The following is a 141,719-nucleotide window of genomic DNA, read 5'->3' on the forward strand; positions in this document are numbered from 1 at the left end:
AAATGTAATCACGTCACAGATTTGTGACGTCATACATTATATAATTTTGGTTTTGAAACGATTTAAAGTATTCGGATCCTGATTAAACCTATATTAACCAAACATTGTTTTCTTTTTGTAACGTCATAATACCAAGATGATGTCACGTAAACAACTAGTGACGTCACAGGATTAAATTAAGTTTTTATTTGCGCGCGACAACGTACAGATCACAACTACTTTTACAACATTTCGAATGTTATGCCATTAATAAGTTGTTGACGTCATGCCACTGCTCCTGATGACGTCACAACTTGAATAATAGATTCGGGGCTTCCCCGTCCCCCCTCCAACACCGACATTAGTCGAACGATGTAGGCGGAGCTTGTGGGAAGGTCAGTGAACGTCGCGGTTCGCTGCATCTGTCAATCAAAATTTAAAAATATTTTTAAAGTTTTGGGTTAATGTTTGACCACGTGGTGTTCTGGGTGAAGAACTCCAAAAAATAAAATCAATTCAAAAACCTTGTAATCTAGAACTTTCCAGATCATTTTCCCACTCGCTTTATCCTCGATATAAATAAAATACCCTTCTAGGTTATCGACACGGGGGATTTCCCAATTTAGTTGAATCGAAGAATTTCCGTTTCTTGTCGTTTGACTTTGATGGGTGAGTCGTTCGGGTGTTGCCGTGTGAAAGATTACTATGACGTCATAAACAGACTGTTATTGTGACGTTTACAAAGTTTAAAAGACGGCAAAAAAGGTCATTTTTTTATCAAAAATTTACAAAAACTTACGAATCGTCGAGTACGAATCGTTTACATCACAATACCAAAATATGACGTCACAAAAATTAAATTGTAACCTGAATTTCGTAAGCTATAAAGTTAAAAATTTTGATGTCTTACCTTCTTGACAGGACATAAAACTTGTGGATACGAATTCCGGTTTCATCACGCCGCATGGTGGCGTGTCAAACTTGATGTAGGTCACGTGAGACCACTGATGTCTTAAAGATCCGTACATCGCTTGCACGGAAAAGGAATAATGACAAGTAAGACTAAGTTGGGTTAAAGTAAAGTGAGTTTTCTAAAAAAAAATGAACTTGCTTTCAAAATTTTGGGGACTTGCTTTCAAAATTTGTAAATTGAGTGCTTTTAATGACGTCATAATTATATTTATAACGTCACCTCGGTTAATTCGCGCTGAAGTCCACTTCCTTCGTTAGATCCTACGCAACCAAGTGCTTCCCATTCTATCATAAATTTCACCAATTTTTCAGGTGCCTCTAAAAATTTTCAAACGATAATAAAATTAAATAATTTTTTTTAAAGTTGCCAACATGTTGTATTTTTAAATTTAAACATATAAGTATATATCGTTCAATTATTTATATTATATATGGCATTTCAAGTTGTTTTAAATTCGCTGTAAATAAAATAATATATGAGGAATATTCTTGACCAATCACCTTTGAATGAAAAGTCCCACGTGACATTGACGTCGACTTTATTGTCTCGAATGAAGAAAGGGAGGTCAAGGGTCAAATTGGTGACCTTTTGAACTGGGGTTCGATGGGGAAAAACAACTAAAATATTTCAAAATTTTACGTCATTAATTTTGATTAGTTTAGGGCAATACAAATGTTAGTAACTTCTTCTTTTGTCAATGACGTCACCTACCTTTTAGCGATGTTGGAACGCTGTAAATTGAGTTATTTAACCAACCGCTAGATGTCGTAACAGAGACGTTGTATACTTGAAAATATTTTAACTTTCGGATCCAAGCAAGCCAATAGGAATGTCTCGTGATCACGTGCTTTGGTGACACTTTAATCAACTTTCGTTTTACAGTGTGACGTAATGGATGACCTCGTTTTGAACTTTGTTCATACCACGTCACGTGGAAACCTATGACGTAGTAAAACATTTACGTAAACAAACAAAAAACAACCCATTATTTAAGGCGAGAAACATACAGACAAAAATTCCACAATTATGTCGTCATTTTATTACGTCATACCGTTGATAGGAAGATCGGTGTTCATTTGCGCAGGAAATTTCCACCTTAGCTGAAGATTGAACCTAGAACCTCCGAGTATCCTTAAGCTTACTTGTTCCAAATTGATTGGGGAAGGCGGACGACGTGGTTCTAGAAAAAAAGACTGGTATTAAAAAAAAAAAAAAAAAATCTTATGCTTAAAAATCAGATAAATATCCGCTCCGTCTTTTTTATATTAAGGTAATGTATCGTTTTAATGGCAAATTTTAATGACAATTTACTCAACAGACCCAATGACCAAAAGTTATATTACTTTTGTAGTGCCCAATTTCTAGCATTATAAATTCTTGTTTTTATGTAGTTTGTGTTGTTATACAATATCATGTTACTTACTTGCTGATAGTTTAAATGGTTGTCTTGCCATCTGGAACCCTTTGGTACCATTTCTGTTGACACTTGCAACCCGGTACCGGTACCAGTGCCCCCTTTTCAAATGAAACAACGATAACTTCGCTTCCGCGGTCTGTAATTATGACGTCATAATAAGATTAATTTTTAAATTGGTTTATAAATGTTGGTAAGTTTTGTGAGTGGTATGACCTAATCTGTACGAGCTTTAAAATGTATGTTGTATGACGTAACAATAAAGTCACAATTATGACGTACCTGTGCTATTGTCTTCCAGTCTTGGTGGAAAGATGGAATTCCGTCGCTAAGTTGGGATTGTTCTTGAATGATGTACATCAACCATTTCACCTTAAAAATATCAAATATAAATACGTTTCTTTGCTTACGTCATTTTTACTTACGTCATCCGAGGGCTTCCAAATAAGTTGAGCACTTATTTTGTTTTTATCTTCCTTGATATTAATCTTATCACGATTAAGCAAAGAAGGAATCCAAGCTTTTTTGTTTAAAGGAGTTCTACAAACTTTACTACAATCCATCTGGCAACACTGAAAATAAAAAAATGACAACACTGAAGATTATAAAAAATTGGCGACACTAAAAATTTAAAAAAAAATTGGGGTTTTTCATCAAATTGATAAAAAAAATATTTTATTTTACTTTTTCATTCACAGGACAATGAAAGTCCCCGGAACATTGTTCGTAACAATACTGATTGTTATTTGGTTTGTAAAACAATTGCCCAACTTGTGACCTCATTTCTACCACCAGGGGCGCTGGACAGTACCCCATTTTTCTTCCACTAATGTCGTTAAAAAACGCACAACTGAAAAAAAAAGGTGAAATTTTTGACGTGATGGTTTTTTTATGACGTAATAAAAAAACACCTTTATTAGAACATTAAACAATTGTTAAATATAATTATGACGTCACAATGTTACCTGTACATGCAATGCAAATTTGCGTCACAAAACTCGAAGCAAGATTCGAGGGTTTGAAAATATTTTGAGCAAGGTTTTGAACAATCGTGACATTGTGACGTCACTTGAAGTTGACATTGTTTGTAGGGCGTAACGTACGACTGCAAATAACAAACCAAAGTTTATTACTTACAAATTTGGTTAAAGAATTTTATCAAAATAATGTTAATTTATACAATAATAATTTAAGACAACGATAAAAGTGGAAACCTTGGTATAATTGTTGGTTATTTTATCATCACTGTTCTTGACTAACTTTTCCAAACATCTGAAAACATTAAAAACAAAAGTTTTAAAATAAATATAATTAAAAAAATAATATAAAAAAAACTTTATAGAAAATCATTTTTGAAGTAATTTAAATATAAATGTGCCAAATTTATCTTTTTTTTTTACTAATCTATTTTTTATTTTAATAAGTTCAATAATTACCTTGACGTGCATCTGCTGCCTTGCATTACTAAATGCAAATGAGATTTTACTGCGTTAGACTTCATCCATAAACTTCCAATCAAAATCAACATCATATTAACCGTATATGACGTCATATTTGGTTGTATTGTTACACAAAAGCTTGATGCACCAATACCTTAACGGCGAAACTTCTAGACTAAGTTTGTTTAAAACTATTGGCGTTAAATTTAATTAACTTTTGGAATTGATCGCTTTTCGCGATTATCCAAAATCGATTCATCGCTGTAATGAATTGTGACGTCAGTGATTGAATTATCACGCTATAAACGGCAAAGAATGTTGACTTTATAAACTAAAAATCAATATTTAAGACAAAAAAATATTTTTTATTTCAGCATTATAAGCAAAAAGGATTTTATGATACAGTAACGACGTAAAAAAAACGTTAAAATTTTTAAAAAGTTAACTAATTTTGATAACTTTATTCAATTTAACAAAAACTCGATAGTTTATCACTGATTTGCGTAATTTCATATAATGTTTAAATTTTATTATACAATACATATTATATATTTATTAATAAGCTAAGAATGCGTAATATAATAATGGAACTACAATTTAACCACAATAGTTACATTCATATTTAAATTATGATTTGTTTCGTCATTAGAAACAAAAAGGGTAAACGCAGTAGAATTTTATGTCACTAAATTGTGCCACAATACCTAAAGGGTTGTCAACTTTGCTCTAAGCAGTTTTGTGAATCTTATTTCGTCATGCTTTGCTGCATTTGTGTTTTGATTCTGCAGAAGACACTTGAGTTGCCGGTTATTTACTTTTGATGTTTTTTTGTTTACTTTTGGACTAGTTGGGATATATTAAAGAACAATAGAATATATATTAGGATGAAGCATGCTAAAAAGTCATCTAAACAGGTTATAACTGATTTATAATTGTTTTATAAAGTAATATGTAATTAATTAAAAAGTTAGATTTTAGTTTTACTTGTGTATCCTAACCAAAACTTCCTAAATTGAGCATAATAAATGATGTTTGTCACTGTTTGAGTTTAATTCAACCTTGTTTTTAATTAAAGAGCCCCAAGTTGTTTTAAAATGAGTTAGTGAAACAAATTGCTTCTGTTGTGGAATCTAATGATACGTAGATACTCACAAGGGCGAGTTACCTAAATTAACAATTGCGTTTATGTTTCAATAAAGTTTAAGAATTATGACAAGCTTATTAAGTTTTATTTTAATGGTAAATTCAAATAGAAATTGCTATACTAGGGTGGAAAAATAACATTTGTAGCAATATGTGAGTTTGCCAATATTTCAATGCGCTATATCAAATGTTTTTATTTAAGAAAAAAATTAAGTTTTTAAGTCATCAATAAAAAAAAAAAAAATCTAAATTTAATATTTTTTTATCTTCAAGGTTGCTTTTAACTTGTTATTACTAACAACCACTGTAAAAATAACACAATACCTGCAGCGGCCTAATGAACGTATTTTTTAAATATTATTTCAAAATATTATGAGCATATTTTATAAAAATTTCAAATCTTAAAAATCAAAATTAATGCCCTTAATAAAAACGTTTCGGTATAACTTTTCGCAAAAAATCGCAAAAAATGAAAAAACAAAAAAGTTACGGCAAATTTTTATTTGGGTTCTGTCAGTCTTTTAATATATGCCGTTTTGTTACAGATATTATGAAAAACAATTCCAAGAATATATTCAACAACGAAGTATGAAAAAAATACTAATATGTATATGGCATTGTGACTTTAATGTGCTCTGAGTTATATAAAATTTAAACATTTATTTTTTTAAACATTTTTTTCTATTTTGTCATTACATATATGATTGTTTGCAATTATTCTCTAGCTGTAAAGTTGGCCTAGTGGTTAAGGCGCTTTCGTTCAAGTCATTTACTCAAAGTTCGATTTCTAATGTTGTCATTCACATCCTAAATTAGAATTTTCAATATTATTCAAGTGTTAAGATACAACTAATGTACCGACAAAAATGTCTTACGTCTAACGACTTTGGCTACCGAAAGGGTCCATCGTCCTAATAACTTATTTCATAAAAATCGCCAAAGCTTAAAAATCAAAATACATGGTCTGATTAAAAGCTCATTAGTAAAACTTAAATACGTATAAAAGAAATTTGCAAAAATATTCAAAAACAAAAAAGTTTGATCGAATTTTTAGTTTCACTAATTTTGACGTCATGTGACCCTGTGTCGTCATATACATATATAGTTTTAAATAAAAATTAAAAAAAAAATTTTTTTCAAATTTTAATTTAAATTTACCAAAATACCAGCAGCGGCCTAATAAACGTATTTTAAAAATATTATTTTAAAATATTAATTTTTACAAAAGTTATGAACATATTTCATAAAAATCGCCAAATCCTAAAAAATCAAAATTAATGGCTTTGTTAAAAGCGCTATGGTTAAACTTAAATACGTATAAAAGAAATTTGCAAAAATATTCAAAAACAAAAAAGTTAGATCGAATTTTTAGTTTCACTAATTCTGACGTCAGGTGAGTCTGTGTCGTCATATACATGTATAGTTTTGAATAAAAATAAAAAATTTTTTTTTTTTCAAATATTAATTTAACTTTATCAAAATACCTGCAGGGGCCTAATAAAAGTATTTTAAAAATATTATTTCAAAATATTAATATCCATAAAAGTTATGAGCATATTTCATAAAAATCACCAAATCTTAAAATTCAAAATTTATGGTCTGATTACAAGTGCATTGGTTAAACTTAAACACGTATATGAAAAATATGCAAAAATATTTAAAAAACAAAAAAGTTAGATCGAATTTTTAGTTTCACTAATTCTGACCTCATGTGACCCTGTGTCGTCAAATACGTATATAGTTTTAAATAAAAATTAAAAAATTTTTTTTTTTTCAAATTTTAATTTAAATTTACCAAAATACCTGCAGCGACCTAATAAACGTTTTATAAAAATATTATTTCAAAATATTAATATCCATAAAAGTTATGAACATATTTCATAAAAATCGCCAAATCTCAAAATTCAAAATTTATGGTCTGATTAAAAGCTCATTAGTAAAACTTAAATACGTATAAAAGAAATTTGCAAAAATATTCAAAAACACAAAAGTTAGATCGAATTTTTAGTTTCACTAATTCTGACGTCAGGTGAGTCTGTGACGTCATATACATGTATAGTTTTGAATAAAAAAAAAAAAAAATTTTTTTCAAATTTTAATTTAACTTTACCAAAATACCTGCAGGGGCCTAATAAACGTATTTTAAAAATATTATTTCAAAATATTAATATCCATAAAAGTTATGAGCATATTTTATAAAAATCGCCAAATCTCAAAATTCAAAATTTATGGTCTGATTACAAGCGCATTGGTTAAACTTAAATACGTATAAAAAAAATTTGCAAAAATATTTAAAAACAAAAAAGTTGAATCGAATTTTTAGTTTCACTAATTCTGATGTCATGTGACCCTGTGTCGTCATATACATATATAGTTTTAAATAAAAATAAGAATTTTTTTTTTTCAAATTTTAATTTAAATTTACTAAAATACCTGCAGCGGCCTAATAAACGTATTTTAAAAACATTATATCAAAATATTAATATTCATAAAAGTTATGAGCATATTTCATAAAAATCGCCAAATCTTAAAATTCAAAATTTATGGTCTGATTACAAGCGCATTGGTTAAACTTAAATACGTATAAAGAAATTTGCAAAAATATTTAAAAACAAAAAAGTTATATCGAATTTTTAGTTTTACTAATTCTGACGTCATGTGACCCTGTGTCGTCATATACGTATATAGTTTTAAATAAAAATTAAAAAAATTTTTTTTTCAAATTTTAATTTAATTTTACCAAAATACCTGCAGGGGCCTAATAAACGTAATTTAAAAATATTATATCAAAATATTAATATTCATAAAAGTTATGAGCATATTTCATAAAAATCGCCAAATCTTAAAATTCAAAATTTATGGTCTGATTACAAGCGCATTGGTTAAACTTAAATACGTATAAAAAAAATTTGCAAAAATAATTAAAAACAAAAAAGTTAGATCGAATTTTTAGTTACACTAATTCTGACGTCAGGTGAGTCTGTGACGTCATATACATGTATAGTTTTAAATAAAAATTAGGTTTTTTTTTTTCAAATTTTAATTTAAATTTACCAAAATACCTGCAGGGGCCTAATAAACGTATTTTAAAAATATTATATCAAAATATTAATATTCATAAAAGTTATGAGCATATTTCATAAAAATCGCCAAATCTTAAAATTCAAAATTTATGGTCTGATTACAAGCGCATTGGTTAAACTTAAATACGTATAAAAGAAATATGCAAAAATATTTAAAAACAAAAAAGTTAGATCGAATTTTTAGTTTCACTAATTCTGACGTCAGATGAGTCTGTGACGTCATATACATGTATAGTTTTGAATAAAAAAAAATTTTCAAATTTTTCAAATTTTAATTTAACTTTACCAAAATACCTGCAGGGGCCTAATAAACGTATTTTAAAAATATTATTTCAAAATATCAATATCCATAAAAGTTATGAGCATATTTTATAAAAATTGCCAAATCTCAAAATTCAAAATTTATGGTCTGATTACAAGCGCATTGGTTAAACTTAAATACGTATAAAAGAAATTTGTAAAAATATTTAAAAACAAAAAAGTTAGATCGAATTTTTAGTTTTACTAATTCTGACGTCATGTGACATCATGTGTCGTCATATACGTATATAGTTTTAAATAAAATTAAAAAATTTTTTTTTTTTAATTTTAATTTAACTTCACCAAAATACCTGCAGGGGCCTAATAAACGTAATTTAAAAATATTATATCAAAATATTAATATTCATAAAAGTTATGAGCATATTTTATAAAAATCGCCAAATCTTAAAATTCAAAATTTATGGTCTGATTACAAGCGCATTGGTTAAACTTAAATACGTATAAAAGAAATTTGCAAAAATATTCAAAAACAAAAAAGTTAGATCGAATTTTTAGTTTCACTAATTCTGACGTCAGGTGTGTCTGTGACGTCATATACATGTATAGTTTTAAATAAAAATAAAAAATTTTTTTTTTTCAAATTTTAATTTAACTTCACCAAAATACCTGCAAGGGCCTAATAAACGTATTTTAAAAACATTATATCAAAATATTAATATTCACAAAAGTTATGAGCATATTTCATAAAAATCGCCAAATCTTAAAATTCAAAATTTATGGTCTGATTACAAGCGCATTGGTTAAACTTAAATACGTATAAAAGAAATTTGCAAAAATATTTAAAAACAAAAAAGTTAGATCGAATTTTTAGTTTTACTAATACTGACGTCAGGTGAGTCTGTGACGTCATATACATGTATAGTTTTAAATAAAAATTAAGTTTTTTTTTTCAAATTTTAATTTAACTTTACCAAAATACCTGCAGGGGCCTAATAAACGTATTTTAAAAATATTATATCAAAATATTAATATTCATAAAAGTTATGAGCATATTTCATAAAAATCGCCAAATCTTAAAATTCAAAATTTATGGTCTGATTACAAGCGCATTGGTTAAACTTAAATACGTATAAAAGAAATATGCAAAAATATTTAAAAACAAAAAAGTTAGATCGAATTTTTAGTTTCACTAATTCTGACGTCAGATGAGTCTGTGACGTCATATACATGTATAGTTTTGAATAAAAAAAAAAAAAAAATTTTTCAAATTTTAATTTAACTTTACCAAAATACCTGCAGGGGCCTAATAAACGTATTTTAAAAACATTATATCAAAATATTAATATCCATAAAAGTTATGAGCATATTTTATAAAAATTGCCAAATCTCAAAATTCAAAATTTATGGTCTGATTACAAGCGCATTGGTTAAACTTAAATACGTATAAAAGAAATTTGCAAAAATATTTAAAAACAAAAAAGTTAGATCGAATTTTTAGTTTCACTAATTCTGACGTCATGTGACATCATGTGTCGTCATATACGTATATAGTTTTAAATAAAATTAAAAAATTTTTTTTTTCAAATTTTAATTTAACTTTACCAAAATACCTGCAGGGGCCTAATAAACGTAATTTAAAAATATTATATCAAAATATTAATATTCATAAAAGTTATGAGCATATTTTATAAAAATCGCCAAATCTTAAAATTCAAAATTTATGGTCTGATTACAAGCGCATTGGTTAAACTTAAATACGTATAAAAGAAATTTGCAAAAATATTCAAAAACAAAAAAGTTAGATCGAATTCTTAGTTTCACTAATTCTGACGTCAGGTGAGTCTGTGACGTCATATACATGTATAGTTTTGAATAAAAATAAAAAAAATTTTTTTTTCAAATTTTAATTTAACTTTACCAAAATACCTGCAGGGGCCTAATAAACGTATTTTAAAAATATTATTTCAAAATATTAATATCCATAAAAGTTATGAACATATTTCATAAAAATCGCCAAATCTCAAAATTCAAAAGTTATGGTCTGATTACAAGCGCATTGGTTAAACTTAAATACGTATAAAAGAAATTTGCAAAAATATTTAAAAACAAAAAAGTTAGATCGAATTTTTAGTTTCACTAATTCTGACCTCATGTGACCCTGTGTCGTCATATACGTATATAGTTTTAAATAAAAATTAAAAAAAATTATTTTTTTCAAATTTTAATTTAACTTTACCAAAATACCTGCAGGGGCCTAATAAACGTATTTTAAAAACATTATATCAAAATATTAATATCCATAAAAGTTATGAACATATTTCATAAAAATCGCCAAATCTCAAAATTCAAAAGTTATGGTCTGATTACAAGCGCATTGGTTAAACTTAAATACGTATAAAAGAAATTTGCAAAAATATTCAAAAACAAAAAAGTTTGATCGAATTTTTAGTTTCACTAATTCTGACCTCATGTGACCCTGTGTCGTCATATACGTATATAGTTTTAAATAAAAATTAAAAAAAATTATTTTTTTCAAATTTTAATTTAACTTTACCAAAATACCTGCAGGGGCCTAATAAACGTATTTTAAAAACATTATATCAAAATATTAATATTCATAAAAGTTATGAGCATATTTCATAAAAATCGCCAAATCTTAAAATTCAAAATTTATGGTCTGATTACAAGCGCATTGGTTAAACTTAAATACGTATAAAAGAAATTTGGAAAAATATTCAAAAACAAAAAAGTTAGATCGAATTCTTAGTTTCACTAATTCTGACGTCAGGTGAGTCTGTGACGTCATATACATGTATAGTTTTGAATAAAAATAAAAAAAAAATTTTTTTCAAATTTTAATTTAACTTTACCAAAATACCTGCAGGGGCCTAATAAACGTATTTTAAAAATATTATTTCAAAATATTAATATCCATAAAAGTTATGAACATATTTCATAAAAATCGCCAAATCTCAAAATTCAAAAGTTATGGTCTGATTACAAGCGCATTGGTTAAACTTAAATACGTATAAAAGAAATTTGCAAAAATATTTAAAAACAAAAAAGTTAGATCGAATTTTTAGTTTCACTAATTCTGACCTCATGTGACCCTGTGTCGTCATATACGTATATAGTTTTAAATAAAAATTAAAAAAAATTATTTTTTTCAAATTTTAATTTAACTTTACCAAAATACCTGCAGGGGCCTAATAAACGTATTTTAAAAACATTATATCAAAATATTAATATCCATAAAAGTTATGAACATATTTCATAAAAATCGCCAAATCTCAAAATTCAAAAGTTATGGTCTGATTACAAGCGCATTGGTTAAACTTAAATACGTATAAAAGAAATTTGCAAAAATATTCAAAAACAAAAAAGTTTGATCGAATTTTTAGTTTCACTAATTCTGACCTCATGTGACCCTGTGTCGTCATATACGTATATAGTTTTAAATAAAAATTAAAAAAAATTATTTTTTTCAAATTTTAATTTAACTTTACCAAAATACCTGCAGGGGCCTAATAAACGTATTTTAAAAACATTATATCAAAATATTAATATTCATAAAAGTTATGAGCATATTTCATAAAAATCGCCAAATCTTAAAATTCAAAATTTATGGTCTGATTACAAGCGCATTGGTTAAACTTAAATACGTATAAAAGAAATTTGCAAAAATATTTAAAAACAAAAAAGTTATATCGAATTTTTAGTTTTACTAATTCTGACGTCATGTGACCCTGTGTCGTCATATACGTATATAGTTTTAAATAAAAATTAAAAAAATTTTTTTTCAAATTTTAATTTAAATTTACCAAAATACCTGCAAGGGCCTAATAAACGTATTTTAAAAACATTATATCAAAATATTAATATTCATAAAAGTTATGAGCATATTTCATAAAAATCGCCAAATCTTAAAATTCAAAATTTATGGTCTGATTACAAGCGCATTGGTTAAACTTAAATACGTATAAAAGAAATTTGCAAGAATATTTAAAAACAAAAAAGTTATATCGAATTTTTAGTTTTACTAATTCTGACGTCATGTGACCCTGTGTCGTCATATACGTATATAGTTTTAAATAAAAATTAAAAAAATTTTTTTTCAAATTTTAATTTAACTTTACCAAAATACCTGCAAGGGCCTAATAAACGTAATATAAAAAAATTATATCAAAATATTAATATTCATAAAAGTTATGAGCATATTTTATAAAAATCGCCAAATCTTAAAATTCAAAATTTATGGTCTGATTACAAGCGCATTGGTTAAACTTAAATACGTATAAAAGAAATTTGCAAAAATATTCAAAAACAAAAAAGTTAGATCGAATTTTTAGTTTCACTAATTCTGACTTCAGGTGAGTCTGTGACGTCATATACATGTATAGTTTTGAATAAAAATAAAAACAATTTTTTTTTCAAATTTTAATTTAACTTTACCAAAATACCTGCAGGGGCCTAATAAACGTATTTTAAAAACATTATATCAAAATATTAATATTCATAAAAGTTATGAGCATATTTCATAAAAATCGCCAAATCTTAAAATTCAAAATTTATGGTCTGATTACAAGCGCATTGGTTAAACTTAAATACGTATAAAAGAAATTTGCAAAAATATTTAAAAACAAAAAAGTTATATCGAATTTTTAGTTTTACTAATTCTGACGTCATGTGACCCTGTGTCGTCATATACGTATATAGTTTTAAATAAAAATTAAAAAAAAAATTTTTCAAATTTTACTTTAACTTTACCAAAATACCTGCAGGGGCCTAATAAACGTAATATAAAAATATTATATCAAAATATTAATATTCATGAAAGTTATGAGCATATTTTATAAAAATCGCCAAATCTTAAAATTCAAAATTTATGGTCTGATTACAAGCGCATTGGTTAAACTTAAATACGTATAAAAGAAATTTGCAAAAATATTCAAAAACAAAAAAGTTAGATCGAATTTTTAGTTTCACTAATTCTGACGTCAGGTGAGTCTGTGACGTCATATACATGTATAGTTTTGAATAAAAATAAAAACAATTTTTTTTTCAAATTTTAATTTAACTTTACCAAAATACCTGCAGGGGCCTAATAAACGTATTTTAAAAATATTATTTCAAAATATTAATATCCATAAAAGTTATGAACATATTTCATAAAAATCGCCAAATCTCAAAATTCAAAAGTTATGGTCTGATTACAAGCGCATTGGTTAAACTTAAATACGTATAAAAGAAATTTGCAAAAATATTTAAAAACAAAAAAGTTAGATCGAATTTTTAGTTTCACTAATTCTGACCTCATGTGACCCTGTGACGTCAAATACGTATATAGTTTTAAATAAAAATTAAAAAATTTTTTTTTTCAAATTTTAATTTAACTTTACCAAAATACCTGCAGGGGCCTAATAACGTATTTTATAAATATTATTTCAAAATATTAATATCCATAAAAGTTATGAACATATTTCATAAAAATCACCAAATCTTAAAATTCAAAATTTATGGTCTGATTACAAGCGCATTGGTTAAACTTAAATACGTATAAAAGATATTTGCAAAAATATTCAAAAACAAAAAAGTTAGATCGAATTTATAGTTTCACTAATTCTGACGTCAGGTGAGTCTGTGACGTCATATACATGTATAGTTTTGAATAAAAATAAAAAATTTTTTTTTTTCAAATTTTAATTTAACTTTACCAAAATACCTGCAGGGGAAACGTATTTTAAAAATATTATTTCAAAATATTAATATCCATAAAAGTTATGAGCATATTTCATAAAAATCGCCAAATCTCAAAATTCAAAATTTATGGTCTGATTACAAGCGCATTGGTTAAACTTAAATACGTATAAAAGAAATTTGCAAAAATATTTAAAAACAAAAAAGTTAGATCGAAATTTTAGTTTCATTAATTCTGACCTCATGTGACCCTGTGTCGTCATATACGTATATAGTTTTAAATAAAAATTTAAATTTTTTTTTTTTCAAATTTTAATTTAAATTTACCAAAATATTTGCAGGGGCCTAATAAACGTATTTTAAAAATATTATATCAAAATATTAATATTCATAAAAGTTATGAGCATATTTCATAAAATTCGCCAAATCTTAAAATTCAAAATTTATGGTCTGATTACAAGCGCATTGGTTAAACTTAAATACGTAGAAAAGAAATTTGCAAAAATATTCAAAAACAAAAAAGTTAGATCGAATTTTTAGTTTCACTAATTCTGACCTCATGTGACCCTGTGTCGTCATATACGTATATAGTTTTAAATAAAAATTAAAAAAAAAATTTTTTTTCAAATTTTAATTTAAATTTACCAAAATACCTGCAGCGGCCTAATAAACGTATTTTAAAAATATTATTTTAAAATATTAATATTCACAAAAGTTATGAGCATATTTCATAAAAATCGCCAAATCTTAAAATTCAAAATTTATGGTCTGATTACAAGCGCATTGGTTAAACTTAAATACGTATAAAGAAATTTGCAAAAATATTTAAAAACAAAAAAGTTATATCGAATTTTTAGTTTTACTAATTCTGACGTCATGTGACCCTGTGTCGTCATATACGTATATAGTTTTAAATAAAAATTAAAAAAATTTTTTTTTCAAATTTTAATTTAATTTTACCAAAATACCTGCAGGGGCCTAATAAACGTAATTTAAAAATATTATATCAAAATATTAATATTCATAAAAGTTATGAGCATATTTCATAAAAATCGCCAAATCTTAAAATTCAAAATTTATGGTCTGATTACAAGCGCATTGGTTAAACTTAAATACGTATAAAAAAAATTTGCAAAAATAATTAAAAACAAAAAAGTTAGATCGAATTTTTAGTTACACTAATTCTGACGTCAGGTGAGTCTGTGACGTCATATACATGTATAGTTTTAAATAAAAATTAGGTTTTTTTTTTTCAAATTTTAATTTAAATTTACCAAAATACCTGCAGGGGCCTAATAAACGTATTTTAAAAATATTATATCAAAATATTAATATTCATAAAAGTTATGAGCATATTTCATAAAAATCGCCAAATCTTAAAATTCAAAATTTATGGTCTGATTACAAGCGCATTGGTTAAACTTAAATACGTATAAAAGAAATATGCAAAAATATTTAAAAACAAAAAAGTTAGATCGAATTTTTAGTTTCACTAATTCTGACGTCAGATGAGTCTGTGACGTCATATACATGTATAGTTTTGAATAAAAAAAAATTTTCAAATTTTTCAAATTTTAATTTAACTTTACCAAAATACCTGCAGGGGCCTAATAAACGTATTTTAAAAATATTATTTCAAAATATCAATATCCATAAAAGTTATGAGCATATTTTATAAAAATTGCCAAATCTCAAAATTCAAAATTTATGGTCTGATTACAAGCGCATTGGTTAAACTTAAATACGTATAAAAGAAATTTGTAAAAATATTTAAAAACAAAAAAGTTAGATCGAATTTTTAGTTTTACTAATTCTGACGTCATGTGACATCATGTGTCGTCATATACGTATATAGTTTTAAATAAAATTAAAAAATTTTTTTTTTTTAATTTTAATTTAACTTCACCAAAATACCTGCAGGGGCCTAATAAACGTAATTTAAAAATATTATATCAAAATATTAATATTCATAAAAGTTATGAGCATATTTTATAAAAATCGCCAAATCTTAAAATTCAAAATTTATGGTCTGATTACAAGCGCATTGGTTAAACTTAAATACGTATAAAAGAAATTTGCAAAAATATTCAAAAACAAAAAAGTTAGATCGAATTTTTAGTTTCACTAATTCTGACGTCAGGTGTGTCTGTGACGTCATATACATGTATAGTTTTAAATAAAAATAAAAAATTTTTTTTTTTCAAATTTTAATTTAACTTCACCAAAATACCTGCAAGGGCCTAATAAACGTATTTTAAAAACATTATATCAAAATATTAATATTCACAAAAGTTATGAGCATATTTCATAAAAATCGCCAAATCTTAAAATTCAAAATTTATGGTCTGATTACAAGCGCATTGGTTAAACTTAAATACGTATAAAAGAAATTTGCAAAAATATTTAAAAACAAAAAAGTTAGATCGAATTTTTAGTTTTACTAATACTGACGTCAGGTGAGTCTGTGACGTCATATACATGTATAGTTTTAAATAAAAATTAAGTTTTTTTTTTCAAATTTTAATTTAACTTTACCAAAATACCTGCAGGGGCCTAATAAACGTATTTTAAAAATATTATATCAAAATATTAATATTCATAAAAGTTATGAGCATATTTCATAAAAATCGCCAAATCTTAAAATTCAAAATTTATGGTCTGATTACAAGCGCATTGGTTAAACTTAAATACGTATAAAAGAAATATGCAAAAATATTTAAAAACAAAAAAGTTAGATCGAATTTTTAGTTTCACTAATTCTGACGTCAGATGAGTCTGTGACGTCATATACATGTATAGTTTTGAATAAAAAAAAAAAAAAAATTTTTCAAATTTTAATTTAACTTTACCAAAATACCTGCAGGGGCCTAATAAACGTATTTTAAAAACATTATATCAAAATATTAATACCCATAAAAGTTATGAGCATATTTTATAAAAATTGCCAAATCTCAAAATTCAAAATTTATGGTCTGATTACAAGCGCATTGGTTAAACTTAAATACGTATAAAAGAAATTTGCAAAAATATTTAAAAACAAAAAAGTTAGATCGAATTTTTAGTTTCACTAATTCTGACGTCATGTGACATCATGTGTCGTCATATACGTATATAGTTTTAAATAAAATTAAAAAATTTTTTTTTTCAAATTTTAATTTAACTTTACCAAAATACCTGCAGGGGCCTAATAAACGTAATTTAAAAATATTATATCAAAATATTAATATTCATAAAAGTTATGAGCATATTTTATAAAAATCGCCAAATCTTAAAATTCAAAATTTATGGTCTGATTACAAGCGCATTGGTTAAACTTAAATACGTATAAAAGAAATTTGCAAAAATATTCAAAAACAAAAAAGTTAGATCGAATTCTTAGTTTCACTAATTCTGACGTCAGGTGAGTCTGTGACGTCATATACATGTATAGTTTTGAATAAAAATAAAAAAAATTTTTTTTTCAAATTTTAATTTAACTTTACCAAAATACCTGCAGGGGCCTAATAAACGTATTTTAAAAATATTATTTCAAAATATTAATATCCATAAAAGTTATGAACATATTTCATAAAAATCGCCAAATCTCAAAATTCAAAAGTTATGGTCTGATTACAAGCGCATTGGTTAAACTTAAATACGTATAAAAGAAATTTGCAAAAATATTTAAAAACAAAAAAGTTAGATCGAATTTTTAGTTTCACTAATTCTGACCTCATGTGACCCTGTGTCGTCATATACGTATATAGTTTTAAATAAAAATTAAAAAAAATTATTTTTTTCAAATTTTAATTTAACTTTACCAAAATACCTGCAGGGGCCTAATAAACGTATTTTAAAAACATTATATCAAAATATTAATATCCATAAAAGTTATGAACATATTTCATAAAAATCGCCAAATCTCAAAATTCAAAAGTTATGGTCTGATTACAAGCGCATTGGTTAAACTTAAATACGTATAAAAGAAATTTGCAAAAATATTCAAAAACAAAAAAGTTTGATCGAATTTTTAGTTTCACTAATTCTGACCTCATGTGACCCTGTGTCGTCATATACGTATATAGTTTTAAATAAAAATTAAAAAAAATTATTTTTTTCAAATTTTAATTTAACTTTACCAAAATACCTGCAGGGGCCTAATAAACGTATTTTAAAAACATTATATCAAAATATTAATATTCATAAAAGTTATGAGCATATTTCATAAAAATCGCCAAATCTTAAAATTCAAAATTTATGGTCTGATTACAAGCGCATTGGTTAAACTTAAATACGTATAAAAGAAATTTGGAAAAATATTCAAAAACAAAAAAGTTAGATCGAATTCTTAGTTTCACTAATTCTGACGTCAGGTGAGTCTGTGACGTCATATACATGTATAGTTTTGAATAAAAATAAAAAAAAAATTTTTTTCAAATTTTAATTTAACTTTACCAAAATACCTGCAGGGGCCTAATAAACGTATTTTAAAAACATTATATCAAAATATTAATATTCATAAAAGTTATGAGCATATTTCATAAAAATCGCCAAATCTTAAAATTCAAAATTTATGGTCTGATTACAAGCGCATTGGTTAAACTTAAATACGTATAAAAGAAATTTGCAAAAATATTTAAAAACAAAAAAGTTATATCGAATTTTTAGTTTTACTAATTCTGACGTCATGTGACCCTGTGTCGTCATATACGTATATAGTTTTAAATAAAAATTAAAAAAATTTTTTTTCAAATTTTAATTTAAATTTACCAAAATACCTGCAAGGGCCTAATAAACGTATTTTAAAAACATTATATCAAAATATTAATATTCATAAAAGTTATGAGCATATTTCATAAAAATCGCCAAATCTTAAAATTCAAAATTTATGGTCTGATTACAAGCGCATTGGTTAAACTTAAATACGTATAAAAGAAATTTGCAAGAATATTTAAAAACAAAAAAGTTATATCGAATTTTTAGTTTTACTAATTCTGACGTCATGTGACCCTGTGTCGTCATATACGTATATAGTTTTAAATAAAAATTAAAAAAATTTTTTTTCAAATTTTAATTTAACTTTACCAAAATACCTGCAAGGGCCTAATAAACGTAATATAAAAAAATTATATCAAAATATTAATATTCATAAAAGTTATGAGCATATTTTATAAAAATCGCCAAATCTTAAAATTCAAAATTTATGGTCTGATTACAAGCGCATTGGTTAAACTTAAATACGTATAAAAGAAATTTGCAAAAATATTCAAAAACAAAAAAGTTAGATCGAATTTTTAGTTTCACTAATTCTGACTTCAGGTGAGTCTGTGACGTCATATACATGTATAGTTTTGAATAAAAATAAAAACAATTTTTTTTTCAAATTTTAATTTAACTTTACCAAAATACCTGCAGGGGCCTAATAAACGTATTTTAAAAACATTATATCAAAATATTAATATTCATAAAAGTTATGAGCATATTTCATAAAAATCGCCAAATCTTAAAATTCAAAATTTATGGTCTGATTACAAGCGCATTGGTTAAACTTAAATACGTATAAAAGAAATTTGCAAAAATATTTAAAAACAAAAAAGTTATATCGAATTTTTAGTTTTACTAATTCTGACGTCATGTGACCCTGTGTCGTCATATACGTATATAGTTTTAAATAAAAATTAAAAAAAAAATTTTTCAAATTTTACTTTAACTTTACCAAAATACCTGCAGGGGCCTAATAAACGTAATATAAAAATATTATATCAAAATATTAATATTCATGAAAGTTATGAGCATATTTTATAAAAATCGCCAAATCTTAAAATTCAAAATTTATGGTCTGATTACAAGCGCATTGGTTAAACTTAAATACGTATAAAAGAAATTTGCAAAAATATTCAAAAACAAAAAAGTTAGATCGAATTTTTAGTTTCACTAATTCTGACGTCAGGTGAGTCTGTGACGTCATATACATGTATAGTTTTGAATAAAAATAAAAACAATTTTTTTTTCAAATTTTAATTTAACTTTACCAAAATACCTGCAGGGGCCTAATAAACGTATTTTAAAAATATTATTTCAAAATATTAATATCCATAAAAGTTATGAACATATTTCATAAAAATCGCCAAATCTCAAAATTCAAAAGTTATGGTCTGATTACAAGCGCATTGGTTAAACTTAAATACGTATAAAAGAAATTTGCAAAAATATTTAAAAACAAAAAAGTTAGATCGAATTTTTAGTTTCACTAATTCTGACCTCATGTGACCCTGTGACGTCAAATACGTATATAGTTTTAAATAAAAATTAAAAAATTTTTTTTTTCAAATTTTAATTTAACTTTACCAAAATACCTGCAGGGGCCTAATAACGTATTTTATAAATATTATTTCAAAATATTAATATCCATAAAAGTTATGAACATATTTCATAAAAATCACCAAATCTTAAAATTCAAAATTTATGGTCTGATTACAAGCGCATTGGTTAAACTTAAATACGTATAAAAGATATTTGCAAAAATATTCAAAAACAAAAAAGTTAGATCGAATTTATAGTTTCACTAATTCTGACGTCAGGTGAGTCTGTGACGTCATATACATGTATAGTTTTGAATAAAAATAAAAAATTTTTTTTTTTCAAATTTTAATTTAACTTTACCAAAATACCTGCAGGGGAAACGTATTTTAAAAATATTATTTCAAAATATTAATATCCATAAAAGTTATGAGCATATTTCATAAAAATCGCCAAATCTCAAAATTCAAAATTTATGGTCTGATTACAAGCGCATTGGTTAAACTTAAATACGTATAAAAGAAATTTGCAAAAATATTTAAAAACAAAAAAGTTAGATCGAAATTTTAGTTTCATTAATTCTGACCTCATGTGACCCTGTGTCGTCATATACGTATATAGTTTTAAATAAAAATTTAAATTTTTTTTTTTTCAAATTTTAATTTAAATTTACCAAAATATTTGCAGGGGCCTAATAAACGTATTTTAAAAATATTATATCAAAATATTAATATTCATAAAAGTTATGAGCATATTTCATAAAATTCGCCAAATCTTAAAATTCAAAATTTATGGTCTGATTACAAGCGCATTGGTTAAACTTAAATACGTAGAAAAGAAATTTGCAAAAATATTCAAAAACAAAAAAGTTAGATCGAATTTTTAGTTTCACTAATTCTGACCTCATGTGACCCTGTGTCGTCATATACGTATATAGTTTTAAATAAAAATTAAAAAAAAAATTTTTTTTCAAATTTTAATTTAAATTTACCAAAATACCTGCAGCGGCCTAATAAACGTATTTTAAAAATATTATTTTAAAATATTAATATTCACAAAAGTTATGAGCATATTTCATAAAAATCGCCAAATCTTAAAATTCAAAATTTATGGTCTGATTACAAGCGCATTGGTTAAACTTAAATACGTATAAAAGAAATTTGCAAAAATATTTAAAAACAAAAAAGTTAGATCGAATTTTTAGTTTCACTAATTCTGACGTCAGGTTGGTCTGTGACGTCATGTACATAGTTTTGAATGTAAATTAAATTTTCTTATTTTAAATTTTAATTTAACTTTACCAAAATACATATAGCGGCCTAATAAACGTATTTTAAAAATATTGCAAAATTTGTAAAAACTAAAAATATTGCAAAATTTGTAAAAAAATTACATCAAAAATTTTTACAAAAACAAAAAGTTTCATCTTCATTAAAAACACTCGTTTTTGTGGTTTTAGTTGTAACTTATCACTTTAACACTCACAAAAAAATTAATTTAGAATTTCAATGACTACATCAGGAATCAAACCTAGAGTTTAGGTTTAGAACGGAAGCGCCTTAACCACTAGGCCACCTTCACAAATGATAAAAAGTTGCAACTATTTATAAAAAAAAAAAAATATTTATATTTTATAACCAAAGGCCCATCTAAATTTTAATAAAATGTTTATAATAGAGTCATTCTCTTCTATATTTTGTTGTTAAATATATTTTTAAAATTTGTTCTTCATAGCTTCTGTAATAAAACGAAACTATTATTTTATCCACCAAAACAAAATTTGCCATAACTTTTTTATTTTAATTTTTTCACGCATTTCTTTATTAGTTTAGTTATTGAAGTTATACTAATACAAATTTAATAAACCCAATAAATTTTAATTTTTAAGATTTTCGATTTTTATAAAATATGCTCATAATTTTTACGAATATTAACTTTTTTTATTAATATTTTAAAAATATTTTTATTATGCCGCTGCAGTTGTTTTGGTAAAGTGAATTTAAAATTAAAAAAAAAACAATTTTAAGTTTTTTTTACAAAATGATATATGCCTATGACGTCATATGGCCGATGGCTGTCAAAATCCGTTTCAATTTTTTTTCACGAATTTCTTTAATAGGTATTCAAGCTATACTAGTGTCCCCCAAATTTTTTATAAGCTTCTGTATTGATAAGTATGAAAACAATTGTTTAAATTTTATTTTCAATAATACATATATTTATTAAGGCCAATTGTACTACCTAGCTATAAGGTAAAAAACAAAAAATGTTTTTATTTTAGCCGTTCAAGAAAAAAAAGTATTACAAAATTATTTATTTTAGCAATTTTATAATAAATTTACAAAAAATTTTAACGTTGCACTTGTTTTAAAATATTTACTAAAACAAACCTTATAAAAATGGGCTTATAAAAAATTATAATTACATTCTTTTTATTAAACAAATTTTGCAAATTTAGTATTGTAGTGTTCATTAATTAATTGCAATAATTTATATTCATTAGTAGGGTTCTACATACACTAGAACGTTGAATTAAAATTCTTTAATTGCACGTTTCTAATTTTCCAATTAGTGACGTAAAACGCAGGTGCTCCAAGTAAAAAAGGGTTAATTACTAAACCAAACACGTTTCTTTCATTTTTTAGTTGTAGAAAACACGTGCTTTCATTCTCTGTTGTAGAACTACAATTTTGCACATCTTAATAAAGTATTTATAATTTTAAAAAATATTTAAAAAAAGCTAATGAGACTGTTAAAAAAAAAAATTGCTTAAAAAAAGTTAATTTTGTGAAACTACAGTTTAATAACAACTTATTTGCTATTTTTACCTTTTATTAAGTGTTTAGCAGGACATGATTTCATTTTGTTGTTCAATTGAAGTTGTTTTGTAATTAATACAATTTAATGTGTCCCAAACTGCCACAGGCAACTCGAGACTGGGTCGGAGTAAATGATGTTACTTTATGTTCAAGTCGCGCATTCGATTTTCCCACGTCGAGGATAAAGATATATACAAAAAAAAAATGTGTAAACATATTTTATTTAATTTTAGGATTCGGTTGGCGTTTTGTTGCTTATCAGCGTACAATTCTCTTTAGATAACTTTTTTCAAAAGCCGAAAACAAATTTGCACCAATTGGTTTAAATCGAAGGTCTTCAAGTACTTTTCAAATTGTTGTATAATGGTTCATTGGTAATAAGACAATACAAAGTCAAAATTCTTAGGTTGTAGCAGGCTTTGCAGGCACTGTTGCGAAATTTAAATCAAATTGTTTTTGCAAATTTACCAGTCGTAACAAAATCTTTACGGCAACTAGGTCGTGTAAAACGCCAATGTAATAATTAACTTGTGGTTTTTTTGAAAGTAGTAGCCCATTATACAAGCATAGAACAACAACTGCTTTGAATAATCCGTTTTTATTAATACCGATCATTAAATCTATCTTCGATTTTATAATTCAGGTGAATGTTTAGTTTTGCAGCAACCAGAAGTTAAAAGAATGAAAGTTTTTTTTTTAATATTTGCTTGTTTTTTGATTCTGCTTCAATTTGTACCGAATTCAAGTAAAGGTAGGTTATATTTTGCTTTATAGTAACGATAGACAAGAATAATTTACATAAATGTTACCTGTATGAATTATAATTGCAATTTGTAGAGTAAGCTAAAGTATTTTTGATTCTTAAAAATAAAAAAAATTAAACTTGAAAAAATTGTGTCCTGAAGAAATTTATTTTTTTTGTAGATATGTCTGTAACATTGAAGTTGGATATAGACTGTCGCCAATTTTGTTACAACAAAAAAGGGATTTTACGAAAACGAGTTCGTTGTAATAAATATAGGCCCCAATGTAAAAGAGGTAAACTGCTTTTAATTCTGTAATCAAGCAAAAAAAAGATTTAAACCGGCAGCGTGGTGTAGTGGTAAGAACACTTGCTACACCACACATGAGGTTGTGGGTTCAATCTCCACTGATCTCATGCTGTAGCGTCTTCGAGTAAGGCAGCATATTTACTGGGCAATTATAATCTATTATATACCAAACTGCCACAGGCAACTCGAGACTGGGTCGGAGTAACTGATGTTACTCTATGTTTAAGTCGCGCAAACGACTTTCCTACATCAAGGATAACGATATATACAAAAAAACACTAAATTAGTGAAATGTTTTATGATCAACTAAAATAGAGTACATGTTTCCAAAAAAAATTATTTGTTTTTAGAGGGGTGCCGCAGGTGCAAAAATATGTGCCCGCCTAAAACATTAACTGGAAGGCCGCAGTTTCTGGGTTTGTCATAAAATTAAAGAAATAAAACTGTCCTGGACATTGTACCATAAAATGCAAATTAAACAGTTTGAAATCGTAATTCATCTCCATCAGCTCACGCCTGCAAACATTACTTTACTGTTGCAATTATTTATTGTGTCGTAAATGTTGTACAAGTCGTTTTAAATTGTGATTACATACGATTTCGTATACCTAATGACCATAAACCTTTCAAGTTTTCAGATTTTTTCGATAAACAACGTATTGACAGGATAAATTTGGCCATTTTAATAATTCCTTTTCTATGAATTCTCCTTTTTTAAGTATTTGAGCAAACATATTCGTTTAAATTGCTATCCTCAGCAAAATTGCAAATATTTACTCTAAAGCAAAAATGGGGAATTTTCCTCGATAAACTTTTAATTAAAAAAAAGAAACAAATTGAATTTTTGTAATAAATTGTTCACAGACAATTTTCTACTGTTTAAACAACTAACAAAATAAAAGAAAACACGAGATACAAAATTTAAAAATTAGCACTTTGGTGTTTTTGTAGGATTGTTACATTAATTATATTTGATAATTTTGACACGTTTAGTGCGCAAAACAACCTCCAGGTTTGTCAAACAAAACACTTGAAGGGTTATAGAGCCGAAATGCAATCCAAAAACTTTATTCAAAAACCACTGAACGCCAAACAAACTGTGTGTTAGTTACATTAAGTATAAAAGTGACTTAAACAACTTGTTAAGATTGGTATTTTTCATATTTGATAAATTCAGGCAACTTTCACATTGTAACCCTCTTTGGATTTTGTTAACTTTAACTTCTTAGTAAATCTCGGTAAGATAGTTAAAGTAAAAGTCACATGGTAAAAATGTGTCAAAAAACAAAGTAGTAACTTTGTTTTATATATTTGTACAAAGTAAAGTGCATTAATAATAGACCAAATGTTGCAAATTTGTTTTCTTTTGTTTAAATAAACTTGGCTTACAAAAAACAAACAATAAAACAAATTAGTAGAAAACCTTTCGCAACTATTTTCATTTAACAAACAAAAGTTTTATTAATTGTCAATATTTTTTGTGTTGCCAGTAAATCACCTGACAAGTATTTACATATTTGATTTTTATGTTGCAGTATTTGATTTTTATTATTAAAATAAATATATCTTTAATCTAAAAACAACCTTAAAAGCTGATTAAACATTTTTAAAAATATTATTAATACAAACATAGTATGTCTTAGAAATTTTTTCTTACAAAAAATAAAACAAAATACCCAACTACAAAATATTCATTTTTTTATTCTTCTTTAATTGCTTCTAATTTTCCACTGGATGGAGTTGGAGCTGTGGGGTCAGTGTCCGTAATATTAGCTTCCTAAAAAAAACATTTTAAATGACTTTTTACAAATTAGCTTCCTAAAAAAAACATTTTAAATGACTTTTTGTTAACATCGTAAATTTCAAACAAAAGTTAAAAATATAGGCTAATAAATAGTTCAGATAATTTAAGAGCTAAAAAATTCCCTATTTTAAATTCTTTTTGCAAAATATAATTTAGCATTACCAATGTAGTTATCTTTAAAACATATTTAGTCCTTTATAGGCTTTGGCATGTATTAAAGTCCATTAATCAGTTTTGTAAAAAACAACATAATATTTAAATATTGCCAAAATTATAAAAATGTTGTGAACCAATGAATATTATAATGCATAAAAAAACAGATATTGCAAAAAGGTAAAATTTTAGAATTTTTTTAAAATTATTATTAACTTCTTTACATGAGTAAAAAAATTTTACTTACATTTTGTTGAGTTTGGGCGACTTGAGTTGACGTTTTATTTGTTGAGTTTTTAGCTTTTAAATCTGACCCAATTTTCTGAAGTTGTTCTTTTGTTTTTATATCCAACTCTAAATCCCACACAACTTGGTAAGTTCCATCTTTAAAGGTCACGGGGAGGGAAAATACACAATCTTTGATCCCATACCAACCTGAATAAGAAATTATATCTTAATAAAATATTTTACTTTTAATTTAATAAAGCAAAGCTTTTAGAAATAAGACTGACAGCGTGGTGTAGTGGTTAAAGCCCTTAGCTCCAACCCAACTGCTTCATGTTTTAACACATGGTAAATTAACAACACATGGTAAAAAGGCTACTTTTGGGGTAAATATTATCAATAATAGTTTAAAAGGATTAGGGTATCAAATAGCATTCTATGTTTGGCCCTTGAAGTCAACCTTCCTACATCAAGAATAAAAAAAGTCGTTAAAAAATAGTTGACCTTCACATTCGACCCCCAATGAGAACATTTCTGCTGAGTTTGACCCTTGAACCCAGTCACGCAAGAGTGAGGCCAAGGATGATGCTTCACTGAGACTAGGGTCATGCCTCAGCGCTTCACATAACTCCACCTTGTGACGAGATAAAGTTGAGAGAAAATCATCACTGAGCCATTTTCTAAAAAAAGGAATTTTAAAATAACTTTTGGGAAGAATTTTCATAAAATAATCTTAAATTGAAGAAAGTTTTTTTTTTTTAAAAAACAAAAGGTAACTTACGTGTCATAAACCATATCAATTAATTTTCTTGAGAACCATTTAGGACCTGTGATGGCACCATTGTAACCATGTACTACTGCATTATTTAACCCAACATGCACCCCTGTTCCATCACCGTCTGTGGCACAATCACCCCAAACTATCACATCCTTTACTCCTGCAGAATTGACTTCAAGTTTTCGAGCCAAATTTGCTCTAGCCCGACGTTCCTAGTTGAAAGTTTTTTTTTTTTTTTAAAGAACAAAAAAATCAAAAAAAAATTTAAAATAGCATATTTAATTTTTTTTAATAATACAAGTCAATTGCCCAATCTTTAGACTGTATTTTAGTTGTTGTAATATGGTCACAACTTGCAAATGGTACTTGCCTGTAATAATTTACTCACACACCACAAACAGAAGTTTATTTTATTTTTTTGGTTTATAAATATGACATAAATATATATATTCCACCAAACTCCATTATATATAAATACACAATCAACAAAATCATTAAAAATTTTGATAAATCTACCCACTTGTAATCTTGATGAGGCCACAATATTTTGTTTGTTGATCTTAGTTGTATTTTCCACCAAGATGTGAGCATTAAAGTTTACCAAACCACTCCCAGCAACAATAACCTAAGAAACAGAAGATTTTTTTATATTAAAAGGTTTTAAAATTAAAAAACAATTTTTACTAAAGCTTGGTAAGCTAAGATTTTTTGCATATTTTATCCTTAATGTAAGAAGGTCAACTTCTGTTAACTTGGCCAAGTCTTTTGTTAACTTGGTCAAGTAAGTGCCTTTGGCAGTCTTTGAATAATATTGAGCAAATACTTCAGACTATTAATTTGTTGATTGGTTTTGAGCCTGATATAAAGTGTTTTTTTACAGCGTTTTTTTACAGTACTTTACTCAAGGATGCTACAACATGAGAACAGTAAAATCAAATCAATACCCTTATGTTGTGAATACAAGTGTTTTAACAACTACACCACACTGCCTGTCATAATGACCTTAACATTAATTACATGAAAGTATATGTTCTAATATTGGTCAAGATTTAAAAGTTTTTTAAAAGTTAGTTTTTAATTTTCAATAAACAAAATTATTTAAAAAAACTTTATATTAATTAACCTTAACATCAGGTAAAGCTTGTTCATCCAAAACTTGAGCATATTGTTTGTAAAGTTCTTCATTTTGATCCTCATTTTTAGTTGTTTCATTTTCAAGAAATATAACAGCAGTTGCATCCTTAAAACCTGCTTCCAAATCAGTAACAAACTTAACTTTTCTTAATAATGGGAAAGCCAGATCGTTGATTTCCATAACTATGCCTGTAAAAGTTGTTTTAATTTAATTTTTAAATCTTTAAAATAAACTTAAATGTGAATATAATCTTTAGTAAAAAATAATATTTATTAAATCCTTACATCCGCAAATATAAACCTCTAACTATATAGCCTATTCCATTAACAATATTTAAAATTTAACATAACAATGCAATATTTATATAAACATTTTTCTTTTAAATTTACAATGCAAAAACTATATATAAACAAGTTTTACCCTCTAAATTGTCTTTATGTTTAATATCATCAAAAAGTCGAATTGAAATTTCTGTTTTGTCTCCAAAAATTTCACCACTTGCAACTCTTGGTATAAAGTGGTAAGCTGTGGGACATGATGCACTGTTTAAAACAAAAATAAGTTAACTGAAGGTTACTATGTAATGTTACTAAGGTTTATACTGTTCATAACGTTTTAAATATAATCTATATTAAATAAATAATATTGTTATAAATTACAAGATTCGGTCGCTATTTTTAACTTAAAATTTTGTAACATTATATATTTATATAGCCAATATTAGAAAGTACAATAGTGAAAATTTACAGATTTAAATAGGATTTTGGCAAGGGTTAACTAAAAATAAAAAAAAGGGAGTTTGCTAAAAAATAAAAAAGTGACGGATTTAACCAATTAAAAACTACAACATAAAAATATAAAAAACATATATACTTGACAATGCAAATGTGAAGTGGTTTGCTTAAGTTATTAAATTGAATTTGTTCATCGATATCTTGTTTGTTAGTGATCATATTTTCATCTTTTATCTTTACTGCAAGTGGGGTTAACATCTTCGAGGTAATACCATAATAACACTGTGAAAAATGTAAGTTTGCATGAGTAAAAATATTCATAAACCCAAAGAATATAAAAATTAAAAGTTATCTAACAAATATAAGGCAAAAAAAATTTTTTCTCAAAAACATTTTAAAGTATTTATAACACTAAATCTCACATTAGCATATTCCATAAACTCATTATATCCCCCCATCAATAATCCCTTTCCTCCTCGATCCACCAACTCCCGCCACACGATGGGACTCTTGTCATGATTCCAACCATTTTTGTCGCAAGTATCTGAAAGCCACGGTTTCCAATCATTCGATTGTTTTACAATTTTGTGAACCTAAATTTAGAATATTTACATAAAATTTAACAATTTCAATTTTTTTGTATTTTATTTATCCTCAATGTAAGAAGGTTGACTTTAAGGCCTGAACAAAGAGTAATGTTAGTTACCCTGAACCAGTCTCAGGTTGATTTGTCAGTTTGAATATTATTGATTATACTTGCCTAATAACTAATCTGCATATTAGGGTTTGGCTTAGCAGAAGATGTAAGTACTTATTTGGGTTTGGTGAAAAAAAAAACACTTTTAGCATGTTTTAAATCATTAAATTGATTTTGTCATTTTTTCCCGTTGCATTGTTGTAATATTTATTGTATATCGTATTTATTATTTACGTTTATCAATGCGCGAAAAACCAAAAAAAAATCCTTGCCAAAATTGTTTTTTCTTTTTGTTATATTTGGAATTATATATATGAACAAACAGAAATAAATAAAACAATTTTTCCTTACTTCAAATTCAGGTAAATTCTTAGACAACTGATCAGCTAGAAGTTCAAGTTTTGCATAATATGGACAATCAGCTAAACCTAAAACATAAAAAATATTTTTTAATTGTGTTAAACAAAAAACGGATATCAACAAACATTCACTGATTTAAAATAAAAATAAAATTAAAACCTGCTTAAATTTAAAAAAAAAAAAAACCTGAAAAGATGTTTAAAAATAAATTTTAAGGCAGCAAAAAACAAACATATTTACATAACAATTTTATAACTCACCGGCAACTACAAATTTAACCATTTTTACTACAAAATAACAGAAAATGTAAATAAATAATCAGCTGATAAATACCCGCGCTAAGCTGTGCCTATGGCAACAAATTGCACAAAAACAGCATTCTTAGTGGCTAAATATAATAAGAAAAAATTAAAATTATCCGCGTTTGAATATTTAAAAAAACTTTTTTCGTTGCTTAAAAAAATTACAATAATTTGTACGTTAATAAAAATAAGTATATAAAATCAAAACAAAATGTAAAATTTGTCAGGTATGAAAATTAAAAGTTCATTTAAAAAAACAGAACACTTTGTCGTTTATATTTTTAAATGTTAGTTTAATTTATAATAGTCCTGAATAAATTTTAAAAAATACAAAACTATCCAATTATCTAATTTTTTATTTTGCTTAAGATTGCATATAAAGTTTTTGCGAATTTATTTAACCGCTAGCTAGAGCACGAGGGCAAAAATGTTAATGTTAAAAAAACTTAATTTGACCTAAATTTTAACTACTAGACCAGTAATAAATTTTATATTCTAATAAGGTACACAAATAAACTCCTTAAAGAAAAATAAAGGTTTAGGTTTTTTTATGTATAAGGGAAATTTTTTTTCATCAATCTACTTCTAATTTATTTTTTGGCAAGATCTTTGGAATTTTATAATGATTTTATTTCCTTTAAAAGAGACAGATTTCTACCTATTTGTAATTGATCTAAAATGTTGTATCTTTAAGCAGGTTTTTTAATTTTTTTTTCTTGTTTAATGTTAAATAAAGGGAGAAAATATAAAATGTAAGAAAAACTAATTACACATTTTTGCGACCGCATAAAGTTTGAGAAAATCCTACGTGCAACCACCATCGATTATTTTCTCATTTTTAACCAAATCATCAAAGTTTATGTTTTTATCAAATTAACAAAAAATCGAAAATCGCTAATTTTTGAAGGTCACGTGACGCTTAATACCTCATGCATAAAAATAAGCTTATCGGGCTAAAATATTGTGTGTTTATTGGTTAATAAATAACGGTACACGCCCCCAATCCACCTATTGATATTGTTTGGTAAACAACGCTTATTAACACTGTGATTGGTTTGTTTTTTAAATGAAAAAAAAATAACAGTTTTTTAATTTAGCAGCAAATGTTCAAGTGAAATTTAAAAGTGGTCGTAAGGCTTAAATGAAAATTCAAATAAATAAACACAATGTGGATTTATACAAATAAAGATGACGATTTCCTTAAATTAATTTTAGTTCCCGCTCCTAGAAATTAGTTTCGTTTAAATAAAGAGCTTCAAAAACACATTTATAATCATAAAAAAAATTTTATTTTAGTTTTTATTTTTACAAGTCATCGAAATTTGTTTAAAAATGGCTTTAGTAAATTTAAAAAAGGGGGCATTTATTTCCTTGTAGATATGCGGAAGCTAATATTGCATACAACTCACAATAAATAATATTTAGGTTATCAAAAAAACATTCGCGACCAAAACGTGCCGTCTGCCCTCGTCACGTGACCTCTACGTTTCTTTCATTCTCTTTGGGCGCGAACATGATCGGCGTAAACAATTCTCTCTCGCGGGCTGCCGAGCTTGGATTCACCGCGTAGTTGTTGACATTCTCTCGGACGCGAAATTCCCGTAAATCGCGGGCGAAAAACAACCATTCAAAGTCCGTTCATTAAATTTTGATTTCATCTCGTGCTTCACGAATGGTGAGCAACACTAAATCACGCCAACCAATCAGAAGACAGCATTTATCACGTGATCCAATCAAAAATAGTTGTTTACTAATTCGGTTCCTTGTTTTTTCCTTTTTATAAAACGTGATGAAACACAAAAATAATTTATGTAATATTCACCTTAAACTACATTTTATTCTTGTCACAAATATTTATTTTTTATGACTTCATAGTTTACGTAATTTAATCACAAAACTCCACTCGATGCAAATCTTATTGTGACGTCAAAAAAACTAAAAAAAATCTAAAAATTACGTCATTAATTCCAACAAAACAACAAACAACATTAAAAAAACTCAACCACTTAAAATATAAATATAGTTTAAATATTTTATGTAAACCAAAGTCAGACTTCACAATATATATCACAACCGTTATCTAAGAACAACAAATTAACTAAAAATAGGAAATTCCTTTATAAAACACTTGTAAAAAATCAAGGCAAATAACAAAATACATTACTATATATTTATTCAATATAACAGAATGGTATTTAAGTCGTAGTTAAATTCATTTTATAACTTATTAAACAGAGAAAGCGGAAAACAAGATATCGTTAAAACTATAAAAAAACTCCTTAAATTTGGGACTTTTTCCGAGTAACATTAAAAATTAATGTCAAAACTTGATTACGTAAATGCTGTTGCATAGTGACGTAATAGTTTGGAAATAGAAGGTTTTACTATTGCTTGACGTCATCGGACTGTAGTTTTCTATTTTAAGTTGTAGAATTCAAGGGTAATCAACGTCGAGACAGAATTATCGATTTTTTAAAGTACCATAAATGTGAAATATTTAGATCGTTTTTATTTTCGTTTAAAACTAAATTTTAGTAAAGAAAAACAAACTTAAAAACACCCTTGCATTAAATTTACTGTAAGGCTTTACTTGTACGAGTTTTTAAATTACATAACCAAATTTTAAAACTTTTTCCTTGAATCAAATCAACCTTGAATCTTTTAAATTTGTATGGTTTGTATATTCAAGAATTTTAAGAAAAAATCCTGATAAACAAGTATTTCTACATAGATTTTATCAAATGGTATTAATTATAGTTTAAGTTTAACCATTATAAGATTACAATCAAGCAAGAGTTTTAAGGAAAAACTGGTTTGGAAGTAAATTTAACTATTTTGTAGCTTTATTTTTAAATTTACATTTTAAGTTTCTTTTAATTTTAAAGCTTATACATTTGTTTAAATCACTAAAAGTTTTATATAATAGATAATTTGTTTGTGTTCTAAACTGAACTAACTCTGGATAAATTTTAAATAAAAATCAACAAATTATCTTTTTCAGCAACCAGTATATTAATAATAATCGCTCTTTAATTTTTAACAAAAAAATGAAGAAACAGTCTAAAGAAAACAACAACGACAAAAAACAACAATAAAAATAATAAGAAAAAGATAAAATAATTAAAATAACTAACATAAAATAGCAAACAAGCAAAATATATTAACAATAATAATAATAAATATACCTATTTCAGAAACAATAAAATAAACAACATTAAAAATAACAGTAACTTAAATGTGATTGGACAAGGGGGTAATGACGAAATAATGATGTCATTTTGCGCGCGAAAGGTGAACGAACTTTTGTTCACTCGAAGTGAGTTTATATCGAGTTAATAAATAAACAAGAGTTTCAGGAATTCGAAGAATGTTGAGAATGAATAGAGGGCAAATAACGCAGGTGCTGTTGGTAAAACAACGGTAATCAGAAGTAAATAACAATATTCAAACTGTTTTGATTTAAAAATAAATTTAATATTTTTAAGTTTTTAATTTTTTTTCAATTTAGAAAAAATGTTTTTTCGATTTAAAAAAAATTTTGCAACAAAAATTTTAAATTTTAAAAAAGCATTTTGGGTGTTAATTATTGGACAAAATGACCTCGTTAAAACCCATAAAAAAATGATTTGTTATTGACATTGAAAATACGCGCGAGCATGACATTTGACGTCATTACATTTCTAGTAAACAGGTAAACATAGGCGCTCCAATTAAAGAGAAAAAGTTGGGCAATTTCAACGAAACATAAGTTTTTTAATTCATTTATTTAAAATGTTTTACAATAACTAAACGTTGTTATGACTTATGGGCGAGAGGATTTAGTTAATTTCAAATAAAATCGCGAATTTTAAACACGGCATTCTTAGTCACTTTACCGCCCTTTATGACTCAACCAGATTGCACGAAGCTGAGTGAAAATAAACTCGAAATTTCGGTGGGAATTCGACCCGGATTAAAACAGTCATCTATGACGTCACAATCGTCAATTGTTATCGCGACGAGAGAGTGGTTCGTGTCAAAAAGTGATAAGTTTTTTTTAAAATGATGACGTCACGAACTAAAAACGAAATATTTATTTTAACAAACAAATACGCCCGCACGTTCCTTAATATAATTTCCAAAGCAGCGTGTGACGTCACAAAGCCGCGTATGACGTCAACGTCAAAGTCGAAACTAAGCTGCAGAATAAACAATGGTAAAAGCGTGACAAACACGTGATTGAATAAAATTTTGATATTTTTTCCAATTTCTTTGAAAGTGAAATAAATGTGACAAAGTGTAAAAGGTGTGTTAACCAATCAGATTACAGTCTGACCGACCACGTGCAAAAAAACAACCAATCAGCGACGATGTGGTCTTAGTGAGAATTTTTGATAAAAAAAAACGTGAAATGACAAAGAAAAAAACGCGGTGAAAAAAATTAGAAATTTCTCTTTAAACTCAGGAACGCCCAAAAATGAAAGCCGGTTAATATAAAGAATAATTCTCCTATAACAAACACTTAAACATTATAGTGGTTTGTACTTAATTAAACTCATAGACCGGTTATTAAACGAGGTTTACATGACTGGGTTAACTGTCAAATAATGTTGAATCGCTTTATACAGGAAAAAACAAAGGTCTCTCGTATTTTAAAGCAAGCTGGAACGTAAATTCCGCGCTTGGAAATTTAATTCAAAAATATTTTATGAAAAATTGTGAGTAGAAATCATTAAGCGTAAAATAAAAATTTTTTGGGGGGGATTTTTGAAATGTTTGAATTTTTTTACCAAATATTTTTTCAAATTTTAAGTTTCTTTTTTAGTCGAAACGCCCTTCTTTGTACCACGCCTATAATAACCAACCCAGAAAACGACGGAAAGGTTTTAACGAATATAACTTAAGATGAGTCAGAGATTTTAAAACGGAGGCGGTTTTCACGGACGCGTGGTATCCAAACAGGTTGAAAAAAACAACAACATTTTAAACACAGGTGCTAGCTAGTAAATTCATGTTCTACTATACCGTATCGAAAACAACCAATAAAACGCTTAATCAACACACTTTACAAGCGTGAAATCGTGTTCGTTTTTACCATATTTACCCCTATTAATCACCGTATTAAAGTAAGTGAATGCCTAAGTGTTGATTTTGTTATTCACTTCCCCAAAACCGCTTTTTCAAACTCGATTTCTGGCTAACGCTGTGCGCGTAAAAAAAACAATTCTCTATAACGATTTCCCATTCACAAAAAACTCTGCCCCGTCATCCGCTTCCGTTTAAACTAACTGATTAATCAAATCCCATTAATAATATTCGCGTTCGTTCAAAACAAAATTTTGTTTTCAAAATTTAGAATGGGTCAATGTCCAATAATTAAAATGTAAATTCCAAAGTTCAAATTCTGTTTTTGTCGTTTTTTTAATTACAAAATGGCCGATATTTTTAAAATTTGAATATTGTTTAACTTAAATTTTAGAAACATTTTATAATCACAAAAAATTGTTTAATTTATAAACAATTAAAAAAAAAGTTTTAAAACAAATTATTAGTAAGATATTTAAATATAAAAATTGAAAGTTTTTTGCCAAATCTCGCGCAATAATAACTGGGTCCAGCCCGATAGTATTCATCCGCGCGTTTTAACAAGATAATATAATACTGCATTAATGTGCGCGGAGGAATACATATTACTCCGACAAGTAAATAGATCTTAACACAGCTAGGACACGAGAGGAAAAAGAATTGCGATTTTGGTTTTTAAGATAAATAAATAAACATTTTAAGAAAAAAATCCGAAATTTAACTTAAATACAGTGCCAAAATACCATCAAAAAAGTAAACAAAATAGTTCTAAGTATAAGAACAATAAGTTAACGATATACAAACCGCGCTCTGCGGCTTTTCATGAAAAAAATCTCCGCAAAAATTCTCCAAACACAACGGGGCCATCGAATAGCAGCAACTTTTTTTTCCCAAATTGTTTTTAAATGTTTGAAGCTTGCATTTGACCTCGGCTTGCAAACGACATATCTGTATAACCTGTAGCTGGGATGTTTCTTTGTAGACTCGGGCTCGAGGGTAAAGACTCCCGCCTACAATTGTCCAACATCAGGGATTTCGCTTGAACATTTTTGGTTTCCATGTTAACGTAATCTTGGGGCAGTGTCTTAGATTGTGTTGTTGTTATTTCTGGCACCATAGCTGGGGTAGCAACGGGGCAAGAGAAGGGTTTCTCGGGTTCTGTTACCGGGACTTGCTTCTTTTTGTTCCCGCGGAGTGAGTGAGTTCGTCTCGGTCTAGTTGCCTCGGTAATGGTGTGTCGAAACGCTAAAGATTTCGGTCTTTTGTTTTTGTTTAAACGTTTAGAGCGTCCAGTTGGTGTCGCAGCTGTGATGGGTGAGGGTTGACGTTGGTGGGGGTATTGTAGGGGTTTCTGAGGTTCGGTGAGTGTAAGAATATTAGAGAACACTGACTTTCGACCTTGGCCGTTCATCACGCCTCCACTTACACTTAGGGGGCTCATCGGGAGGTAACCCGCAATTTCCGTCTCCCGGAGAAAAGCAGGAGTCTCTGCGGGAGAGGATGACATATTTGTATGATCAGCTTGATGATCCGGAAGATCATGACCCAGAGAATGCATGCTCAAATAATCATCATTCCTTGGGTGACTCATCTGACGGGGTATCACCCCGTTAAAAGCAACAGGGGTCGATGTAGACCCAGAAATACCTGGGTAGATCGAATCGGGGACATCTTTACCCTTGCCAGGTGCTGCATCAAGTTTTAGGTGACAATTATAATGAGGTGACGAAGCGGTCATTATACTATATGGACAGTCCTCACTTAAAGGAACGATCATCGGCTTCTCGGGTGAATAACCATAGTGGGAGTTGCCTCTGACCGGCATATTGTCCGGCACAGAGAAGCGGCGTCTCTCAATGTCTTGAGGCTGAGATTTAATATTAACTGGTCTCATTGGAACGTAACCATATCCATCTGGTTGAGTTGACTCTGGTGATTGGTGGATAGAATGGTTCATTGGTGTATATTCGGATTGTGCGTGCGACAACGCTAGCTTTGCCATGAAGGACGAAACTGGCCGGGTTTTCCCCGAGAGTGACGTCATCGCATGATGCGGGTATTTCCCGGAGTTATCAAAGTTCATTGCCGAATAATCCTCCAAGGATGAAGAGTAGGACTGATTGACCTCCACCGATGATGATATTGTGGTGCAGGAGGAGTAACTTTCGTCGTCTTGTATCGAAACCTGGGACGGGGATTGACTGTGAAGTTTGGATCCCGAATTATTGAACTCAGAGTGGGGAAAATGTTGAAGTGGGGACGCGGATAGACTCGAAGCAGCCGTACTACAACTTAGACTATCGTCCATACTTTGAGTTCGCGAATGAACCGAAAAGTTTGCGTATTCGTGGTCTACAGCTGAAGTGACAATTGGGTTGGGGGGAGGTACGTTAGGGGGTGGTGGGGCTGTTTTAACCCCCTGTAGAACACGTGATTGTTGGTATTGGTAATTGTAAGGCTCGGTACAGTAGCGTAGATGGGCTACACAAGACGGGCAAGGTGTATAAGAGTTCTCCTGAATAGGCGGAGTCGAACCGTTTGATGTTGTTGAAAAATCGGGCGTCGAACTTCGTTGACCGTTAAGTAGTTTGTTAAGTCTTGATGCGCTTCCGTTACGTTGTGCTGTAGTAACTTGAATATAAGTCTGAGTGGGGCTATGGCCGTTTATATTCTCCTCAGAAGAAACCTCGCCATTTGTTGTTATAGGAGTTGATGTAGTGGGTACAGTAGAAGTGTAGTCACCACTTGATGTTATATTAAGATGTTCCGAACTGGACGCAGTGCTTGAACTGTTACAACTGCCGTAGTGGGAGGGGTGGGGGCAATGGTGACATTGTAAATGTGTGTAATAACTCGGATGGCGTTTGCCATGATGAGTTAAAAGTCTGTTTCTCATACCAGGACTGATTGAGCCACTTTGTCGCATGCTATGAAAGCGAGCAGGTTTCTTCATCGTGTTTTCACCTTCGCTGCCCGTTCTTAACCGGTTGTCGTTAAGACCCACAGCATGAGGGGCTGGTAAACTATCACATCGTATGCGTTTGCTGTTGGTGGGAAAACCCGGCATTTTACCCATTCCTATTTGACTAGGTGGTGGGTTGTTTATATGAGATCTAACTGATCGCATTCGACCGGAGTTGGAGCCAGAACTGTATGACCTATTTCGGTATCCATTTGCTTGGTCTTTAAGCCCGCTCATCACCTCATAAATGGTGTTATGCATTTGGAACGCCATTGCTTCATCTCCAACGTCCATCCACAACTTCCCGCTCCCAATTCCTGATGATCGGCCGGGTTCAATAAAGAAGAGGTTCTCTTTGTGACCACATACACGGATCGTCACAATTTGAACCTCAATGGGTCGACCTTTGCTTCTATCCCCACCACCCATGCTGTTAGAGGGGACTAAGACCATTGTATCATGTGTTAAACATACCCGGTGTGGTCCGTGGAGGCTCACAACGACGCTGCTACCAGACGGGTCCAGCTCCTTGTTATCTAAGGTAACATACCACATATGTTTGAACAGGAGGGAGCCAGGTTCTGTAAAAAACAAATGTAGAAAGTTAACAGGATGTCACGTACGCATATGTACAATGTTAAACACACTTAAAGTTAATAATTATTTTACAAGGGCACAGTCATCTGGGTACACTTATAAATTACGGGCTCTTGTTATTAAAACCTTAATCTTATTAGGACCATAAATTTGCATATTAAAATCCGTTCAAATAAAATAAAAAAATATTTTTTTTAACTATTGATTTTTTGTGTCACGTAAATGTTGTTTACTTCCTCTGGCAAGGGTTTGCGAGGTGAAACAAACGCAAATATTTTTGTTATTTTTTTGTATTTATTTTGCGATCGATTTATCGAGTATTTTGCAGATGTGTTTAACTAAGGAATCAACTGTTGTGAGTTCACTCGGTCCAAAAAACAAGCGCTCACTTGTTTATTATGTAACGGGATGCCAGGTTTTGTTTTCACAGGTACACAACGGCCAATCGAAATTTCTAGCGCTTTTGCTATTCAGTTCCTTCCTAGGCTTTGTCTAATTTTTCACTGGTTTTAGTGACCACAATGGTTTACATTCCCCATACCGGATGCTTATTGTACAGTCCCAAGGACGACTTAACACTGAATACTATACAGACAGGTTAATTAAAAACAACGTAAGCCGCGCGCCAAAAAGGAAATCTTGTTGTTTTCAAACTTTAGTTTGTTCTTTATGAGTAATATAATAAAAATGTAAACTGTTAAAACCGAATTTTTAAACGATTTTACGATTAAAATTGTTTTAAAGAAATAATATGTAAATGATAAAAATGTAAAATCTGATTATATTTAACAATATCGTGAAAGTTTTTTGTAAAATTTTACCACAAAATTTGAATTTTGTTTTTAATTTTGTAATTGTTTAAAACTATCCAAAACGAATTAATCTTAAATTTCTAAGGAAATATTAACTTAGTTTCAGTTTACAATACGTGGAAAACGAAATATATAAACGTTTGGTGACCTATTTTGCTTTGCAGAATAACAGAATTAAATTAAAAAAACATACTACTTAATTTAACATGAAAAAAATCACAAAATTTATTTTAAAAATAAAAAAGAAATTTTGAATCTGTTATTATTAGTCTACAAATAACAAATTCACATCCCACAGTGACGTCATAAAGTCGCATTTGTTTTTGCGGAAAGGACGTAATTGTGTTTTATTTCTGGATAGTTTGGTTCGAGCGACAGAAATTTCCAGAACCGTTAAAATTTCCAGTTAAAACCATAAGAACAAAACACAATATACAGGCATCTGATTAATGGAAAACCCACAATTTTTTAACTAAACAGCGAGGATAAAACTTTATAAGTTTGAACCCGGTTAACCTTTTCAAAATTTAAGCGAAAGTGGAAATAATTAATAATTTCCGAAAACCTAAGTGAACTTTTATCGACTAATTGGGGTAAATTTTCCTAACTTTATTAAAAATGTGATTAATTAAACCTCCATGTTGTATATTAGTAATATTTTTAAATAAATGAAAGTTTAATTTCGTTTTAAAATTTAATTCCAATATTAAATTTTTCGAACCAAAAAAAAAATTTATTTTTAAAATTTTCAAACATTAAAAATGGAAAATTTAATTTTAAAATGCGGTCACAAAAAAGAAAGTCCTCTGCTCCATGACTCACAAACCATATTAATATTTAAAGTAAATCCAAATGTCAGCTATCTTAAAAAAACACAAATAAAAACACGTACAACAATTTTCCCTTATTTAAATAGCAACATGGCTTTGAAGGGTCGCACGTTTAAGCGTTTATATTTACGTGTAACAAGGATAAGATAACAATCTATATACCTCAAACATAAACTAAAATATCGCCATGATTTAAACCGGAGTGGTGAGGTCCTTGGTACTACAAAAAAAATAAACTTCACGAGAAAATGAGTCGACTATTTATTAAACGTTGTCAAGGCTGATTCATAACAGTACCTACAATTTTATTTAAACAAGCGATAAGCACTTAAGGGCCCCTTGAAAGATTTTTCCATATGACACAGTGACCCCTGGTGGTCACGTGATCAAAATGGGTCAAACGGAAAATTTTGGTCGCTAGGTTTTTATAAGCGAGGATTACTCAGCGTTTGTATTTCGATTGTGAGGGAAACAATAAGTAAACAACGACCACGTAAACGCCCTCTCTCGAGGTAAATGTCATCGCGTCGATACATCAAAGATCCTCCATGACGTCATAATGACAAGTTTGATAGAAACGCCGTGGGGGATAATCGCTTTGTTACGTCACAAAGGAATACCCCGATCGCTAATAACAATCCACTTAACATCGTGAATTTTTAATCAAAAAAACAAAACCGAAATTTAGTTTCCAAAATTTTAGATTTTGTAAAAAAAGGTTCACGCGACTTTTTAAGGTCTTATAAGAACTGATCACGTGATTAACGACCCCGCGAAAGAGCGATTGTTATTTAGCGCGCGATGCTTTGTCACGTAAGGGTCGACACAATACTACGCTCACACCACACCCTTATGTTTTCGTCTGGACGACTCGAAAACGAGAGAAACAAGAAGAAGACGAAAGAAACAAACAACGCCGAGAAGAGAGGGGCGAAAAGAAGGCAAGTTGTTATTGGGCCGATGTGGTCCAACCTTTGATCAAAATATAATTCTGAGGATCAAATAAGAATTACAACAAATAATCGAAAACAAATTACGTATGATATCACGACCACAAATTTCGGTTCGGATAAGCAAAGAAAATTCGATTTTCGGCCACAAAGAAGATAAAACATAGCCCAAAAATAAAAATAATTACAAAAAACCATTTTTTTGACAACGCAAAGGCGTATCAACCGAAGTAAAATTTTGTATTAAAACAGATAAATACGTTGCAGACTGAACCGAAAACAACAAAACTCTCTCGTTTTGTCGCTTTTTTTTGGTCTAACATTCTCCGAACACGGGCTATTTTTCTCTCTTAAAGACCATTGAAAACAGGATACGAAAAAATTGTATGTGCGAGCGAACGACGCGCGTTGACGAAATTCGTTGTTATGGTTTAAATTGGGAAGTTAACACTATTATTTTGAGGACAACGCGTATGTTTTTAAGTGTCAAAAAAGCTACAATACACTCTATTAACCTCTGTTATTACAAATATAAAACACAACTCATTACCCATAAAAATAACCGAAAAATACCCTATGATTTATAACAACCAATTTTCCCATTTACGTGCGATTTTAGTTTGCCAAGGTGAATTAAATATGAGTCAATAATGTTGCTTATATTAAGATCGACGAGTGACGCAGTGTTTACGTTGATGTCATCGTGCAAATATGTGGATCAAATTAGTGGTGCCAAATAGCGATATCGTACAACAGTAACACCTACAACAATGGCTTTATATTCACAACTCGCCCGGGGTGCTCAAAGACATTCTGTGTTGATGTTTAACAACATTGGACAACTCACGTAACTGTATGATATTAAATCACATCAAAAAATAAAAACATTAAAAAATACATAAATTTGTACATTTAATTGTATAAAAAAATGTGTGGTTTATTATAGTAGAGTCTAAACATTGCTATAGAAGCGTATAATGTAGAATAACAAACGTTTTTGTTAACAAAGGTAAAAGCGTGACGCACATAGCAGCAATACGAGATGTATTTAGGAAAAATAAACAAAGAAACGAGTAGTTACCGTTACACTGTAGCTATTTTGCTCAACTAAAAGCCACGAAATGTCAGAAGGAAATATAAACGGGTTTGTCGAAACGCGCGACCGTGTCCTTGTCTCTAGGACAATGGAAAAAATACTGGAACGTGGTAACAATGGGGTAACAATGGCGTGATAGTGAAACCGTACACGGGATTGATTGACTGCCAACTATTGACCAGACTGATAAACTAGTGGGCTCTTCGTGAAAATTAGATCATTCTAACCGACTTTTAAACCTACCACCACTGGTTAGTTGTTTTTAGTTTAAGATAGGGGGCAGGTTACCCGATATTTTTATCAGCCAGACGTCTGGACACTGCTAACATACACACAAAAGGCTTTGGTTTTTGTTGTTTAGAATTTGCCTTAATTGCCGGGTTGTCAGTCTGTTCAATGCTGTATGGCGAGGTACTTTAGAATTAAGTTGTTGGCAAGCCATTAGTGTAACTCGGTATGGTCGCTCTACAACATAATTACACTTCCAACCTATTTGTACAGATATCAAAAGTCTTGCCGAACTGACTAAACAACACACAAAGCATTGAAACACTAACCGGAAAAATGGTGTATTGGAAACTCGGGTTTTACATTTAACTTTCGATTAAATCCACGCGGAAGTAAAGTGCGCGCAAATAGATTGGATGATGGATTGCGTTGCCAAGATGGAATGCGGTAGTGTTAGTTTGTACGTGTTAGCTTCGTGTTAAATCAAGCACCACGCACTGGCAATAACAAACCTTCTATTAGAACGTGGTCTTCTGTGACTCAACAATATTAAACAATGGAACACCTTTCCCATTGATATTTGCACGACAAAGGATATGATAACCACATTTTTGATTCAGAAGATCGGGAACGACGAAAAACAACTTTCATTTTTTAAACGAAAAACACTGTTACCAACTCCGCTTTTTGACAAAAACCTTTCTGTTTAAAGAAGGGCTCAATATAATCTTGTGTAATAATTTACTTAAATATTCGCGCAAACAAAATGCATAAAAAACAAACTGTCGATTAATAATTAATAGCGTATCGAGCCTTGTAATTTTATTTAGAAATAGGGCAAATAATATTGCGCAGGGATATCGCGTAACCAGGCTGCAAACGGCAAAACAGCGTTGTTGGGTTTTATGCAACGCTGGTTATGGGATATGTGGAAAGTCGTGGGAACTGAGATCAGTAAAAGGCAAAACAACTAAACAACATATTCTTTTAAATCATAAACTTCACCCAATATCTTTAAATATAACTCATAGGTTGTGAATTCAATAAATAAATGTATTTAGAATGTTGTTGTTTTGTTAGAGTTTGATTATTTAGAATTCGATTGTAAACCGATCAATAACATTTTAAACAACAAACTATTCTCGTTTATTTAAATTTTAAAACAGATGTTATATAAATCAACCAATACAAACCACAACAAATGTGGTAATGTGTTTACTAATTTAATTGTAATTGATAATCGTAAACAACCAATACCAATCTATTAAAAAATTCAAATCGTAAATGTAGCACAACTATATTATGTTTGTATTTTTGGGTATTTTCACATGACATACTAGTTTCCCGTAAACAATGCGACCATTATTCGCTACCCAATTTTCCCTCGTGAGTTATGTAGTATGTTTACTTTTTATTTAAAACAACAAACCGTCTAAGTGAGTTGTTTCCATGCGTTAAACCAACATTACACTCCAGTTGTTCCTGTGCTTATGTTTTAAGTATTTTTAAAACATCTAATCGCTAATTAAACATAATGTTACAAGCAAAACAAAAAGCCAGACAGACACTTAATGTACGCTTACGTGTCAACTCCGCGAAAAAATCGTCATTTCTGTCAATATTTAGACAATATTTTAGATCCAAAGGGGCTAAATAAAGGTTACCCGTTTACGATGTCTAATTTTTGGCTTATTCATATTTAGGCAAACAACTGAGTGTAATAGGCGCCGAAAAAAAGGGGCTAGAAACGTTAAAGTATTTGAATTTTCTACGCTTAAATAAATACGAAATCACGAACAACAGTAGACGCCCTTTTTAGCCAAACGCCCACGTACTTTTTTAATTAGAACTAAGTACAATATGAAGCCGCGAATTGTAAATAAAAGCGATCAAAACAAGTCGTTTAAAACGGCCTTTACTGCCGAAATAGTTAACAGGTCACGAATCGTAAACCTTTCTTACTGTTACCGAAAAAAACAAGGTTATTAATATTCGAAAGGTCATAGACATCCACGTAATAAACTTTTAAACGTTAAAAACACCGACGTAACTAACGAGCGTCAGTGACGTCACATTCCCACTTGTGGAGCATTCCAATTCCAATTTAGGGCGTGCGTTGCGTATTAGGTCAATTAATCAGAGCTGTAACATTACAAGCCGGCTGTTAGCTCCAAATTTCCCCTTGCGCCGTGTTTTTTGTCGCATTTAGGTCATTTTTTCGGGATTTATTGATTTAGAAGTCGCCCGTATTCTATTGTGTAAAACGACTCGTGATACCAGATCAGATCAGCTTTAAAAACAAGCTGAAAACATCGTAAAATTGTCGCTTTGTGTCACATTTAATAGCACTGTAACCCTTTATTAGCGAATTAGTTTTACCATTAATATTGTTATTGTGCAAAAACGTTTGTACTTAAACAAAACAAACTTTGTTTTAATAGGAATTTTAAACACAATTAAACGGATTTTAATATGCATATCTGAGGCCAATGACAAAATAAAACTTCCTAGTTTCAATTTATCAAGTTTAATTGCCAAAAATTAGCTCGAACTACCTCAATATAACACCCAATTGAAACAATTTTCTAATATTAATCATTTCAACAAATTTTTGCCAAAAATTCTACAAATTAAATGGATTTACACAATTTTAATTAGAGTATAATGAAATAAACATACCTGGTTGTGCTACTTTTCTTAATGCAGTTAGCCATTTGATTTGTGTTTCGGCATTATCAGCTGCCATTGAAAAATATTCATCTTCAGTGAAAATCACAATTAAAAACTGCCTTTTTGAATCTTTCTTAATGTCAATATTCCAAGGTTTCTCAAGGTCGATCATTTTCTTGGGTTTGTTGTTGGATTTCCATTTCCTTTCGCTGTCATAATATTCCAATCTTGCTGGAGAGCTTTCACGGAGAACAAAAAATCTTTTGTTCCATGCCTTCCTAAGATTTGCCTTCCTAAGATGGCCTTTAATGATGATATCGCTTGACATTGATGAGTAATCAGGCTCTGGGGCCATTTATTTGATGTTTAAATTCTTGAAAATTGTACAAAATTATTGTTTTCAGGTTACTTTAAACCATTAAGACTTTTTATTTGTCTAAAAAACAAAATTTAGATTTCTAATTATTAAGGTTATAAATATTTACAATTTTTTATCTGTTTATAGTAGTCAATAGTAAAAGTTTTTTCTTGCTTTTTTTGTTAAAAAACAAGCTATACATTATTCATTTAATTCTTTTAAATTAAGAAAGCTATATTATTTCTTCCAATTTTCCTTTAGTTAATATATTTATCTGTCAAATATCTTATGTTTGGTTCAATTTGTAGCTAAACTAACAACTTACTTGACAGTCTTATCAGCCCACTGGTTACTACACAAACAGTCGTTCCTCGAGGAAATCTTTCTGAACTATTTAAAGTATTGGCAATATTGTGCAAGTCACACTTGTTGTTTACTTCGTAAAATAAACCAAATATAATATAAACAAAAATTGTTTATTTTACCAAGGTTTAAATATCTGACCCAAATTCCTGTTTCTTGTATTTAGCTGCCTTTATACGCTATAGTTTAATACAAAGCCTAACCGACACTCTGCCATTGCCTATCCCCTTTAAAAACAACTGGCAAACAACATCGAGGACAATAAGAAAACATCCCAAGGTTGTGGCGTTCTCTCTGCCTCGATATTTTTTTACTACGATCTCGTTTGAGAGAACCAAAGAGAAAGGCTCGAATCCCCGCCAGAGCACAACATTCCGTTCTTTCAAGCCCAGTTATTTCTTTCAATTATATCAAAGCGGATGCTTTCATGTTCTCGCGTTTTTTTGACGGAGATTAAGCGACCAATCAGCACCCAGAAGTGTCGCGTTCTATTCTCTTCTATTTAATCGCGCGGAATTTCATAGATGTTGTTTACACATTGTCGTCGGGTTAGCCGTTATCACGTGACTCGCTTATTTTTCACAAACAACAACGCATAGATATCGCAAATATTATGTTACAGAGCATACACGTAAATCATGAAGCTAAATAACAAGCCCGTGAAATTGATAGCTGGGCGTTTTACTATTAAGGAAACACCAATAATAAACGACGAAATTTTAAACAACTTCTAATCATAAACATACTTGATTTTTTTTCAAATTTGAATGGTATTTATGTAAAATGAATTATTTTTTAACATGTATTTTTAGTGTAAATAATCTTTAACAAGTTATAAAGTGTTTAACATTACCAATTTAACAAGAAAAATGCTTGTTTTTAACTAGAAGTTGTTTATCAAATTTGTGGCGTGTAATCACCAACTTATTTAACCTCGAAACCTTAAAATTGTCTTTTAAAACGAGCAATAAGTTTTGTTAATTAATTCCACCATTTTCGCTATATGATTACCATAAAAGTTATTTCTATTTTGCAAAAACTTATGTCATAAGATAATAACAGCGTCGCTAGGGAAAAAAGCAAAACGGAAATGTAAATTATCGAGGTTAAGCATACTTCAAAAGATCATAACCATACTGTGCTCTATTTTAAGAGCATAAAAACAACATACTACAAACTATGTCACGAATTAATGACCTAAATAAGAATAAAAACATTAAATGTAGTTAAATTAAATTTATTCTTTCTAATTTTTATTTTACTTTTTTGCAACTCAGCGTTTAGTTTACATCTATTTAAGGTCAAAACAATTTTTTTTGTGTTTAGGTTTTTTTTAATTTTCAAAAATTGCTGAACAACATGTTCCCTGCAGAAAAACACGATTACAAATTAGATAATTGATATGTCCACTGTTAAGTTCACACGTTCACAAAAAAAACAAAGTTTTCTTTAATAAATAACTTTATAAATAACCCTTAATCTAAGATTCTTTATTTCCCTTAAATATTACTAAAACACGAAGTTTAAATTATTAAAATAATTTTTTACGCCAAAAAATTAACAGCGGTTATATTTTCTCATTATCATCACCTAGCGGCAAACCAAAATACAAAATAAACGCTTAAAATTACTAACATTTACACTCTAAATTTTTTTTACTAAAAAAAAGTAAATTTTTATTAACTATGTTGTAAAAACAACTACATTATTATCCTTTCTTAACTAAGATATAACGTTGGCATTTCATAATTTGATAATTAGTAGGAATTTGTTCCGTATACGCCTTTACTTTGAACATTATACCTCAATTTGATTGGTCAGCTGTTAAAATGCGTTGTACTTATTATTAGATTGCTATGCACGTACTTAATCGACCCTTCCACCACAACATTATTACGTAACCACAACATTATGACGTCATAATTAAACTTGAATAACCTGGAATACGGGATCCCTTGCTAATATGTATAATTAGACGAAATATTTACATTTTATATGTAATTATTTTGTTTAAATTTTTTTACTAAAAAAAGATTAATTTAAATACAAAAACTAAGTATTTATTTACATAAACTTTTATTTAATTTTTTTATAGCAAAAAAATATTTTTTGTATTTTTTATTTTTGTAAAAAATATTTTTTTGTATTTTTTGATAAAGTTTTTTTTAAATGCAATTAAAATATTTGATAAATCTAAACTTGACCCGGTAATTTTATTTTTACAAATTAAGCAGAATTACAAAACAGTTAGTTTTGCTAATAACAACAACATTAAAACAAATTTAAATGTTTTCTTTAATTAAACCCACAAAGTGATGGCTTTAAAAAAACACAACAGAAATTACACACACATATATATCACTTAGAATTTATTATATTATAGTTATATACTAAAAGAAAAATTTCGTAGTTGAATTTTTTAACAAAATTGAAGTTATTAATGTTGGCATAAAAAATAGTTAGAAATTACACTAAAAAGAAAAATTTACAAATACCTAAAGAAAAAAGATATTTTTTATGTTAAATTGCACATACACCTATTTAGTTAATAAACAATGTGACAATACATTTAGAATTTTAATAAAAGTTATAAGTTAAAAATATGTCATCTTTTTACAATATATTTTTAATTCATAACTTTCATTAAAATGCTAAATTTAAATAAAAAGTCTTCTAACCAATCACCAATAAATTTGAAGCATAAAATATAATAAGAAGCACATAACAATGTAAGTTAAGAATAAATAATAATAGAGTTATAAATATGCTTTTAAATTAACTGTCTTTACACCCCTTGAATAGCTGAGACAAGAAATTAGATTTATTTTGTACCTGCCACGAATGTGCACCTTTTCAAATATTTAACAAAGTGTAACCTATGAGATAACTTTTCCAAAAAACTTATTTTAAATTCCAATTGCAAGAAATATATTTATACACCTTTTTAATTTAGTTCTAGTATATTAACTTGTTGTTTTAGTTTGTTCTTTATAATTTTTACAAAAAAAAAGTTTAAAAGCTTTTATAAAAAGTTTTTTTAGAGATATAAGCAACATCTTAAAAATTAAATTTAACTAATTGTTTATTGAGTGAATACAACATTCCTTAATCAACTTTTCTCTTCTTCATTTTCTGATTCTTCCTCTGATCCGGAGGAACTTCCATCACCTGATACTTCTTGAATGTTAAGAGTTTCACTCCTTAGCAGCCCAGCATCCTTAAGAGTAGGGAGATCATCCCCTGCATCCACTTCCTTTGTGGAGCATCCAGGGATGCAGCGTCGAGGGAAGTTGCTAAAGATTTGGAAGAGAGGAGGGGAGTCCTCTTGAGAGTAAACATAATCGTGGAGGACCTTGAATAAAAGAATTATAAATTGTAAAAAATAGTCAATAGCCCATGCTATAGACGGATTCAAATTGTTGTAATACGGTTACAACTTGCAACTAATATTTGTCCGTGATAATTTACCGGCACATCACAAATGTCAGTTTTATTTACTTATATATCGTGCACTAAGTTTCATTATATATGAATTTAATCAAAATAAGTCATTTAGTTATTTCAAATACTTTAGACCCAACAATAAAGAAAGTTCCCTTTTAATAGATCTTGGAGACTGAATAGATTAAATGAAACAAATAAATTCCAAACGGTTAGAGTTGGGATTATACTTTGTTTCATGTGTTTTATTCCATCCTACATTTTTTTTAAGTACCCAGAAAAGTTTTTGGATACATCAGTTTTTTATTTATTAAAAAATAAATCTATACACTTACCTTGACGGAGTCAGTTGTTAAAAATCTTCTGGTTAATCTTGTACCATTTGGTAACTTAATTTTTAATAAAACTACATCGACAGAATCTGAATTTGGTTCTTCATTTAACTCTGTACATTATGATTAAATAAAAAATTAATTTTGTACGAAAATCAATAATAAAAATGATTAATTTTTTATTGAATTTAAAATTACCGCTTTTACAAAGTTCTTTCCTATCTAGCCATCTCTGCTTAGCTAAAAGTTTATCATTTTTCTTCTTTTCTTTCTTCTCTTTTATTTTTAAAACTTCTTCTTTTTCTCTCTCCTTTTTATCCATCTAAAAACACCATTTGTTTATTAAATTGTTTAAAATAAATAAATTACAGTTACAATTATTTACTTTTAAAAAAAATAATATTTTTTAAACTTTTACTTTTTCCTGATCTTGTCTTAGACATCGTTGATAAGCTTCATCCTGTTCTTTGCGAATTAGTTGGTTCATGTTTAGGGCATTTTTCTCGGCCCTTATCGCCACTAGAGTGGGCTCATAAGCCTCAACTATCTCACTCAATCGTGCAATTAATTCCTAAAAATTTAAAAAAATTTGTAAACTTATTTATTTTTTTAATAAAAATGAATCAAACTGATATAATGCATAGAAAATAAGTGTCACAAAATGGCTAATGATTTTTCCAAAATAAAATTTTTAGGCGTCAACTATCTTTGGGGCTAAAGGTTAATTGTGCTAGTGGACAATAAAACCTGCTTTATGGAAGAAAAATATTTTATGTGGAAGGTTTAAATTATTTCTGAAAAAAAGTGATGTTGTTATTTACTTAACTTGCGTTTTTTTTGTATATAGATTTTTTGCACATCAATAAAAATAATGAATGGTATACAATAATGTTGCAAAAATTGCCTAAATTTTATGATATAAATTATTTGATCAATATTATATGTTTACGTACTGGTTTACAGTATATTATTGGTATGTTTACTAAGTATTACCTCAGATGTTGATTTTCCTTCTAATTTTCCAACAACTGTCATCCTGTTATGAACTGAACACACAACTGCCAATACTGGGTATGTGGGACCTCTTAAAACCCGAGATACTAAAAATTAAAAAAGTTAACATTCAAAAAATATTATTCCACAATTTTTTCCTTTGAAAAACGAAAAAGCATATTTACTATTAACTCAGTTATCAGTTTTGTAAATGTTGGAATTACAAACAGCTGTTTATAGACAATTATAAGTATATCATATGCTAATTGATTTGAACTAATAATCAAATGCTGAACTAGTTTAATTTATAAAATGATTTAATAATTAGTCATTTAAAATAGGTTAATCTTGTAATAACATAACAAATAGGAAATTGATGCAGTATCAAAAACAAAATTTAAATTAATATTTTACCAATAAAAGTATATGCAGTTGTGTTAAATACAAATCACCATACTAGTAAGTTAAAATAAAATTTATATACCTCTAAAACCTTCAGGTTTATGAATAGAGCAGGCCCAAAACATCATATTTCTGTTAATATATTCAATGCTTTCAGGATGACATAAAGTAGCTTCACAGAATGGTTCTGTATCTTCACAATCATCATTGTGTAAATATATTAAAAGAAATTGGATTTGTTTTTTTGCTTCTTCTTGTGCATCTTTATATGAACCCTAACATTTATATTATTTTTAAATTATAATGCAAATAATAGTAGTTGTAGTTAAAACATAGGGTGGTATGTAAAACAAGAATATACACTCATTTATGAATAGCTTATACACTGTAGATTGTATTTTAAAAGGTTTAAAAAACTAACTAAATAAGTTTGAAAAGAATTTTATTTACATAAATAATATACATGTTTTAACATTTCCAATTAGAAAAAAAAGTCTTATGACAATTTTAATGTTGTTAAGAATGAGACCAACAGCGTGGTGTAGTGGTAAGAACACTTGCTACACCACACATGAGGTCGTGGGTTCAATCTCCACTGATCTAAAGCTGTAGTGCCCTTGAGAAAGGTGTTATAAACAATATGAACTCCTTCGAGCCAGCACTTAAGTAGCAGTATATTTAACAGGCAATCAAAGTCTATAATATCCGAAACTGCCACAGGCAACTCGGGACTGGGTCAGAGTAACTGATATTACTGTATGTTAAGGTCGCGCATTCGACTTTCCCACATCAAAGATAAAAATATACAAAAAAATGCTTGTTTTTTGCATTAAAAAATGATTATGTTTAACTAAACAATACCTGGAAAAAGTTTGGATGTTGAGAATATTTTGATTTAAATTGATTAATGAATGAAATGACATCACCACGAGGGTCACCTATTCTTAAACGAGGATCAGGAAAAAATAATCTCCACACAAATCTAAAAACAATAAAAATTAAACAAAAAAAATTTGAACACAAATTATTAAAAACAAAGTTTGATAGATATTTAAATGTTGCAAATTGGGGTTAAAAAGGTAAACTTAGTTTTTACAATGTTAGAACAAAAATTTGAAAAAAATTTAACTTTTAAAATTTCCTATTATTTACAAACCTTAAAATATCAAACACTCGATCAAAAGTGAATCGAAACGGGGACACTAGAAAAAAATAACCCCAACCTAGTAACCCATGTGGAGGGTGAGTCGGGGTGTTGTAGTGAAACATTCTGGGGGGTCCAAATCCCAGGTTATTATGGTTTTGTATGATTGGTCGAGGAGGTGGGGTTCTAGGGGAAGCGTGGTTGCTATGGTGATTTGTCTAAAATATACAAAAATCTTTTTTATTATAAAGTAAAATTTTTCATAAAAAATTGTCCATAGATGTGGGTCATCTTACTTGGGGAGAAGGGGGAATGTTTGGGGTTACTCCCGGGTCATTTGGGTCATGTAAAGTTGTCCTCACAGCTCTTTCAACATCCCATTCATGTTGTTCAAGGATGGTTCGACATCGAGCCAAGTCGTCAATTTGGGTTACATCCTACAGAAAAAATGTGATTTTTATATATAACAACAATTTACTAAACTGTTTAACCACATTCAATGCAACAATGATTTTTTGGCAGTTTTTTCTTACTATATTTTGACAAATTTTACTAAAAATAGAATTTAAAAATTAATTACTTAATCGATTTAAAACAGTATATATAAGCTGATAAGTTTTATATCGAAAAAATATACTCAAAAAACAATTAAAAAAAGTTTTTTTTATCTTTTTGTATTTACACACATCGGTCATAACCGCAATTTAAACAAAATTCTTTCGCATTTCTTGTACTTTTTTACTTTTTGTGTCAACAGGTTTATATTTAAACAAGCAGGTAAATTGTGAAATGCACAAAGAGTGCCAAGTAACCTGAAAATGAATTAATTTGCCAGTAAGCTCGTCATTAATTTCTTCATTTTGATTCTCTTCTGCCATGTTTATAATTTGTTTTAAATAATTTTAAAATATTTATTTATCTTGTTGTGAAATTTTTCGAAACCCTACTTTCAAGAAACAAAAGTTGTAACTTTGTTATGAATGGTGATGTCATTAAAATCAAGTTTTTTGTTTTATTAAATTTGTTTATCCTCTATTTTACCAATTTACAAATTAATACTTTGACATTTTCAAAAAAATAAAATTAAGTTATTAATAATAAAAATATTTCATTTAAAGGTACTTAAAATACTTTATATTAAAATTAAAAAAAAAAAAAAAATTGTTAAAAACAAAATGCGTTGTTTTGTTGGTAATAGTTCATGTTTTTATGCTACAGATTTATTAAACGTTATTTGAGAAACAAATTTAACCTAAAAGAAACAACACGATTTGTAAAAATCACAAATTTTGTCATAATTTTAAGGAATATTTTCGATTCGGAAGTAACTGTAATTTGTCATTTTTGCATACACTACACGAATGTATTAGCCCGTGATTTATAATTAATATTGATAAATGACAAACACCAAACTTAGTAATCAATATTGCTTCCAGGAATTTCTTTAAAATAAAAAAAATTGTAATTAATACTTGGTTAGAAATTTTAGCTATAAGCCTATTTATATATATTCAAAATCACTTTTTATTTTAAAATGTACATTGTTTTTTAGTACCACATTTGATGGAATTTATATTTATAAGAAAACGTTAAAAAAAATGTGGTTTTCTTTTATATATCTTTATTCAACCGATATAAAAATTCAATAGTACAAAGCGTTCAAAGCCAACATGAAAGATAAGCCTATGTTATTTCGCTTCAGGCGTCTGTATATTGCAAAAATATTTTATCGCTGTATCTTTGCTGTTTAAGTATAATTTTGTAACAAAAACTATATTGAAAAATAAAAAAAACTGCTGAAATTGTAATTCATGCAGTTTAAAGTTATCAATATCCATTTTAATGAAAACGTAATTTTTCGTGAGTTGTGTAAATTTAAATCATTGTTGGAAAATTGCGAAATTGTTGGAAATTTGAAATTGCGAAATTAACATTTTATGAAAAAAACTTTGAAACCAGTCTGTCTAGTTTCGAAAGCAAGGAAATTTCCCGCGACCTTTTAACGCAATAATTTTAACTTAAAATATTTTTTTTATAGTTTATAAGTTGTTTTGGAACGTTTAAAATCTTTAAATCAAAACGATTTTAATTTTTTAAGTTTTTCAAAAAGCTATAATTTTACGTTTTTCGTAACAAAGAATAAACTTATTTTAATTATTTGACATACGTTTAAACCAAATTAAATATTAAATTATTTCATTTTCAGTTTGTTAATTATACAGGTACCTCTGAACAAACTAGTATCTATAACAAGAAATAACCCAGATGGAATTTTGTTTTTTCAAAAATGTCAAATTTTTATACACCGCAAGCACTTTTTGTTCCGCAACAAGTCCAAAAATTTATTTTTTTACCAGGAAATTAAATGACGTCACAGCGAAGAAAAATGATTTTTTAAGTAGCCAACACGTATAAGTCTGTCTACATGCCTGCAGGAAGCCAATAGGCTGCAAGCATAAATTGCGGAAGAGTAAAAAGAAGGCTAAGTGGCGTACTGAAAAAGGATAAGTTAGCAATAGTTAATGGACAATCCTAAAGTACGGGATGAGGGATAGTGCGGAGCCATATGTAAACGTTAACAACTCCCAGAATACAGGACGGAACGGCATTTTTGTATTATACCGCGAAATGAATGCAGTATTTACCCTAAGAGCTGAGTAATAATGCGAAATCGACTAGAAAGCGCAAGGATAGATTAAGGAAGGGTATAAGTTAACGTTCACATACGTTTTTTAGTACTACCCAAAATAAAAAAAAAAATTCGAAATAAATTTTTGTAGTTTATCATATATTAACAGATTTTCTACTATTGCTTATTTTTAAAAGAAAAAATGTCTGTTGTCGTTTCATCATACAACAATATGCAGTCAGCATCTCCCGCTGTGAGAACAAACAAAAATGTTCTACGTGGTCTAGGGGTAAGTTAAAATATTTCAATGTTATGTTTTAAAAATCTATTAGGCTGAATTTTTGGTAAATGTTAAATTTTGATAATAAAAAAAAAAATTTAGATAGCAGAAACAATTATAGGAATGATTTTCCTTTGTTTGCAAATTACTTCAGTGTCAATTGTATCAGCTGATTATGGTTCATCTTCCAATGCAATCGTGGTTGGCTTCATTGCAGTTGGTTCTGTAAGTATCCTTTTTAAAAGTCATGACTTGAGAAGCGATGAAGCAATTAGTAAAAAAACGTTATATGACAGCATTTTTTTATAATTGCCAACGCAAAATATTTAATACAAACATTTTGACAAACACAATTCGTGTTATATAATGTTATATTTAAAACAGGGATTAAACAGCCTCATATGATATGTAAAGCATTATTAAAACTCTAATTTCCCAAAGCCAAAAATGGCTATCACTTATAAAATTTATAATGACCAACTCAGGGCTGTAAACCGGCAGCGTGGTGTAGTGGTAAGAACATTTGCTACACCACCACGAGGTCGTGGATTTAATCCCCACTGCTCTCATGCTGTAGCGCCCTTGAGTAAGGCGCTATAAACGGTATGAACTCCTGCTAAGCCAGTACTTAATCAGCAGCATAATTACTGGGCAATTATGATCTATAATATCCCAAACCGCTAAAGGCAACTCGAGACTGGGTCGGAGTAACAGTTGTTACTCTATGTTTAAGTCGCGAATTCGACTTTTCCACATCAAGAATAAACCCATATATAAAAAAAACACTTTGTGCATTACAGATGGTTGTTGCCGGTGCGCTTGGGATTGCATCAGGAAGCACACAAGCCACCCCAACCGTTGTAAGTATTTAAATACTTGTGTTTATTAAGCAACATAAACCGTATGAATGTGCATTCATGCTACTTTAGGAATACCGTTATACATTACGTTATATTCATTATATATTTTGTAAATTTAGATCAACTGGCATATGGGATTTGACATTGTAGCAGCTATCGTTTCATTTGCTTATGTCATAACTGGGTCGTATGCTATGAGCGTACTCAAACCTGTTGAGAATGTTTATCAAGAATTCGTAAATATTTTTATGTTGTTAAAAAAACAATTTATACTGTTTATCTTGTTAAAAAATAAATAACATTTTCTAGATAACACTTTAACTAACGTTTATGTATTAGTTTTCGAGAAAACAGTTAAAGTTATTTTAAAGAACCACAATCTGTTTTAAATTTAAGGGGGTTTATGTTGAAGACTACAATATTATCTTGGCAATTACCATTCCTATTGTCGTTCTGGCATTAGTTAGTGGGATTATGTTTATTATAAGTGCCACATTTTGCTGCAAAACCACAAGTTCGTTGGGTTATGATGGTTGTTGTGGCGGCTGCGGAGAGCAAAGGGTAAGTCTTTTAAATAAGCAATATTTTTTCCATACACCCTTAAGGGGATAGGTTTTTGGTATTTTTATCGGGTAAAGGTATGCGGTTTGGGATGTGTCTAAGCTAACTGTAAACGCCTGGCTCAAGGGCAAATAATGTGGCATTGGTGCAGCCTAAACCCCAAACCTGTTTGGTCGTAGTCCGACGCAATAACCGGTAGTATTTACAATGTATAAGAAGAACTTCTTTAAACTACCGTAACGTTTTTTACAAAACATAGTAAAATATGTTTTTTTGTTAGATAATGACGCACCCCGTCTCTGTCGGGCAAGTTCAAGCGGGAGTAGGAATAACTTACAACGGCCAACCGAGCTTAGCTTTGTCCGGGGTCAATTACCCTCAACCGGGCCAGGTTGTTCCACAATACGAACAACAGAAACCTGATTTTGAACCTCTCCCAAACAAATTACAATGAATATTCCAATACCATGTATATAATGTATGCTTATATATACTCTGTAAAATTGCATGCTGTTTAACTAACCCAATAAATCTGCAAAAAAAAACTGTTGGTCAAAGATTAAAAAGTTCATAACGTAAAACTAAAGTTCTAATAACGTATGTAAAGTTTTTGTGATCGCAAATGTGTAAACTTTGATTTTTTTTCTGAATAAAAGATTAGAATTTGTAATGTAAAAGTTCAATAAAAAAAATTTAACAAAACCCTTTTCTGATTTGTAGTCAATAATTAATATGGTTTATTATATTAAAACTTCTTAGGCAACAAAAATAAAAAAGTTTGAAGTTATTTATTTTAAACTAAGTTTATTTATTAGAGTTGTAAAAACAAAGCTTTATACGGATATATATTATATTTACCCATATTTTACCATGGTTTTATACAGATAGCAATCATTTAAAATGTACTATGATATAAGAAAGTATAAATGATATCCATATGAAACTTAAACATGGTCTATATATATTATTCTTGTACATAAGTTAATGTTCATCATATGTCTATGTTATATTGTTTATTATGTATTGTAAAATAATAATGCTTTGTAACGATAATTAATTTTAAGTAATCAAGACAAACAAGCAACTTAATGTATAACATACATAAACAAGTTACTAAGCTGTTTATTTATGGAAAAAGTACTTGATTTACATCAGCGCAGTAATACTTTGTTTCCATCTCTTTTTTAGCGGAATGATACTTAATCGCAATCAAGTCTTGTTTATAGCGGCGCAGGAATACATTATTTTTAGGCATTTACCATCAATTTAATCAAACGCTGTGATACTTTAATTTTACATTAAAATTTGTAAATATTTATAAAAAAATATATTGTTTACTTTTTAATTTTGTACATAAAAAAAACAATTCAATAACTCAAGTTATTTCAATAGCTACAAATTAGAAACGCAAAGTTTTTTGAATGTTGTATTCAAATCGAACTTTTACATTTTTTAAAAATTAAAACTTTTTTTTTATGTCAACTTTTTATACGCTGCGAGCACTTTTTGTTCAGCAACAAATCAGAAAATGGATGACGTCACAAAAATGAAATGCTGAAATACGCATTGAGGTTTTTTTTATACCCGATGGCAAGTTTAACAAAGATTATTTTGCGAGAAAGGGACAAGAAATTATGTTTAGTAATTTAAGCCTGCAAATAAAATAGAGATATCAGTAATAATTGAATATATAACGTTTACAAAATCTTAAAATTATTAAATTAATTTAATTTCAAAAATTGAATCATTTTTTTGTAGTTTTGCAAATATAAACAGGTTATATATTAATGTTAATTTCTAAAACAAAAAATGTCAATTGTTGTAACATCTTGCAACAATATGCAGCCAGAATCTCCGCTTGTGAGACGGAACAAAAATATTCTACATCGCTTAGGAGTAAGTTTAATTATTTTAAGCTGAAAATATAATACTAAAAACAACTATGCTTGAATTTTTTATAATATATCAATCAAACTGGTAAATGTAGGAACTTAATGAAAATCCCCAAAAAAGCAAACCTAGTTTATTTTATAGGTTATTCCTATAGAAATTTCATTTTTTAAAAGTTTGGATCAATTGTTTTCTTATGTACAGTTTCTTTAATTTTCTCCCATACTTAACAATCCAAATTTATTTCAAGACTTTTTTTTTGTATATATATCTTTATCCTTGATGTGGGAAGGTCGAATGCGCGACCTAAACATAGAATAACGAGAGTTACTTCGACCCAATTTCGAGATACCTGTGGCAGTTTGGGATATTATAGATTATAATTGCCCCATAATTAATCTGCTAATTAAGTGCTAGCTCAGCAGGAGTTCGTACCGTTTATAACGCCTTACTCAAGGACGCTACAGCATGAGATCAGTGGGGATCGAACTCAGGACTTGTTAAGGATGTGATTCAAGAAATAAATAATGACCATTATGTTGATTACATTTACAATAAACTGAATTTAATTTTAAGGTGGCAGAATTGCTCATTGGATTGATTTTTATTGTTTTGCTAGTCATTTCAGTCGTTAAGTCATCAGCTGAAGTATATTCTTTACCTCAATCTATTGTAGGTTTTACTGCATCTGCTGTTGTGAGTAATTTTATTATTTTGATCTTCTACACTTAAATATACGATTTGATGAAAATTTGGTAACGTTTTTAATAGGAAAATCTTTTTTAAAATTGCCAATACAAACCAGCTAAAGTTTAAAATAATAATTAATTTCTGGAATTAGATGCCAGTGTTTTTACCAACACAATATATGTTTTTTATAATCAAATATATAATAAGGCATGTAACAGACTACTGTTATGTTAAAAGACTAATTTTTTAATGTAACTTGTGACAATCGCCTGTATATTATAGATTAACGCAATGTTATAAACAATATTTTTTATGTAAAATTTAATTTTTTTTATAGATGATTGTAGCTGGGGCACTCGGGATTGCCTCAGGCAAGGCAAGGGTCTTTCCAAACGTTGTGAGTAGTCAAAAAAGTATAAATAAAGCAATATAAACCTTATTACTAAGTACAGTCATTTTATTAACTTATTCATATAGATATTTTTTATAAACTCGATACTATTGCTACAAAGGCTTAACCTTATTGACTCTTTTTATATACACAAAAAAATATAAAACATTTTTTTTCTCAGTTTTACCAAGAAATTTAGGTTTTCTGAAATACGAAACAAAATGTTAACTTTTTTAGCTAAAGCCAATAAAATACCCGTGAGGCAAAAACATTTTAAAAACGAGTTTAAAATTCTGCTAATAGATCAAATTTGATTTTAAACATAAAAAATGTATTTTAGATCAATTGCAACCTTTCTTTTAGCATTATAGGAGCAATTATTTCCCTTGTTACGTAATAATAACGGTGTTGGATCTTTCGTATGTTTTTCAAATCTACATCAGATATGTAAATAATTTCATGAATAAATTAAAATATATATTTTTAATGGCGTATTATTAACAGTTTTTAAATATGAATTTTATATTTTTACATATTTACTGGTTTATGTATCAATTTTACAGCGTAAAACCCATATAAAATTAAAGGCTGACAGTGCCTTAGCAGTTTTTATCGTCCTCGGAGTACTGGCTTTGATAGAAAGTATTATTTTTATTGCTAGTGCTGTTTATAGCAGAAAAACAGTAAGTGCAATAGGTTATGTGGGTTGTTGTGGCGGCTGCGGAAAGGTGAAGGTAAGGCTTTATATTTTACGACATCTAAATTTTACAAAAACTAGAAAAATTAAGTTTTAGGAACTATTATTGGACTATATAAATCCAACGATGCAATTAAATAGGCGACCGATTGCAAAACATGATGTTTACAATGTTTCTAATCTATTGTTTCAATGTTGACAAAAAATCAAAAATTGTAAAACAAGTTTATATGTTGGTAAATGTCAATGCAGACTAGCCAAGTTCCGATGGAGGTGAGGGTAGTTTACACCGACCCATCCAATGTAGCTTACTACTACCAACCGAGCGAAGCTACCAACACCCAACCGACCATAACTTTGGTTAACAACGGCCACCCGAACATGGCTTACAATTGTCAACCTAACGCAGCTTACAACGGCCAACCGAACGCTGCTAACAACGGTCAACCGAACGCTGCTAACAACGGCCAACCGAACGCTGCTAACAACGGCCAACCGAACATGGCTTACAACTGCCAGCCAAGCGAAGCTTACAACGACCAACCGAACGCTGCTAACAACGGTCAACCGAACGCTGCTAACAATGGCCAACCGAACGCTGCTAACAACGGCCAACCGAACGCAGCTTACAACGGCCAACCGACCGCTGCTAACAACGGCCAACCGAACATGGCTTACAACTGCCTGCCAAGCGAAGCTAGCAACTACAATCCGAACGCTGCTAACAACGGCCAACCAAACATAGCGGGCGATACAAATCGAGTGGTTCCACAATACGAAAAAAAACTGATGTAAACCCACATTCAAGCATATAACAATAATTTTTTCTTGCTGCAATATTCAAATATACTCATATGTGCTATGTAAAATTGCTATGCTACTTAACTAATGTAATTGATTTGCGAAAAAATATAGTTGGCTTAAAATATAAAATAAAATCTTTTAAGTAAAGGTATTTATAAAAGTATTTCTTGTCGCTGAAGTAACCCTTTGTTTTTTAGATCATATTTTTAGCGGAATTGTACTTATAATACCATAACCACTAAATCAAGTTTTTTAGTTTAGTTTAGAATTAAAATAATTAAACTTTTTGTGTTTTTTTTGACGCCATGATAATTTAGTCCAACACTAAAGTCCGTAAAAAATCTAGTAATGCTTTAAAACAATAATAAATAATATATTTTTAGAGCTAGTGTGATTTTAATAAAAGCTTTTTAAGTACTAATAAAAAAGAATTTAAAATCAAAGCAACAAAATTAAATTTTGTTTTTTTTATATCAAATTTTAATATGCCGCAAGCATTTTCTGTTCAGCAGTAAGTTACAATATGCAAGCTAAATTAAGTATTTAAATGATGATATCACAACATGTGACATACCAACTAAGCCTCTTTTATACCCTCTGGCAAGCCAAGATAAAAATATTAATTAGAAAAACGTGTGAAGACATAACATTTAGTAATTTTTGTCCAAGAGGTAAAATAGGGAAGTAGCAATAGTTTTATATATTACGTTGACGCTAGTTAAACTATTTAATTCATATTTTTCGTGAAATTTTTGTAGTAAAATTTTTTTTTTTTGTAATAAGAGACATTTTTGTGTTAATTTCTAAAACAAAAATGCCTGATGCTGTTTTACCATACAACACCATGCAGCCGGAATCTCTATTTGTACGACAAAACAAAAATATTCTACATGGCTTAGGAGTAAGTTTAATTAATTTTAATTTAAAATAATATATTTAAATTCACTAAAACTTAAATTTTTTAAAATAAGATATAAAAGTGTAGTTGTGTTATTACAATAAAAATCTACAAAAAAGCGAACCAAAATAAATAATAAAAAAAAATAAAAAAATAAAAAAGCGACAAAAAATAAGTTAGTTTTATAGAAATTCCAATATTTTAAAAATTTGGATCAATTGTGCTTTGGATGCTTAAACAAACTCTTGTACTTTAAGGTCCTCCCTATTTCTTTCTTATACTTAACAGTTTAATTTTTTTAAGGGATGCAAAGTACTAGTGTATTAAAAATTACTCACGACATTAGTGTTCATTATATTAAAGCTCAATCAATTTAAAATTTTAAGATTGCGGAGCTGCTAATTGGAATGATATTTCTTGTAATGCTGGTCATCTCATACGTACAGTATTTAGGTGAAGTCGCTTACTCACCACAATCTATTGTGGGTTTTATTGCAATTGCTGCTGTGAGTTTTATTTTTTTATTTTGACACTTTTATACTTAAAGTCATATATTAACGATATTTTTATACTCAAAAATTAATAAAGTTGGTGTCACTAAACACAAAAATGGTTTTAACTTTAAATAATTTCATCTACTTTTTAAGTTATACAACTTTTAAAAAAAAATTTAAAATTAATTTAAAAAAAAGTAAAGGGAAGCTTTGTTTGTGATGACGTTAAAAGTACTAGCTTGTATACATTTACTACGCTACTTGGTACCTTCTACGTCACACAAAAACCATGGTAACCTGGTTTTTTATGTTAATCATTTTCAAGTAGTTTTGAAAATAAAATTGTAAGTACCACAGACATTTTTAGGGGTTCTAAAGGCATTTTATGATTCAGTGTCAACCATACTAATGTGCTATATACATCACTTACAAAATTGCAAACTCTGTAACATAACACTTTAAAAACCTACAGCGTGGTGTCAAATCCAGAACATTTGCTACACTACATAAAGTCGTGGGTTTGATCCTAACTCCTCTTATGCTGTAGCAATTTTTTCCAAACAACCTATATAATATAGTATTATTATTTTATTAATTATGACAAATGAAGTTTTTTTACAGATACTTATAGCTGGGGCACTTGGCATTGCATCTGGAAAAAAAAGTGCTGATGCGAACATTGTAAGCAACATAAACCATATTATTTCGTTAAATAATCATTTACGCTTCTTCATAAGATTATGGTGTAATGAACTTTGTATTATTACTATATAAAAGCTTAATTAACGCGGTTTTATTTATATAAAAATAATTTAAATTTTTTTTTTTTTTTTTAAGGAATTTTTGTATTTCGAAAAAAATGCCAATATATATATATATATTTTTTTGTATATATCTTCATCCTCGATGTGGGAAAGTCGACTGCGCTGCGACCCAGTCTTGAGTTGCTTGTGGCAGTTTGGGATATTATAGAGACTATGGCGCTACAGCATGAGATCAGTGGGAATTGAACCCACGACCTCATGTGTGGTGTAGCAAGAGTTCTTACCACTACACCACACTGCCGGTATCTACACCACACTGCCGGTATATTTCTTTAAGTTAATGTCAATATATATAGTTAAGGCAAATGCTATTTGAAAGGCGCTTAAAACTCTACGTAAACTATTTGCAAATAGATTAAATTAAACTTTGAACTTTTATAAAACAAAAACTATAATTTTAGATCAATGGCCATATGTGTTTCAGCATTATAGGAGCAATCCTTTCAATCATTTACGTTATACTAGTGGTGGTGGCCCTTACATGGATAATTCCATTATACGTGGAATTTGTAAATAATGTTTAAATTATAATAAATTTTTAACGGTGGAATATTAAAAGTTTTTTAAAAATACATTTTACATTGTTGTAGATGTTTATATACAACAATACCTTTTAAATACAGTTTTAAACAAAAACCTTATACAAGTGTATATGTCGAATTTTAAGTTAATGATAAAAACCTTTCTGTTTTAAATCTTAGCGAGGCAGAGATCCAAGTTTTGATGCTGTTCTTGCAGTTATTTTAGTTGTCGGATTTTTGCAACTTATAGAAGGTATTATGTTTATTACAAGTGCTGTTTATAGCAGCAAGACGACACGTTCCATGGGTTATGTGGGTTGTTGTGGCGGCGAACGTAATGAAGAAATGGTGAAGCTTTATTTTTTACAACATATTAACTAAAATCTAAATTACTATAATATTCAGGTACTGGGATTGTTAAATAGGACCAATAAAATCAAGCAATACAATTAAATTAGCTTCAAATTTTATAATTTATTTATATTGTTATTAAACCATTTTCAAAACTATATTGTATCTAATTCAACAAAAATTCTTAAGTTTATATGTTAACAGATGGCAATGCAGACTGGACAAATTCCGAAGGGGTTGAGAGTAGTTTACAACGGTCAACCGAACGCAGCTAACAACGGCCAACTGAACGCAGCTTACAACAGCCAACTGAACGCAGCTAACAACGGCCAACCGAACGCTGCTAACAATGGCCAACCGAACGCTGCTAACAACGGCCAACCGAACGCTGCTAACAACTACCAACTGAACGCAGCTAACAACTCCCAGCCAAGCGAAACTAACAACGGTCAACCGAACGCTGCTAACAATGGCCAACCGAAAGCAGCTTACAACAGTCAACCGAACGCTGCTAACAACGGCCAACCGAACGCTGCTAGCAATGGCCAACCGAACGCTGCTAACAACGGCCAACCGAACGCTGCTAACAACGGTCAACCGAACGCAGCTAACAACGGTCAACCGAACGCAGCTTACAACAGCCAACCGAACGCTGCTAACAACGGCTAACCGAACGCTGCTAGCAATGGCCAACCGAACGCTGCTAACAACGGCCAACCGAACGCTGCTAACAACGGTCAACCGAACGCAGCTAACAACGGCCAACCGAACGCAGCTAACAACGGCCAACCGAACGCTGCTAACAATGGCCAACCGAACGCAGCTAACAACGGCCAACCGAACGCAGCTTACAACAACCAACCGAACGCTGCTAGCAATGGCCAACCGAACGCTGCTAGCAATGGCCAACCGAACGCTGCTAACAACGGCCAACCGAACGCTGCTAACAACGGCCAACCGAACGCTGCTAACAACGGTCAACCGAACGCAGCTAACAACGGTCAACCGAACGCAGCTAACAACGGCCAACCGAACATGGCTTACAACTGCCAGCCAAGCGAAACTAACAACGGCCAACCGAACGCTGCTAACAACGGCCAACTGAACATGGCTTACAACTGCCAACCGAACGCAGCTAACAATTTCCAACCGAACACAGCTAACAATGGCCAACTGAACACAGCGAACAACAGCCAACCAAACAAAGCAGGCGAAACAAATTTATCAGTGGTTCCACAATACGAACAGTAGCAAAAACCTGATTTGGAACCACTTTCTAGCAAATAACAATAACTTTTTTTGCTGCAATATACAAACTTATATATGCTCTGTTAATTGCTATGCTGTTTAACTAATGTTATAAATTATACTTCGCTAGAAATATAAAGTTTTAAAGTATAAAACTCGGAGTAAAAGCAACTATTACTTTTTGAGCTTGTAACTAATACTTTTTGAGCATGGCAAATCTCTGTCAAACAAATTATAGTAAATTTTTTAGTGTACTTTTACGCATTAGTGCCGTATTTCAACAAAGTTTTGATCGACGCAGTAATACTTAATTTATCAATTAGGCAAAAAAAATGTTACAATAAATTGGAAAATTGTAAATTGACTAAGTTTATTGTTTGCATTTTGATTCAAAAATTACATGTACTTCAGTATTGTTAAATTAAATTTAAGTTTAGCAATTTCGGCAATAATGACATTTTCATGCTTTTGGTCTTTTTTAAATATTAAAAAAGATAAATACAACTATATCAATAAAAGCGTCAAAATTTTGTAACTTCACGATCTCTACGCAAAGGAAATTAGTAAAAACACTAAACGTGGATGGATGTGATTAATATTTTCATGATCTGTGTGAACGATTTCTCAAAAACCACAGGATATGAAAGTTAAATGTCTAGTTTCGAAATTACGCAAAAAAATAAAAACTTTAAAATAAAGACATTTTTTGGGATTTTTTTCTTGCAATTAAATGTTTTCCCAGTCTATAAAAAGACTAAGGCTAAAAGTCAGCACTGCTAAAATAACCGAGGCTTTTAATTAATGTAAAAATGCTGTAAATTTTTGAAATTGGTAGTGGAAAGTTTTATGGGAAAATTTAAAATAACCAAGTCATATCACGTAATAGACTTCCATATAAATAAAATATCTTTGCTTTATAAGTACTCAGTTGAAATTTGTTCTAACAGGACGCACACTTGTGTTTGTTTTTGAAATATTCTCATAAACTTAAGTCATTTGTTTACATTAACTTTTGTGTGACGGTTAAAATAAATAGAAAAAACTAAAAAATGTCGCAACTATCAGCAACAAGACAAAATAAAAAAGTTTTACAAGGATTGGGGGTAAGTTATAATCAACATTAAGTTCTAAATTAATCTTTAAAGAATAATTTTATTTGTAAGTTAGTAAATGTTTCTTGGCTCCATAAAAAAGGCGTTTTTTTAATTTTATTTTATAAAGTCGTAGAAACTTCTCATAGGCTATAATAACGTATTTTAAATTTTACAAGTTGTATGTTTTTTGCATATTATAAAATAAATTTTTACTGAATTGAAATTTATTTTAGATAACCGAGATAGTAATTGCAATTATTTTTCTTGCTGTACAAATTGCAACGGTCGTGAGGCAACCAGGACAAGTACAAGCTAATAGTTCTACAGTATCGGGGTTTATCGGAGTAGCTATTGTAAGTAATCATGACGTCATAAAAACGAGAGTTTAATCTAAGCCTGGAAGCATTCATAAAAAAGTGTGTCAAAATCGTTAAACTAAAAAAAAAATCTTTTTTTTAAACGACAAAAAGTTGAACAACCTGCCTCTTGGCATCTCTTGCAAACGTCCACTTTTCACTATGAAAAATTAACAAGAATATTTACAAAAATATATAAAAAAAATTTATAAATGTTTTTAATTTTTCAGATGTTTATTGCCGGAAGTTTAGGAGTTGCCTCGGGTGGCGACTCTGCCACGCCATCTATCGTAAGTTGTTGTACAATTAATAATAAATGAAACGGGTTTAAGAAAGTGCTTGAAAATATATTTGCCCAATAAAAGAAAAAATCCAATTTAAAAAAAATTAAAAAGTAACTTAATGCAATAATCAGTGCTATGACTAATATGCAAATAACTTCAATAAGCGACGTTACAAACGTATGTGAGATTCCAGTTTTTATTTTAGATCAACACTCACATGGGATTTAGTATTATTGGCTCAATTATTAGTTTGATAAATTTTGCAATAGGAGCAATTGCTCTTTCACCCATTTTCTTACTTTTGGGCAATAGTAACTTGGTAAATATTTGTTTAGTTTTTTAATTTAGTAAAAATGACATAAAGGTCTGTAGTGTTAATTATAATAATGTAAACAAAACGCCTAAAACATCGTATTGTAGAATATTTGACATGAAATTTTTTTAGATTAATTTCGTTAACTTATATTTTTAGGGTCAAAATGCGGATGTACAAGCACTAATTGCGTTGTTTTTTATAATATTAATACTTTCCCTTGTACAAGGCATTCTGTTTGTTGTAAGTGCCACTTTTTGCTGTAAAACGACAAGTTCTTTGGGTTATGGAGGATGCTGTGGTGGTTGTGGAGAAGTAAGTAACAAATGAAACTAAAAAGTAAATAAAAAATCTTAAGTACCGACCCTTGTTATAAACTTTACAATATATTATTTTTAGACATTAAAATTAAACCGATAAATAAAATTTGAAAATCAAAACAAATTATAACCAACTATATATTGTAATTTCTTTTAGTAAAATTACAATTTATGCAGAATCCTAAATTATTTTTTCATATTTTAGCAACCAGTTAGAAGCACCACAGTAATTATGAACCCATGATAAAACTAACGCAAGAGTATCTATTTACTGATATATTATGTAAAGTACCAGAATTGTGAATATACCAACTTTGTAAATTATACTACTTTCAAACATAAAATTTCATAAAACAAAATAATAGTCAGATAAAATATATATTTATCAACATAACATAAGTAATTTATTTTCATCAATTTATAATTTTATTCTAAAATACAAAGCCTCATTTAAGCATTATTTTATATCATTTAAATTTGCTTCGTTCACATTATACCATTATATTGAAATTATTTAAATCCGAACCCCGAATTTTTGATATCAAGAAGTTTAATTTTTCAGCTATTTGGGTCAAAAAAATAATAGAAAAATCATATTTAAAAAAACAGTTGTTTTCGTTCTTTTTACTTAAATCTGTTTTCGTGTTGTTGTGTTTCTTTCATAGCAAAATAAATTATAAATATGAGAAAGGGCAAAAGCTTTTCGAGAGGGTAATTTTAACGACTCTTCAACGCCTCGTGAAGGCAGAAAATCTTCTGAAGTGTCTTTATACCTATTGTGTGCACGCATTGTTGTGTTAGGAAGATGATTTCATGGTTTACATCTTGTATTTACCAAATTAATTGACCCAACAGTGTTTGAGGTTTAGTAAGAAAAATTTCAGAAATTTATTTAGAGTAGGCTTTAATGATTTTTGAATAAAAACATATATAAAAAGCATTCGAATTTAAAAAAAAATAACCTAGAAAAGAGTTTGTTAACAAAATTACGTTTAGCGACGCACTTAGATATTATGATAGTGAAAAACAAACTTTTTTGTTGAAATTTATAACCCTAATAACATTAAGTTTGCTAGTGTTTAAGTACACAAATTTTTCATTTACAAAATTTAAGTTTAAGTTTGTAATTTCAGTATTAAACATTTTGCCTACAACAGTAATACCTTTTAACAACTAAGATGTCAGTCGTTATTACTACTCAAACAATTGGAACTGTGGCATCACAACCAGATGCAGTAAAACGTCACAAGAACGTTCTACGCGGACTGGGAGTAAGTTTTAACTGTGTTACTAACTGTTATTAAAAATGTTCCAGAAGTTTTTTAGCTGCAAAATAATTTATTTGTATTTTTTGGCTAAATAATAGCTTGTGCTGCTAATAAGGTATAACAGCCAAACCGGGTACAAAACGTAATGCCCCCAAAAACTTTTTTAGGTGCCCAGCAACATGATAAACTGCTACAACTCATAACTTATTCCAACCAAATACTTTTACCCGTTTTATGTTATATTTAAAACTCTATATGTGAGACAATATTCATGTTCAGAGTAATATATGTTTCAGATTACTGAGACTGTCATAGCATTAATTTTCCTCGTTGTTCAAATTTGGGGAGGAATTTCTGCCAATCAACAAATTTCTTCATCTGTGATGGGATATCTTGGAGCTATTATTGTAAGTATTAATGACGTCATTCAGTATTAATGACGTCATTTGGTATTAATGACGTCATTTAGTATTAATGACGTCAATCAGTATTAATAACGTCATTTAGTATTAATGACGTCATTCAGTATTAATAACGTCATTCTAAGTATTAATGACGTCATTCTAAGTATTACTGACGTCATTCAGTATTAAGGACGTCATTCAGTATTAATGACGTCAATTAAAGTATTAATGACGTCATTCTAAGTATTAATGACGTCATTTTTTTAATACAATATTCAAAACCTGAAGATTACAATGTTCTAACTTTAACTTTTTTATTTAAACAAGATTTAATAAAAATGTACAGATGGTAGTTGCTGGATCGCTTGGGATTGCATCGGGAAAAGAAACTGCTTCACCACCTCTGGTAAGTATTAAACAACAAGATTATCTTGATGAAAGTTTTTTAAGTACATAAAACCAAGATTTAAAACATGCCAACATATCCATGAAGTTAATATTTTCGAAGATGCGTTGAACTAATTTGGTTTGTAATTTCAACCTGAAAATATTATAAAACATAATAATTGTAGTTTTGTAATTTTAAATTTTAGATTAACACACACATGGGCTTTAGTATTATTGGATCCATTCTAAGTTTAGCAAATTTTCTGGGAGGCATAATTCTCCTTACTCCCTTATTTGTGGTGCTCAATAGCTTGGTAAGCATTTGTTACTTTAGTTGAAAAAATAAAGCTTTTCAATTATTTAAGTGGCTGGTATTGGTTTATGTTTGCTATAGGGTTATACAATAGTCAACAATTCAATAGTTTCAATAATTTTAGGTATAAAAAATCGAAAAAAAATTTATGAATAAACAAACATTTTTTTTTAGACTCTTGTTAGTCCACAATTACAAGGATTACTTGCTTTGCTTTTTCTTGTAATAATACTTACTTTATTGGAAGGTATTCTGTTTATTGTAAGTGCCGCATACTGCTGCAAAACCACACGCTCTTTGGGTTTCGCCTGTTGTTGTGGTGGTTGCGGGCAGGTAAAATATAAAACTAAAAATATTTCAAAGAATTTTTATATGAATTTTAATAAGTAGAAGCTTATGTTAACAAGTATTTATAAAAACATTGGAAAATAAATATTTCAACAATTTTTTATATTTTTTAGCAACCAGTTGTTGTTGCGACGATGCCGGCAAACCATCAAGTAGCGTACACCAACCAAAACATGTCTATGTCTTGATAATCGATGAACAGAAAAAATAACTAAGTAAAATAATGTATAAAATGTTAAAATTTCTCTTTTTTGAAAATTGTTTTATAATTGATTTGGAAATTATCTTCATTTCTAAAATTTAGCAGTGTGTTTTTGATGTAATATAAAAATATTGTCTCCTAGAATTACGTTTATTGAAACTATAAACGTTTGGTTTCATGTGTATTGTGTAATTTTAATAAAGTTTTTTTTTTTATTTCGACAGCTTTTTTATCAAAATTGTGCTTTAAATTTAGGCTTGCATTTTTTTTATAGCTAATTATTTGTTATATAAAAGTAAAATTAAATATATATTCCAATAAAATGTTTAAAAAAAATAATCAGTAGCATTTAGTAACTCAAGCATTAATTATCTTGAACTAAGATGTAAGGAATTTTAGATCCTAGATTACTTATAACCAAAAAATAATAACCTAAAATACAAATAAAATTTAAGAAAATATACTTATAGCCAAAGGCATAACAATTTCCCAATTTTTGTAAAACTTGTCATAAAAACACGTAAATAGAATATAACGTCACGATCTTGTGATTAATTAAAATGTATTGCAAAAAGCAAACAACAACGGCAATCCAAGTTTTTATACAACTAAATAAAGTTTATTAAGCATTTAGGATAAGAGTTTGATTAAATAGTTTTTAAGAAAGCATATTTAAAATGTCGTTAAAGGAAGATAGTTCTAACACAAACATTGAAAATAACGGATTCAGAAGTAATTTTTTATTCGGTATTGGGGTAGGTACTTGTAGTTTTATTTTAAAAAATGATTATTAAAAAAATTAAAAAATAAAATTTAGCCAACACAGCATAATATAAAGTCTTTTAAATCATTTAGGTTTTGGAATTTGTGTCTCCTATGATCATTTGGGTTGATTTTGTATTCATTCCAATAGTTCCTTTATTTATATTTGTAAGTATAATTTTTATTCACAAAAAATTAAAAAAAATGACGAAACAATCTTTACACATATTAAAGCTAATGGTCAATATATGTTTGTCTATTCAACAAGCCATATCACGTTATAACATAAGATTTAGCAGCATAGGGCCAAGGAGGAAAAATATGTTTAACTTAGTATAGAGCTATTATTTTGTTTATACCTAAAACTTTTTACTTTTTAGCTGACGCTCAGCGGTTTATTTGCAATGCTCGCAGGCTGGCAACGTTTAGACTTAATGGTATGTAAATCATAATAAAAATTAAATTAAATTAATGTTTTCTAAAGACAAATATATTTATTTATAAAAAAAAAATTTTGCAAAAATTACCTTGAACTTCTTGTTTAAAAGTTTAAAAAATTTTTGATTTTATTTCACAGGCAAATTTTCATCTTGTATTTTAACTTACAGGCATTGCTACATGTTTTAATATGTATACCAAACGTGTTAATATATATGTTTGTTGCTCACGGTTATTTTTTTGCAAAAGCTTTCGCAAACCGAGAAATGGATTACTTTGATGACGTATGTTAAAATTATTTTTAGTAACTTTTATATGTTTTTTCACTAAAATAAAAAACATAAAAACAAAAATAATCTAAATTTGTGAGCTACATATAGCAAAATTATAAATTTTTTGCCCCTTTACTTTTTTTAGGAAGAAGAAAAAAAAAACGATTCTATTTTCCTAACTTTGTTTGAGTATTTGTTTTTATTTATGCCCTTAGCGCACATTATTAGTGCATTATATTGTATTTGGCTGTACTGCACAACTAAAGGTATTGTTTTTTTTAAGTTTTTACCACAATATAATTAAAACATGTTTAAATACTAAACTATTACGTTTTGATTTGGTTTTAATCTGTTTATTAAACATATCTTATTTTATTACATCAAGACGAACCATCAAGACGAACCATCAACTTGGTAACAGGCCGAGCATTAAATCGACCAATAACAACAGAATTAGACAAAAAACGATCATCAAAAAAAACAAAATGAAAACAATCTAAGAAAATAAAATTAATATAAATTAAAGTTGTAGCGTGGTATTAACATTGTTATTCTGCATGTATTTATTGTGCTGCTTTCATTTACGAACGTTTTTTTGCTGTTACTGATTAAATTTAAAAAATTAAAAAAGAATGTTGTTTTAACAAAAAAATACAATAACATATTGTTTAAATTGGAAGTTGTAAAGCCAAAAATCCTAATTAACGTTCTAATTTAAATAACGTTTTACAGCTACTTATTAAACTTAAATTAAACTTAAAATTGAACATTTTGTTTAAAATTGAGGATAATTTTCTAAATTTATTAAAATAAAAAACAATTTTTGCTTAAATATGTGATGTCATTACGCAACATTCTGACGTAACAAAACACGTTAAAAAAACATGGCCGCTAATCAACTATAAGTACAGGACTGAAAAAGTAAATTTTTTTTCGCAAGCGTTTAAGTCAAAGTTTAACAATTTAGATTAGCATTATTAAAGAATGAGAGATAGTTTAGTTGTGCATTTAAACCCAGTAGAGTAAAAATCACTATACTTCATTAGAAAAAGGTTTAAATTTAGTATTTACCTTACAGATTGCGAATTCCTTTCATTTTTGTGGTCACTTAGTTTAAAATTTCCATATGTTAATCCGATAATTGAATTTTTTAAAGCTTTTTACTTTATCTTGCCTTCAATATAATTTTTGCTTTAAACTTATTTTGTATAGCTGCAATTACATTTGTTTTTGTTAATAATTAAACTAGCTCAACAACTAGAATAAAGTAAAATGACTTTTGTAAAGCAATATGTAAAAGTTTGCACACTCCAGCTTATTTAAAGTTAACTAAGCTTACGACAACGCTCGCATTACAAAAAATACATCCACAAAAGCAAAATCCTTACACGCCTTTAAGCACGTTCAGGCAGAAATTTAAGTAAGGCAGAGGCCAGATCCATAACGTCATTATCTGAAGAAGGTGAGTTTGAATCCCAACGAAGGTAAAATTTTTATTTTTTTTACATAACATAATTATTTGTTAACTAAATATTTTTAATGTAAAATTTAACTGTTTATGTAAAATATTAAACAATATAGGCTACGCTACCATTTTAACGCAGTACAGTAGACAAATAAAGTCGAGCATAAGCTATGTTTTAGTCTTTCTGTTTCGTTATAGATTAATTCCCAACCAATTTTTTTTAAATTACAACACAAAAACTATTTTAATAATTTTAAAAGCGTTAACCTAAAAATAAATAGGAAAGCAAAACCCAATTATAAGTAATTTATCAACAACAATTAACGCATATTCGTCGAAAGACACTTAATTAACCTGATAAGATTAGTGTTTGGTTTTTAAAAACAACGCTTACGCTTTATTGAAATTTATCTATTTCTTTTTTCACACCTATTTAGTAAATGATCGCTCAACTAATCTTGTCAGGTTAATTAAGCTTTTGCAAGAAATGAATTCCATTTAAAAGATAATTCAAATTAAAAAATGTTAAAATATTAATAGTAGCACATTGTATAAAAAAAGTTTCCCCTAAAGAAGCTAAGAGCAGGGTAAAAGATGAGACATTTTAGTAAAACAACTCTAAGAATAGATATTCCTATATTACCAAATACCATTTGACTTAATAGACAATTACACGAAAACCAAAATTATAAAAAGACTTTTATTTAGGTAAAGTTAAAGATAAAAATGCATAATCCAGTGCATGGTTGGGGTAAAGGGGTAAAATTCCTATCATTATTACAATGGCTTTCATGAACAAAAGATTTTTGGTAATATAACAATCTTTGATGATGAAATATAAAAACAGTACTTTTACAATCACCCAATACCATATGCACGTAATGTATGCTTTAAAGGGGGCAACTACTTTACTAAATAATAAACACTAAATAACTTTTATATTTATGCAACTACATTTTGTTGCACGTTGTTTATGTTGGAAGATTATCGAGTGCCAATCTTGCGTTTCTAATTTCCATCTTTATTTCCTTTCTTATTTCCCTGTCACGAACAATACGAAGCAAAAAGATCATGAAACCTAAACAAATTAATTGGCAATAATAATCTATTTGCAGTGGTTAGTGCACTTAATTTAAGGGTAACTTACCCTGAAGTGAAGTTAAAATAGCGAAAATAATTGCCAGTACCAATCCCCCACTTGCCACACAAAAGCCCAATATCCAGGTAATTCCCAAACTAATAAACAGCGTAAAAGAAAACCAAGCATCTCTTGATGGGTTTCGCTTTGCCTTTAAAAAAATACTTTTAATTATAAAATAGAAACTTTTTATCTACTTTAAAATAAATAAACAAGTTCTTAAAAAACTTAATCAATTATTTAAATTATTACCGCAGCAATTCTGTTTAGTTTCCAGATAAACTTGTAGATAATTGCCAGATAGAAGATCAGGTTGATACCGATGTAAAACGCAGTGGGAATAATCACAATGTACACAACATACTCATTCCTAATCCAACATCTAAAATTTACAACTTTGTGAAAAATAAAGTCTAATGTTTACATATCCTTTTTTACATATAATTTTACATGCATATAATGGCATGGTCACCAAATATTCTTAACTTACACCAAATCCTTTCTCAGTAAAGTTTCTTTGCCAATAATGGGGACCAATGTTATCAAAGCAGGTACAAACCAACCCCAAATCATCGAATAAATAACTATTTTGTGGGAGGCTAGTTTGTTTTTGAGATACTTCGGCTAAAATATATTGTAACATTTTAATTTCATTATTAACTGTTACTTTATGGTATTATGCAAACTTAAGGCATAAATGTTACATAAATAAGAAATTTGAAAATATGAAACCATATACTATGTTTTGGAAAATATTTTAATAAACTTACAAAATAAATCGCAATAAACAGCACAACTGCTTCCACCACCATCCAACCAAGGCTACAAAATAGTGAATAATAAATCAAACAGGCAATTCCCAAGCAAGATGGAACCCAGGTTTTGACGAAATCTTGCTCACTTAGAACTAAACTTATGTTCAATAGAATCAGAGATATGGATAAGTTTATTAAAAGGAAAGTGCCGCGCCTTTTGTTTTTCTTTCGAGGTGCCCTAAACAAATTTTCAACATTTTATTCGATATTTGTACAAACCAAAAAAACAACAACATAGTTATTTATATATTAATATAACACCTACTTTAAGCAAACGTTTGCTAATATTGCCAACAAAAGCCCAGCAATAGACAGACACGATCCAATTAAACTGATCGTTGAAAGAATTGGGTTTTCAAGTAGCTTTTCGTTAAAGCTCGTGCCATCGGTCTCTGAGTAATACTAAAATGATTTTACAACATAAAGTTATTGGTTTAATACCTACTATTTTCATATTGTAACGTCCTTAATGGATCATAAACAATAAAATACGCTTACAACTAGACGGCACAAAAATTAACAGTGCTATAAACTTACAAATAAAGTTGCAAAGTTGGTTAAATGCTGAAACGAACATTTAATATATTCTAGAGTTTCAGAAATAATTTTTGATCCCTCTGAAGACCATTTGTTAATGTTTTCATCCCAAAAAACACACTGTGTTCCAAATTTCAAGCCAGTTGACTCGTTCTAACAAATGTTAATAGTTTTATTTTTTAAAAGTTAGTTATGAAAAATTCTATAAGTTTTCATATAATAATGCTTTAAATATTTTTTCTAAATAAAGTATACCTGATTAAGATCAAATTTCATTAAAACAGGTTTTTTTAAACTTTGATTGCCAATCAATGTTGCAGAAAGTACAACTTGAGAGTTTATTTTTCCATTTGGGCTTCGTTCTATGAACAATTTGTCGTTCAACATTGCATAAAAACTCACTCTTACATCTGAAACAAAATAGAATTTATTGCCGAGTTAAAAAAATATATATTTTTTGAAAAAAAACACAGTTAAAAAAATTTAATTCAAACTGTAATTACTACAAACCAGTCAAAAGTTGAATGTATGAGTTTGAACTTGAATTGCCACGGAAAGTTTTAACTTGGTTGCTCTTAAAACCGTTTTCAGAATCAGCTGGATTCCAATCAGCTTCAAAACCTATTTGTTGTCTTCTACCAATTTCTGTCATTTTTAATAAAATTAAACTAAATTTGGGTAAACTTTTATTTTGATTATCACGATTATAAATAACCTGTTTTATTTGGTTGGTAAACAGCCAAGGCAAGGTTGCTTCCAACTTGTTTATATGTTTCTCCTTCTTCAAGTTTAATTTTTTCACCGATTTTGGTTAACGTTTCTAGCATCCTAAAACATTTAAAAACCTAGTGTCAGATGCTTATTTCGAATTCTAAAATTACTACTTATTAGATTTAGATTAAAACAAAAGGTTTTTTATAAATACTTTCCCTTAAACATGCTATAAATATAGTTAACCTCGATGTAGAGTTACTTTTGATTATTTCATCTTCGGAAACTTCCAACAAATTGCTTAAAGTCGAAACCACTGCATTTGTCACCTTTAAATATATTTTAAAAATTACACTGTACAATATGTAAACAATATGTGGTTTTACAGATTAAAATATTAAAACTTGTGTGACACAAAACCATTTAAACACTAAATGCTCTTATAATTCAATAATTTACAAAAATATATAAAAAAATTCTACGTTTTTTGATAAAGATGGAGTGTCAACAATGCTTTCTAGAATTTCAACAGCTGACGTCACATTTTCTGCTTGAAAGGTTTTAGAGTTAGATGTTAATATCTGGACAACGTCGGAAACTTCTTCTCGTTGGGATTCGTTTTCTATCACCTGGTTTTCAAGATCCTAAAATATTAATTTATAATAAGTTATTTACTTTTATCATGAAATTGGTTTATGTTTGATAAAATTTATAGCACATTGCTATTCTAAGCACAGTTCACAAACATATTAAAGCACCATAAAATTAAAAAGAATGGGTTTAATAAACAGTACAATAATTTTACCTTTAAACCAGTATCACAAGATTTAATGTAGACAGGATCTGTCCAATTTCCATCTTCTCCACAGAATCTATTTCCATAAGGGATTCCGGCTTAAAATGAAATTTTGTTAAATTAAGTTTTTCCTACATACAAGAACACTTTTAATACTTCCAAATTATACTTTGAACAAACCTTAAATAATTAAATGAATCTATTTCATAGAGTTTGTTTACCATTTGTAGTTTCCATTGGACAAGTTTGAACTGTATATGCTAAGTAACCAGCCAGTGTATAAGGAAATGTAAGAAGATTTTCTTCCCCATCATCAAAGGTTTGGTTGTTTTCTTTGCAAAAAACTGCGCAAAGCGTTTAAAAAAATCAAGTTATATTATAATTAAAATTTCACTTTAGAATTTTAGAAATCTAATATTATGAGATGTAGTAACGAAAGCAAGTAAAATGATTTAGTTTTACCATGTTCACATCCATTAGTAGTTTGTATGTAATCTGGTTTGCAAAAACACAAACAGGTTTTGTTATCTTTTACTTCACAAGGTTTGGAACAGCCACCATTTCTGCACAAGTATTCACTTTTGCAAAGTTCTGTAATAAACTTAAACTCTTAGCTTTATATTTAGTATTTTTTCAAATTTTTAATTTTCTAAAATAATTATCCTACATAAGTTAAAAAAATATGTTAAAATAAGTTACGTGTTTGGCAGATATATCTTTTTTGTTTATTTGGTGCATCAAACCAAACTCCAAGCATCCAATTATCTTTTTTATTTGTTGCTAGTATTGCAAGACACCTAGGACATAGGATGGTATCTTTCCAATTCTCATAATGAGCATTGGTACCGGTGCCAGGTTGTGGTATTGGTGTACCATCACTCCAAGTCCAGTTATATGGTGTTGTGTAACCACTTCCACCAAGCCAATAACTGTTAATCGCGTTTTCCTCTGTTTCGCTTTCCCATTTCCAAAGTTGAGTCTCAACAACTTGTTGGGTCGAGTTGTCCTTGATCATGAGCAGAGTTCCGTTTATTTCCAGGCATTTTAGTTCAGCTTCAGGATTGGTAATAGAAAGTGTATTGTTATAGAAACTGATCTCATATCCATTGTGAATAATCACTGCACCTGCTTCGGTTTTCGCTAAAAAATAATAATAAATCTAATTTTATTAAAAAATTGAAATGTTCAAAAACTTTAAAAACATATAAATTTACTAGAGGGTTGATACACTAGATCTGATGTTAGTATTTAAACTGACTTTTTAAATGCTTTAACGTTAGTTTTGGTTACCTTTTTGGCAGATATAGCTAGGTTCTGTATCATTTGAATTAACCCATTTTCCAAGCGCTGTTTCATTCCTTTCGTTTGTGGCAAGTATTCTAAGATAACCGAGACATTGCTCAGATAGCCAATTTCCGTTACCCCAATTTTCATAGTTGCTATCATTACCATTATCACGTTGAGGTATTAGTGTACCATCCGACCATGTCCAGTTATAATTATTAGGTGAGCAACCACTACCGCTAACCCAGTAACTGTCCGCTTTTTCTGTTTCGTTTTCCCATTTTCTTAATTGAGCTTCAACAACTTGTTGAGTTAACCCGTCTTTAATCATTAGCAAAGTTCCCTCCTTATCCTGGCATTGAATTTCAGCTTTGGGTTGGGTTAACTTGGATGTATTGTTATAGAATCTGATCTCTAAATCGTTGTGAATTATCACTGCATCTGCTTCGGATTCTAACAAAACATAGTAGTTAAAATAATTTTAATTAAAATCCTTTTTTTGAAATATTTACAAATATTAAAATTTTAACTTAACAGTTAACTGTAGCGTTTGTACATTTGTACAACCACACCAAACAGGCAACAAACAGGCAACAAACAAAATAACCTAATTTAAGATGACAAAACCAGTTTTTTACTTTAAAGTTATTATTGATAGTAAAAATAAAATAGAAAAACAAAGCTAAAATAATAGTAAAATATTTATATATTCATTAACATAGGTATGTTATAAAAGTTCCTATCAAAACAATACAGTAGATAAAATATTTTTATAAATTCAAGTTAGTTACCTTTTTGGCAAATATATCCCCTTTTCCTTGAATCATTAGGGTCATGCCAATTTCCAAGCGGCAAGCTACTTTTCTTGTTTGTTGCTCTTATTCTAAGATAACCCGAGGTTATAACGGGTCGGTCGTTAAGCCAATTTTCGTAACTATCAACAGTGCCACGTTGTGGAATCGGTGTACCATTAGCCCATGTCCAGTTATAAGGTTTTGTACAGCCACATGCACCAAGCCAGTAACTTTCTGACGCGAAACCTTTTGTCTCATTTTCCCATTTCCTTAGTTGAGTCTCAACAACTTGTTGGGTCGAGTTGTCTTTGATCTGAAGCAAAGTTCCCCCTATTTTCTGGCATTTTGATTCAGCTTCAGGTTGGGTCAACTCAAGTGTGTTGTTATAGAAACTGATCTTATTTCCATTGTAAATTATCACTCCCACTGCATCGTTTTCTGAAAAAAAATTATTATGAAAACTTATTTTATAACGAATTTTCTTTTATTTAAAAGTTTCTAAAAATTTGAATTAAACACAAAAATGGACAAATAGTTTTTTCATTTGCATTTAACTACTGATAAGATAATTTCAGATTTTAACTTTAATTCCAACAAAAACAAAAGCTCCTTACCTTTACTTGGTTGAAAAACCAAAACTAGAATGAGTAAACTTAGACAAATAAATTTCCAAAGCATTTTTTAACAGCCTTAAAATTTTAACAACTAATAAGTATTTAAAACAATATGTTAAGTTAAGTTTCGATATAGAAAAGGTATCCACTTAAAAGTTAATATCGCTATTTTTCTATACATTTTATATTACTACATCTGTAGTATCAAAAATATTTATAGCTTTAATACATCATTAAAATGGCACCATTTAAAAAAACTTTCATTTTAAAAAGCGACTTCAAAGCTCAATTCTGATAATTAATTAACTTTTAGTTTTAAAGTGAGTAAAATCCAATTATAGTAAAACCTTTTAGTCAATGGTGAAAATTACTTTCATTTTGTTAAAAAATAAAATTAATAATAAAATCACAAAGTCTGTTTGCGAAATTAACTAATTTCTCAGTTTAAAAAAAGAAACTTTAACTAATCAAGACTCTACTTACATCGTGCATGATAGCGTAATACAAATATGTTTAAAATAAATAAATACCGTGAACGTAAATAAAAGTTCAACTTTTTCAATTAGTAGTAAAAAAATTAAATTTACATTTGACAACCAATTTCGAGCAGTTTTAAATTCTCTTGGTTAATTTTAAGGTACTTAAGCATTGATCTATTGTTAAAGTTTTCACATACGTTCAGCACCAATACTTTAAATTGAAAAATGTTGTTTGTACAACTTATGTTGTAAAGCCCAGAACTTAGACCAATCGCAACATATACAAAATCGTACAACTTACGTTAAAAGAAGCCCTCAGCGAAAATATACGACTAGACCATACATTATATATATAAACTGTACTAAGCCCAAAATGTAATTTAAAATATTTTCACGTCCAAAATAAGCCTGTGACGATGCTTTGAACTTCGACGTTAAACTCGCTATGGACGCGAATTTGATAGAAATACGTTGCGATGCGATCATAGATTTTTTAGATTTATACCAGTTTTTATTTAAATCAAGCCATTAAAGAAATGCTGATACGTTATAATAAAAAAACTATTACCTTATTACCAGAAAATTATTACCAGACAAGTCATTTGACTGATAGTATTCCTGTTTTCAATTTCAAAGTTTATGCTTTACTTCATGATTCTCTTGGTAACATATTTTAAAATGCATACATAAGCTTACTTTAAACTGTACCTTACAACCAAGCTTATTTTACAAAAAAAAAGAAAAAACCATTTGCGCTTTCGGAAATTTCTAGCAAAAATTTAGGCAAAGTCAACACTGGAGTAATGACGTAATTAATAAAGGGTAATAGGTTCGAATCCTAACAAAGACAACATTTTTAAAATCTTTTTCCTCAACAGTTGCGCGTAAAGGCTAGGTTTTAGACTTCTTGTTTGGGTAAATTATTACTTAAAAATTGTTTAAATCATGAACATTCAGTTACAACTTATAAAGTTATTTTTAATAAAGCTAAAAAATGAAAACCCAAAAATTAGTTATCAAAGAATTCGAAGTGCAATTAACAATGCTTAATCAACCTGATAATATAAGTAACATAAAAGAAACATTTTTACACTTTTTTACAGACCATTTACTTTCCACAACCCTTTAGTAAATATAACCGCTTAACTAATCAAGTCAGGTTGATTAAGTTTTTTAAAATAATATCAGAATTAACCAACTAATTTCTTAAAAATTTTGATTATTCGCCTTTTTAAAAATTAATTTTAGAAAACAAATGAATATATAAAAATAAAGTTAAATAACAATTTCAATTTAGGCACTACCAAAATGTCCAATTGCACCAACCTTAAGATTTGCATTAGCTGCATTGTATTAGTATTACACAGAGATGGTTTACACATAAGGGAAAGTTAAAAAGAGAACTATAAAGTTTTATAAAGCATAACCTGATTATAGCAAGTGTGATTAGACATTTTAGTAGAACCTAGACCACAATAATAATGATCCAGAATGGACGTTTACAATCACCCAATAACATATACATGTAATGAACATATGCTATAAAGGGGGCAACTAACTTACTAAATAATGAACACTACAAAACACAAATAAGCAACTGTTTTGTTGCACGTTGTTTATGTTGGAAGATTATCGAGTGCCAATCTTGCGTTTCTAATTTCCATCTTTATTTCCTTTCTTATTGCCCTGTCACGAACGATACGCAGCAAAAAGATCATGAAACCTAAACAAATTCATTGACAATATGTTATTCTATTGGCAGTGGTTCAAGTACATTTAATTTAAGGGTAACTTACCCTGGAGTGAAGTCAAAATGGCGAAAATAATTGCCAGTACCAATCCCCCACTTGCCACACAAAAGCCCAATATCCAGGTAATTCCCAAACTAACAAACAGCGTAAAAGAAAACCAAGCATCTCTTGATGGGTTTCGCTTTGCCTTTAAAAAAACAAAACCAACTTATGTTATATTTAGGGATTTGATTGATATCTTGAACTAAATTAACAAATTACTAAAGTACAAAAAAGTAATAAACTATTTAAATTATTACCGCAGCAATTCTGTTTAGTTTCCAGACAAACTTGTAGATAATTGCCAGATAGAAGATCAGGTTGATACCGATGTAAAACGCAGTGGGAATAATCACAAAATACACAACATACTCAATCTTGATCCAGCACCTAAATTAAGTAAAAAAAACCTTGATAAAGTTCAACATCTTGGTTCAAAACGTGTCATAACTCCTAACGATTTGACAGCATTTTATCGTATAATTATTAAGCCCAAGAATGTTATACTTACACTAAGTCTTTTCTCAAGTAATTTTCTCTGCCGAAAATAAGAACCAATGTTAGCAAAGCAGGTACAAACCAACCCCAAATCATCGAATAAATAACCATTTTGTGGGAGTCTAGTTTGTTTTTGAGATACTTCGGCTAAAAAATTATGTAACATTTAAGTTATACTATTAAATGTACCCCCTAGTGGTTTTCTTTATGCAAATGTTAGGTTTAAATATTAATGCTAGTAAAAAAACAAAATCTATAAAAATCAATTTTTCAAAAATAAAGTCAATTGCTATGTCTTGGTTGATTTAGTTTAATAAACTTACAAAATAAATCGCAATAAACAGCACAACTGCTTCCACCACCATCCAACCAAGGCTACAAAAGAGTGAATAATAAATCAAACAAGCAATTCCCAAGCAAGATGAAACCCAGGTTTTGACGAAATCTTCCTCACTTAGAACTAAACTTATGTTCAAGAGAATCAGAGATATGGATAAGTTTATTAAAAGGAAAGTGCCACGCCTTTTGTTTTTCTTTCGAGGTGCCCTTAACAAATTTCAACATTTTATTCGATATTTGTACAATGTAAACACAAAACATAGTTGTATTTATACAAATAAAATACTTACTTTAAGCAAACGTTTGCTAATATTGCCAACAGAAGCCCAGCAATAGACAAGCATGATCCAATTAAACTGATCGTTGAAAGAATTGGGTTTTCAAGTAGCTTTTTATCAGATTCAGATTGAGTGTTATTTGTAAAAGCTTCATCGGTGTCAGAATAATACTAAATTAAGAAAAATTGTAACCTGTTATCAACGACATTATTGTTGCACTATAGAATCGTATATAAACGTTTAATTACTTTGCAGACATTTAAATTATGTATTAAGTTTGTTAATTTTTTAAGCGCATTATGTTAGTGTAATATTCCTGTTTGCCAAACTTATAAATGCAAACTACCTTTACGTAAACAAAACTTTAACTACGTAGATACTTACAAATAAAGTTGCAAAGTTAGTTAAATGCTGAAACGAACATTCAATATATTCTAGAGTTTGAGAAATAACTTCTGAGCCCTCTGAAGACCATTTGTTAATGTTTTCATCCCAAAATACACATTGTGTTACAATTTTTATGCCAGTTGTCACGTTCTAACAAATGTTAATATTTTTTACTTTTTCAAAGTTAGAAATGGGTAATTTTACAAGTTTTCATATAACAATGCTTTAAATATTTTTTTTTTAAAAGTATACCTGATTAAGCTCAAATCTCATTGAAACAGGTTCTTTTAAACTTTGATTGCCAATCAAGGTTGCAGAAAAAACAAACTGCGAATTTAATTCTCCTTTTAAGTTTGGTTCTACAAACAATTTGTCGTTCAACATCGCATAAAAACTTACTCTAACGTCTGAAACGAAAAAAAAAATTATTTGAAAAATAGAATTTTGTTTATAGAGATACAAAGGCTGCTATTTAGGTGTAAATTGTCTCAAATTACAATCAATACTAACCAGTTAAGAGTTTAATGTACGAGTTTGAACTGGATTCTTCGTGAAATATCTTAACTTGGTGGCTTCTAAAAACTTCTTCAGCATTTGTTGAATTCCAAATCACTTCAAACCCAATGCGTGTTTCACTTTCATTTTCAGCTAAATTTAATCAAAAAAATTGTTAAATTCCAAACTATTTAATCTTTTAATAAAGATTTTAATAAAACAAATAATAAACCTGTTTTATTTGGTTGGTAAACAGCTAAGGCAAGGTTGCTTCCAACTTGTTCATATATTTCTCCTTCTTCAAGTTCAATTTTTATACCAAGATCGTTTAGTATTTCCAGCATTCTGAAAAGTAATTAAGTAATTTAACAAAAACTTTTTTTAATTTTGTAATAAAAATTAATATTTTAATTTAAAATGGACCATTTATTTAAAGTTTTTAGAAAATGTTTACAAACTTTTTATCTTTGAACATCTTAAAATTACTGTTTTGTTGTAAATGCAAAAATATTTAACCTTGCTGTAGAGTTACTTTTGATTATTTTGTCTTCGGAAACCTCCAACAAATTGCTTAAGGTCAAAACTGCTGAATTAGCCACCTTTCAAATAATTTAAAAATTTGATGAAACAAAATGTAATGTGTAGTTTTATAGGTGTAATTTAGGCCCAAATTTATATAAAAATGCAAGAAGATATAGAAACGAAATATTACCTACATTAATGAACTTATTTTTATAAACAACTTTCTTACGTTTATTGATAAAGATGGAGTGTCAACAATGTTCTCTAGAATTTTAACAGCTGGCGTCACATTTTCTGCTTGAATCCTTTTAGGAAAAGAGGTTAAATTCTGGACAATGTTAGCAACTTCTTCCCGCTGGATAACATTTGTTATCTTCTGGTCTTCAAGATTCTAAAATTTCAAAATTTTAAATAATAATAAAATATCAAAATTTAGAGTAATTTTAATGTATTTTTAGGATAGCATATGAACATTGCTTAGCATTAGAAAATAAAAATTATTAATAGTACATGAATTATACCTTCAGCACAGTGTCGCAAAAATTCAAATGCATAGAAATTGATGGATTTTCAGCACAAATCAAATTTTCTTTTTAAAAACATTAAGTATGAATTAAATGCTGCTAATTGTAATAAAGTAAAGTTTTTTTTAATCAATACAATTTATAGTTTGACGTGAAATAATAAAAGTAAAACATTTTTTACCTAGCTCACATTCATTAAGAGTTTGTATATAGTCTGGTTTGCAAAAACACAAACAGGTTTTTTCATCTTGTACTTCACAAGTTTTGGTACAGCTTTCATTTCTGCATAGGTATTCACTATCACACAATTCTTAAAAAAACAAATATTTTGGTAAAACATATAATGGTTAAAAATATAACATATATCAATACTGTTAATTAAAACACAAATAAATTTAAGTACAGAAGCTAAATATATGTTACAGTATATATATTGTAGTTAAAAGTTTTTCTTATTTATCTATCCAATAAACGTTTAGAAGCAAATATTTTATAAATGTTGTAATAGAGAAAAAGTTACGTGTTTGACAGATGTAGTATTGCTTGCTTCCTATATTTAAATCATCCCACAGTCCTACCGTCCAACTATCTTTATTTGTTGCTATTATTCTAAGGTAACCTGATTCTGAATTTGGTTCACCTTTTTGCCAATTCTTATATTGATCAGTATCAGCATCACGTTGTGGTATTGGTGTACCATCACTCCATGTCCAGTTGTAAGGTGAGGAGTAACCACTACCACCAAGCCAGTAACTGTTGAGGTTATGTATTCCCGTTGTTTTATTTTCCCATTTTCTAAGTTGGGCCACAACAACTTGTTGGGTTTTTTGATCTTTGATCATGAGCAAAGTCCCTCCTATTTCTTGGCATTTTAGTTCAGCATCGGGTTGTGTTAATCTTGTATCGTCATAGAAACTGATATTATACCCGTTGTGAAAAATCACTGCATCTGCTACGGTTGCTAAAAGAAAAAAAAGCAATTAAATTTTTTTATCATTAAACCGAAGCGTTATTAAAAAAAAATTTTACAATTAAATAAATAAAAAACATACAATTTATAACTTAAAGGTAAACAAACTTATGGTTAATTTTATAGTTAAATTAAATAAAAAAAATAAACAAGTCGAAACTATTTTAACCCCTTTCTAAGTTATAACTACAATAAAGCATAAAACTTCTTACCTTTACCCGATTTAAAAACCAAAGTTAAAACAATTAAACTTAAACAAATAAGTTTCAGACTCATTTTTTAACAGTTTTTAAAATTATAACGCCTAATTAGTACTTATTGAATAAAAACAATATGTGAAGTTATATTTTAATAAATTTATTTATCTTACTTCTATACAACTCTTATTAACACTAGATACGATATCGTAGCATCAAGCATATTTATAGCTTTTATAAAAACTTAAAATGACACTAATTAAAAAACTTTCCATTTAAAACCGGCTTAAAAACTTGATTCTGATGATTAATGATATTACTTTTAAAATAAACTTTTAGTTTTAAAATAAAATTTAAAGGTATAAAAACCTTTTAGTCGATGGTGAAAGTTATTTTCGTTTGTTAGAAAATATTATCAAAAATTAAAATAAAATTTGTTCATGAAATAAAACTAATTTCTTAAAAATTTAATCTCATTAACAATATAGGCCTATCTTACTTAACGTTTTTATAACAAGTTCCGTAAATGCAATAAAGAGATAAAATAATTATTTTTAAATGTTATAGTAAAAATAATGAGTAATTTACAATAATTGACTGTTTTTAAATTCCTTTAATAATATTTTAAGTTTTTCTTGCTTTAATCTATTATTAAATTCAATAACAAAATAATTTAACAAGTTGTCAATTTCACAATAAAAATATATAATACCTATTAACTTTTAATGTAAAGCTTTTTGTCTTATAAAATTTTATGTTGTTAAACCAAGAACACCGACAAATTGCAACAAACTCAAAGTCCTAATTTTAACGTTGGTACTAGGACCTGTTGACTTTTAGTCGCAAGGTTTTTAAAACTTAAAATTATAAACATGAGGTTAACGTTAGCAGATATCGTCAACTTTCGCTACATCTAATATTTAATTTTGTTATGACATTAATTCGTATACCAAAGATAACTAGATTCTATAGCAGCGGACTACGAGCCGAAAGGTTTCGGGTTCGAGCCGCACCATTGCCACACTATTCGCCTTTGAGCCCAGCGTTCACGGATAGCTCAAAACACGTTATAACAGCACACCCTTTCCCAATAAAAAATATAAAACCTATCACCTTAAGGTGATATGAAAAAAATATACTTAGATTCTATCATTTTTATAGAATACAAAACGACCTTAGGTGTTAAAATGGTTATAAATAAAACAAACTATTACCTTATGTTGACATTTCATGTGACCCAAGTCACGTGACTAATTGTATTTCTGTTTTCAATTTTAAAATTTATGTTGCATATCATAATTCTCTTAGTAAAATATTCGTAAATGCTTGAATACATAAGCTTACTTTAAACTGTAACCTTACAATTACGCTTACATTACAAAAAAATTCTTTCTGCAAAAGCAAAACCTTTTGCGCTTTCGGCAGTTTCAAGCAAAAATTTAGGCGAAGTCAACGCCCGAGTCATGACGTCATTTATAAAGAATGTAAGGTTCGAACTTTGACAAAGGCAACTTTTGTAGAAACTTTTTGCTTAACAGTTACGCGTATAGGCTAAGTTTTAGACTTCCAGTTTCGTAAAATACTAATAAGTAAAATATTGTTCAAAACATGAACATAAACAACCTGATAAGATTAGTACTAACATATTATAAACATTTTAACACTTTTCTACATATTATTTCTTTTTAACAAACCAACTTGGTAACTATAAGCGCTTAACTAAGTCGCCAGGTTGTTTAGGTTTTCCAAATTATCAAGTTTAACAAATTAATGATTTGAGCTATTTAAAAATAGAAACCACTTTAAGGATATTTAAAAAGGCCAGAAATTGGTTTCTTGAGAAAACAAAATAAATATATAAAAGATAAAATAAAATAACCAAATGTAGGCACTACTAAAACGTCCAATCGCACCAACCATAAGATTTGCATTAACTGCATTGTTTTACACATGGTTGGTTTATATAAAAGGGGGTTGGGAAAAGGTTAAAAAAAATTAAATTTTTTTAAAGCATTAACTAATTGTGGCAAGTGTGATTAGACATTTTAGTAGAGCCTAGACCACAATAAAAATGACATATAATAGTACGTTTACAATCACCCAATAATAAATGCACGTAATGTACTTTAAAGGGGGCAACTAACTTAATAAATTTTAAACACTACAAAACACAAATATGCAATGACATTTTGTTGCACGTTGTTTATGTTGGAAGATTATCGAGTGCCAATCTTGCGTTTCTAATTTCCATCTTTATTTCCTTTCTTATTTCCCTGTCACGAACAATACGAAGCAAAAAGATCAGGAAACCTGAACAAATTCATTGACAATATATTATTCTATTGGCAGTGGTTTAAGTGCACTTTATTTAAGAGTAACTTACCCTGGAGTGAAGTTAAAATAGCAAAAATAATTGCCAGTACCAATCCCCCACTTGCCACACAAAAGCCCAATATCCAGGTAATTCCCAAACTAACAAACAGCGTAAAAGAAAACCAAGCATCTCTTGATGGGTTTCGCTTTGCCTTTAAAAAAACAAAACCAACCTTTGTTATATATTAAGGAATTTGATTGATATTTTTAAAATAAAAAACTAAATCGCTGAAGTATAAAAAAGTAATAAACTATTTAAACTATTACCGCAGCAATTCTGTTTAGTTTCCAGACAAACTTGTAGATAATTGCCAGATAGAAGATCAGGTTGATACCGATGTAAAACGCAGTGGGAATAATCACAAAATACACAACATACTCAATCATGATCCAGCACCTAAATTAAGTAAAAAAAACCTTGATAAAGTTCAACATCTTGGTTCAAAACGTGTCATAACTCCTAACGATTTGACAGCATTTTATCGTATAATTATTAAGCCCAAGAATGTTATACTTACACCAGGTCTTTTCTCAAGTAATTTTCTCTGCCGAAAATAAGAACCAATGTTAGCAAAGCAGGTACAAACCAAGCCCAAAGCATCGAATAAATAACCATTTTGTGGGAGTCTAGTTTGTTTTTGAGATACTTCGGCTAAAAAATTATGTAACATCTAAGTTATACTATTAAATGTTACCCCCTAGTAATTTTGTTATGCAAATGTTAGGCTTAAATATTAATGCTAGTAAAAAAACAAAATCTATAAAAATCAATTTTTTTAAATATAAAGTCAAGGCTGTATATCTTGGTTGATTTAGTTTAATAAACTTACAAAATAAATCGCAATAAACAGCACAACTGCTTCCACCACCATCCAACCAAGACTACAAAAGAGTGAATAATAAATCAAACAAGTAATTCCCAAGCAAGATGGAACCCAGGTTTTGACGAAATCTTGCTCACTTAGAACTAAACTTATGTTCAAGAGAATCAGAGATATTGACAGATTAATTAAAAGAAAAGTGCCACGCCTTTTGTTTTTCTTTCGAGGTGCCCTAAACAAATTTTCAACATTTTATTTGATATTTGTACAAACCAAAAAAACAACAACATAGTTGTATTTATACAAATAAAATACTTACTTTAAGCAAACGTTTGCTAATATTGCCAACAGAAGCCCAGCAATAGACAAGCACGATCCAATTATACTAATCGTTGAAAGAATTGGGTTTTCAAGTAACTTTTTATCAGATTCAGATTGAGTGTCATTTGTAAAAGCTTCATCGGTGTCAGAATAATACTAAATTAAGAAAAATTGTAACCTGTTATCAACGACATTATTGTTACACTATAAAAACGTGTATTAACGTTTAATTACTTTGCAGACATTTAAATAACGTATTAAGTTTGTTAACTATTCAAGCGCATTATGTTAATTGAATATTCCTGTTTGCCAAACTTATAAATGCAAACTACCTTTACGTAAACAAAAGTTTAACTACATAGATACTTACAAATAAAGTTGCAAAGTTGGTTAAATGATGAAACGAACATTCAATATATTCTAGAGTTTGAGAAATAATTTCTGAGCCCTCTGAGGACCATTTGTTGATGTTTTCATCCCAAAATACACACTGTGTTCCAATTTTCAAGCCAGTTGTCACGTTCTATACAAAAGTTAATATTTTTTATTTTTAAAAGTTAGTAATGGACAATTTTATAAGTTTTCATATAACAATGCTTTAAATATTTTTTTCTAAATAAAGTATACCTGATTAAGCTCAAATCTCATTGAAACAGGTTCTTTTAAACTTTGATTGCCAATCAAGGTTGCAGAAAAAACAAATTGCGAATTTAATTCTCCTTTTAAGTTTGGTTCTACAAACAATTTGTCGTTCAACATCGCATAAAAACTCACTCTAACGTCTGAAACGAAAGAAGATTGATTTAAAAAATAAAAAAAGGTTGCCAATTAAATAAAGATTATCCCAAAAACAATTAATACTAACCCGTCAAAAGTTTAATGTGCGAGTTTGAACTAGATTCTTCATGAAATATCTTAACTCGGTGGCTTCTAAAACCTTCTTCAGCATTTGTTGAATTCCAAATCACTTCAAACCCAATGCGTGTTTCACTTTCATTTTCAGCTAAATTTAATCAAAAAAATTGTTAAATTCTAAACTATTAAATCTTTAAATAAAGATTTTAATAAAACAAATAATAAACCTGTTTTATTTGGTTGGTAAACAGCTAAGGCAAGGTTGCTTCCAACTTGTTCATATGTTTCTCCTTCTTCAAGTTCAATTTTTATACCAAGATCGTTTAGTATTTCAAGCATTCTGAAAAGTAATTAAGTAATTTAACAAAAACTTTTTTTAATTTTGTAATAAAAATTAATATTTTAATTTAAAATGGACCATTTATTTAAAGTTTTTAGAAAATGTTTACAAACTTTTTATCTTTGAACATCTTAAAATTACTGTTTTGTTGTAAATGCAAAAATATTTAACCTTGCTGTAGAGTTACTTTTGATTATTTCGTCTTCGGAAACCTCCAACAAATTGCTTAAGGTCAAAACTGCTGAATTAGCCACCTTTCAAATAATTTAAAAATTTGATGAAACAAAATGTAATGTGTAGTTTTATAGATGTAATTTAGGCCCAAATTTATATAAAAATGCAAGAAGATATAGAAACGAAATATTACCTACATTAATGAACTTATTTTTATAAACAACTTTCTTACGTTTATTGATAAAGATGGAGTGTCAACAATGTTCTCTAGAATTTTAACAGCTGACGTCACATTTTCTGCTTGAATCCTTTTAGGAAAAGAGGTTAAATTCTGGACAATGTTAGCAACTTCTTCCCGCTGGATAACATTTGTTATCTTCTGGTCTTCAAGATTCTAAAATTTCAAAATTTTAAATAATAATAAAATATCAAAATTTAGAGTAATTTTAATGTATTTTTAGGATAGCATATGAACATTGCTTAGCATTAGAAAATAAAAATTATTAATAGTACATGAATTATACCTTCAGCACAGTGTCGCAAAAATTCAAATGCATAGAAATTGATGGATTTTCAGCACAAATCAAATTTTCTTTTTAAAAACATTAAGTATGAATTAAATGCTGCTAATTGTAATAAAGTAAAGTTTTTTTTAATCAATACAATTTATAGTTTGACGTGAAATAATAAAAGTAAAACATTTTTTACCTAGCTCACATTCATTAAGAGTTTGTATATAGTCTGGTTTGCAAAAACACAAACAGGTTTTTTCATCTTGTACTTCACAAGTTTTGGTACAGCTTTCATTTCTGCATAGGTATTCACTATCACACAATTCTTAAAAAAAACAAATATTTTGGTAAAACATATAATGGTTAAAAATATAACATATATCAATACTGTTAATTAAAACACAAATAAATTTAAGTACAGAAGCTAAATATATGTTACAGTATATATATTGTAGTTAAAAGTTTTTCTTATTTATCTATCCAATAAACGTTTAGAAGCAAATATTTTATAAATGTTGTAATAGAGAAAAAGTTACGTGTTTGACAGATGTAGTATTGCTTGCTTCCTATATTTAAATCATCCCACAGTCCTACCGTCCAACTATCTTTATTTGTTGCTATTATTCTAAGGTAACCTGATTCTGAATTTGGTTCACCTTTTTGCCAATTCTTATATTGATCAGTATCAGCATCACGTTGTGGTATTGGTGTACCATCACTCCATGTCCAGTTGTAAGGTGAGGAGTAACCACTACCACCAAGCCAGTAACTGTTGAGGTTATGTATTCCCGTTGTTTTATTTTCCCATTTTCTAAGTTGGGCCACAACAACTTGTTGGGTTTTTTGATCTTTGATCATGAGCAAAGTCCCTCCTATTTCTTGGCATTTTAGTTCAGCATCGGGTTGTGTTAATCTTGTATCGTCATAGAAACTGATATTATACCCGTTGTGAAAAATCACTGCATCTGCTACGGTTGCTAAAAGAAAAAAAAGCAATTAAATTTTTTTATCATTAAACCGAAGCGTTATTAAAAAAAAATTTTACAATTAAATAAATAAAAAACATACAATTTATAACTTAAAGGTAAACAAACTTATGGTTAATTTTATAGTTAAATTAAATAAAAAAAATAAACAAGTCGAAACTATTTTAACCCCTTTCTAAGTTATAACTACAATAAAGCATAAAACTTCTTACCTTTACCCGATTTAAAAACCAAAGTTAAAACAATTAAACTTAAACAAATAAGTTTCAGACTCATTTTTTAACAGTTTTTAAAATTATAACGCCTAATTAGTACTTATTGAATAAAAACAATATGTGAAGTTATATTTTAATAAATTTATTTATCTTACTTCTATACAACTCTTATTAACACTAGATACGATATCGTAGCATCAAGCATATTTATAGCTTTTATAAAAACTTAAAATGACACTAATTAAAAAACTTTCCATTTAAAACCGGCTTAAAAACTTGATTCTGATGATTAATGATATTACTTTTAAAATAAACTTTTAGTTTTAAAATAAAATTTAAAGGTATAAAAACCTTTTAGTCGATGGTGAAAGTTATTTTCGTTTGTTAGAAAATATTATCAAAAATTAAAATAAAATTTGTTCATGAAATAAAACTAATTTCTTAAAAATTTAATCTCATTAACAATATAGGCCTATCTTACTTAACGTTTTTATAACAAGTTCCGTAAATGCAATAAAGAGATAAAATAATTATTTTTAAATGTTATAGTAAAAATAATGAGTAATTTACAATAATTGACTGTTTTTAAATTCCTTTAATAATATTTTAAGTTTTTCTTGCTTTAATCTATTATTAAATTCAATAACAAAATAATTTAACAAGTTGTCAATTTCACAATAAAAATATATAATACCTATTAACTTTTAATGTAAAGCTTTTTGTCTTATAAAATTTTATGTTGTTAAACCAAGAACACCGACAAATTGCAACAAACTCAAAGTCCTAATTTTAACGTTGGTACTAGGACCTGTTGACTTTTAGTCGCAAGGTTTTTAAAACTTAAAATTATAAACATGAGGTTAACGTTAGCAGATATCGTCAACTTTCGCTACATCTAATATTTAATTTTGTTATGACATTAATTCGTATACCAAAGATAACTAGATTCTATAGCAGCGGACTACGAGCCGAAAGGTTTCGGGTTCGAGCCGCACCATTGCCACACTATTCGCCTTTGAGCCCAGCGTTCACGGATAGCTCAAAACACGTTATAACAGCACACCCTTTCCCAATAAAAAATATAAAACCTATCACCTTAAGGTGATATGAAAAAAATATACTTAGATTCTATCATTTTTATAGAATACAAAACGACCTTAGGTGTTAAAATGGTTATAAATAAAACAAACTATTACCTTATGTTGACATTTCATGTGACCCAAGTCACGTGACTAATTGTATTTCTGTTTTCAATTTTAAAATTTATGTTGCATATCATAATTCTCTTAGTAAAATATTCGTAAATGCTTGAATACATAAGCTTACTTTAAACTGTAACCTTACAATTACGCTTACATTACAAAAAAATTCTTTCTGCAAAAGCAAAACCTTTTGCGCTTTCGGCAGTTTCAAGCAAAAATTTAGGCGAAGTCAACGCCCGAGTCATGACGTCATTTATAAAGAATGTAAGGTTCGAACTTTGACAAAGGCAACTTTTGTAGAAACTTTTTGCTTAACAGTTACGCGTATAGGCTAAGTTTTAGACTTCCAGTTTCGTAAAATACTAATAAGTAAAATATTGTTCAAAACATGAACATAAACAACCTGATAAGATTAGTACTAACATATTATAAACATTTTAACACTTTTCTACATATTATTTCTTTTTAACAAACCAACTTGGTAACTATAAGCGCTTAACTAAGTCGCCAGGTTGTTTAGGTTTTCCAAATTATCAAGTTTAACAAATTAATGATTTGAGCTATTTAAAAATAGAAACCACTTTAAGGATATTTAAAAAGGCCAGAAATTGGTTTCTTGAGAAAACAAAATAAATATATAAAAGATAAAATAAAATAACCAAATGTAGGCACTACTAAAACGTCCAATCGCACCAACCATAAGATTTGCATTAACTGCATTGTTTTACACATGGTTGGTTTATATAAAAGGGGGTTGGGAAAAGGTTAAAAAAAATTAAATTTTTTTAAAGCATTAACTAATTGTGGCAAGTGTGATTAGACATTTTAGTAGAGCCTAGACCACAATAAAAATGACATATAATAGTACGTTTACAATCACCCAATAATAAATGCACGTAATGTACTTTAAAGGGGGCAACTAACTTAATAAATTTTAAACACTACAAAACACAAATATGCAATGACATTTTGTTGCACGTTGTTTATGTTGGAAGATTATCGAGTGCCAATCTTGCGTTTCTAATTTCCATCTTTATTTCCTTTCTTATTTCCCTGTCACGAACAATACGAAGCAAAAAGATCAGGAAACCTGAACAAATTCATTGACAATATATTATTCTATTGGCAGTGGTTTAAGTGCACTTTATTTAAGAGTAACTTACCCTGGAGTGAAGTTAAAATAGCAAAAATAATTGCCAGTACCAATCCCCCACTTGCCACACAAAAGCCCAATATCCAGGTAATTCCCAAACTAACAAACAGCGTAAAAGAAAACCAAGCATCTCTTGATGGGTTTCGCTTTGCCTTTAAAAAAACAAAACCAACCTTTGTTATATATTAAGGAATTTGATTGATATTTTTAAAATAAAAAACTAAATCGCTGAAGTATAAAAAAGTAATAAACTATTTAAACTATTACCGCAGCAATTCTGTTTAGTTTCCAGACAAACTTGTAGATAATTGCCAGATAGAAGATCAGGTTGATACCGATGTAAAACGCAGTGGGAATAATCACAAAATACACAACATACTCAATCATGATCCAGCACCTAAATTAAGTAAAAAAAACCTTGATAAAGTTCAACATCTTGGTTCAAAACGTGTCATAACTCCTAACGATTTGACAGCATTTTATCGTATAATTATTAAGCCCAAGAATGTTATACTTACACCAGGTCTTTTCTCAAGTAATTTTCTCTGCCGAAAATAAGAACCAATGTTAGCAAAGCAGGTACAAACCAAGCCCAAAGCATCGAATAAATAACCATTTTGTGGGAGTCTAGTTTGTTTTTGAGATACTTCGGCTAAAAAATTATGTAACATCTAAGTTATACTATTAAATGTTACCCCCTAGTAATTTTGTTATGCAAATGTTAGGCTTAAATATTAATGCTAGTAAAAAAACAAAATCTATAAAAATCAATTTTTTTAAATATAAAGTCAAGGCTGTATATCTTGGTTGATTTAGTTTAATAAACTTACAAAATAAATCGCAATAAACAGCACAACTGCTTCCACCACCATCCAACCAAGACTACAAAAGAGTGAATAATAAATCAAACAAGTAATTCCCAAGCAAGATGGAACCCAGGTTTTGACGAAATCTTGCTCACTTAGAACTAAACTTATGTTCAAGAGAATCAGAGATATTGACAGATTAATTAAAAGAAAAGTGCCACGCCTTTTGTTTTTCTTTCGAGGTGCCCTAAACAAATTTTCAACATTTTATTTGATATTTGTACAAACCAAAAAAACAACAACATAGTTGTATTTATACAAATAAAATACTTACTTTAAGCAAACGTTTGCTAATATTGCCAACAGAAGCCCAGCAATAGACAAGCACGATCCAATTATACTAATCGTTGAAAGAATTGGGTTTTCAAGTAACTTTTTATCAGATTCAGATTGAGTGTCATTTGTAAAAGCTTCATCGGTGTCAGAATAATACTAAATTAAGAAAAATTGTAACCTGTTATCAACGACATTATTGTTACACTATAAAAACGTGTATTAACGTTTAATTACTTTGCAGACATTTAAATAACGTATTAAGTTTGTTAAATATTCAAGCGCATTATGTTAATTGAATATTCCTGTTTGCCAAACTTATTAATCCAAAAATACTTAAACAAAACTTTAACTACGTAGATACTTACAAATAAAGTTGCAAAGTTGGTTAAATGCTGAAACGAACATTCAATATATTCTAGAGTTTGAGAAATAATTTCTGAGCCCTCTGAAGACCATTTGTTGATGTTTTCATCCCAAAATACACATTGTGTTCCATTTTCCATGCCAGTTGTCACGTTCTATACAAAAGTAACTATTTTTTACTTCTTAAAAGTTAGTAATGGGTAATTTTATAAGTTTTTATATAACAATGCTTTAAATATTTTTTTGTAAAAAAAGTAAACCTGATTAATCTCAAATCTCATTGAAACAGGTTCTTTTAAACTTTGATTGCCAATCAATGTTGCAGAAAAAACAAACTGCGAATTTAATTCTCCTTTCAAGTTTGGTTCTACAAACAAGTTGTCGTTCAACATTGCATAAAAACTTACTCTAACATCTGAAACAAAAAAAAAATTTATTTAAAAAATAAAAAAAGGTTGCCAATTAAATAAAAATTATCCCAAAAACAATTAATACTAACCCGTTAAAAGTTTAATGTGCGAGTTTGAACTAGATTCTTCATGAAATATCTTAACTCGGTGGCTTCTAAAACCTTCTTCAGCATTTGTTGAATTCCAAATCACTTCAAACCCAATACGTGTTTCACTTTCATTTTCAGCTAAATTTAATCAAAAAAATTGTTAAATTCTAAACTATTAAATCTTTAAATAAAGATTTTAATAGAACAAATAATAAACCTGTTTTATTTGGTTGGTAAACAGCTAAGGCAAGGTTGCTTCCAACTTGTTCATATATTTCTCCTTCTTCAAGTTCAATTTTTATACCAAGATTGTTTAGTATTTCCAGCATTCTGAAAAGTAATTAAGTAATTTAACAAAAACTTTTTTTAATTTTGTAAAAAAATTAATATTTTAATTTAAAATTGGCCACTTATTTAAAGTTTTTAAAAAATGTTTACTATATTTTTATCTTTGAACATCTTAAAATTACTTTTTTGTTATAAATGTAAAATTAATTAACCTCGATGTAGAGTTACTTTTGATTATTTCGTCTTCGGTAACTTCCAACAAATTGCTCAAAGTTAAAACAACCGAATTTACAACCTTTAAATAAATTTAAGAATTACAATAAATTATAAAATATGTTTAATGTCGTTCTGTAAGTTTAGTTTTTGTTTAAATTTATATAAGTTGTGCAGCAAGTTAACCTTAATACTACCACAATAAACATTATTATTTTTACATGCAAATTTCCTACGTTTAGTGATAATGATGGAGTGTCAACAATGTTTGCTAGAATTTTAACAGCTGACGTCACATTTTCTGCTTGGAGTGTTGTGAAGTTAAATGTTAATTGCTGGACAATATCAGCAAATTCTACTCGTTGAGATTCGTCCTCTATCATCTGGTTTTCAAGGTTCTAAAATATTAATTTATAATATTTTTTAAATTATTTGCTTTCAAGATACCAAAATATTGGTTATATTAATGGTTTTTTGTATAAGTTTAATATATTTTTAGTATAAAATAAGTCACATAAACATTGCTAAACATCAAAGCATTGAAAAGTATAAAACTAATTAAAAGAAAAATAACTTTACGTTGAAACCAATTCCGCAAATTTTATTGTCAACACTTTGTCCAATAACTCCCCCAAAACATAAAAATTAATATCAGTAAGAAGTTAATAATCAGTAATGTAATAAAACTATATTAAAACTTTAACTTTAAAAGTCTTACAAATCTTAGTTTGGTGTAACAAAGGAAACAAATAAAACATTTATTTTTACCTTGTGTACCTACACTGGTAAATGGTTTGGAGTCTAATTTCATATTACAAATTGCTATAAAAAAAATTTGTTAACATGTATCTAATTGAAACATAACTTTAATAATCATTATGTTAATTGAGATTTTTTTTAAAACACAAATTTAAGTAACATAGGATATAAAATATAAAACTTTATGTTTAGTTATTCGTTTATATTTGTTTTTTTTATTATTTTGTAATGTGTACATTTAACACAAAAAAAATTTAAAAATGTTATGATAGTTACGTATTTGGCAGATGTAATTTTGCATTCGTTCATCTGAATTCCAATCATCCCATACCCCTAGCGTCCAGTCTTTAATTTTATCTGTTGCTAGTATTTTGAGATAACCTGATGGGTGATAGGGTTCTCTTTCTTGCCAATTCTCATAATCCTTATCGGTACCATTTCCACGTTGTGGTATTGGTGCACCATCAAACCATGTCCAGTTATATGGTGTTGTGTAACCACTACCACCAAGCCAGTAACCCTCGCTCTGGTTTCCCTTTGTCTCACCTTCCCATTTCCAAAATTGAGTCTCAACAACTTGTTGGGTCGAGTTGTCCTTGATCATGAGCAAAGTTCCGTTTATTTTCTGGCATTTAAGTTCAGCTTCAGGTTGGGTTAAATTAAGTCTATTGTTATAGAAACTGATCTCATATCCGTTGTGGATTTCCATTGCATCTGCTTTGTCTTCTAAAACATAAATATTAACAAAAGTTATTTTATATAAAAGATATTAAATTATTAAAAAATGTTAATATTTTAACAAATTCAAGCGTTATTTAACTAATTTAACAAAGCTTTGGTTTTAAATATATAAAAAAGCACCAATAAAATACTCTTATCTTTAAAAAATAAAAACTTGAATATAAATTCTGGTTATTTATTTATAATATATTTTAAGTAATTAAGTTTAAAATATTTAAATTGACATTAGCAAAAGTTAGTATAGAAGACTACTGCGTTTTTATTAAGTTAATGCAAACATTTTTACCTGTACACAAGGCAAGTGTAAAAACAACATTTAAAATAACTAAAGTGAAACATATAAGTTTCCAAATCATTTTTCAACAAATCTAAATTTCTACAACAAATTTAGTTCTTTAAAAAAACCTTTTAAACAATGTTAATATTAAACTAATGCATTGAATTTTAGAGTCTAAACCACTCTACTTCTAACAACATTTGATTTAGTTTTTGTTGTTACAACAATATTTATAGCTTTACATTAATAAAATGACAATCAATTAAAAAAAAACTTTCGTTCTAAGGGAAATCAATTTAAAAGCAAAATTAAGATGACTTTATTTATAATTGAAACACCTGCTGTTTTACGTAAGAAGAAAAAATTATATTCTCCTACAAAAAAAACTTTTAGTTTCAAATAATGGAAATCTAATTATAATAAAACCTTTACGAGCTACTTTTGAAAGTTACTTTCTGTTTGTTGAAAAACATTATCGATAATGAAACCATAAAGTTTGTTGGCAAAATGAAACTTATTTAGCCTGTTTAGTAAAGAGAAATCTAATTTAGCCTATTTAATCAAACCTTAATTTTTTTGTATAGCGTTATTTTTAAAAAGGGTAACCCAAATTTATTAAAAAAATTACATTATTTATTAAAAAAAACGCATAAATCAAAATTGTTAAACATTTAGCTTTTACTTTTACAACAAATATCTTTATGAATATAACAGTGCTTTAAATAATTTGATTTTTTTGCTATAACGAAAGTTTAACGAATAAAGAATTAAACTTTTAAAAAAAATTTTAATAATAAATTTAAAAATAGTTAAAACAGATTTCTTTTCACAATCTCTCATTGAAGAAGGTTAACGAAATCGAATTTCATGAAGATTAGTCATCCGCCCATATTGCCAAAAAACTTTTATTTTCAGTTTTTTTCTTTAATTTTATTTAACTACATTTTAGGTCGAAGTCTTTTTAAAAATTGAAAGCCAAATTAAAAAAAAATTGATTTCTGATTAAAAGGTGATGATAAACAATGTATTATTGTAGGTAAAATGTAGTTTTTGGGCATAAATTTTTCGGTCAAACGTTTATTATGATTTTCGGTTAGCAGTATCTTAAAAATTAAACGTAAGTAGGGAGCTTATACCACTTAAAAAGAAAGTCGCTATACATAATATTTTACTTTGTTTAACCTGCAAGTAAAATGTAAAACTTACACATAATACATTTTAACGTCTTTAGAAACAGTTTAAAAATTAACCACGGTGAAAATAGGTTACTTATCCAAACTTAATTGTATCAAAGTACCACAAAATTGATTTTTAATTACAAACTTGTTGTTTTGTCAAAAAACAAATGAAAAAAAAACAAAATTTTATTGTTTTTTTAAATATCAAATATAATCACTTTTTCGATTAATCATTAAAATTCTTATAAAAATTTCAATGAATAATGGAAACTGTGATTCACCAAAGCCCATGTAAAAATTAAAAACATATTTACTTTCACCAGTAAACACATAAATATACAATTCGTTAATATTTGAAAACGCCAGCGGGGTTTGGTGTCCAAAAAATACTTATTTAAGCACAAAAAATATTGGTTAAAATCACACTGAGATAATTATTTCAATTGCAAAAGTTGAACAAAGTAAAGTCTTACCAGGAATTGCTGAAGTAGATATAATTAAACTGCAAGCGCTGATGCACTTATAGGTTCAACATAAGAGAATATAAAAGTTAATCTGTAATATTTATAAATCTTAGAAAGTACAAAAAAACAAATCATCTCTATCTACAAAATTTATAAATTTTAACACGCTAAAAATGAAGATTTTTGTTATTTCAATAATTCTGTTTTTCTGTTTGAAAATAAACGTCCAAGCCAACCAATCCTCTAATGCTAACATATACGGGGATACCACTAGCGAAGACGACCGTTGTGACGTCAGAAATGTAGGTAGTCATAGAAACCGTGGATGCCCAGGTCTTAAAGGTGAAAGAGGCGAAACCGGTGAACCAGGGATCAAAGGTCAAAGTGGAGGGGTCGGAAGTCCAGGAGTCAAAGGTCAGAAGGGGGTCGTTGGACCGCGAGGTGTTAAAGGTCAAATAGGAGCTGGAAGACAAGGTATCAAAGGACAAAGAGGAGTGATCGGACCACAAGGGTTGAAAGGTCAAAGAGGTGGAATCGGTTCAACGGGAGCTAAGGGTCAGAAAGGTCAAATAGGGCCACGGGGGCCAGCTGGAAGCGTTGATTATGGAAGAAATTTTAAATTAATACAACAACAAGTTAACCCAAGTAAGTATTAGTTCAAAATAAACCTGCAAAATGTTTGAGCTCCATAGTCCCTAGCAAGTATTTTTTTATCTATATTCCTATAGTGTTTATAAATTTGTTTAGTGTTTTAAAACCATGCATAAATAAAATAACAAACCCAATAAACTTTTTAAGTTAGGTGCATGGATGCTTTAAGGCTGGGGCATCATTGCGTGAAGTTTGTAACGCCAATAGGCATGACTTATACGTTCCCCGAAGCCGAGAAGTTTTGTGAATATTTGGGAGGTTATCTGGCGGATATAACAAGCGACGAAACATACGAAAAATTCAAACACTACGTTCGGAACACAATTACCGGTTTACATACCAACCGTTTCTATGTTTGGGTTGGCAACACCGTGAGTAAACTACGTTTTTTAAATGTTTTAAGAGAAAATTTTTGGACAAAATCGTAGACTTTAAGGTAGTAAAAAACGTTGGGTCACGTATGTTTTACGGTTCTAGACAAAACAACGTGCCGTTACTATAGGAGTGTTTCCGTAATCTGTAGGTGATAATTCTCTCGCCTGTAATCTAGACGAGAGAATTTAGGAGAGCCGTAGTGTAATTATGTTGTAACTAGGCAACATACGTGACCCAAATGGTTAAATAAGAATCAAACCGAAGATCCTGCCACTAAAAATCTTAAAAAGATTTTATTCTGTAAATTGCGTTATATAAACATATATATTTTGAATGGAAGATTTTCGTTTTTATTTACGCCCCAATAGATTAGTAAACTTAATTGTGACAATTTTAACCACAACAAAATATAAATTTAATATCGTTTTTAAAAACTTAGATTAGGGGTACGCAAGCAATGACATCTGCCGGCAGCAATGTTTACTTCAGAAGATGGGGTAACAGGTATCCACGAAATGACTCCAGGCGGACGAAAATAGCATTTTCCGTGTTCAAAGGCATAAGAGGGGGTTTTAATGGAATCTTTAATACAACTCCGGACACAAGGGGTGTACCTTTATGTCAATTTGTTATGTAGTTTATTTAACAAGATGAAAAGTTCATTTAATTTAAAAAAAGAACGACAAAAACTATGATTACCTAACATTGGATCAATAATACAAAGTAATAAAAATCTATGTCATTGCATTTATAACAAAAATATTGTTGTAACTTTTGGGCTTAGAATATTTATTTTTAATTTTTTTTCTATGACAAACGTTTGTTGTTAATAAAAGTATATAAAGATGTCTTCTGTTGTTAATAAAAGTATATGAAGATGTCGTACTTAATTTGTTATTATTTACAAAACTAAAAAATACAACTTGTTGGTTAGGTTTCATGCCCCAAAAAATTGTAGTAATAAAAGTTATAATAGTCAGTACCATTTTTTTAAACCATTAATTTTAAGTCAACCAGATAAAATAACATTTTGCAAATAACAAACAATATAAAATCCGGCAGTGTGGTGTAGTGGTAAAAACATTTGCTACACCACATGTGAGGTCGTGGGTTCAATCCCCACTGATCTCATGCTGTAGCGCCCTTGAGTAAGGCAGTATAAACGATATAACCTCCTGCTAAGTCAGCACTTAATCAGCAGTATTATTATCAGGCAATTATAATTTATAATATCCCAAGTGCCACCGGCAACTCGAGACTAGGTCGGAGTAACAGTCAGTACCATTTTTATTGATCCATAAATTTTAAATCAACCAGATAAAAGAACATTTTGCAAATAACAAACAATATATCGAAGCTAAAGTAAAAAAGTGCCCGCTAGTTGCTGATATTGGTTCATTTTGCCTTAATTTTAGTTGACTCGGCAAATCCCTAAAATTGTCCTTAATATGCCGATAAAATAGATATATTAAACTTATTTAATACAATTTCGCTACTTACTAACAAAATATCTCTTATTTTTATGTTAATTAGTTGACAAAAAATTAATTAATTTTAAAGCAAATCAAACCAAATACTTAGACAGAGTTTTTTTTTGCATTATTATAGCACGAATCGATACACTTGCTTGCTCTATATATATAACATTTTCGAATATAGAATTACACAAAGACTATCATCTTACCTAGAAAAGTATTATGATTTGCACGAATAAGTTTAAATATAAAAACGTCCACACTTTATAATAAAGTTATGATAACGTTAAAAAAATAAAAATATTAAAAATTCAAATGTTAGCTAAATTCGGTATATTTTTAACCACTATATCTATAACCATGTAACTTGTTATTCTTTTAAACATAGCATAAGTAACAATTTAAATCTGCGATGTGAAAAAAAGAAATCTTCAAATCCTTGTTAATATTAGAGTAATTAAAAAAATAATCCATAAATAGGACTTATAAATCAATTGTGACCAATACATTGACTTGATCCGTTTAACATTAAGATAAAAACAAGTTTTTGAATAAAGTTATATACTGAATAGCTATAGCATAGTTAATCGCATTATTGGGTGCGTTGTGTTATGATTCATGGCTGATATTTTCAAGAAAACCTGTTTGGAGTTAATTTATTAAAATGACGAAGTTGTTGATACTTTTACTAGACCGACAACATTTTTTCGAGGTTTTGAAACAAAATTTTGCGCGCTTTTTTCTCGCTTTACTTTCTTTTAAAATGTATCACGAAAAATAAACTTTAATAACGTCACGAAAACAAATAGCTCACCTTTAAATTACGATTCATCGATATTTAATCTCAATCTTTATCTTAACTTAATACTAAATATGCCAAAAGATACAAAAAAAACATTTTAAAACTTCTTATAAATTTGTTTTTATTTTGTAAATTGTTTTTAACAATATCAAAAAAGTTAAATATATTACAAGTTTAACATTTCAACTTTTTCTAAGTAATTTTTTTTAAAAATAAGAACAAATATGGTTCTATTTGAGTTGAATTCCAGTTAATCCCCGAATTACCGCTTCGCTTTCTATTTTTAGCTTTCGCAAAAAAACAATGAAAAAATTTGCGTTGTTACAAAACAATGAGATCACAAAGCAAAAGTGCACTTAACCATAACAAGTCCATTGTGATAAAACAAAGCGAACTTCATTTGGAGTTCTGTGAGATATCGGTTTCAATCTATTTCGGGGACACTTGAACGGGAAAAGCTAAAGAACAAACATGGCCAAATATCGCGCGTAATTATATATTAACATTCGCAACTATGTCTTAATATCAACCTTAGCCTAATTCTCCGCCCTCGTAATACGTTGGCATGTGAAATATTTTTGGCACAAATTACAACGAAAATAATCATTTTTCTTTTTTTTAATCCTTTTAAACTCCCGCTACCTCGCGTTTTAAGAACAGTTTAGTGCCCATTGTCTCGTAACAATGCTCCTATTATTTAGTTATCACGAAAACAATTGATGCGATGACAGTTGTATTGTGACGTAACAAAAGAAGTGTTCGAAACGATACAATAGCGGCCGATTTGTAAGCAAACGAAATCACATATGGCCTTTTGTGATGTAACAATCGTAAAAGACAAAGTAAATTGAATGGATATTATCTCTTAAGCTGTAATTTCCATAAAAAGATTGTTTTACATTTTTAAACAGAAAAAAATAATTAAATAAAGTTTAACTAACCATTTAAACAATTAATTAATATTGTAGTTAATAAATAATACTAGAAATTTAAAAAAATTAAAATAAAATTATTTTATTATCGATGATTCAACAAAAAAATAACAATAAAATTTTCGCGCGGTATTTTTCGGGCGTTCTAACCAAATTTGACGCTTTCTTTGTTGTTCGATTGTCGAAAACAATCGCTATTATCACTTCATTGTTTGTTGTGATCTTTCTAATCAATGAGTCCATTGTTTTTAAATAATTAGTTGAATGAGCTATTAATAAATGTTTACATCAAAAACCAAATTAAAATTTTAATTTAATGTAATAAAAAAACTTTAAAAAGTTATTTAGAAAATTTAAATTTAAAATTGTTGAATTATTTTTAAACTTTGTGTAAATGATTGGGTTTAAGAACGGGTAGTACGGTGATTAAATGATTAGCGGTATGACTAAAAACTCAGAGTTGTACGAGCCCTGTACATTCGAATTGTGGTCGAAGGCTTCGCACGCGATCAAGTGATACAACATGGCACTTCACAATTCCATATTGTGATGTCATAGACGAGATATTATGTACTTCCTAATCACCTATTATCTAAGCATAATCATCCGAAATTAAAATTCACAATTCTGAGGAACCGATTTTTTTCTGTAAATTAATTTGAATATTTGTTTAATTAATTAATGTAATTAAGTTCTTAAAATATATTTTATGAGAAAGGGAGTCCGGTGTTTGGAACATAAATTTAAACATTATTTAAATCAAATTTAGAAAAACTTTAAAGTAATAACAAAAAACATTAATATATTTATATTTTCGTATTTACGCATTATAAATATTTTTAGCTTTTTAATATTAAAATAAACCAAATTTTAATAAAAAAAAATAGTTTTTTAAAACAACATATTGTTAATTTTTCATTAAAAAAAAAAATGATTATTATTTAGTTTAACTTTTCAATGTTGGTTTTTTATTGTCAAGATTCGATCACAAATGAAATAAAAATAAGAAATTCTGGAAGGTTATAATTAAATCAAACCACAAAGAAAACGGAAAAGACATTCCGAGCAAAGGTGAACGGGTTTTGGATTGTACAGAAACGATTTATAATCGTCGATTATGCCGATGTAAGCGTCATTTATTCTCCATCTGTGTAATTAAAAGTCAAGCCAGTAGAATGTGCGTGCGAAGCTCGATGATTCTAGGGAATTTCGGCCGAAAATAAATTCGTAAAACGCCGCGGGCGATCGGCGTATAGACACTTCCTACCGTAGCCTTGAACTTGTCGCTTTGTGATGTCACAAACACGTGAATCATATCGGGTTTGTTAGTGCCATTGTGACGAAAACAAAAGAATTTCTGAGCCGATTAAGATTTATCAAAAGCTCAACGTTGAATGAAAAAAATTTGGTAAAACTGTTGTTGATAAAAAAACAAGGAAAAATATGTTGAAGATATTGTTGTAATAACCCAAATTAGGAGTTGTTTTTGCGTGTGGCCATGCGTATAAGTTAATTAGATTACCATAGGGCTCATAGCGTGCAAAAGAACCGCTTTTTAAGGTGTGGCGATTTCAAAACAAACAGAAATTGCATCGCACCATCGGTTCTTGCAATATCTTTGTACTTGGGCGATATGAGAGCCATCGTTTGTAACAAAAATGTGAACCCTGAGGGCAACAAAGATTGTAATCGAAACACACGAAAACACTGTCGAGAAATTGAAGCAAAAACAAGTCACCAACACCGAAAATTTAAGCGAAAAAATCGCTGTCGTTGAAACATCACGAAAAAAAGGTTCACTGCAAGTTTTCGAATTCGATTTTCAAGCGTTTTTTGTCCCGACTTTTGATATTTAATAATCCCAAATATTCTCATTAAGATTGCACTTGATGTTAATAAGTGTTTGTCTTGTAACAATTGTTACTATGACGCAGTCGGTCTGTTATAGCAACCGATCAAAAATTGATCGAAAAATTTACATAAACTTTTTAATTTTGTTGGAAAAATCATTCAAGTGTGACAAGCCACGCGTTTCCAATCAAATTCGAATACACTTGACAGTGAACCGAGTCATTAACAATCACCGCTTATGACGTCACAGAGAGTCATTATTACACCATAAATGTTAGTACAGCGAGTAGCCCAAGCAGGTTTGGGGTCGTTCAAAAAGTTAATCAAAAAATAACAAAAAAGAAAAACAATAAAAATCTATATAGCTCATATAAAAAAAACGAAAAAATTGGCAACTTTAAAAAAAAGAAACTTTTTCAGATAAACGTCGTCTGCTCTCACGGTCACGTGATCTCACCGTTTCCATGTGTCACGTGACTAAATTTGGCGCCCAAAAAAACGAACTCGGAAGAAGATTTTTACATGGCGGGAAGTGGGATCGGGGAGAAGTAATCCAACCCCGATTTGATCGGGCTTCCAAAGGGGGAGGTCGCCCCGGGAACCAAGATATAAGCAAAGGGACTTTGAAGGCTGGTGGGGCTGTGTGCCGGGGACCATGACCCGCGGGGAGTCGAGTTTTGGGAAAAAGAGTATTGGGAGTTAATCACAGCAGCCATGGCTGCAGCAGTTGGGGAAGACGGGGTCGGAAGAAAAGCGCTTGATGGCACTGCAAAAAACAATAACAAAATTATGACGTCATAATTAAAAAAACTTAATTATTTGGAAACATTTAAATACTTAAACTTTTCGAAAAAATGTGACGAACTAATGACGTAACAGTGACGCCACAATAACCTACCTGATGGATGTGTAGGGGAAGAGTAGAGAGAGTTGTAAGAAATTTCACGCTGAGCCGCCATTGCTGCTGCCAATCTACTCTGCGTAATTGCTGCCGCTAGGGTAGCCGAGTGTGATGATGTCATCAAGTTTGCTTGTGACGTCATCGAAAGTGGGTTCAGACCTCCGAAGGAAGTCGTCGTTAAGGATTGTGACGTAGGGTAGAAAGCGGCAGCGGCTGCAGCGCGGGCTTTCTCGAGAACGATCGGATCGATTTGAGCCAATTGAGCCACTACAAACAAATTTTACTTTTAATTAGGTTTTAATTAATTGTTTTTACGATTTTTTCGAATTTATTTGAATTCTTTATCATTCTTTAAATGTGGTTAGATTTTTTTGAACTTTAAACTTTGATTTAAAATTTGATTATTTAGAAATTTCTTGCAAAACATTATTTTAAAGTCCAACCAACCTGATGCTTGCTGCGCTGCCATAGCAACCGGGTCGTGAGTGGGTGAGGGAATTCCCCCAGTAGGTGAGGGGAAGACGGGAAAGTACCGATCCTTGGGTTTGACCAAAGATTTGGGTTTCCTTCGGGGTCGGTATTTGTAGTCCGGATGCTCCTTCATGTGAAGAGCACGGAGTCGTTTCGCTTCATCGATAAAAGGTCGCTTCTCCACCTCGGTCAGTAACTTCCATGATGCACCCAATCTCTGTGTGACGTCATAAACGTTAGTATTGTGATATTTTGATAATATTTATTTAAGATTAAATGCCGAATAGCGAAAATTTTTAACGTTAAAAATCAATTTTTTTAGAAAGTAATTCAAGAAACCGTTTTTGTTACCTTTGAGATTTCTGAGTTGTGCATTTTCGGATTTTCCTGCGCCATTTTTCTTCTTTGACCACGTGACCACACCATGAAGGCGTTCATTGGTCGCTTCACGTGACCTGCGTCGTGTTTCGTCATTGTTTCGTCTGATGACGACATAACTGGACTCGGGGTATCGCGATCCGAGCTCTCCATGTCGTTGTCAATGGTTACGATGTGTTGATGACGTAATAATAAAGGATATGATGGCGTAGTAGTCCTCGGCGGATTATTTCGCCGATAGTATCGATATAGAGACTTGCAACAATGTGCACAGTGTGACGTAACAATTAAAATTCACTAGTGTGAGTCGGTCACGTGAATTTTTACTTAATGCGCAGAAGACCGAACGAATTCTAGAACAAAAATAATTAAATTTTAAGTTTTTAAATTCTAAATGATTTTTTTAAATATTTCAAAATTTATTCTGCAATTATTAATTTTTTTCCTCTAAACTGAAACTGTAACAAATTAAATTAATTTCTTTCTAATTTGTCTTGAAAAAACTTCGACTGCTCACTGCCCGTGCATCTGCGATCTGATAACGCGATCTATCGACTTTCCCATTATGGCCGAACAGAGAGGCATGTGTGACGTAACAAAGAAGAATACTTACTTCTTTATTCTCGTTAACAAAGCGTTCTGGTATCGCGTGCGGCGCATAACCGACGATTATTTCTCACATTTTCAAGTTTTTTTCCTTTTTTTTTAACTTTTCCGATAACACTCTCATGTAATATCACGCGAGAGGTTAACCTCACTTAAACCCACAATGTTGCATTTAAATTGAGCTTGAGAGTGTGTCGAAACGGTGTGAGTTTAAGCGTAATTTGCGACGATGAAAAGCACCGTGTCATCTAAGCGTTTACTTTCAAGGATTTAATATCAAAGAAGATTTTGTAAATTATCTTTCGCGATCGTAAATAACAATCAATCAGGCTTAACCAGGACTTTAAATTTAAAGTTAAAAAATATCAAAACATAAAATTTAAAATCTAATCAAAAATTAAGAAATTGCTGAAGTATTGTTTATAAATTTATTCCTAATTTTGCAAGAATCGCAAAAAACAAAGTTTAATTAAGATCATCTTTTAAAAGTATTCTATATTTAATTATGTTTATATTATCTTTTAAGTAAAAAATAACTTAACAAAAATGCAAAAACTTACATCTTACTGTTATATATAGAACGTTAAATAAATTGTTTTTCATTTTTCAGGCAACATTTTCAAAACAAATTTCGGTTACTTTCCGACGAATAAAAGATGTTTATGTATTTATCATTCACAGTCGATTGTTACGTTTAGATGCACTATTGTGACATCATTTGACGCTCGTTCGTCCGTGCAAACCAATTGTCACGCGACAATAAAAGGTCACGTGATCCTCAAAAACAAAATTTGTGAAACAATAAGATCAAGCTCTCTTACACTATCCAACGGTTATAGTATGCACCAAAAATAAATATATTTACGACCATAGCAGACTTAATACAATTACGTTTTCTAGTAAAATTTAATAACCTAAAACGCTTTAAACCTTACCATATTTTACTATGTAAGACCCTTAAATGGGAGACCATATATCTATTATACAAAACTTTAAACAAAAAAACTAATTTTTAATACAAAAAAAAACAATTTTACTTTAAAGCCCATATAACCTACAACTATACCTAAAATATAAACTGATTTTTTACCAAGATTAATTGCTTTTTGTTAACATATTAACCTTAAGTAGTTTATAATTTTACAACGTTTGTTAGAAGTATTTGCCAAAATGTAAAAACCAAAATTCCAATTTTTATTAAAGAACACACAAACAAACCAAAATCTACATTTAAAATAATATTGAACTAAACCCAAACCTAACTTAAACCAAATTATTTATAAAAAAATACACATTCATAATGTAGTAAAAAAATATGATCTTAATTTGATAATTTTTGGATTGAAAAAAAGGGTAAAAATAGTCAAGGAGTAGTAATATATGTTATAAGCTTTTGGACGAGTAAAATTGTGCATGAAATTTAACAATTCCAAAAAAATATATTTTTTAAAACAAAATTAGACAAAACTACAATATTTGTTTTTTTGTTAATAAACTGCATAAAATATTAGGACACTATTTGATTCTTCAACCCCTATGTTGATTGTTGACGTAACTATTGCACTCTTGTTTCGCATTATTACGTCATTATGAGGTTAATAAAAAGACACATCGGAAGACGAAGAACAAAAATGTAAAATTGCATATTTTGTTCAAAAATTAAAAACAACAAATTACTTAAATTAAAAAGCTATATACAAAATGCTTAAATATTAAATATAATAAAAATTAAATTGTTTATGTTGATTATATTATTGTTCTATTGGCAATTAAAGTTACTTGATATTAATTAATTAAAACTTGTTCGTTTTAGTATTAATTAAGTCAATTTTTATTCGGATAAATAAGTTAGTTGACCAACATTAAAATTTAAAATTTTCAACTGGGGACAAACGGCACCTTGCGTCACCATACTGATTATATTACGTCATAAAACACCCTGTAGACTGGATAAAAGTGATAAAATGCTTTGGTTATAGAAAACGGCGTATCAGATATCGAAAAGTCCGGAAACACAAGTTGATGAGAGAAGAGAAAATCATGAGAGAATACATCACTAAAGTTGGATTGTACTTGATTGTGACGTCATACCAAGAAGAGGTTTTTACAGGAGGTTTGGGTTTTTGAAATAATTTAAAATCCTCGTCGCGATAGATTGATCTGAATAAACCGAAATAATTAAAATATATTTTTTTTAAATTTATCCTCGATCTGAAAATTGGACATCACAAGAAATCTGCAAGAAGATCTAATCCACGCTTAATTTGCTTCACAGTAACCTTATGACGTCACAAAGACGTGTGACGTAAGATGGATAATTGGTGGAGTAAGTACCATATTGTGACGTCACAATCAACCATATAGCGTGACGTTAGCATACTTACCTCGTAGACAAGGCTAGATAATGCAAAATACTATTGCAAAATATGCCCTTTTGTGACGTAACGATGACGTCATTATACCTGTAATTGTTGCCGGTGCATCTGTTGTCGTTTGTCCCCGCGTTGTGTCACGTGACCCCGACCAAATCGTTTATCTGACGCAAGTAACTTCTGCGCAGTGGAAGAGAGAAAGTTTGCTCACGTGACACTCTCTCGCATTTGCTCTAAAAAAAAGGGGGGTTCTCTTTTTAAATTTTTTAATTTTCACAAGAAACTTATTAAAAATAATAATTATAAAAAATTGCCAAGTAAAAGGAACAAAATTACAAAACCGGAAAACCGGTTTAATGATAATGATGAAATCAAAATTTCCAAGATCCACCTATGAATTTAAATCCTGCTTATAAAGTAGGCATTTAAACCAGCAGCATAATGAAGTGGTCAGAACACTTTCAGTTTATGAGGGTTTGATCCCAACTGCTCTCATGTCCTTGAGTAAGGCACAATAACTGTATGAACCCCTACTGAGCCAACACTTTTTCAACAGCTTATAATTATTATGCAATTATGAACTATAATATCCCAAACTGCCAAAGGCAACTCGAGACTGGGTTGGGTAACAGTTGTTACTCTATGATTAGGTCTTGAAGTACCCCTTTTTACATCTAGTATAAACAAAAGTAAAAAAAAATAGTCTTTAGTAATAATAACCTGAGTTTTAGTTGTGTTGAAAGAGTTAACTCCATAGCAGTAATCAAAATCATTTTCCCAAGGTTTTTTCAGTTGGATTGGAAGTAAATGACCCTCAGTTGTGAATAAACTCATCATTAAACTTTCTTGGGTATGCAGTGGGTTTTCAAAATCAAATAACTGAAAAATTAGAAGTTAAAAAATTTATTTATTAAATACTGTTATACTTAATGTTTATATAGGTAATAAAAATTGATTTATGCTGAAAATAATTAGAAAATACAGGTTTTACAAATTAACAAATTAGTAGTTAAAATTAATTTTTATTAACACCTTTAAAAATTTGGTTTCTCAAGCAGAAGATCTCATTAAGAAATCTCTTGCTTGAAAAAATTAAAATATACAGAATTTTTTATACAACTAACTAACAATAAACACAAAACTAAACAATTTTTGTTACCAAAGTCAACTTCAGAATATAAAAATATCTGAATAATTAAAAACAAACAAGTTTACCAAATATAAATATTTGCAAGTTTCGCTTAGAAAAAACGATTCCATTCGATCCTCCTGGGTTTTATCGATGACGTTGTGCAGTGAAGCATAACCACACTCGGTACGTGCATAACGCTCCAGCGAGTCTAAGATTTCTCGGCCAACGTGAAGATAAAAAGGATTTTTGGTTGCCTAGCAACAAAGTTGGTAAATAATATAAACAAAAAAAGTTTTTTATTACCTAAATAAATTTTTGTATATTTCTTGTTTAATTTTTAATATTAGTTTAACATTAAATTTATTTTAAAGAAAATAACATTTTGGGTATATATAAAGTTTTAATTATTTAATTTATCAAATCATTAATTTATTTTAATTTGTAGCAATAACTAAAAAAATATAATTTTAAACAAGTAAAAGTTGTCCATTTAACAGAATTTTGAACAAAATCTTACTCTATATAACAAGTAGGTGCTCTCAATAAGCTCAGGTCTTAAAGGATAAAACCTGACATCCGCGGTTTTGTAATAAAAGTTAAATCTCTCTGGTAAGGCTTGAAAGCGCTGCCATATTGCAAAGTACATAGCATGACAGCATATTGCTTCCTCTATATCTCCATTCAATACCTGAAATAAAAATTTAATATTTATATAAGAAACCAATAGCCTTAGATAACACTGTATTGTAACTTTGCTTTTATATCATTTCCTTTGTGCAATAAAATGTAATGGAAGGTTAAATAATGAGTAATAAAAACATTTAAATAAATTATAAAGAAAATATTATTTAACATTTATATTTTTAATGTATTTAATCTACCATATACTGGATAAATATTACACTTTTTAATATATTTGCCAAACTGTAGTGTTTTTATATAAAACAAACCAAAAATATTTGATTTAAAACTACCATATACAGGATAATTATTACCCTAAAGACAAAATACTTACCAATAAACCTGGAAAGAAAGCTTGCAATGAATCCACCCAAGTATTTATCATTTTTCCATTTAACAAATCAACATTTACAAATATAGGGGGATCACCAGAACCGCGATTACAATGTTCTCTTCTGCGAAAATAATTTAAAATAAATAATACAAAAATAAATAAAACATATTTTTGTCTGGGATCTTTTCTATAAATTAGTTTTATATTTACCCCCTTCTTAAATGAACTTTAATATTCTTCCAAGCCTCTTTAAACATTTCTAAGTCTTCTTGCTCCCCAAATAAAATATAAGCCTAAAATCAAAACAAAAATTTCAACGCTGTTAGTGCAGTTTGTTTTTATACAACTGTTCACAAAGTTTGCAATCTTTTCGTTGTAAAAGTATTTTCCTTTGGCCTATAAAAATCTACTACACGCATTTTAAAGTATATAATCTTTTACAAAAACTTTTAAACCTTGAGTAAATATTCATAAAAAGAATCGATCCCAGCTCCAACTCCGCTTTGTCTTCCAACCCATTTCCCTGTGTCTACATCTATAGCTAAACCTAAAAAAAAATAAATGTATCTTTAGTAAGAATGTATTTAACATAACATTACACATTAGTCAAATATGTTCCTTATATTCTCTTGTGTAATTGCCTCATATTTTCTCCATCTCTAGTGTTCTAATCTTAATGATATATGCCACAATCATTAGGCTATAACAATAATTCAAAAAAGAGTAAAAACCTAGTAATCCAGTTTTCTTATTTCTTCTTCTCCAAATTTCATGAACTGATCTTCTTGCCACATTTTCAAACATTGGGTCGTTAATTAATCGACTTAACGTTCCAAATTCTAGAAGTAAAGATCCAGCTCCAGCTGTTGCTGTGTTGCTTATTGTGTTATTTGGAACCCCATATTTTAAATTCACCTAAAAAATAATAAAATTAACCATTTGTAAATTTACTTTTAGATTAGCATCATAAAAAGGCCTTTTAAAATTGTAAAAATTAATCTTGAAAATTATATAAAAAATACTTCTACATTTACCCTTGGAAAAGGAATTCCATGTTTAGTTCTTTCAAATGCCGGCATTAACCTTACAGCAAGATCATGAGCCAAGGTCAAAAGTTCATTGTCGTAGTTCAAAGGTCGCATGTCTCCAAATGGTTGAAGAGGGTCAGTTATTATTAAGTGGGCAGATAATAAAGACCCTAACACTCTAAAATATTTAAGAAAAAAATTTAATTAAAAATTTGTACAAAAATTATATAAGGTCATTTTTCTATTAATAATACATTTTGATATTTATTGAATTTTGGCTTAAATAAATGATTTCAAAATTATGAATTTACCTAATGTTTGTTTCAAAAACTTGAACAGTTGAGTTGACATCAAATGAAACAAAGTTTATAACACTTTGAACGGCTGTTTTAAATTCACTGGAATTTCCCATTATCTGTGAATAATATAAAACAAAGCTTTCGTCTACAATTACAAACATATGTTGGTAGTTTAAATAAACACATACAGTGTACGTTTTTTTATTTTATATTACAAAGTTGGCAAACTTTTTTAAAAACCTAATATTAAAGCATTAATACTATAAATTATTTATTATAATATAACTCACTGCTAATGTGCCTAAAGAATCCACCAAAGCCAATGAAAAATTGCCCAAGACATCATTTATATTCAAATTTTCACTGTTAAAAAAATTATGTTGAAATTTTAGTTTGACAAAGACTCAATTTTACATTTTAATGCCATGCACCCTTTTTTTTGTATATATCTTTATCCTCGATGTCGAAAGTTGAATGCGCAACTTAAACATAGAGTAACATCAGTTACTCTGACCCAGTCTCGAGTTGCCTGTGGCAGTTTAGGATATAAATTATAATTGCCCGGTAATTATGCTGCTGATTAAGTGCTGGCTCAGCAGGAGTTCATAACGTTTATAGCGCCTTCATTAAGGGTGCTACAGCATGAGATCAGTGGAGATTGAACCCACAACCTCATGTGTGGTGTAGCAAGTGTTCTTATCACTACACCACGATGACAGTTCTTCTGCTTCTAAGCTGCTTCTACAGCAAACAGTATTTATTGTGCTTATTTATTATAAAATAATTTGTAAAAATACCTTAAAAAATGCTAGAACTTACGGATTTGTGACGTCAGGACCACGGCCAGAACAATCTATTGGATTTAATTCGTCCTGTGGAAAAGCATATTTCATGTAACTTTCATATCCAAAATAAAACATATTTCGCGCATCTTCTTTTGCTTGAAGCCGTGCTGTTTCAGAAAAATATCTAAACTTTTCTTTGTAATAATTCTCCCAAAATTCGTTGATAAAAATTTTGTTTTCATCGTTTTCGGAATGTGAAGTTAAATTTTCGAAGTGAAAAGCATGTACAGCGAATATTAGGACGAAGTGAATAAAAATAAAAGTTTTAAACATTTTAAATTTTGCATGCTGGCATTTGATTTCATTTACTTTCACTTTTTAGTTCAAATAACATAATTTTTGTGGCCACGTAATCTTTTAAACACTTTGAGAAAACAACTGCGTAAACAGATTTGTTATTGTGCGACTAGAGTTATGACTGCTATGTGTTACATACCATGTTGCATTGAATACTTTTTTATAAATTAATTTATCCCCAAAAACGTCAAAAATATTTACCAATTAACTTTTATAAACTTGACTAATTTTTAAATGTTTTATCTAGTTTAAATTACTTTATTGTTTATAGTATATTTTAGTTTTGGTAATTAATTTAAATTTATCTGTCAGAATTTATAGATATTTTTGTATATTTCTTTTAAAATACCGAAATTTAATAAGCAAATTTACCAAACATTAAATATTTATACAATGTATTAACTATATATATAAAAAAGTGTTTATAGTTATTGCTACAAAGACTAAAATTAATATTTTAATAGGTCAAAAGCTAATTATACAAAAATGTTATTTAACTAGGTCAATTTATAATTGTTGTGCTGTCTTAAAATGCAGCACTTGCAAAATAACAAGTAAAGAGTTAAACAAAATAAATATTTTTAGTCTATAACAAAAACATTGTTAATATACATCATTAGTAGTTCTACTAAAGAAAATGTGTGTATACAGTTACAGTTTTATTTAAACCACATTGCATATTGCACCACAAATAAATCTCGAATTAAAGTTCAACAATTTATTTACGAGCATGCAACAAATAAACTTATGCAGTTTGATATTTGCTTTAATGTTTGTTTAGTTATTTACGCCCGTCCCACAGTTAACCTTTAATTTCGACTTTAATAAAACTGCATTGTAATTGCGTTCAAAAGCCAGTTGCATTTCTACACTATAAGTGATAATTTATTGTAAAAAAATTCTAGCAAAAAAAAGAATTTTGGATTTAAATTTTTTGATAAATTGTTTTTTTTTTTATTAAAGAAGAAAATAAGTTAGATTTGCTATTATACTTGTTGACAATCTTTATTTATGTAACCTTGAAATATTTTTCTAGTAAATATTTTTAACATTACCCTAAGCTTAAAGCTATTTGTAAACGCATAACATTTATGCTACAGATTTAGATTGCAGCATTTTTAGAAAAATGTAAACATGGAAAATTTCCGAAAACAATCTGAAAATATTTTAAATATTGAAAATCAAATTTTTAAGACTCTGATTGGTTTTATTGAAAATGACGTCACTGATGACGGAATACTTAAAGAATTTATAAAGTAAGATCTGCATTTTATAAATATTTACACTTGTTTCTTAAAATTGTATAATTTTATACATGTAAGTTTTTCAAATATAAGTTTTTTTACACCAATTAATTATTTACAGAAACGACAAACTATGTAAAGAAATAAGATATAACTTTGTAGGATTCAAGTAAGTGCCAAATAAAACTTAATTAAATTTCAATTAATTTTTACGCAAATTTTTAACTTTATATTGTCCACAAAAATGCACAATATAGCAAGGAACCTTTAACTTATAATAAACATTTTACTAGATATCAATACATAGAAAACCTGGTCACCAAACATGAATGTAACAAGCCCTACTCGACCCCCAAACACAACTCATTACCCCTTCCACAAACTAAGAATTATGACGTCATAGATGGAAGAAAAACAAGATCTTTACCGCGCAGAATTACTAGAATTAGTTCAAATTCGATGGGTTGTGAGTTTTCTAGAACACCAAAGTCTGTGACGTCATCAATTTCCGAACTTGAACTTGGACACAGTAAGAAATAAAAGTTTTAAAATAATCGCAAAATTTGATTATATACAAAACGTAAAAAATACGTTCTTTTGTTGCGTCATATATCACGTGATTTGATATAGATTTTTGTAGTCACCGTACCAGACATTTTCTAATATAATGTGAAAATATTTATACTTATAATAATGGAATTGTTTAATATTTGCTTTTATATATTAAGGTATTTCTTCACTAGCTCTAAATTCTTATTGTAGCGAGGCTACTGATCTTAAATTACTGACTCCAGCTGTTTTATGTGCTCATTTACCCGTGCTAGCTCAACAACAAAATAAGGGTGACTGTAAAATCGTGTTTAAAATTTTGGATGCTTATTAACTAGATTGTTTTGTAATTTTTACCCCAACATTTTCTATAACTTTTTAGATTTATGGAACACAGACGACATTCTGTTAAACTTAAACACAAGGTAACTATAAATTATATTTAAGTTTGTTAAAGATCTTTTAACGCTAACCTTCGTACAATTAGTCAAGTATATTCATTTCTATATAACATATTTTTTTTTTTACAGCAAATTGTCGGAAAAACTAAGCAGTTATGTGTGCCAGTTATTCTCACTTTCCAAACAAGATTACAACGAATACAAAACCGTTATTTTATCCGACTCCATTAAATCTACAAATTCTCGTTCAACACCAAGCAACGACCTTGGCAAGAAATTACAAGTTCATTTTTTTAAACAACTTCAAACCTTGGAAAAGGACGAAACTCCGTATTATATTAAAGACAATTTTCAGGTAAAGAATTTCATCTCAAATAAGAGTTGTGACAAAAATGTGATTAACCTTTTTATAAAGTCGTTTTTATCAAATAATTAAGTTAAAAAATCAAACATAAATTTTGACTTTAGTGCTGCGAAGATTACGAAAGTTGGAAGCGATTAGAACGCGAAAATTTAGTCCAACTATTAGGTAATAATGGTATAGAGTTGAATAAATTGGAACAAACCTCGGAAAACTGGAAACTGAACGAATATAAAGCTTTGTTATTTAAGGTAACATAAACTTTATTGCTAATTTCATTAACATTAATATCGAAGCTTAAAAAAATGTATCTTGTGATGATTGACAGATGATTGAATATGACGCTACAAACAAAACAATCGATCAAAACAGAAGACGTCATCATAGCTCCGGTGAATCAATTTTTAGAAACGATCACGTGACCCTGCTCGGACCCCTAGCACACCGACTTCTAGCGGAATTTGCGCTGCGGTATCGAATCAATGACGTCACACAAGTAGTGACGTATGTTGAGGTGATTGGGGAATGTATTGAAATGGATTTAATCGAGCTCGGAGATTTCAAAGTTTTAAAGAAAACTTCAAGATTGGTAAAATAAACTTTTCATTATTAAAGTTATAATTATTTTTTAAAGATTAATAATGACTTTTGATTAAAATTACCAAACTAATTTTGTTTTTATTTAAAAGTGTTGTCCCAATTTTTAAACCATATATTCATTTGTTTTTAGTTAAAAAGCTTGCTGAATTTGTTGGAAGTAAATGAAAACTTAATCTTAAAAAGTGAAAAAGAAAAAGTAATAAGCTGTATAGGTAATCTTTTAAAAACTATTTTTTAAACCCTTACAAATGTAAAAAGTAAATAACAAGAAAATATCGCTTAAAAAAAATAATTTCAATTCTTGTATACCACCCTAAATAAAATCGTTTTTGTCGTAATAAAATATACAAAATGTCGTGTGCCAGTTTTTATTATAAGTACACAGCTTATTTTATTTACTATGTTCCATAAAAAACCCACGTAAAACTATATTAACAGTTAGTCTTACTGATGACATCAAGAGATTAATGTGCACATTCTTATTCGAATGGAAGCCGACTAACGAACAATTAGAAGTCACTCTTCTACTCCTCGATTCCTGCTACGAGCTTCGTCGTCGATTTAATTGTGACGTCATAGACGATTACCCTGAATGTGTTCAAAACTGGTTCGAGTAAGTAAAAATGTCGTTTTAAAAATTTGAGTTTGTTTTTGAAGTTTTTAGTTTTACTGGGTACAAAGGAATATTTAATGAATGTATCCTTTTTTGTGGGTATAGATTGTAATTGTAAAAACTTTTAAATGACATTTAAAAAAGACATAAAATTCATGTGGTTAAAATAAAATAGACATAAAAACATGTTTCAAAACGAACGCAATAGTGTTGTAAAGGTTATTATATTAAGTAGCGTAATTTGTTTTTTTAAACCAAGTATTTCACATTTTTGTCAATAACAAAGGCACCCAACAAACAAAAGACATAAAAGTTCAATAAATTTTTAGTTACAAAGCTAAAATCTGATATTTCGAATTTACAATAACTCGGTTAGGTAAACACACAATTAAAGTTTGTAAATACTAGAGTTTAATGAATGTTTACATTGTCAAAATCTGCTTTTAAGTTACTGAAATAGAATTTGCAAGTCATTCTGTAATAAATTTACCCACAATGGCTAATAAACTTAATCAGAATCATGTGATTCTTTGTTGCAATTAGAGGGAAAGTTTTTAAAGCAACTTTTTATTAATTTATTGCGACCGTGTTTTTGTAAATTTAATTGTTTAAAAAATTAAGTATTTATTAGCTTATTGCGATTATTTATTGCAATCGAATTGTTGTAAGCAGGTATTACCTAAATAATCATCAGGTTAAACAATTCGATTTTAGTTCCTCTTTAATGTAAAAAAAGTTTTTTTCTTATTTTGAATATTGTAGCAAATTTGGTTGAGCAATATTTCATTTAATTATGTTTTTAAATCTACTTAAAGTTTGGCATACAAGTTTAATTATTTTTTAATTGCCTAAAAATACATATTAAAATTAAATTAAAACAACCGAACAAGCCTTTATTATACAAGTAAAATCACCACAACTCTAGAAAACATTAACAATACGTGCTTCAAATAGTTTGATTATTATATAATTAACAAAATCCACAAGCAACGCAACTGGCAACCTTTGATTACAAAACAATATACTTGATTGTTGATAGAAAAGCGGTGAGGGATGATTATTTGAAGCACAAATATTTGCCCTGTGGTTGTGATCCTTTTAAAAACTCTGAGTCAGCTTCAGTGTTAAGGGCGGTGGTGCATTCAATTAACAACGTTCAAAAAGGTAAAACTTTATTCAAAGTCAAAGCGAATGTTGTTGTTTTGTAGAATATAAACCTAACCATCGCCTCTAAGTACTATTTTAATGCGTCGCACTCTAAAGGAAACTGTCAATGTGGAAGAGTCATCCTTAGACTACTATTTTCTGACTATACATACAATATACTCTAAACACTATATGTTATAATAAGATTTTAAAAACTAGAATAATATATTTTTTTATTAGATTAAATTTTGCATAAAAAAACGTTCTTTTTAGATTAACTACCAGCCTAAAACTACCACTGCATGAAACTACTACTTCATAAAATTAATATTTCTTAACAGAAATGCCTTTAAAACATATTTTGTACTTTTTAATTACAGCATTATTTTGAAATAATATAACCACATTTTTTTTCGGAATCAAAACATTTCTTTTTAAATTTACAGGAAGTGACGTAGAGTATAGGAATATATTTGGAAGTTACGTACCCGATGTTACCAAGGTAACAGCTAAGATCTTGTACAATTTGGTGATCGAAGATATTTGCCAACTCCGACAAAATGAGAGTTTAAATCGGGGAACAAAACCAAGATCTGAAGATGACTTAGAGTTGGAAGATAGAGCAAGCTTCATTCTTGCTTTTAAGTTAGTTACTCTATGTTGATGTCAAAATTTATATATAATGGAGCTTGGTGGACGATATATACATATGTATGCCCAGGTTATAACCCTGCAAAATAAAGAACTACCGTTTGTGGTGCACGGAAAAAATATCGCTGGTAAAAATTAATTAAGAGTTGCAACCATTTTATGACAATTAAAATGTCGACTGTAGGGCAAGCTATCAACAAATGTAACGTTAAAAGCGAAAAATATGTATTGAATAAATAAATAAAATAATGACACAGCAGTTTCTGCGATAGGGGAAGTGTATAAGTACAATTTAAAACTAATTAAAAATACTGTAACATTAAAGCAACCAAAAGGCTCCAACAATTTAATTTACGTTTAATTATTTATCAGCCGAACCTTTAAACTACATAATTACAATTTAAAATACAAATATGTGTAGACCGTATTTGATAACCAAGGTTAAGTAAACAAGCAGGTTTATGGTTTATTTTCGATTTCAAAACAACACCAATAATAAAGAATAAACCCAACATATTAAATGCATCATTAAACTACAAAAAACAGTATTTCGTTCAGTTTAACTATAGCTTTAACTTATGTTTTAAAATGGTTGTTTACATCAATGTTTTTCACTTAAGGTTATTTAAACAAAAAACACCATTACAACTTTTTTCACATACATAAGATCATTAATATTTACACTTGGTTGGAGGTAAAGAGTCTTTTGTAACTTAATTAACAAGTGATTTTTTTATTGTACTAGGGTTGCCGAGTTCGAATACAGCGTGCAGGAAGCGGGATTCGAACCCGAGTTTATGGGTTTGTCTTGGAGAAGAACGTATCACAGAATGACGTCTCATTGGATGACGTCACTCTCTAAGATAATGACCAAGATAGTCAACAGTTGCGTCATCAATAGCAAAGACATTTGTATCCCCACCGATGACGTAATAAAAACGAACCACGTGACCACCTCACATGACGTAAGAAAAATCCCCTTTACTTTAGAATCAAAGTCTATTAAAAATCGCTAATAATAATCTTTTGTTGACAAACTGCAAACAAATAAAATCACATGATTTATTTCTGCAGGACGTGCAAGAGTCGACGGCTGTTCTGCATGAGCAATCGTGCTCTTATCACAAAGAAAGTCTTTCGAGAGAGGCTGAAAAAGAAAAAGGAGAACTGGAAGCAAAATGTAGTAGCTCAGTCGTCCAATTCATTATTTTGCTTCACAGGTAATTAACAAAAGCTTAGTATATTCCACAAAGCTACTGATGAATATTTTTCTTGCCTTTTCGATAAAGAATACCCTTTATTGTTCTTAGATTTATTGATCTAATAAGCCAAGTTGTCGAATCAGTTTACAGTATTCCTCCAAAGATGGATCACCACACTGCCTCGTTGATTCAAAAACAGAAAGACTCATTCTCAATCAAAGTTTTTGAGGTATAACTTGTAATATAAATGGCAAACGCGATAATTTATATAACCAAGCAAGTACTGAGTTAATAAACAATTTGGTAACAAACTTCTTTAACGTTAAACCATCAATTACCCAAAATAATTAAATAGGCACGTCACAACTGCACATCCTTATCAAGAAAACTGTAAAACCTATTACTTTAAGGTGAAAAAAAATCAATGAAATGGACAATTGCAAATTTTGCCAAAGATTTTTAACCATTTTAATAAACCTACTTGTTTATTTTTAGGTGGTTGGAGATTTAGTTGAGCAATATTGTGATTGTGTTATTAACTTCGATTTATGTTTATTCTCAAAAACTGCAACAACATTCATCATGCCAACATCAAAACATACCGACCTTAAAACAAAGTTTGTACAAAAATCCTAAATTAAGTGTTTCTTTTTTATAACTCAAACAAATGTTATTCCTTTAAAAGTTTATGAATTAAACATAAAAGTATCACAGAAATGATACAAAAATATAATTTAATCTTATATATTACTAAATAAAATCTAATTAAAGCATTCCTGATTAGTAAAATCTAAACCATTAAAGCATTCCTGATTAGTTTTTAATTAATTTAAAATATTAAGATTACAAAACCGAATGTTACCAGGATGTCGTCATCAATTTATGAAACGATGTGAAGATAAAATTGAGGATATTTATTCAGACAAAGGGGTCTTTTCTGACGTAATATTAACAACAAACTTTATTTAAAATAATATTATGTCATTCTTTATTTATCTTTTAAAATATTTTATTTTATTTTTAGATGGCAAAAAGAATAAACAACGTCTCCTTTTTGTCTGAAAATGTGAAACTAATCTCAGAGAGATTATTACGAGCACTAAATGTCGCTTTAAACACCTCAGAAAACCACTCAACCCTGCCTTCTTACTCAACTGACAACATTTGCGAAGATGTTTTCGTTTCAAGACCCGCAGTAAGTAAACCAAGATGTTATTATTTATACTTCATATCACCAAAACCAAGTGTTATATATACAACAATTTTTTTTAATGTACAAAAAGGCCTTAAAGTTGAGTCGTCTTGAATCCACTTCATAACCAAGATGTTAATAATTTTTAACCTTAATACTTACAAAACCAAGTGTTTATCTTTAGTGGACTTTTATTTATTTATAAAGTGTACAAAAGAGCTTTTGTTCGAGTCGCACTGAATCCATAACTTTTAATTCTAGGATTAACAAATAGCCCTTTTAAGTTCTCATCTAACATTTGTTTCTGAAAATGTAAAAACTCTTATAAATCTTTAATAATTTAGACTTCGACTGAATCACTCGCCAGCGATGAAAGTCAAGCCACAGTGGTCGCCAACCCGGCCTCATCACGTAACAGTGTATCAACTCTGACGTCACAATCATCTACGGTCGATGTCACCGAGCGACATTCGTACGAGAACGTTTCGATCGTGATAAGAAACCCGAACGATGACGTCACACAAACATCACGACACGACTACGAAAACGTCATAATCAAAGATCAAAATAACAACAGTGACGACACAAATACGCCACCACGTGACGATAACGTCATTTATATTAAACGTGACGTCACCCGAAAACGAAGCAACACGGCTCCTATCCTGTCGTCCGGTACTTCCCTCATGTTAAAACCTGATCACGTGATCACTTACTCGGATGACGAAGTAACACGTCAGAGAAGTTCCACTGTAGGGAATTTCCCGATCGCGGATCTCAGCATAAGAGATATAACATTGAAACAAGAAATGGTAAATTTAAAAAAAAATTTAAAAATAAACAAAAACAATCCCAAAACAAATCGAAATCAATAAAAAATCCTAATTAGTTAAAAAATTAATTAATAAAAACTGAAGTCCTAATTTTTTTTAGGCCAAAATTAAACAAACAACTCAAGATTGTGTCATCTATCTATCCCGGATGTTGTCGTTCCGTTTTTACTCCTACATCCGGGACACCCAGATTCAAATCATCCACAATCCGAAGCTGCCTCTTGAAATTACTCAAACGAGTCAGTCACGTGATATCGAGGCGTGTAAAAACCACTGTGAACCACTGACGTCATTAATTCAAAAAACGCTGGCAACTTTTGAAAAGTTTTTGTATTTTGGAACGTTACGTCATTCTTACATTGCATTGTGGGAGTTATTAGTCAAAGTAAAAACAGCTTTCTTACCAAAATTAATACAAAAATTCAAAAATTTTAATGATTTTAAAATATGACGTAATTACCAAAACTAGTTTAACAAAAAACCTATTTTTCAGGAACTCAAATCCCAAGTTAAATTCCTCAAAAATCAAGAAAAATTCTCTAAACCAAACGCCTTTGTTCTTTTAATGACCTTTCGTATGACCTTGGGTATCATGACGTCTAATGACGTCATTAAAGCCGATGACGTAGACGAAGATGACCTTCAAGTGACTTTAAACTTACTTGAACTCTACGTAACCCCAACAAAGAAGCTAATTAACTTGCACAACAAAATCGTAGAACAAGTAAGATATAAACCTTATTTCTTACGTCATGTGTTGTATGACGTCATGATTTCTGACGTGATAACTTTAAGATCATATAAGTTAAATTTTATTTTCTTAATGTACAGAATACGACCTTGAGTCTAAGTAGAAATGGAGCAAAGACCACGAGTTTGATCAGAAGATCGATGAAACAAAAATCTTTCACGGGAAAAGAACTCCACGAGAAAGCTGTCAAGTTGCTGGGAGGTGAAAACCGATCGAACGGTGATTAAAATAAATTTATTTCAAATAGTTGTTTTTATAATTTAGCTTTAATTGGTATAACAAAAGTCATATTCACATACAAAAGTTAAAACATCACAGATTTTGTAATATTGTCGTTAAAAGCTTTAATTTAAAAAAAATGCCAAACTATCACGAATTAATAAAAAATCCTCCACGAAATTTCTTAACGTTTTTAGTCAAATTAGAAGCGTTTGAATACTGCACTGAATTACTAAGAAGCAAACAAATCCATTTTCTGTTCATTCAAAATTTAAACTTTGACAAAATGCCAAGTTTAGAAGATTACTTGGATCCTTCCCAGGAATCAAGCTTAGGTAAAAAATGTTTAAAAATATAAATTTAAAATTAAAATATTAGATTTTTAATAATTATAATATAAAATTAAAGAAGCTTTTCACATCTAAGCTTAAAAAAATTTTTTTTTTTTAAATAGAAAGTTCGTGGCAGTCACGTGATGAAAGTAGCAACCAGTCGAGTGACGGGTTTTCGAGTTTCCCTGAAACTGATTCCGATGGAGGGCGCTCGTCGGAGGTTTCAAATCAGTTTATGGCTGATATCAATCATTATTACCGCTTTGGTGTTCAATCAAACGACTTAGCAGTAAGCAAAATTTTATATAAAAAAAATATAATTGGTCGATTTTAAACGTTCACATTGTGGTTAAGAAGTATAATGCACTGGTAAAGGCAAGTTAAGTCTATGGCAAGATAAAAAATTAGACGCTATCTCTAAGCTGTAAGCACGACTTTACACATCAAGAAAAAAATTGTGTATATTTGTATATATATGTATCCTCGATGTGGGAAGGTCGACTAGACTTTAACATAAAGTAACATAAGTTACCCTGACTCAGTCTCGAGTTGCCTTTGTCAATTTGGGATATTATAGATTATAGCTTGTTAAAACTGCAAAAAGTAAAAGTAAAAAATGCACAAAATTCTATCAAATTAAATTTAATCTTGATATTTTGCAGCTCTATAAAACAATGGACAACTTACAAAGCGATGTTGATCAAAATTTAAAAGATATTTTAGAAACACGAAAACGAGTTGACCCGATTGCGTTAAAGTTTATTAAAAACAAAACACCAAGTTGGTTTCATATATTTCCTTGTTTAGGATAATTCGGGTCGGGTATTAGGATTAACTGAACAACTAGTTAGTTTATTCATAATTTATGATGTAAAGTTATCAATTTTGTATTTTGTTTTTATTTAGAGACAGTTTAAATTGGTTTAAAATTAAATATTTAAATAATTTTTAAATTCTCCAAGGTGTGGTTATTATTAGAGGTAATACGGTAACAATGTATTTTTTCTTGTTTTTTGCGTTTTTTTTTTAAATTGAAATATTGTTGTTTTGTAAATTTTAATTGATCTATTTTTTTGCATAAATTTTTTTGTTAATTTGTTTTAGTCTTTCATATTTGTACAAAATCATAATTTATTTTCGTTAAAGTGTTATTTGTACTTTGTTTACCTTTAGTTTAAATCCAAATTTATAAATTTTTGTAAAAAAATTAGAAACTAAAAAGCATAAAATTATTTTTTAGTGTTATATTTATGTTTTTTTCTTGATAAAAAAAAGTTTGTTGCCATTATTTGTAATTTTTTTAAATTGTATGTTTGTTGTATTTTGTAGATAATAAATTTTGTACATAACTTGCATATATCTTTTTTTAGTGCATACATATAGAACATGCTGGTAAACACTCAAAACATATCTGCTGTTTAATAAGGGGGAACTGTAGTAATTTATAATGACACATACCAATATGACAGTTGTTTAAATAAATATCAATTGCATGCAATTGTCTGGGACAGGAAAACGCAATTGTTTTAGTAATTAACTCTAGTAAAGCACCAACTAGAAAATATTACATATTTTTAAGCATTAAATGAGGTAGCATTGTAAATATCAGTGCGGTTTATGAAGATATGCAGTTCAAAATGCATACAATATAGGACTTCCTGCGTATAAAGTCTAATGCAATTGTATAGCAATCTATGCTGTTTTTAATTAAGTCATCAGCGCGTACACAGAATAATAAATGGTAGATATTGTTACTATCTTAACTTGGTTGGTTATTGACCCAATTTAATATAAGATGCACTAAATCATATATAAGAGATAGTATAGATCGGGTGATAACCTTTATTTACATTTGTCATTAACAACACCGGAACATTCGACATTAGACAGAATTAGGCTTAAGGCAATATGTATAGTAAATAAAGCGGTTTAACACAGCGTAAGCGGAATTTAATTATATGGGTACTGCTAGTTATAATTTATCATTAAACGGCAAATGGTTTAATGCTTCTGTGGTTAGGGTTATATTAAAATAAGTAAATATCAAATAAAAATCGTTTGAAAATTAAATTTTAACGTTTTAAATGACATTGTATTCATATTAGAGTAAGCCTAAATAAAAACCTTAATGTATTAACATTAGAAACGAAGGGTTTTATAATAGTTGGTTTGGTTTAGACTTATAGAAAATTGTTTTATTGCAATCGTATTTAAAATTTCATTTATTTAAAATATTTTGAGCGATAAACGAAGTGATTCGAAAGCGTGAGAACGCATCAATATTTAACACAACACCATTTAGTTTTATCGCTACTTGTTTCCGTACCGTCGTAAAATTTAATAGTTAACTACGCAGCCTAGAAATTGTAATGTTTTAAGAGTGTAGTTTGTTTTAAATTTAGGACTATGACAAAAGATTGTAAAGGCAGTAAAGTTAATGTTGATTTTATTGTAGGAAAATTTGTTATAAAATACTTAATATTTTATACAACATAGTCTACTGAACTTTGTTAATGTTTAATCTAAAGCTTATGTTTGTAAAAGATGAAAGAGTGATTATAGCAAGAATAAAAACTTTAAAAATTTGATGTTTTAAAACAAGAGTTATTTTAAGATAAAAAAAAGTTTGCAGTACAAATTAAAATGTAATTAGCATTAAATTTTTATTTTATTAATATTTTTACTGATTTAGATAATGAAGTTAAGAAAATACTTGAAAATTCGAAGATTTTTGTTTTTATTTTTCTGTTTTTTAATATATTTTGTTTTTAAAAATAACATTTTGGAATCCGAGAGAATTGTTAAATTAAGAAAACTAAAAACAGAAGACAACAAAATTAACTTTAATACAATTTTTAAAGGTATGCTTGGTTTATATAAGTAAATGTTAATTAAATAAAATTGAATTATAAATTAATTTTTTTTTTACGAATTTACGCTACCGGTTCTGTATAAAAATTTAAGAAACTTTACTAAACTAAGTCAACTTTTTATTCTCTTTTATTTTTACAGTACCGACAAGTAACGTTACAACAAAAGAACTAGCTTCAAAATCTTTGTTTTCAAATTTTAACCAAAATCTGGTGATTTATAACCGCTTGCCAAAATGTGCAAGTACTACGATGCGAAGGGTTGTTGACGGTTTAAAAAATAAAAACCAATTTTATTTACAAATTGAAAGTTGGCCAAAAATTAAAGAAGTTTTAAATAAAGATGAAGAGGCAAGTAGATTTAAGTATTAAACTCTCTTTATATTTAAAATCCAAGTCAAAGGCAAACACATATTTAAGGCTAAATTTCACAATCGTTCTGCTTAAGTTAAAATCTTCAAAATAGAAATTATTTATTTGTTTTATAGCAAATGATTTTAAGTAAAAGAAAATATATATTTAATTTAAATTCACACCTTTACAAACAAATGTACGTAAGCAAGTATAGTATCAAAGTATAAATAAATTTCACTAAACTTAAACTTTTTATTTAGAAAACCCTCGTACAAAAGTGGAACGAATTATCTTTAAAAATTCCAACTGTTGTGATCAGACATTTACGTTTTACCGACTTTAAAAAGTTTGTAAATTTACGATCTGTAAATAACTTACAAATAATTAACTACCGAAATTAACAATATTAAACTCTTTGTATCGACAAACCGAAAGATTCAACACAAATCATATCTGGTTTGCTGTAGGGTCAGATACAAATGTTAACATTTAATTAATCTTCTTTTAATAATATTATTCTTTAACTTCTTATTTTTTTTTGTACATATCTTTATCCTCGGTGTGGGAAGGTTGAATGCGCGACCTAAACATAGAGTAACGTAAGTTACTCCGACCAAGTCTCGAGTTGCCTTTGGCAGTTTGGGATATTATATAGATTGTAATTGCCCGGTAATTATGCTGCTGATTAAGTGCTGGTTCAGCAGAAGTTCATAATGTTTATAACGCCTTACTCAAGGGCGCTATAGCATGAGAGCAGTGGGGATTGAACCCACGACCTCATGTGTGGTGTAGCAAGTTTTCTTACCACTACACCAAGCTGGCCTTTTCAATATTAAATAAACATTTAAAACCAAAAAAAGCAATTTATTTGTTATTAATAAACTAGCTAAAAAAAGTCATTTTTAGAAACGGGTATTCTAAACCAATTTACGTTAACGTGGTGCGCCATCCCGCGGATCAATTTATTTCCAATTACTATTTTTCTCGCTTCGGGTTTCAGGGTTGGGGAAAAAAGAAAATTAAAACTTGGTTAGGGTACAAAACAGAAGAAGATCGAAATATGGTAAAAACTTATTTTTGATTTAATAAAAACGTTTAAATAAAAGTCTATATTTTTTTACAGTAGATAAGTTAACAAAAACACAAACAAAAAAACGTTAATCTCATAAAGTTTAAATTTTATCTAAATTTTAACTAAAATATTTGACCCTAATAGTGAGACATTAGTGCGGCTTGAACCCTAAACCTTTAGGTCCATAATCCAATACAATCACCAATACACTATATTATTAAATTAACATATTTTTACGATTTTGTTTTTAGAGTATAGACGAATGCATAAACTTGAATGCTGAAAAATGTGTCAGAGATAATAAGATCAAGTTAATCCAATTCTTTTGTGGTCACCATCCTAATTGCAGGTAATATTATCAAATTTAAGTATTTAGAACAACTTGAAAAAAAGTTTTATGCTGATGATGTTATTTCCTTTTTAACACAAACAAAAAAAATTAAATTTAAATATATGAAAATGGAAAATTGTGTTTTGTTAAATAAATTTTTTTTTATTTATAAAAACTTTTACATTGACTTGCCCTTAAAATTCGTATTTTAAAAAAACATCAATTTTTATTTAAAAAAAAATTACAAATTACTTAACTGAAAAAGCTAATTTGTAATTTTTTAGTCGTTCAACCGAGTGGAGTTTGCAAAAAGCGAAACAAAATTTAATTGAAAATTATAAAGTTGTCGGAATTGCTGAAAATTTAAACGAAACTTTGCAACTTTTTGAAGCAGTTTTACCGAGGTTTAAATCATATTTTTAAATATTTACAAATGTGCTAAAACAACTTCCTTGTAAGCAAAGATATCTTTTGTTTTTTTGTAAAACTTTTTCAAACCAAGCAGCAAATACTTAACTAAACATAGGTATAAAGTAAAACTCGTATTTTTAGATATTTTCTTGGAATGTCAACTGCGTACACAACAATGAAAAGTAAGTTTTAACAAAATTCCAAAATAAAACGAAATGACAAAATTTTTGTTTACAGAAGAAGGGAAATTACCCAACACGAGAACAGCTAATAAAGTTGAGCCAAGCGAGAAAACAAAATTAAAACTTATATTCGCACTTGACCTAGAAATTAAATTTTATGAATTTATTAAAAAACGATTTGAACAACAGCTAGAATTCCACCACATTGTGACGTAACAACAGAAATCGTCACGTGTCATATTAGTGGAAGACGCAAAGACGACAACCACGTGATGCGGCAAAGAATATGACATCACGAAAAAGAGGAAGGCAACGCGTAATAACCTACGAATTATGACAAACAATAAAAGCGAAAAATAGCTGACAAAAAGTCATAAAACTTTTAAATTCTTAATAGAAAAAAGAATTAAGCAAATTGTATGATTTCACGGTAAAAGTATTTATAATAATATCACCACAAAAATGTCTGAAAATAAAAACAAAATTAGTTTTAGACTTGTTGATTGGGTTCTACTTAGTACCACACAAGACCACACAGGACCGCACTGCATGCCCACATAGGACCACACTGGCCATATAAGACAACACAGAACACATTGACTATTTTTACTGTCATTTGTTAAAAACCAAATACTGACAAAAGGACACTTTTTATTGATCCCGGCCCGGCCTAACTCCCTTTTAAAAAATGGCTCCAGTTGAACTTAATACAAAAAACTTAATACAAAAGTGGTCCGGTGTGGTCCAGTGTAGTCCGGTGTGGTCCTGTGTGGTCCTGTGTGGTAATTTGTAAGAAAGTTGTTGATTTAAACACCACAGGGTTTCCGTAGAGCTGTTACCAGACCATTTAATTTGAGAGAACCAGGGTTGTGGAAGAGTATATAATCACTCGGGCAAATACAACTTCGCAAACCGTCAACTTCACTAGAGCTTAACACGCGAGAATAAACAAAAAAGTTTGAGATCTCGCCCCTGTTAAAATAGAAATACAAAAGTATTTGCCCGGTACTCATACAGACTTTGTTTAGATTTAAAAAATAATTTGATTGCAAAAAACGCCATGTTTAACTTGACGTTGAAATTATTTGTTGTTCTAGTGCAGTTGTTTAGAATAATAATGGCAAATAAAGTTAACATTATAATTGCAAGATTATAATGGCAAGAAAATCAAACCAATCGTTTAGTTAAAAAAATAACCTTACATGTAGGAGAATCCTGGTGAAAACTTTAGTGTTTGACTAATTTTGGGGTAAAATTGCCCGTAAACAATCGTCCCTGAGCCTCTAACGAGGGTCCCGTCGTAAAAGTTTGTAAATGGATTAATGGCAGTCCCGTTAACATACAAGCCGGCGGATCGGGAAGCGGAATTAAACCAAACACAAATATTTTCCTGAAAAGAATAATTTATTTAAAGAGATGGTTCGGTCGTAGAGTTTCTTTTGTAATTATGTTGGAATTTTTCCAACTTGCACGACGATGCCATTATTTTTAAAATTAGTCAAGCAGTTTTTGAGATATCGGAATTTGAAGGTAAATATTGTAAATAGGGAAAATCCCTACGCTCGCGAGTCACGTGACGCACGACGTCATCGTCGTAAGTTCATATGCTGGCATCAATAGGAAAATAACCTTATTTTGCCTTCTCCGAGTTGTTTATAATAATATTTTTCTATGCGACCGAACTATCTCTTTAAAAATATGTAACGCAAACTAGGCTACGTTAATAATACTCACGTTTTTGTTCACTGCAAATTCGGATTCAACGTTAAACATCACGTATTCATTAGCAATAATAAAACTTAATATTTGATTTTCCCCACCCTTTATATAGAGAGAATAAGCAGATGTGTAGGAATCGGTTTCGTAGTTGAAAATAGCACTAAAGTATCGATAAGATCGGTTAATGGTCATACAAAAAGTACCAGCTGCTAGATTAGCTATAATAGATGAATCGGAAATACGTTCTTCAATGTAATCGGTCAGCAGAGCGCGTGGAAATGTAAGTAACGTCGTTTGGCAATCTAAAACAAGTTTGACATCAAATAAAAACAAATAAAAAAAAACATACTAGAAAGAATCAAAATCAATTTTACTTTTGTTGAAAGCGCAACAAAATTTACAATTTGTTTTAACCACATGGTAAGAGTAAATTAATTCGACTTTAAAACTAGAATAACTTCACTCACGAACAATTAAACGACGTTCTGTCGTAGTAGTAGTAGTAGGCCGAGTATTAACGTGATCATCTACAGTAAAAATATTAAGATTTTTTTGTACATATCTTTATCTTCGATGTGCAAAAGTCGCGCGACCTGAACATAGAGTAACATCAGTTACTCCAATCCAGTCTTAAGTTGCCTGTGGCAGTTTGGAATATTATAGATTATAATTGCCCAATAATGATGCTGCTGATTAAGTGCTGGCTCAACAGGTTATACCGTTTCAAGCGCCTTACTTAAGGGCGCTACAGCATGAGAACGGTGGGGATTGAACCCACGACATCATGTGTGGTGTAGCAAGTGTTCCTACCACTACACCACGCTGCCGGTAAAAAAAGATAAAAGCATTACAAACATTTATGGTACAAATGAAGGTAAGTTTATTGTGTTAAACTTATGCTATACTTACCAACCACATGGACAGCACTTCTTTCTAAATCTGTAAAATAAAGATTAAAAATAAGTGAAATTAATTGATTTAATGTTAATTGTAAACGTACCGTTTATGCGACGGGTTAACAATTCTACTTGTGTCGCCAATCTTGCTAAATCACTAGTGACGGCAGCATTTACTCCTCCAACTTCACCCTGGTCTCCTTTCGGTCCCGGAAAACCGATCCCATTTATACCAGGATAACCCCTTTGTCCTGGAGCTCCGCGTAACCCCTTTGCACCATTGAACCCGGAAAAACCCGCGTTTCCGGTCTCCCCCGTCCGCCCCCGTTCTCCTTTGTTCCCTTTACACTGACAAACTCCAAAGATTTCTGAAGAAGAAGACCCCACAAGTGGATTTTGGTTTCCCGGTAGTCTTGTCGGTCCCATGGGTCCGTTGTTTGGGCCACAAACTAAACGAACTCGTCTCTGAATGCCGGAGACTGTCAGTGACGTCACTAATAAAAACGCGACAATAAACTTCATCATTTCTTCAAATTAAATCCCTTTTTTCTATTCTATTTTGCAACAAACAATTTTAGCTAAAAATGAATTAAAATTTAAAACAATTATAAAGCTTAAATATTTTCAGATAGCCTATCAACTTTTGAAACTACACAAACTACTGATTACACAAAAAATTGCTTTAGGCAATGTATTCAATCCAAACATTTTTTTAAATGTAAATAACAAGTTTTTTTAAATTAAAATTTAAGTTTTTCAAATTTGTAATAACAACGATCAGCACAAAACTATAAGTATCCCGAATTGTGACGCAACAAGCAACGTAACAGGTTTATAACAAGCCCCTGTAACGAAATAACACTAAGAATATACATAAGAAAGAGGGCCACCACGTGACAACCCACAAACTATGACGACACAAACGACACAATTATAGCTGTTAAAAAAGGTCACGTGATTTATCAATTTCTGATATCAATAAAAAAGTACGAACATGTAATCAAAAAATAACATATTAACATTTTTTACTTTTTAAATAATTATTTTATATTTTGTTTAGCTTGACATTTTAAATAACCACATACAAAAAAGCTTAAAACCATGAACTTTAGATTAACTTAAACTGAAACACATATTTTCGAGCAGAAATGTACATAGGCTACAACAAAAAAGCAAAGCACATTTTAAAATACATATTTTATTTGACAAATTTTTTTCTTTTTATTGTCGCACAATTGTTTTTATTTTGAACCTCCAATATCAATGAAAAAAAGAAATTTAACAATCACTCGACCTCACGGCTGTTGCAACGCTGTTAGCATTTGCAGTTGCAGGGTTGGGATAAAATATAAAACCAGGAGGACAGCTGCAAGTTGCTGTTTTTTGAATGTCGCGCGAGCTCAAAACACGAGAGTAGACAACAAAGTTCTTGATTGAACCCCTGTAAAAATAAAAAAATAAACTTTTGTAAATGTAAAAACCTAATATAGATAGCCCTTTTTTCTATTAAGCCTTAGTCTTAAGTTGTCTTTGTCCCAAGTGTATAATAATCTTGTTTTATTATGCCTGTAAGTTGGGCATTGTTTGCGGCGACTTAAATCTGTCGTAAGTAACAAAAAGTGGCCATACATTTAAACCCTTTTTAAACAAACACCTTCTAATTAAACCGCTTTACAAGTAAACCCCTTTTATTTAAGCCCTTTAAAATTGAACCCTTCGTCTGAACCCCACACAATTAAACCCTTTATCTAAACCCTACTCATTTAGACCACAATGTCTGAACCCCTTACAATAAAACCCCTTAAAATGAACCTTTTACATCTGGACCCCTTACATTTTACCCATATGTGAACCCAAAACCGAATAAAAATCCTACCTGAATGAAAATGTTGAGTGGAACTTCTGTGTTCGACTGCCATTGTTGTAAAGCTGCCCGAAAACCATCATCCTGAATCCCCTGACCCGGGTCCCGTCGTACTGGTTCCTGGACGGATTAACTGCCACTCCATTAACATACAACCCGGCGCCCTGAGAAGCAGAATCGAACCAAACACAAATATGTTCCTGGAACAAAAAATTGGTTTCTGATTAATATACGTTACTAAAAGTCCAGTAGTGTGGTTACAGGCCGAAAGATTTTGGGTTTAAGCCACACTATTCGACCTTTAGAATATAACTACAAACACGATGCTGAAAAAATAGAAAAATCGTTGGCAACAGCAGGTTAACTTACTTCTTTGTTCACAGCAAACCCAGTTGAAACAATGAAATCAACATGTTGGTCAGCAATGTTAAATGTTATCGAAGTCCCACTTCGTTCACTAATATGAAGTGCATAAGCGAAAGAGAAGTCATTGGTACTATAATCAAATAGAGCAACATTGCCTCGACTGGGTCGCATAACTGACATACAGAAGGTACCAGCTACTAGATTAGTTAGATTAGCTAAACCTGGTAAACCAGGGCCTCTGTATTCAACGTAATCGCTTGGCAGAGCACGTGGAAATGTAAGTAATGTTGTTGGGCAAGTATTAGCTAAACCAAAAATTTGCAATTCATTAGCAAGTGTATCCACAATTCAGTCGCTTAAATTCAACATAACATCCAAAATTAAAAACGAAGCTACATTTTTAACCCAGAAAATTGTTTTTTATAAAGTCTTACGCTTATAACCTTATTTTTGGTACAGAACTTACGTGATTCGGTTGTTGTAGTTGTTTTCGCTGACGTAACGCTATCTATACCTATAAGAAGTTTAAAAAGAATTAGGAAAATATACAAGCATATTGTAAGAACCGTTTAAGTATGAAAAATTGATAGTATTAGGATTTAATCTCACCTACAAAACGGCCCGAACTTCTAATCGTATCTTCCAAAGCTGTAAACAATACATTTACTTTAGATTTGTAAAATTTAGCTTTATATTAAATGCAAACTTACCGTTTATTCGACGAGTCAATACATCTACTTGTGCCTCCAATCTAGTGACATCACGAGTGGCGTCACCACCGTCACCTCTTTCCCCTTTCAATCCCTGACCTCCGGGTCTACCATCGTCCCCGCGTTCGCCTTTTGTTCCTGGAATCCCGAACCCGTTTCTTCCAGGATCACCATCTCTTCCCGGAGATCCCTTACTTCCTTTCGCACCATCGACCCCAGGAATTCCAAATCCGATTTCACCCCTTAAACCCATTTCTCCAGCGCGCCCCGCGGCACCAGCAACACCGGGCTCACCTTTGCGGCCTTGGAAACCGGCAGCTCCGGTCTCCCCGGTCGGACCCCGGTCTCCTCTGTTTCCCTTACACCGACAAAATCCTAAGATTTCCGCAGGCGAGGCATTTCCGGCAGGGCCCTGCTTTCCCGGGATCCCAGGTGGTCCCCGGGATCCGTTGCTAGTCCCACAAACTAAACGAACCCGTCTCGGAGTCATGGCGACCGTCAGTGACGTCAACAATGAAAACGCGACTATAAATTTAATCATTTTTTTTTGTTTTTTACTTTTTTTACAATAATTAAATTTTTTTATACTCTAAAAGTCGACTTACACGAATAAAAATTTAAATTTAATAAAAAATTTACTATAAACTCATGTAAAACTGTAGTACTTGGTTCAACAACGTTCGAAGAACTACTAAATCGTAATAACACAAATCCGATATCGAAATTCGTAACAAAATTGCTTCAAGCAGTTTATTAATCACAAAAATTTCTCAACCGAGTGTTTAAAATGTTGTGGTTCACAAAATCAAGTTCGTAATATCTCGAAACATTAAAAGTAGCCCATGGCTGTTTTTTTCGCGTTTTAAAATCGAGTTAATCATCGCGTTTTTGTTTTGTAAGTTGCAAAGAAGTCATCAATTCGAGAAAGTCGTAACAATTGTTGATTAAAAATAACGAATTTTATGAATTTTGATTACTCATCAAAATGTGTTTTTTTAAACAACTAAATATATTAGCCACTATATATATACCAAGAAACAACATCTTATTTTAGCACTTACTACACACACAAGAATTTGGTTGTACCGCACTTAAAGATAAACCAAGATTCGAAAAACCATCGGTTAATATAAAAATAATCAGAAACCCACACATCCAAATATATTGTTGATAAAATAATTTATTTTTCCTTAGGGTATAAAAAAGGCAGTGATTTGTAATGACGAGTTAATCCACAGAAGAATTACAACACGCGTTATTTTGGATAGATCTAAGAGAACAGCAGCGAAGTGTCTTTAACATTAAATAAAGTAAAACCCATTAAAGGTAATGGCAAATTCCAACCGCTTTTCCATCTATACAGTAGCTGACATATAGACGTGTGTTGAAAAATATTCGGCTAATAAACAAACCAAAAACAAATTCAACATGTTAAGTGGGCTATTAGACGTGTTGTATTATGATGTCATATGACGACACAATATTAGTCGCTACCCGCCCGCTTATACCAACATCTAGCCCTAAAATCCTCGCTACACGAAATGAAAGCAGATATAGTTGGCGAGTGAGCGATACGACGCGCAGGGGCTTGATGACCTAAAGATAACAACCGCTGTCTGGCGCCAGAGCGCGAGCACCAACAGCAAAGTGAGACAGTTTGTTCGTCAGGAAATAGAACGTAATCCTCGGTGTGGTTGAAAATTGCTTGTGCACGATGGGCCTGGATATAAAACTCAAAATAATTAGTAATTACTCCAAGCAATCAAGGCCCAAAGTTCTGCCAAACCACATATAAATTAGTTGATAATAAAGCAATACCACAGATTAGATAATAGCCGAAGTAGCAAAAGCAAACTCTAGGAAATGACGAAATAATTGGTGGAATAATAGACTCACATTTTATAATTTATTAAGCACCAGATTCAAAATGTAAAGCTGGGTTTATTAACATTGTGTTAAATACTGATCCCATTTTGAGATAAGTGCTATAGCCAAGTTTTTGCCAGTGTAGAAATAACAAAAGTAACTACTGGCAAGAACACTTGCTACACCACCATGAGGCCGTGGGTTCAATCCCCACTGATCTCATGCTGTAGCGCCCTTGAGTAAGGTGCTATAAACCGTATGAACTCCTGCTGAGCCAGCACTTAATCAGCAGCATAATTATCGAGCAATTATAATCTATAATATCCCAAACTGCCACAGGCAACTTGAGACTGGGTCGGAGTAACTAATGTTACTCTATGTTTAGGTCTCGCATTTGACCTTCCCACATCGAGGATAAATATATATACAAAAAAAAGTTACCCTATGATAGTCAAGAAAATGGCAATTTCAAACATAGAACAAATCAACAAATACATCACCTGTTTTCCACTTAGTTCTGCTCCTGTGTATACCATTACAGGTTGTCCTGGTGAAGCTAAATCCCACAATCTTGCAACACTATCCTTGCCACTGGTGAGCAAATATTTTCCATTTCTTGAGAACACGGTGGAACACACCTCATCGTTGTCATGGGCACCTGGGTAGGTTGCCACACAGCGGTTACTAACCCCATCCCATATCTAAAATGCGAAAAAAAATATAAAAAGGTTTATACAACCACAGAAGACTTTAAATTCACAAAAATAAAATATTTTTAGGTATCTACCCATACTATTGAAAAACAACATTTTACATATTTTTAGGGCAAATTATTTACATAAATAACGAGCATTTTCCAAAGTAAGTAAAGATTGATAAAAATGATTAAGTAAAGATTGATATATGAGTAAGTAAAGATTGATAAAAATGATCCACTGTTTGTAAAATAGCGTTTAAAAGCATATGGTTTTCTATCAACTGTCTATTCAGTAAATAATTACAATAATACGACAGTAAACCATAATTTAAAAAGTAAAAAGTTTAAATATTTTTAGACTTTTAATTAAGGACCCACTTTGATAGCACCATCTTTGCTTCCAGAGGCATAGATGTTCCCAGTCGGACTATAACACAAACAATTCACTGAACTTTTGTGTTGATCAGCAGCTTGGCTTCCAACAAAACACTGAAAAGTTTCGAGGTCATATAATCTAATCACAGGGTGGTTAGTTCCAACTAAAAGGCAATCACCTAGAAGTAAAAATACATATTTTTTAAATAAATTGAAATGTATAAGACATTGATTTTCTTTTTTTTATCTATATTGCGTTATATAAGTAAAATGATTTTTTAAAGCATAAACAAAAACTAGATCAAAGTGAAGGCATTAACTATAACAAAATTAATCCCTTTTTTTCATTTTTTTTGGAGAGTAAGTGACTAAATTATATATATACTAAATAAAAGTTTTTATATCTAATATTTTGTTAATATGTTCACTTACATAAATACTTTAATAATATATAGTAAAAAACAAAAATAATCTTTTTTTTACCAAACTGTTAAAATATCAATAA

At 29.3% G+C, this 141,719-nt stretch overlaps 18 protein-coding genes across 18 annotated transcripts in view; 7 read left to right on the top strand and 11 right to left on the bottom strand.

The window, feature by feature from the left end:
- Positions 1–263: 263 nt before the first annotated feature.
- Positions 264–3,897, bottom strand: LOC145749765 (anosmin-1-like). Its single transcript, XM_082565626.1, has 13 exons — positions 3,803–3,897; positions 3,581–3,638; positions 3,332–3,471; positions 3,051–3,216; positions 2,792–2,938; positions 2,649–2,738; positions 2,376–2,505; positions 2,004–2,132; positions 1,664–1,891; positions 1,172–1,269; positions 890–1,070; positions 504–682; positions 264–401 (listed from the first exon to the last, which is right to left on the bottom strand). The coding sequence occupies exons 1-13, from the start codon at positions 3,895–3,897 to the stop codon at positions 264–266; spliced, it is 1,779 nt and encodes a 592-aa protein (XP_082421752.1).
- Positions 3,898–24,987: 21,090 nt separating this feature from the next.
- LOC145750230 (putative malate dehydrogenase 1B) lies at positions 24,988–30,378 on the bottom strand. The gene is made up of 11 exons (XM_082566210.1): positions 30,286–30,378; positions 30,017–30,093; positions 29,391–29,561; positions 29,108–29,250; positions 28,655–28,776; positions 28,223–28,422; positions 27,620–27,724; positions 27,103–27,311; positions 26,826–27,001; positions 26,344–26,531; positions 24,988–25,916 (listed from the first exon to the last, which is right to left on the bottom strand). Exons 1-11 carry the CDS (start codon positions 30,305–30,307, stop codon positions 25,839–25,841), a joined length of 1,491 nt encoding a protein of 496 aa, XP_082422336.1. The 5' UTR covers positions 30,308–30,378; the 3' UTR covers positions 24,988–25,838.
- A 2,945-nt stretch (positions 30,379–33,323) lies between these two features.
- Positions 33,324–46,323, bottom strand: LOC145750011 (uncharacterized). Its single transcript, XM_082565917.1, has 3 exons — positions 46,220–46,323; positions 45,546–45,972; positions 33,324–38,934 (listed from the first exon to the last, which is right to left on the bottom strand). Exons 2-3 carry the CDS (start codon positions 45,889–45,891, stop codon positions 36,293–36,295), a joined length of 2,988 nt encoding a protein of 995 aa, XP_082422043.1. The 5' UTR covers positions 45,892–45,972; positions 46,220–46,323; the 3' UTR covers positions 33,324–36,292.
- A 2,313-nt stretch (positions 46,324–48,636) lies between these two features.
- LOC145750007 (FAS-associated factor 2-like) lies at positions 48,637–53,522 on the bottom strand. The gene is made up of 10 exons (XM_082565913.1): positions 53,382–53,522; positions 52,866–53,006; positions 52,582–52,787; positions 52,287–52,407; positions 51,508–51,700; positions 51,024–51,130; positions 50,449–50,601; positions 50,229–50,352; positions 50,034–50,143; positions 48,637–49,609 (listed from the first exon to the last, which is right to left on the bottom strand). The coding sequence occupies exons 1-10, from the start codon at positions 53,445–53,447 to the stop codon at positions 49,367–49,369; spliced, it is 1,464 nt and encodes a 487-aa protein (XP_082422039.1). The 5' UTR covers positions 53,448–53,522; the 3' UTR covers positions 48,637–49,366.
- A 1,826-nt stretch (positions 53,523–55,348) lies between these two features.
- On the top strand, positions 55,349–57,581 carry LOC145751168 (uncharacterized). Its single transcript, XM_082567269.1, has 6 exons — positions 55,349–55,487; positions 55,581–55,703; positions 56,279–56,338; positions 56,458–56,574; positions 56,735–56,899; positions 57,180–57,581. Exons 1-6 carry the CDS (start codon positions 55,401–55,403, stop codon positions 57,351–57,353), a joined length of 726 nt encoding a protein of 241 aa, XP_082423395.1. The 5' UTR covers positions 55,349–55,400; the 3' UTR covers positions 57,354–57,581.
- Positions 57,582–58,656: 1,075 nt separating this feature from the next.
- Positions 58,657–60,531, top strand: LOC145750319 (uncharacterized). Its single transcript, XM_082566319.1, has 5 exons — positions 58,657–58,795; positions 59,366–59,485; positions 59,817–59,876; positions 60,211–60,317; positions 60,434–60,531. Exons 1-4 carry the CDS (start codon positions 58,709–58,711, stop codon positions 60,265–60,267), a joined length of 324 nt encoding a protein of 107 aa, XP_082422445.1. The 5' UTR covers positions 58,657–58,708; the 3' UTR covers positions 60,268–60,317; positions 60,434–60,531.
- On the top strand, positions 60,469–61,362 carry LOC145749766 (uncharacterized). Its single transcript, XM_082565627.1, has 2 exons — positions 60,469–60,604; positions 60,820–61,362. The coding sequence occupies exon 2, from the start codon at positions 60,835–60,837 to the stop codon at positions 61,360–61,362; it is 528 nt and encodes a 175-aa protein (XP_082421753.1). The 5' UTR covers positions 60,469–60,604; positions 60,820–60,834.
- An 800-nt stretch (positions 61,363–62,162) lies between these two features.
- On the top strand, positions 62,163–65,133 carry LOC145750318 (uncharacterized). The gene is made up of 6 exons (XM_082566318.1): positions 62,163–62,272; positions 62,656–62,775; positions 63,385–63,444; positions 63,989–64,096; positions 64,289–64,456; positions 64,664–65,133. The coding sequence occupies exons 1-6, from the start codon at positions 62,186–62,188 to the stop codon at positions 65,126–65,128; spliced, it is 1,008 nt and encodes a 335-aa protein (XP_082422444.1). The 5' UTR covers positions 62,163–62,185; the 3' UTR covers positions 65,129–65,133.
- Positions 65,134–66,646: 1,513 nt separating this feature from the next.
- On the top strand, positions 66,647–68,669 carry LOC145751135 (uncharacterized). Its single transcript, XM_082567226.1, has 6 exons — positions 66,647–66,810; positions 67,035–67,154; positions 67,388–67,447; positions 67,647–67,760; positions 67,914–68,069; positions 68,280–68,669. The coding sequence occupies exons 1-6, from the start codon at positions 66,757–66,759 to the stop codon at positions 68,316–68,318; spliced, it is 543 nt and encodes a 180-aa protein (XP_082423352.1). The 5' UTR covers positions 66,647–66,756; the 3' UTR covers positions 68,319–68,669.
- A 383-nt stretch (positions 68,670–69,052) lies between these two features.
- LOC145751151 (uncharacterized) lies at positions 69,053–71,213 on the top strand. Its single transcript, XM_082567244.1, has 6 exons — positions 69,053–69,345; positions 69,639–69,749; positions 70,093–70,152; positions 70,340–70,447; positions 70,621–70,779; positions 70,908–71,213. The coding sequence occupies exons 1-6, from the start codon at positions 69,253–69,255 to the stop codon at positions 70,980–70,982; spliced, it is 606 nt and encodes a 201-aa protein (XP_082423370.1). The 5' UTR covers positions 69,053–69,252; the 3' UTR covers positions 70,983–71,213.
- Positions 71,214–95,643: 24,430 nt separating this feature from the next.
- LOC145749515 (adhesion G-protein coupled receptor G7-like) lies at positions 95,644–100,414 on the bottom strand. Its single transcript, XM_082565300.1, has 15 exons — positions 100,345–100,414; positions 99,594–100,043; positions 99,340–99,380; positions 98,795–98,956; positions 98,558–98,640; positions 98,275–98,387; positions 98,058–98,195; positions 97,819–97,973; positions 97,561–97,713; positions 97,194–97,351; positions 96,884–97,106; positions 96,572–96,705; positions 96,321–96,450; positions 96,064–96,205; positions 95,644–95,990 (listed from the first exon to the last, which is right to left on the bottom strand). Exons 1-15 carry the CDS (start codon positions 100,412–100,414, stop codon positions 95,884–95,886), a joined length of 2,259 nt encoding a protein of 752 aa, XP_082421426.1. The 3' UTR covers positions 95,644–95,883.
- A 1,597-nt stretch (positions 100,415–102,011) lies between these two features.
- Positions 102,012–103,813, top strand: LOC145751125 (uncharacterized). The gene is made up of 3 exons (XM_082567215.1): positions 102,012–102,622; positions 102,776–102,999; positions 103,443–103,813. Exons 1-3 carry the CDS (start codon positions 102,151–102,153, stop codon positions 103,638–103,640), a joined length of 894 nt encoding a protein of 297 aa, XP_082423341.1. The 5' UTR covers positions 102,012–102,150; the 3' UTR covers positions 103,641–103,813.
- A 3,323-nt stretch (positions 103,814–107,136) lies between these two features.
- Positions 107,137–110,184, bottom strand: LOC145750177 (uncharacterized). Its single transcript, XM_082566139.1, has 4 exons — positions 109,787–110,184; positions 109,412–109,652; positions 108,962–109,231; positions 107,137–108,829 (listed from the first exon to the last, which is right to left on the bottom strand). Exons 1-4 carry the CDS (start codon positions 109,964–109,966, stop codon positions 108,582–108,584), a joined length of 939 nt encoding a protein of 312 aa, XP_082422265.1. The 5' UTR covers positions 109,967–110,184; the 3' UTR covers positions 107,137–108,581.
- A 1,527-nt stretch (positions 110,185–111,711) lies between these two features.
- LOC145751510 (ER degradation-enhancing alpha-mannosidase-like protein 1) lies at positions 111,712–117,463 on the bottom strand. Its single transcript, XM_082567682.1, has 13 exons — positions 117,085–117,463; positions 116,556–116,628; positions 116,278–116,381; positions 115,973–116,144; positions 115,670–115,853; positions 115,394–115,485; positions 115,149–115,231; positions 114,939–115,059; positions 114,441–114,611; positions 114,007–114,177; positions 113,512–113,670; positions 112,882–113,024; positions 111,712–112,579 (listed from the first exon to the last, which is right to left on the bottom strand). The coding sequence occupies exons 1-12, from the start codon at positions 117,381–117,383 to the stop codon at positions 112,929–112,931; spliced, it is 1,725 nt and encodes a 574-aa protein (XP_082423808.1). The 5' UTR covers positions 117,384–117,463; the 3' UTR covers positions 111,712–112,579; positions 112,882–112,928.
- A 15,568-nt stretch (positions 117,464–133,031) lies between these two features.
- LOC145751018 (uncharacterized) lies at positions 133,032–134,633 on the bottom strand. The gene is made up of 3 exons (XM_082567087.1): positions 134,456–134,633; positions 133,924–134,111; positions 133,032–133,693 (listed from the first exon to the last, which is right to left on the bottom strand). The coding sequence occupies exons 1-3, from the start codon at positions 134,630–134,632 to the stop codon at positions 133,528–133,530; spliced, it is 531 nt and encodes a 176-aa protein (XP_082423213.1). The 5' UTR covers position 134,633; the 3' UTR covers positions 133,032–133,527.
- Positions 134,634–134,899: 266 nt separating this feature from the next.
- LOC145749516 (uncharacterized) lies at positions 134,900–135,861 on the bottom strand. The gene is made up of 3 exons (XM_082565301.1): positions 135,441–135,861; positions 135,350–135,379; positions 134,900–134,967 (listed from the first exon to the last, which is right to left on the bottom strand). The coding sequence occupies exons 1-3, from the start codon at positions 135,859–135,861 to the stop codon at positions 134,900–134,902; spliced, it is 519 nt and encodes a 172-aa protein (XP_082421427.1).
- Positions 135,862–136,019: 158 nt separating this feature from the next.
- Positions 136,020–138,970, bottom strand: LOC145749352 (uncharacterized). The gene is made up of 6 exons (XM_082565099.1): positions 138,277–138,970; positions 138,176–138,214; positions 138,033–138,080; positions 137,570–137,871; positions 137,213–137,400; positions 136,020–136,777 (listed from the first exon to the last, which is right to left on the bottom strand). Exons 1-6 carry the CDS (start codon positions 138,815–138,817, stop codon positions 136,615–136,617), a joined length of 1,281 nt encoding a protein of 426 aa, XP_082421225.1. The 5' UTR covers positions 138,818–138,970; the 3' UTR covers positions 136,020–136,614.
- A 189-nt stretch (positions 138,971–139,159) lies between these two features.
- LOC145749351 (cleavage stimulation factor subunit 1-like) overlaps positions 139,160–141,719 on the bottom strand; it is a 4,334-nt gene continuing 1,774 nt past the window's right edge. The window contains exons 6-8 of the mRNA XM_082565098.1: positions 141,218–141,393; positions 140,643–140,843; positions 139,160–139,996 (exon numbers count right to left, since the gene is read on the bottom strand). Of these exons, the coding sequence (XP_082421224.1) occupies positions 139,760–139,996; positions 140,643–140,843; positions 141,218–141,393 (614 nt within the window). The 3' untranslated portion in view covers positions 139,160–139,759. The remainder of the gene's footprint in view (positions 139,997–140,642; positions 140,844–141,217; positions 141,394–141,719) is intronic.

This window comes from Corella eumyota, chromosome 4 (genome assembly GCF_963082875.1).
Source record: "Corella eumyota chromosome 4, kaCorEumy4.1, whole genome shotgun sequence".
Classification (NCBI taxonomy): Eukaryota; Metazoa; Chordata; class Ascidiacea; order Phlebobranchia; family Corellidae; genus Corella; species Corella eumyota.

Excerpts from the sequence above, each read along its gene's own strand:
- LOC145749765 (XM_082565626.1), bottom strand. The coding sequence starts at position 3,897 with ATGATGTTGATTTTGATTGGAAGTTTATGGATGAAGTCTAACGCAGTA. Across the intron at positions 3,639-3,802 it reads GGCAGCAGATGCACGTCAAG|ATGTTTGGAAAAGTTAGTCA; the intron begins GTAATTATTGAA and ends TAATGTTTTCAG. Across the intron at positions 2,939-3,050 it reads ATTGTCCTGTGAATGAAAAA|TGTTGCCAGATGGATTGTAG; the intron begins GTAAAATAAAAT and ends TTTTATTTTCAG.
- LOC145750230 (XM_082566210.1), bottom strand. The coding sequence starts at position 30,307 with ATGGTTAAATTTGTAGTTGCCG. Across the intron at positions 26,532-26,825 it reads ATTGGGGGTCGAATGTGAAG|GTTGGTATGGGATCAAAGAT; the intron begins GTCAACTATTTT and ends TTTCTTATTCAG. Across the intron at positions 25,917-26,343 it reads TCGCCCAAACTCAACAAAAT|GAAGCTAATATTACGGACAC; the intron begins GTAAGTAAAATT and ends TGTTTTTTTTAG.
- LOC145750011 (XM_082565917.1), bottom strand. The coding sequence starts at position 45,891 with ATGGCCCCAGAGCCTGATTACTCATCAATGTCAAGCGATATCATCATT. Across the intron at positions 38,935-45,545 it reads AAGAAAAGTAGCACAACCAG|AACCTGGCTCCCTCCTGTTC; the intron begins GTATGTTTATTT and ends TGTTTTTTACAG.
- LOC145750007 (XM_082565913.1), bottom strand. The coding sequence starts at position 53,447 with ATGGCAGAAGAGAATCAAAATGAAGAAATTAATGACGAGCTTACTGGC. Across the intron at positions 52,788-52,865 it reads ACATTCCCCCTTCTCCCCAA|ACAAATCACCATAGCAACCA; the intron begins GTAAGATGACCC and ends TGTATATTTTAG. Across the intron at positions 51,701-52,286 it reads AACATCCAAACTTTTTCCAG|GGTTCATATAAAGATGCACA; the intron begins GTATTGTTTAGT and ends TATAAATGTTAG.
- LOC145751168 (XM_082567269.1), top strand. The coding sequence starts at position 55,401 with ATGTCTGTTGTCGTTTCATCATACAACAATATGCAGTCAGCATCTCCC. Across the intron at positions 55,488-55,580 it reads ATGTTCTACGTGGTCTAGGG|ATAGCAGAAACAATTATAGG; the intron begins GTAAGTTAAAAT and ends AAAAAAATTTAG. Across the intron at positions 56,900-57,179 it reads GCGGCTGCGGAGAGCAAAGG|ATAATGACGCACCCCGTCTC; the intron begins GTAAGTCTTTTA and ends TTTTTTTGTTAG.
- LOC145750319 (XM_082566319.1), top strand. The coding sequence starts at position 58,709 with ATGTCAATTGTTGTAACATCTTGCAACAATATGCAGCCAGAATCTCCG. Across the intron at positions 58,796-59,365 it reads ATATTCTACATCGCTTAGGA|GTGGCAGAATTGCTCATTGG; the intron begins GTAAGTTTAATT and ends TTTAATTTTAAG. Across the intron at positions 59,877-60,210 it reads CAAGGGTCTTTCCAAACGTT|ATCAATTGCAACCTTTCTTT; the intron begins GTGAGTAGTCAA and ends AATGTATTTTAG.
- LOC145749766 (XM_082565627.1), top strand. The coding sequence starts at position 60,835 with ATGGAGGTGAGGGTAGTTTACACCGACCCATCCAATGTAGCTTACTAC.
- LOC145750318 (XM_082566318.1), top strand. The coding sequence starts at position 62,186 with ATGCCTGATGCTGTTTTACCATACAACACCATGCAGCCGGAATCTCTA. Across the intron at positions 62,273-62,655 it reads ATATTCTACATGGCTTAGGA|ATTGCGGAGCTGCTAATTGG; the intron begins GTAAGTTTAATT and ends TAAAATTTTAAG. Across the intron at positions 64,457-64,663 it reads GCGAACGTAATGAAGAAATG|ATGGCAATGCAGACTGGACA; the intron begins GTGAAGCTTTAT and ends ATATGTTAACAG.
- LOC145751135 (XM_082567226.1), top strand. The coding sequence starts at position 66,757 with ATGTCGCAACTATCAGCAACAAGACAAAATAAAAAAGTTTTACAAGGA. Across the intron at positions 66,811-67,034 it reads AAGTTTTACAAGGATTGGGG|ATAACCGAGATAGTAATTGC; the intron begins GTAAGTTATAAT and ends AATTTATTTTAG. Across the intron at positions 68,070-68,279 it reads GCTGTGGTGGTTGTGGAGAA|CAACCAGTTAGAAGCACCAC; the intron begins GTAAGTAACAAA and ends TTCATATTTTAG.
- LOC145751151 (XM_082567244.1), top strand. The coding sequence starts at position 69,253 with ATGTCAGTCGTTATTACTACTCAAACAATTGGAACTGTGGCATCACAA. Across the intron at positions 69,346-69,638 it reads ACGTTCTACGCGGACTGGGA|ATTACTGAGACTGTCATAGC; the intron begins GTAAGTTTTAAC and ends TATATGTTTCAG. Across the intron at positions 70,448-70,620 it reads TTGTGGTGCTCAATAGCTTG|ACTCTTGTTAGTCCACAATT; the intron begins GTAAGCATTTGT and ends ATTTTTTTTTAG.
- LOC145749515 (XM_082565300.1), bottom strand. The coding sequence starts at position 100,414 with ATGATTTGGAAACTTATATGTTTCACTTTAGTTATTTTAAATGTTGTT. Across the intron at positions 98,957-99,339 it reads ACTCCAAACCATTTACCAGT|AACCTTGAAAACCAGATGAT; the intron begins GTAGGTACACAA and ends TTAATATTTTAG. Across the intron at positions 96,451-96,571 it reads TACTTGAGAAAAGACCTGGT|GTGCTGGATCATGATTGAGT; the intron begins GTAAGTATAACA and ends TACTTAATTTAG.
- LOC145751125 (XM_082567215.1), top strand. The coding sequence starts at position 102,151 with ATGAAGATTTTTGTTATTTCAATAATTCTGTTTTTCTGTTTGAAAATA. Across the intron at positions 102,623-102,775 it reads ACAACAACAAGTTAACCCAA|TTAGGTGCATGGATGCTTTA; the intron begins GTAAGTATTAGT and ends AAACTTTTTAAG. Across the intron at positions 103,000-103,442 it reads ATGTTTGGGTTGGCAACACC|ATTAGGGGTACGCAAGCAAT; the intron begins GTGAGTAAACTA and ends TTAAAAACTTAG.
- LOC145750177 (XM_082566139.1), bottom strand. The coding sequence starts at position 109,966 with ATGGAGAGCTCGGATCGCGATACCCCGAGTCCAGTTATGTCGTCATCA. Across the intron at positions 109,653-109,786 it reads ACAACTCAGAAATCTCAAAG|AGATTGGGTGCATCATGGAA; the intron begins GTAACAAAAACG and ends GACGTCACACAG. Across the intron at positions 109,232-109,411 it reads GGCAGCGCAGCAAGCATCAG|TGGCTCAATTGGCTCAAATC; the intron begins GTTGGTTGGACT and ends ATTTGTTTGTAG.
- LOC145751510 (XM_082567682.1), bottom strand. The coding sequence starts at position 117,383 with ATGTTTAAAACTTTTATTTTTATTCACTTCGTCCTAATATTCGCTGTA. Across the intron at positions 115,232-115,393 it reads TTTATGAATATTTACTCAAG|GCTTATATTTTATTTGGGGA; the intron begins GTTTAAAAGTTT and ends TTTTGATTTTAG. Across the intron at positions 113,671-114,006 it reads CTTGCAAATATTTATATTTG|TTATTTGATTTTGAAAACCC; the intron begins GTAAACTTGTTT and ends CTAATTTTTCAG.
- LOC145751018 (XM_082567087.1), bottom strand. The coding sequence starts at position 134,632 with ATGACCATTAACCGATCTTATCGATACTTTAGTGCTATTTTCAACTAC. Across the intron at positions 134,112-134,455 it reads AATTTGCAGTGAACAAAAAC|GAAAATATTTGTGTTTGGTT; the intron begins GTGAGTATTATT and ends TATTCTTTTCAG. Across the intron at positions 133,694-133,923 it reads TCACCAGGATTCTCCTACAT|GGGCGAGATCTCAAACTTTT; the intron begins GTAAGGTTATTT and ends CTATTTTAACAG.
- LOC145749516 (XM_082565301.1), bottom strand. The coding sequence starts at position 135,861 with ATGATGAAGTTTATTGTCGCGTTTTTATTAGTGACGTCACTGACAGTC. Across the intron at positions 135,380-135,440 it reads GTTAACCCGTCGCATAAACG|ATTTAGAAAGAAGTGCTGTC; the intron begins GTACGTTTACAA and ends TTTATTTTACAG. Across the intron at positions 134,968-135,349 it reads AAGTGCTGTCCATGTGGTTG|ATGATCACGTTAATACTCGG; the intron begins GTAAGTATAGCA and ends TTTTTACTGTAG.
- LOC145749352 (XM_082565099.1), bottom strand. The coding sequence starts at position 138,817 with ATGATTAAATTTATAGTCGCGTTTTCATTGTTGACGTCACTGACGGTC. Across the intron at positions 138,215-138,276 it reads ATTGACTCGTCGAATAAACG|CTTTGGAAGATACGATTAGA; the intron begins GTAAGTTTGCAT and ends TATTGTTTACAG. Across the intron at positions 138,081-138,175 it reads AAGTTCGGGCCGTTTTGTAG|GTATAGATAGCGTTACGTCA; the intron begins GTGAGATTAAAT and ends AACTTCTTATAG.